At 42.9% G+C, this 144,179-nt stretch overlaps 2 protein-coding genes, 1 long non-coding RNA gene and 1 other non-coding gene across 5 annotated transcripts; 2 read left to right on the plus strand and 2 right to left on the minus strand.

The window, feature by feature from the left end:
• Positions 1-34,335: 34,335 nt before the first annotated feature.
• On the plus strand, positions 34,336-59,563 carry LOC141111112 (nicotinamide N-methyltransferase-like). The gene is made up of 3 exons (XM_073603129.1): positions 34,336-34,563; positions 39,777-39,984; positions 56,439-59,563. The coding sequence occupies exons 1-3, from the start codon at positions 34,401-34,403 to the stop codon at positions 56,875-56,877; spliced, it is 810 nt and encodes a 269-aa protein (XP_073459230.1). The 5' UTR covers positions 34,336-34,400; the 3' UTR covers positions 56,878-59,563.
• A 2,694-nt stretch (positions 59,564-62,257) lies between these two features.
• Positions 62,258-86,333, minus strand: LOC141111114 (uncharacterized). Of its 2 annotated transcripts, none has more exons than XR_012236384.1 (3): positions 86,196-86,333; positions 68,216-68,406; positions 62,258-62,974 (listed from the first exon to the last, which is right to left on the minus strand). It is a non-coding gene; the product is annotated as an uncharacterized lncRNA (long non-coding RNA). The 2 variants fall into 2 exon arrangements; XR_012236383.1 differs by lacking the exon at positions 62,258-62,974 and adding an exon at positions 65,732-65,917.
• LOC141111113 (lymphocyte antigen 6E-like) lies at positions 77,089-92,045 on the plus strand. The gene is made up of 3 exons (XM_073603130.1): positions 77,089-77,146; positions 83,180-83,299; positions 90,008-92,045. Exons 1-3 carry the CDS (start codon positions 77,089-77,091, stop codon positions 90,214-90,216), a joined length of 387 nt encoding a protein of 128 aa, XP_073459231.1. The 3' UTR covers positions 90,217-92,045.
• An 11,235-nt stretch (positions 92,046-103,280) lies between these two features.
• TRNAR-CCU (transfer RNA arginine (anticodon CCU)) lies at positions 103,281-103,353 on the minus strand. Its single transcript has one exon. It is a non-coding gene; the product is annotated as a tRNA-Arg (tRNA).
• Positions 103,354-144,179: the final 40,826 nt, after the last annotated feature.

The raw sequence follows: 144,179 nt of genomic DNA on the forward strand, positions 1-144,179 counted from the left end.
ACCTGGCAAGCCCTCATATGCTTGCCTTGGTATCTTTCTCCCTGCGCCCTGACCTTGCTGCCTGTATCCTGATCGTGAACCTGTTTTTGTCCTGCTCTGCTCTGCTCTGATCCCTATCCCTATCCCAAGCCCATCCTGTTCTTGTCCCTCCTGATTCCCTTGGATCCCTGTCCTGCAGCCTAACCATCCATCCTCTCCCTGTCCTGCTGGTTTCCCGTCCTTGCCCATCTGCTGACCTCCCTGTGTATGACCTTGGCCTGGCTTTGTTTACGATTCCGGTATCTCCTTTTACTTGTATATATTGTTGTTTGTAGTGGGTTTGTTGTGTTGGTTTTGCACTGTTTATATTCCTTTTACTTGTCACTTGTTTAATAAACACCATTATTTCACTTACATGCGTTTCTGGTTTCCTCTGTGCAGTCCACACGGTCTGGTCTACTAAATCCTCTGACAGTAACTTATATCACTGCCGGGCGATCAGGAGGTTAAACCTTTTATAAGGTAATAAACGGCGGGTGCCCTAAAACTATAATAAACTATAATAAACAAACCAACTAACCAGCGTCACCCGTAACAATTATATGGTGATCACTGGTGAAAGGGTTAACTAGGGGGCAATCAAGGGGTTAAAAACCTTTAGTAGGTAGTATATGAGGGTCCCTGTCGCTATAAAACACTGACGGCGAACCTATATACTTACCTCCCTAACTAGCGTCACCTGTGTCACTAATACAGCGATCAGAAAAACGATCGCTTAGTGACACTGGCGACGGGGGGTGATCACGGGGTTAAAACTTTATTAGGGGGGTACCCTAGACCTAAAGAGGGGTACCCCAGACCTAAAGTGGGCTAACCTAACTGCCCTAACACTTATAACTGTCACAAACTGACACCAATGCAATAATCAGAAAAAAAAAAACTGCTATTGGTGTCAGTGTGACAGGGGGTACAGGGGGGTGACAGGGGGGTGACAAGTGTGCCTGCGTGTTCTACTGTTAGTGTAGTGTTGGTGCAAACTTACTTGGATGTCTTCTCTCCTCGGCGCCGGAACGAAAAGACCGGCTCGAGGAGAGTGACATCACTTCCTCCGCTTCTGTTTGCATTCACAGAAGCCGAGGAAGCCCGTCATTGGCCAGGAGCGATCGCGAGGGGGGAGCCACGAATGAGTGGCCTCCCCCTCACCTTTGATCGACCCTGACCTGAATCCAACCGCCGCAGGCACCGGGGGGGGGTCCGATCGGACCCCCCACCCGCGGGCAGGCAAGGACGTACCTGTAAGCCCTTTTGCCTGCCCGTGCCATTCTGCCGACGTACATCGTCGTGCGGCGGTCGGCAACTGGTTAAGAGGGATGATGAGAAACATTTTTGAGTTCTCACCCATGCAGGGTGAGGAGTTCTGGGGTATTCTGAGTAATCGGTACTGCTCACTCCTGTGTCCATTCCCATTCATTCACAATGAACAGAGCTATTCCTGTCTATTAATTCTGTGCAGCCAAGGCTAAAGAGATGAAGATTGAGGGCTGTGTCCGCCAATCTTCTTTCTCTGTCTCAAAGGTAAAACATCAGATGTCTGTTTAGACCTCTGATATTTCAGCAAAGACCCCCAACAGGGCTCCTAAAAAATAATAAAAAATAACATTGTAAAAAAAAAAATTGGTAAAATAAAAAAATAAAATGACAAAAATAAAAAGCTGACAGAGCTAGGAGGGTCGCAAAGGGCCAGGCCCTAGCGTTTTGCCACTGTGGGAGGGCCCCAAGATGACAGGAAGGGGGCCTGCTGCAGAACATGAAAGAGGGTTCCAATGCGGGATCGGAGTAAAGGGCCCCAGGATGAGTGGGAAGGGCCGGGGGGTCCCTCATGGTTACTTGTACCAGGGCCCTGAAGGTTCTACACACCAAACATGCATACAGTAGTTCATGTACAAATATGTGTGAGTAAATTTGTGTGTAATTTTCTACATGTGTGTACAGGTGACGTTATATATTTTTATTTATTGTGAGCTCACATTTTTAATATATTTTTTACTATTATTCACTATCTTTACCATGTCTACTAATTATATATATTAGTACAGGATGCAAGGAATGCGTCCTGGAAGGCAGGTCAAATCCCTGTTATTTGGGTTTTGGTCCCTTTTTAGAGGGATGATGAGAGACATTTTTGAGTACTCAAGGGTTCTCACCCATGCAGGGTGAGGGGTTCTGGGGTAGTCTGGTTGCCGAGGAAAGGACTTATTTACAGTTCTCACAGAATTCGTAAATCCTCATTTGCAACTTTGGTTCCAAAAGGGTTAATCCACCTGTTGGTGAGGCTTGAAAAGGAGCAGGAAGGAGTCAGCACCTGTCTGTGATGTTGAATAGAATAGTTCACAGCTGTGAAAAAGTGTGAGCTGGCTGATGACTGAGACTTTGCTGAGCTCCTGCGACTTGTCCTGTACCCTGAAGCAGAAGAGCACCTTATTCCAGGTGTGGTATTGTGTACTGGTGTGAGCTGTAGTATTGTTTTCAATATACCAGAACTTTGGACTGTTTGTATTTGCTTGCTATGTCACTTCTGGGGTCATGTCCAGGTTCAGTGTCCCCTGCAAGAGGAATCCATGGAATGTGGAACTACGCAGAGGATGTCCTTCTTTGCCCTGAGGATCTGTGCAATCCACCTGGAACGGATCCAATGTGACCTTTGGGTTTACCGGCTTCATGCCTGAGCCTTGCTAAACTCAGGTAGTATGGTAACCCTAACCCTCATCCATACCAGGATGGCTGGGAGAAAGAGCTTCATAACTAAAACCTTGCAGGTAGTATGTATACGGGGGGGGGGGGGACACTAGAGAGTACACAGTTAACCAATAGTTTAGGGTGATACCCACCTTGATTCATGAAATTACAGTGAGGCGAGACTGTCCTCTCTTTTGGAATTATGACACTATGTTAGCAGGTAGGGATTTGGTCACACCATATTGCTATATGGTGCTAAGCCCACTTACTGCAACAAAGTACCCCATGATTACTATCTGTGGATAGTGTAGGACCCACTAATCATGGGGTACTTTGTCGCAGTAAGTGGGCTTAGCACCATATAGCAATATGGTGTGACCAAATCCCCATATTTTTTAATGTTTTTTTGAAAATGTTTAGGTGTTTTAAACTAGCCTTGGTGGAGGTAAATGTCTTTTTTGCATGTGTGCGCTGTAATATTTTCTTCTTCTGAAAATAACTCTATACACAGCCATTAATGTCTAAACTGCTGGCAACACAAGTGAGTACATCCCTAAGTTAAAATGTCCAAATTGGGTCTAATTAGACATTTTCCCTCCCCGTTGTCATGTGACTCATTAGTGTTACAAGGCCTCAGGTGTTAATGGGGAGCAGGTGTGTTAAATTTGGTGTTATCGCTCTCACTATCTCATACTTATCACTGGAAGTTCAACATGGCACCTCATGGCAAAAAACTCTCTGAGGATCTAAAAAAAAGAATTCTTGCTCTACATAAAGATAGCCTAGGCTATAAAAAGTTTGCAAAGACCCTGAAACCGAGCTGCAGCACGGTGGCCAAGACCATACAGCGGTTTAACAGGACAGGTTCCGCTCAGAACAGGCCTCGCCATGATCGACCAAAGAAGTTGAGTGCACGTGCTCAGCGTCATATCCAGAAGTTGCCTTTGGGAAACAGACGTCTCTCCAGAGATGCTCAATTGGGTTTAAGTCAGGGCTCTGGCAGGGCCATTCAAGAACAGTCATGGAGTTGTTGTGAAGCCACCTCTTCGTTATTTTAGCTGTGTGCTTAGGGTCATTGTCTTGTTGGAAGGTAAACCTTCGGCCCAGTCTGAGGTCCTGAGCACTCTGGAGAAGGTTTTCGTCCAAGATATCCCTGTACTTGGACGCATTTATCTTTCCCTCGATTGCAACCACTCGTCCTGTCCCTGCAGCTGAAAAACACCCCCACAGCATGATGCTGTCATCACCATGCTTCACTGTTGGGACTGTATTGGACAGGAGATGAGCAGTGCCTGGTTTTCTCCACACATACCGATTAGAATTAAGGCCAAAAAGTTCTATCTTGGTCTCATCAGACCAAAGAATCTTATTTCTCACCATCTTGGAGTCCTTCGGGTGTTTTTTTAGCAAACTCCATGCAGGCTTTCATGTGTCTTGCACTGAGGAGAGGCTTCCGTCGGGCCACTCTGCCATAGAGCCCCGACTGGTGGAGGGCTGCAGTGATGGTAGACTTTCTACAACTTTCTCCCATCTCCCACCTGCATCTCTGGAGCTCAGCCACAGTGATCTTTGGGTTCTTCTTTACCTCTCTCACCAAGGCTCTTCTACCCCGATAGCTCAGTTTGGCCGGACGGCCAGCTCTAGGAAAGGTTCTGGTCATCCCAAACGTCTTCCATTTAAGGATTATGGAGGCCACTGTGCTCTTAGGAACCTTAATTGCAGCAGAAATTTTTTTGTAACCTTGGCCAGATCTGTGCCTTGCCACAATTCTGTCTCTGAGCTCTTCAGGCAGTTCCTTTGAGCTCATGATTCTCATTTGCTCTGACATGCACTGTGAGCTGTAAGGTCTTATATAGACAGGTGTGTGGCTTTCCTAATCAAGTCCAATCAGTATAATTAAACACAGCTGGACTCAAATGAAGGTGTAGAACCATCTCAAGGATGATCAAAAGAAATGGACAGCACCTGAGTTAAATATATGAGTGTCACAGCAAAGGGTCTGAATACTTAGGACCATGTGATATTTCAGTTTTTCTTTTTTAATAAATCTGCAAAAATGTCAACAATTCTGTGTTTTTCTGTCAATATGGGGTGCTGTGTGTAAATTAATGAGGAAAAAAATGAACTTAAATGATTTTAGCAAATGGCTGCGATATTATTATATTATTATTATTATACAGTATTTATATAGCGCCAACAGTTTACGTAACGCTTTACAACTTGAGAGTAAACAGTACAAATACAATACAATTTGATACAGTAGGAATCAGAGGGCCCTGCTCCTTAGAGCTTACAATCTAAGAGGGAAGGTCAAGAGATACAAAAGGTAATAACTATGGGTGATGTGCTGATTGAGAAGATAAATGAACAGTTGTTAGGTGGGGGCCAGATAGGCTTCTCTGAAGAGATGAGTTTTCAGGGATCGTCTGAAAGTGGATAAAGTAGGAGAAAATCGGACGGATTGGGGTAGAGCATTCCAGAGGATGGGGGAGGCTCTGGAGAAGTCCTGAAGGCGAGCATGGGATGAGGTGACAAGGGAGTTTGAGAGCAGGAGGTCTTGGGAGGAGCGAAGAGAACGATTAGGTTGGTATTTTGTGACTAGGTTAGAGATGTAGCTGGGGGCCAGGTTGTGGATGGCTTTGTAAGTTATAGTTAGTATCTTGAATTTAATTCAGTGACTGAGTGGCAGCCAATGGAGAGATTGGCAGAGGGGTGTGGCAGACGCTGAGCGGTTTGTGTGGTGGATGAGCCTGGCAGCAGCGTTCATGATGGACTGAAGTGGGGATAGCCTATTTAGAGGTAAACCAATGAGGAGGGAGTTGCAGTAATCGAGGCGGGAGATGACCAGGGAGTGGATTAGAAGCTTTGTGGTGTCATTGGTTAGGAAGGGGCGTATCTTGGAGATGTTGCGAAGACTGAGGCGGCAAGCTTTGGATAGTGATAGAATGTGGGGTCGAAAGGTTAGTTCAGAGTCCAGGATTACACCTAGGACCTTGGCGTGGGGAGATGGGTTGATAGTTGAGCCGTTGATCTTGACAGGGAAATCAGGGGAAGTGGCACCTGAGGGAGGAAATATCATGAGCTCAGTTTTGGATAGGTTGAGTTTGAGAAAGTGATGTGACATCCAGGCTGATATGTCTGCTAGTAAGTTGGTAATGCATGAGGAGACAGATGGAGAGGGCTGGGGGGTGGAGAGATAGATTTGGGTGTCATCAGCGTAGAGATGATATTTAAAGCCGTGGGAGGCAATCAACTGACCCAAGGAGGTGGTGTAGATTGAGAAAAGGAGAGGTCCAAGAACAGAACCTTGGGGGACCCCAATGGAAAAAGGAAGAGGAGAGGAGGAAGTAGAGTTGTAAGTGACACTGAAGGAGCGGTGGGATAGGTAGGATGAGAACCAGCGAAGAGTACAGTCACGGAGACCGAAGGAGTGGAGTTTTTTGAGGAGGAGGGGGTGGTCCACTGTGTCAAAGGCAGCAGAGAGATCCAGGAGAAGTAGTACAGAATAGTGTCCATTGGCTTTAGCCATTAATATATCATTTGAGAGTTTAAGGAGAGCAGTTTCCGTGGAGTGTTGAGGGCGAAAACCGGACTGAAGGGGATCAAGAAGTTTATTCATGGTCAGATGGTCGCTTAGTCGGTTGTAGACCAGTCTTTCAAGAAGTTTGGAGGAGAAGGAGAGTAAGGAGATGGGACATAAGTTGTAGAGATTGGTGGGATCCAGTGAGGGCTTTTTTAGTATGGGGGTGACTAGCGCATGTTTTAGAGAGTTTGGGAAGATGCCACAAGAGAGGGAGAGGTTGAAAATGTGAGTTAGAGAGCATAGAATCGAGTCAGAGGGTGAGCGTAGCATTTGCGAGGGAACAGGATCCAGGGGGCAAGTGGTTAGATGAGTGCTAGATAAAAGTTTAGCAACCTCAGTAATAGTAGCAGGGTTGAATGAGGGAAGTAATGATTGTGTCTGTGGCATGGGGTGTTGCATGGGGGAGGTTTTTGCGCATTGGCGATCTCCTCATGAATTGTATCAATCTTAGTTTTGAAGTGATTGGCAATCTCCTGGGCAGTGAGTGAGTTGGTGGGTGGAGGCAGTGGAGGACAGAGTAGAGTATTGAAGGTAGAGAAGAGTTGACGTGGACTGGATGAGAAGGTGTTAATGAGTGTGATAAAGTAGGTCTGTTTGGCAGTGTGAAGGCAGGAGTAGTATTTTAGGAGGGCAGATTTATATTGTGTGAAGTCTTCCCGGGTCTTAGTCTTATGCCACAGGCGCTCAAGAGCGCGGCTACGTTTTCTGAGACTTCTGGTGTCATCCGTTTGCCAGGGTTGTAGCAGTCGGGGCCTAATTCTGCGTGTAGTGAGGGGGGCAAGCTTGTCTAGGGAGGAAGACAGTGAGCTGTTGTAGATGAAAGTAGCTAGGTTGGGGCAGGACAGAGGTGAGATTTTGTCATAGAGATGATCAGTAGCAGAGTAGAGAAGAGAAGGGTTGAGGTGGCGAAGGTTTCTACGTGTAACTGTTAGGCGGTTGGAGGGAAAGGAGGTGGAAGACAGGGAGAGATCAAAACTAACAAGGTGGTGATCAGAGAGTGGGAGTGGATTGTTGGAAAGGTTGCACGGAGTGCACAGATAGGAGAAGGCAAGGTCAAGGGTGTTGCCGTTGGAGTGGGTAGGAGCCTGTATCCATTGCTTCAGGTCAAGTGATGAGGTTAGACTGAGAAGTTTAGAAGTAATAGTAGTGTTAGTGTTGACAGGGATGTTGAAGTCCCCAAGAATAATTGTGGGGATTTCAGAAGAGAGAAAGTAGGGTAGCCAGGCAGAGAAGTCATCAAGAAAGGCTGATACTGGTCCAGGGGGCCGGTAGATGACAGCAATTCTTAGAGAAATGGGAGAAAAAAGACGAATGCAATGTGCCTCAAAAGAGGACAGTGTCAGAGAGGGAGGTGGGTGAAGAACCTGATAGGTGCTGCATGGGGCTAGAAGGATTCCCACTCCACCTCCCTTCCGTCCGCTTGGTCTGGGGGAGTGAGTCCAGAGAAGGCCCCCATGGGAGAGGGAAGCAGGAGAAATACTATCCGATTCATGAAGCCAGGTTTCAGTAATGGCAAGTAGGTTAAAGGAATTTGTGATAAAGAGGTCGTGAAGGGCGGTGAGTTTGTTGCAGACAGAACGTGCATTCCACAGGGCACAGGAAAAGGGGAGGCTGGTTTTGGAAAGAGGAATAGAGACCAAGTTCTGTGGGTTACGGCTCCTGCCAGAGGGTGTAGGGGGATGGGAGCAATGGGCAAAGACAGATGATGGTGGCCCAGGGTTTGGGGATATGTCACCAGAGATTAGGAGAAGCAGGAGGGTGAGGGAGGTAATGTGGGACTGTGATTTATGTGAAGGGGCATGTCTCAGAGTACTGGAGGTTTTATCAGTGTATGGATGTAAAATGAGCAAGAGTTGGTAGGAGCAGTAGTAGGGAGAGGACAGAAGGCAGGGTGATATGTATAAGCAGGCGGGTGGAGAGGGGGGTGAAGGTAAGAGAGTTTGAGGAGAGAGGTGAGGAGTGTCAGAAGCAGTGGTAGAGAATGCATGTTACAGAGCGGAAGGAGAGCCTATTAGAGAGACAGGGTCACCTGCAGTCTGTTAGTTGCTTTCCAGTGCAGATTGCTGTATTTGTTTGCTTCGTGCAATCGCTGAAGTGCAGAGAATGAAGTGCATATCACTTGTAGAAAGAATCACTTAGAGAAAGAAGCCTTAACGATAGAAGCCCCTGCAATGTGCACCCCGAGCAATGTGCTCACCCCTTAAGGATGCTCAAATATATACTGTTATAAGGGTGGGGTTGAAGTTCGTTAATTAATCATGAGTGACTATAAGAATGCCTAGCAATCAAAGTGGACTTTTTGCTTCAAAAGTCAGAATAGCAAGAGGCCAAGATAAGATCAACACATAAAACTTAGGTAAGACAGTCCAGAGCAACAAATAATGTCATGGTTGTGAGCACAGGGCAACAGATAGAGAAGGCCACATACCAGAGACACACACATACAGACAGCAGGCAGATCCCAATTTCAGTTAACGGTGGAAGATGTGGGTGAGCTGACACATACCAGAGACACACACATACAGACAGCAGGCAGATCCCAATTTCAGTTAACGGTGGAAGATGTGGGTGAGCTGACACATACCTGTAAGAGACAGAGAAGGAATGATCAGGTGAGGCAGAGCTTGAAGCAGAGAATGAAGATATAACAAAGAGTGAAAAATTTAAGGGGGCCTGAATACTTTCCGACCCCATTGTGTGTGTGTTTGTGTGTGTGTGTGTATATATATATATATATATATATATATATATATATATATACATATATATATATATATATATATATATATATATATATATATATATATATATATATAATATTTTTTTTTTTTTTTTTTCTTGAGATGTTGATGTGTGTGTGTGTGTGTGTGTGTGTCAGATGATGTCTAAGGCTCCCACCCTCGGTTAATAGTTTATAGATAGTTGTTTCATTTTAGCATACATGGCCGCACTGGGAGTGGCCCTAGCCCGAGTGCCCAAATTCAGCGACTCCAATATTCTATTGACAGAATGGGAGGAGAGATTGGAGAGTGAATATGGAGCTAGCTATTAACTCTTTGACGAATGTTCTCCGGCAAGCGGTGATGGTACTTCCATCAAGCTTGTCAACTTAGAGCAAATCGTGGCATGGTTAAAGATGCAGATTTTTCATCCAAAGGCAATAGTAGAGCAAGAGCCTCAAGCACTTCACTGTAGCCCTCCAAAAACTTTGGAAGTGGTTGGAGAAGAAGTGAGTGCTGGTCCCATCCAGTGGGCCCTGCAGGAACGGGCGAAAGCTCTCACGTTTAATGATATTGTGGTGGAGGCGGTGGCCTGGGAACAGAACATGGAAGCCACAATTGCCTTGGCAAGGTAAAGTGAACCTCTGTACATGAGGGAAGAAACGTTGACTTCTTCCGCACTGTTGGCCCTGCAGACAGCCATGCGGGAGCTAACACAAAGATGTGACATCTATGTGGCATGAAATGTTTACAGTTAAGCAGGAGTTGGTCCTGCTTTCAAAGAGCGGAAACCCACTGTGGAGAGATCCAGATGAGGATTGAATGTGTTGGTAGTGTGGGCACTACGTACACATCGCTAGAGCATGCAGCTGCTCAGAGAATAGAAACATTCGTCATCAACCATTAAACTAGGGGTTCCTGGGGAAGAATGGCCCACCTATGTCCCACAAAGCGGCAATCCATCGTTGGCTCTTGCCCAGTAATCACTGCCCAGGTGAATGGCCAGCTAGCCCCTTGCTTAATTGATACGAGATCCGAAGTTACTATTATTATGGTATACGACTTTTACGGCCAACAGTTTGGGCCTCGGGAATAGCTGGACCCTTTGTGGTTGTCTCTGAGAGCTTTTAACAATTTGTTGATCACGGTAGAAGGGGTCAACAGGGTGAAGGTACAAATATTCGACCATATGGTGGAACGAGTAAGGGTTGTGGTGACCCAGAGCCCGGTGGTCACCTCGTTATCAGTAGTCCTGGGGATGAACGTCTTAAAAAATTTGGATTCACCATGTTTGTTGACAGAGGTCAAACAGTTGAACCAAGCCAAACAGGGCTATGGTCTGCAGGCTGTGTGGCTGAATATGATTCAGGCCTTGGAGGCCTACCAGAGAGCAAACCAACATCAGCCCAAGCGGATAGGGGTTATACGTACTCCGTCAAAGACGACCCTCTCCAGAAAGTCATGTGGTCCTTGCTGGTGGAGATTCACAAGAAGTTACAGGGGACCACAGTCATGGAGCTGATGGCCTGCACCTTGTCCAAAGGCCATTGGGTTAAGGTGCTAGTTCAGTGGATCAGCTTGGGACCCACACCCTTACAACTACAGAACCACCTGATCCTTGCAGACCTCTACATGGTACCTAAAAACTGCATCTTGGGGTCCCAGTCAACAGTCAAAGCCCAGCCGACATGACCTCCCTAGACGTTGAACAATATCAACTGTTGCTGGACTAGTTAGCCATCCCTTTCCAGAAGTACCCACTGTCCCAACAGCGCCTCTTCCACCAGCTGCTGGAAAAACGATTGTTGGTCTTCACAGCTGGTTCTGAGGATACAGTTGTACCGAGGATATAGACCGTCCAATTCACACGGAGAGCACACCCTTGATTCCAGAGAGATATTGTCACATCCCACCTGTCCTCTGTCAGGAGGTCAAAGGTTTGATATGCAATATGTTGTAAAGTCGAATAATCAAGAAGAGCCTTATGCCCTGTACACACGATCGGACATTGATCGGACATTCCGCCAAACAAAATCCATGGATTTTTTCCGACGGATGTTTGCTCAAACTTGTTTTGCATACACACGGTCGCACAAAGTTGTCGGAATTTCCGATCGCCAAGAACGCGGTCATGTACACAACGTATGACGAGACTAGAAAAGGGCAGTTCCGAACCAAGCGCGGTACCCTTTGGGCTCCTTTTGCTAATCTCGTGTTAGTAAAAGTTTGGTGAGAGACGATTCGCGCTTTTTCAGACTCGTGGTTTTCAGATCGTTTTCTGCTGTTCAGTTTGTGCTTGTGGGTTTGTATCTGGTCTTCAGTGCGTGCAGCGAATACAATTGACTTGTCGTTGTGTTCGTTCGTTACTGATTTTCAGGTCGCTCTTCACAGGCCTTGCTGTTCTTCAGTGCGTTCTGTTACTTCGTTCTGAGCAGCCGACCATTTTCTAGCCATGTTGCATATACGTATTCCTCGTAGAGTTTGTGCTGTGCGGGGGCTTGGTGTTGGGGTCCTTACCTTGACACAAGTCCAGTCCATGAACAGGGTGGGGAGGAGTTCATGGACCAAGAATTGGTTGCTCCAGCGTGACCAGTTCTGTCACATGCCTTTGCTCCGTGAGATCCGTGAGAATAATCCTGATGATTTCAGGAACTTTCTCCGGATGACGGACCCCGTATTTCACCGTTTGTTGGCTTTGCTGACTCTAAATCAGCAGGCAGGATACCTGCATGAGGCAAGCCATCACTCCGGAGCAGAGGCTAGTCGCCACCCTGTGGTACTTGGCGACGGGGAGAAGCCTGCAGGACCTCAAGTTCTAGACAGGCATCTCCCCCCAGGCTCTGGGGATCATTATTCCAGAGACCTGTTCTGCCATCATCCAGGTCCTGCAGAAGGAGTATATTAAGGTAAGATTTTTATCCTTTAACATCACATTTTATTGTATTTAATGTCTGATAATATATTGTATTTCTTTCCTTATTCCCTAATTACCATGATTGTAATATGCTGTGAATGTCCCCTTTGTCCTCATGCATGCTGTTTTTTTTTTGTAAATGTTTGTCCTTCATACATATTTGCCTTCACTTACCTCCCTAGCATGCTCTCCTGGCCCTATATTCACCTCGTGTAGTCACTTAACAATGTATTTTGTCAGCTCCATAGTAGTGCTTTACCCCAAACACCCCCTAAAATGTGTAAAAATGTGATTTGTGCTTTAAATTCAGGCAGAGTGGCAGAGGCTTTTTTTGCTGTCCCAAAATCATTTGGAACCCTCCCACCCCCCAACTGCTAACTCAGCTGATAACAATCCTCTATCTGCTGACTTTGCCAAACCCTTACACACTATACCCTCCTCTTTAATGGTCAGATTTATGGATGAATTCCCCAAAGCATGTAGTGCAAGGGCCTGCCTGAATACTTTCAAATGGTACTGTTTCAAGTTTTTGTATCCTATTATTATCTTGATAGGTAATAGCAGAATGTAAAAATGTGCTAAAATGTGTACAGTGTGTATTTATCTCTTTATATTATGACACTTCTTACCTGTCCAGTGGGCTGCCAATAGTGTAAAGTTAGGAGGGGCTGGTCAAAATAATACACATTATTTAGGCATTCATCTCTCAATGAAGTGGAGATGGTTACCTGTCCAAAACATCTCCCCCCACCAAAAATGTTTTACAAATGGCCCATGAGAGGGGGGGGATCTGATAGGTGGACCTTATACCTTTGTCTTTAAATACTCCCTAAAATAAATGTTATACTGATGTTGGCCAAGAATGTTTGTGTCTAATCTGCTTTCCCTGTTTATGTGCAAAATGATTAATTTAATTTTCTTCTTTGACTCCACCATTTCCTTCCAACCCACAGGAATGGCAGACTGTGGCCTCCCACTTTGCCCAGCGGTGGGACTTTCCTAACTGTGGAGGGGCAATTGATAGGAAACACGTCCACATCGTCCCACCACCCAACTCGGGGTCATACTATTATAATTATAAAGGGGTTCAATAGTATTGTGATGTTGGCAGTGGTGTCGGCTACTTATGAGTTCCTGTATGTGGAGGTGGGAAGAATGGCCGGATGTCTGATGGTGGAGTCATCGCCCAGACGGAGTTCTACAGGAATCTCCAGAATGGCAGCTTGGACTTGCCACCTCCAGAAGACAATGTGGAAGCACTCCCATTCGTCTTCGTTGCTGATGAAAGCGTTTGCGCTGGGGGACCATCTTATGCGGCCATTCCCGATGAGGACCCTCACCCCGGACCAGAGGGTTTTTAATTACCGGCTTTTGGAATCATGGCCAGCCGGTTCCGCCTATTTCTTACACCCATACACATGGCGGAGTATAAACTGAATCATATCATCCTGGCATGCTGTGTTCTCCACAACTTTTTAAGGTGAAATTCTGCCAACTATGCTGCCTCAGTTGGGCCTGAGGCCGGAATTTAAGTAAATGAACCAACCCTGACGGCGCTTGAAAGTGGCCGTCCTGGCTTCCCCCCCCTGAGTGCCCGCGAGGTCCGTCTTAGTCCTTGATTACTTTGCGGGTAGGGGGGCCATCAATATGCCAGACAATGTCTGATACATTTTGAAAATAAAAAAATATGTTTAACTACTAAAATCTTTGGTGACATTTACTGCTTGTGTTTCTTTTAGCTGACCCTGACAGAAATGTGGGGAGTCCTGAAAATGTTGTGATTGTGTAACCTTAAAAAGCACTGTTGGGTGTTATTTACTAAAGGAAAATACACTTTGCACTACAAATGCACTTGAGCCTGCACTGAAACTGCACTTGTAGTGCAAAGTGGATTTGCCCTTAGGAAATAGCCACCATTGTCACTGAAAACACCAATTTTACCTTAACAAAATTTTAGGAGCATTGAAACAATAATCCACACATTCTTGAGTATCAATATTTTTTAATACCAGCACAATCACATGTGCATTTCTAAAAGGTTTTTAAAACAAACCAACATGTTTGTTGTATAACAATTTTTTTGGTAACATTAACAAATATTGAAATGTCCATTTAAGGTAAAACAGGCATGTTTCAAACAAACAATAAATATACAAATCTGGAACTTACAAAGTTCAACCTTTGTAGAAATTGAAGGCAATATCAGACATGAGTATTTAGAAACTCTGTTTGATATTGCGTTCAGATGGGGTGAAGTCACTCCTGGAAAAGCCAAATTTTGAAGATGCACACAAATTGCCGAATGTCAACATGTGCTAGCTGCCATCATGGGGGATCAAGGGACGTGTTTTGTGGGTGCAACCCCTTCCTCTCAGCTACTTTATTATTGAGGAAGGGGTTGCACCCCCAAAACGCCTACATTGATCTCCCATGATGGCAGATAGCACATGTTGACACACTGTGTGCATCTTCAAAATTTGTCTTTTCTATAAAATGGCAAAAAATGTTAAAAGTTTTTACTTTACAAATACCACAAAAAAGGAAGGGATTTGGGGGTGTTTTAAACTCTCCCTAAAACATCAATGATGTTCTTCATTTTGTTTTTAACATCATTGATGTTTTTCTGGATGTTTTCCAAGTCCCTATTACACCCCATGATCTCCCCGATCAGGATCTGTGCACTTTCACTGGTGAAATGACCTGGATCCACAACATCACGATCACCTAAAAATATAGAAACAAAAACACACCATGTATTATAAATATGCCGGCATCCATCTCTTACCTGAGCCTGTGGTCACAGACACTCACCTGTTGTGACAATTTCCACCACGTCTCCCTCCTCCTCCTCCTGTTGGCTTTGGGGGATTTCACCTTCTTCATGAAGTGGGGGGTCTGTTGTCTCTTCTGCTGAGTTGTGTCCTCCGAGTCTTTTCTCCCCTATGTAAAAAAAAAAATAGGTATACTTAGCACACAGATATTTGATGACAGAAATAGGAATATGAAACATTGCTTAAAAGTGGGGTATAGTTGTCTATTTTGGCTGAGTTTGAAGATGAAGAAATATTTTTTTCCTTTGTCAAGCTTGAATACTTACCTGTTTTGTACAAGCTTCACAGATGGAGACACCCCTATAGTATACACTGGAGCACCTGTGTGGGCCCCCTAATAAAAAGGGTGTTCTTGTGTCCCACACTAGTGCTCCAGCGTCCAGATGTGTAAACAGCTGCTGAGTGTCCTCTCCTTACACAGAATCTAGTTTGCATTTCATTCTAGTTACAAACCCATCTAGACTCCAAAATTATTTTAAGAGAAGTAGGCTATTCAAATGCATATGGCCAAAACAATGGTGTTTTCTATGCCGAACGAACAATGTTTCATACGAACGAACAATGTGCCCATGAACATGAAAGTTGCCATTTTAAACTGTAGAACAGTAAAGAAAAGCACATGGAGCAGCACGAATGTAATAAAAATAAAGAATAGGAACACAGGACAACTACTTACTTTTTTTGCAGCACTCTCCTGATCCTTCTGTACTGCTCGTGCTCCCTGATTTTGAGGTCCGACCACCGCTTCCTGAGCTGATCCTTGGATCGTCGTACCCTGAAATTCTTCTGCAGACTTTTGACTACTTTTGCCATGATCTTGGCCTTTCTGACATTGGGGTTGGGGTAAGGTCCATACTTCCCGTCATGGTCGTCCCTCTTCAGGATGTCCACCATCTCCAACATCTCCCCAAAGGACATATTTGAGGCCTTAAATTGTCTCTTCCGGGATCGGGACGTTTCTGGCTCCGGGCTTTCCTCCTCCTCGTTGCTGTAATTAGCACGCACCTGCTCTGTCTCCGCCATGTGCTCTTCCCCCACTGCGCCAAATGAGAAGGGGCGGGGAATAGACTAGAAAGAACGTCAGGGGCGGGCGGAGTTTCACGCACGCGCAGTGTATATAAAGCGTAACATGCGTGCGTAGTACATACGATCTGTGAGCGGAGGAAGGAGTAACGGAGGCGCTGATCGTGATAACGAAGGTAAGATATAAACTTGGGCCTATACTGCTTCTAGATTGAGGCCTATATTGTAACAAGATTAGGAGACTTTAGCCTGACATTAGGGTTTGTCTTGTGTCTTGCAGATAAAATGGATGGCTTCAATGACCAGAACTTACTCCCCCTGTTCACAGACAAATACAGGGAGCTGTCCTGTCTGTGGCAGGTGAAACACCCCCAATACAACAATAAACAAAAGAGGCAGGCAGCGCTGAAGAAACTGCTGGAGTTGGTGAAGCCGGTGGTCCCCACGGCAACCATCCCCTATTTAGAAGCCAAAATTGGTGGCCTGAGGAGCACTTATCTTAGGGAGCGCAAGAAGGTCACGGATTCCCAGAGATACGGAGCTGCAGCAGATGACATTTATGTCCCCAGGCTGTGGTACTATGAGACTGCGATTTCTGTCAGACCAGACTGAAGTCAGGGAATCCCTCCCAACCCTTCCTTCCACTCTTCCTTTTACCCTATCTTCCACCCCAGCTGAGGCTTCCGATGTCCAACCTGGGACTTCCAGCCAGGAAGAAGTGGAGGAGCCCAGCTGGAGCCAGGTATAGCATTGTTCTACAGATTTCTGGTCAAGAAATAAATTATGTTTACTAGATGTTATTATTGATCACTAATTGCTGATTTCATAAAGTGTTTTACATATCAATAGACAGTAGTGGGCAAAAATAACTGGGACAAGAATGAAAAATGCTGGGCTCAGAATGATCATCTGTTATATTGTTAACATTCAATTTGCAACAGTCATGAGGTGAAAATTGTGTGTGATTGATGAATAAAAACCTAAAACGATTTCCCTTTTTCATACACAGGAAGACCCCAGCCAGGACGAGGCTCTGGAATGTGGCACACAGGAGGAGCCTGTGGAATGTGGCAGCCAGGAGGAGGCGGGGGTTAGTGGCAGCCAGGAGGAGGCGGGGCTAAGTGGCAGCCAGGAGAAGGCCGGGCCCAGTAGGAGCCTGACAGAATCGCAGGTTCCTCCCCTCCGCCTTCCAACCAAAAGACCCAGGAAGGGGAGTAACGTGCAAGATTCAGCACTCAGGCTGATTCAGGAGGCTTCTGCATCCCTCAGAGCCACCCCCACTCCTGAAGAGGCCTTTGCCTGCATGGCTGCAACAAAACTGCTGGGCATGCAGGAGGGTCAACGCCTCCTGTGTGAGAACCTTCTTTACAAAACACTAACTAAGGGGGTGAGGGGCGAAATCACACACAAAACCCACCTGTGTGAGTTGGACCATCCTCCTCCTCCTCCTGCCACAACTCCACCACCACAGCCACAGCGTGGAAGGAAGCGTGGATGGAAGACCAGAGAGTGATGACCTGGGTTCAGTCTGGTCTAACAAAAGATGCAGGCTCTTGTATGACCACAGCCTGGGAACATACATGTCATCTGCTGCTGTTCAGGATCTCTTGGTCTTCTGGACCAGACTGCACTCCCTTAGATATGGACTCCTCAGGCCACCAATTTTGCAGTAAAATAATTGATGTGTGTCCTGGGGGCCAAAGGCTTCGCCAATTTCTGCTGTTTCTCCAGCGTTGCCTCCCTCTTTGTTTGGTTCTGATCCCTTATTAAAAGGATTTTGTGTTTCAATTATTATTGCCTATGTGTGTTTTCCTTCAAAAAGGACAGTTTGTTTGTGAGGAGGCAGGTACATTTCAAAAATACAATGTGAAATTAACAAGAGACACCAACACCAAGCAACCTCCTTGAGATTAAATAATACAAGATAATAATGGTGTTGTGGTAACTTGACATACAAAACACCCCCAAAAATATTCAGGATGTAAAATAAAAAAATTAAAAAAAAATTAAAAACACGATCAGGCTTGAAAACAATACAAACCAAAAAAAAAAAAAACATATATCTTTTTTGTCAGATGTGACGAATTAAAATATATTGATGAAATCACGATAAATAATAAAGAAAGAAGTTTGTGAGAACTCTGTGTGAATATCAGCAGCAAAACTACTTAATTCTTGTCACATTATAAAGAAGAAGAGAGTGCGCTGCATTAAACAATTTTAAACATTGCAGCCTGAAGAAAGTGCTATATCCATTCCGAATGCTAATTTTACCAGACCGAGCTGTTCCGTCTCGGAATTTCTTCTGAGCATGCGTGGCACTTTGTGCGTCGGAATTGTCCACACACGGTCGGAATTGACGCGATCGGATTTTGTTGTCTGAAAATTTTATAGCCTGCTCTCAAACTTTGTGTGTCGGAAAATCCGATGGAAAATGTCCGATGGAGCCCACACATGGTCGGAATTTCCGACAACACGCTCCGATCGCACATTTTCCGTCGGAAAATCCGACCGTGTGTACAGGGCATTAGTCCGTGGGCTACCCCTGATGTGCTGGTTTAAAAAAAGGCTGGCAACCTGTGCTTCTGTGTGGACTACCGTAAGCTCAACACAGAGTCACTCATGTCAGGTACATTATTTTACCACCTTGGACTTGGCTAGTGGGTGCTGGCAGGTCCCAGTGAGGGAGCAGGACTGGGAGAAAACCGCTTTCATCCCCCAGCTGGGACTGAACAAGTTCAATCTGTTAGTTTTTCTGAATAAAAATTATATTTTATAATTTCTCTAATGATAAACCATGTAAGGTTTCCAAATAGGCCCAAAATACAGGGTCATCTTAAGGTCCCAGTGTCAGAGTAAAGCCTAGCACACACAATCAGAAAATTGAACAAAAAATACCACTTTTGAAACGATCGTACAATAATCTGATTGTTAGAACACAGCTTTCGAGAGCCAATCATGACAGTTAATCCAAAATTATCCGAAGGGACAAACAAGAAAATTTTTCTTGTGCGATACGCAGGAATTTCGTTTAACCGCTTGCCGACCAGCCGCCACAATTATAATGTGGTAGGTTGGCTCGGCTGCATGAATCGCCATAGCTGTATGTCTGCTTGATATCTGCCAGCAGGGGAGCCAATCAGCGGACTCGATGTCCGTCGTCTGCCCGCAATTGTTCCCCGCAGTGACGAACAGGGATCTGCCATAGTAAACAAGGCAGATCTCTGTTCTGTCAGGGGATCACACAGAGATCCTGTCTTTCTGCTATCCAGGAAGATGGATCTGTGTGTTGTCCCAGGCACCCCCCATCCCCCCCACACAGTTAGGCTACTTTCAGACTGAGGCAGGCGGGCGTCGGCTGTAAAGCGGCGCTATATTTAGCGCCGCTTTACCGTCGTTTTAGCGCCTCTATTCGGCCGCTAGTGGGGTGGTTTTAACCCCCGCTAGCGGGCGAAAAAGTGTTAAAACCACCCGCGTACTCCATGGCCGTCGGTGTCCCGCATTCGTGTCACGGAGAGGCAGAACGGGGAGATGCCTATGTAAACAAGGCATTTAACATGACAGAGATCTACTGCTCCCTGTCATCGGGAGAAGTGATCGCTGTGATGTCAGTGGTAGCCCATCCCCCCACAGTTAAAATCACTCCCTAGGACACACTTAACCCCTTGATCGCCCCTTAGTGTTTAACCCCTTCCCTGCCCGTGTCATTTACACAGTAATCAGCGCATTTTTATAGCACTGATCGCTGTATAAATGACAATGGTCCCAAAATAGTGTCAAAAGTGTCCGATGTGTCCGCCATAATGTCGCAGTTATAATAAAAAATGCAGATCGCCGCCATTACTAATAAAAAAATAATAATAATAAAAAATGCCATAAATCTATCCCCTATTTTGTAGACGCTATAACTTTTGCGCAAACCAATCAATATACGCTTATTGCAATTTTTTTTTACCAAAAATATGTAGAAGAATACATATCGGTCTAAACTGAGAAAGAAATTCGTTTTTTTATATATTTTTGGGGGATATTTATTATAGCAAAAAGTTAAAAATATTGCTTTTTTTTCAAAATTGACGCTCTTTTTTTGTTTATAGCGCAAAAAATAAAAAACGCAGAGGTGATCAAATACCACCAAAAGAAAGCCCTATTTGTGGGAACAAAAGGACGTCAATTTTGTTTGGGTGCAACGTTGCATGACCACGCAATTGTCAGTTAAAGCAACGCAGTGCCGTATAGCAAAAAGTGCTCTGGTCAGGAAGGGGGTAAATTCTTCTGGGGCTGAAGTCGTTAAAGAATAAACATTCTGAGATTGGTTACAAGACAGGTTAAAGGATATGCAGATGTTCATTTTTTTTTTATTTTTTTTTAAACAAACATGTCATCTTACCTCCTCTGTGCAGTTGGTTTTGCATAGAGTGGCCCCGATCCTCCTCTTCTGGTGTCCCTCAGCTATGCCCCTGGCTCTTCCTCTTCTCGAGTGCCCCGTCGGAGAAGCGGTCCCCCTCGGGGCCCCCGTGCGGGCGTGCTTCCGTGTCCTAATGCTGCGTCCATTGACACAGGCAGCAGGACTCGACTCCGGCTCCTGCGTCATTGGATTTGATTGACAGCAGCTGGAGCCAATGGCTGCGCTGCTATCAATCTATCCAATCAGGACCCAAGACACCGGCTGGAGTGGGTGTGCTCATCCCCAGCGCAGGAACGATCGGGCTCAGGTAAGTAAAAGGGGGGCTCTGGGAGGTTGGTGCACTACAAGAGGTTTTTTACCTCAATGCATAGAATGCATTGAGGTGAAAAACCGCGAGGGTTTACAACCCCTTTAATCCAAAAGAGGAGGACATGAAAGACAATTTAACTTTTAATATTGTATCAGACAAAAAAATCCTGATATAGTTGAAAACAACTTTGGAAAGAATTATCAAAGGGTGCCTCAATGTTTCAATGTACACGTATACAGAATGTATGGATAAATGTATGGTGTTTGTTTGTAATCATTATTGTTTGAAATGTGTGTGCTTCATAATTTAAGGGCCGTAGCACATGGGCTGAATGTCGGGTGGTATCAGCCGGTTCAATAGAAACCGGCTGACGTTGGGCCTGTGTGTATGCTAGCCAGTCCGACAGAAGACGGCCAAATGTCCTGCTTCTGTTGAAGGGGCATGACTGAAAAAGCTCTGCCGATCAACATCCAATCAGCGCTCTCAGCCAATGGGAGAGAGCCAACTCGTGTGTTCTGGCGGGGGGGGCTGTCCCCATCAGGACACAATAGCTCAGCGGGGAGATCGCTGTACTAACATCAGATTGTTAGTACAGCAGCTCCTCCGGAGCTCTTCAGTTTTTTTTGCTCAGCCCGCTAAGTTGATACTGGGTTCACACTGAGGAATGGAGCGGATCACAGCAAGGGGTCTGGTGCGTCTTCATTGACCATTTCAGGTCCAATTTCAGCCCAAATTTTTGGTTGACTTCGGACCTGAAATGGACCAGAAAACTCACAGCATTCCTGTGCAATTCGCACTGGAGCCGCTCCGGAGATATGTGAACCGACTCCATAGAGAGCCAGCCACAATCTCCTGACATACGAATTCGAGGCAGGGAAACCCACATCCAATTCACACTGGTGCGAACCCAGCCTTAAGGAAAAAAACTCACAGTGTGTACTAGGCTTTAGGCATACCCAAGTAACAGTTTAAGTATACAAATTATTTTCTGTGTATAATTAAGATTTTAATTATGAATCACATATATGTACAAAAATACACGTTCCCATTTAGATGTTGCTACACCAAAAGATTAAATATCATAAATTATAAATCACCAAACTCTCAGAGAGGTATAGTTATATGACTTCTAAGTAAAATACAATTAAAACTATAAAGATTAGATACTAGAAAATGAATTCTCCCTGGAAACCTGAGTATAGAGATTTCTGGTCTCAGAATGCCACCTGGTGGCCATGTTAAGCTGGTGTTAAGCTGGTGATTATACAAATGATGAATCAATAATTTGATCCACCAATGATAAGAAAGTAAATAATACCAGCTACACCCTCTGGGCAGGTTTTCATAGGGGGCCCGACCCTTGAAATGCGTTAGCCATTTATGGACGTTTAGTGGTCTTCCCATGCCATCAGCTGAGTATGGTGTTTTGGAGGCGGTCTCATCTGTGTCTCTAGACATGCTTGTGTCAAACATGTGTTTGAAAGTACCCACTTGTTTTACTTTCTTGATAAAGATTTAGTTATGATAATGCACTAGGTTGGTGCGCCCTCTTTCTTGTTGTTTTCTATTGTTTTTAATTAATAAATAGCAAGGTCAGGGAGACAGGAGGGGGAGATTCAAGATCAGAGACACATTCAAGATCAGATCATCTCATCCATCATCAGGACACCATAGGCGTGCGCATGGGGTGTGCCAGATGCATCTGGGAACACCCTAATCACCCCTGTGCGCCAGTGACATCCAGTGTGCAACCCTGAAGTAATTTATCCTATTTTAGCTGGATCTGCTGTATCATCTCCCTTTCCAGCTGGGCTGAAGGGTGCCTGTGAGCTGGGGCGGGTGCACTGGGCCATGCTGATCTGATCGGCAGTGCCCAGTACAGTGTGCTGTACAAACAGGATGGAGGTGGCTGAGTCTGTGCCGCCTCCGATCCTACCCCTGCTATGTCTGTCCTGCGCCATACTCCACCCCCTTACTTTCACACATTGCTGTGAAAGGGCTTGCTATGAATGTGGCAGATTTAATTATAGAGCACACAGCAGCTCTAGATCCTGTCTGCCTGAGCCTAGGGGAGACGAGCCTGGGGCCATGATTGTGAGTAGCAGACATCCTGAACACCCCCCTTCTCTCATTCTCTCTCTCACCCCCCTCTTCTCTTACTCCCCCTCTCTCTCAGTCCCCCTTCTCTCTTCTCTCTCCCCCCTCTCTCTTTCCTCCCCCTCTCTCTACCCCCCCTCTCTCTTTCTCCCCCCTCTCTCTATCTTCCCCCTCTGTCTCTATCTTCCCCCCTTCTCTTACTCCCCCTCTCTTTCACTTTCTCTCTCCCCCCTCTCTCCTCCCTCTCTCACTTCACCCTCTCACTTTCTCTCTCGAGAAAAAAGAAAGAAAGGGTGCACCAGCCATGTGCATTATCCTTTTGGATGTAAATTTATTAAAACAAATAATAAAAAGGAACTACTCACAAACAATTGTGTAAGGTTTCACAGTGTAAATGGTCATCGATTAGCAGCATGCAGTCAAGGGTGAGTGGAACCCCCCAGAGGTCACAGGGGAACTCACAGGGATCACTGCTAACTGACACATTTCGAGGGGAACATCCCCTCCACTGCTGAGCTCTGAGGAAGAGTTCCCCTCGAAATGCATCAGTTAGCAGTGATCCCTGTGAGTTCCCCTGTGACCTCTGGGGGGTTCCACTCACCCTTGACTGCATGCTGCTAATCGATGACCATTTACACTGTGAAACCTTACACAATTGTTTGTGAGTAGTTCCTTTTCATTATTTGTTTTAATAAATTTACATCCAAAGGATAATGCACATGGCTGGTGCGCTCTTTCTTTCTTTTTTCTCGTTGACTATTAGGATTCCCCATCCTTGAGGGCAGCAAGGCCTGTGGCTTTACACTACTTGTCTGGTTATCCACTTGTGCGCGGGAGCGTTTTTCTTTGCTATTAGTTTCACTTTCTCTCTCCCCCGTCTCTCTGTCTCTCTCTTCCCCCTCTCTCCTTTCTCTCACTCCCCCGTCACTTTCTCACTCCCCCCTCTCACCTTCTCACTCCTCCGTCACTTTCTCACTCCCCCCTCTCTCACTCCCCCGTCACTTTCTCACTCCCCTGTCACTTTCTCACTCCCCCCTCTCACCTTCTCACTCCCCCCTCTCTCACTCCCCCGTCACTTTCTCACTCCCCCCTCTCACCTTCTCACTCCCCCCTCTCACCTTCTCACTCCCCCCTCTCTCACTCCCCCGTCACTTTCTCACTCCCCCCTCTCTCACTCCCCTGTCACTTTCTCACTCCCCCCTCTCTCACTCCCCTGTCGCTTTCTCACTCCCCCCTCTCACTTTCTCACTCCCCCCTCTCACCTTCTCACTCCCCCCTCTCTCACTCCCCCGTCACTTTCTCACTCCCCCCTCTCTCACTCCCCCCTCTCTCACTCCCCTGTCGCTTTCTCACTCCCCCCTCTCACTTTCTCACTCCCCCCTCTCACCTTCTCACTCCCCCCTCTCACCTTCTCACTCCCCCCTCTCTCACTCCCCCCTCTCTCACTCCCCCGTCACTTTCTCACTCCCCCCTCTCTCACTCCCCCCTCTCTCACTCCCCTGTCGCTTTCTCACTCCCCCCTCTCACTTTCTCACTCCCCCCTCTCACCTTCTCACTCCCCCCTCTCTCACTCTCCCGTCACTTTCTCACTCCCCCCTCTCTCACTCCCCCCTCTCTCACTCCCCCGTCGCTTTCTCACTCCCCCCTCTCTCACTCCCCCGTCACTTTCTCACTCCCCCCTCTCACTTTCTCTCTCCCCCTCTCTCTCTCCCTCCCCCTCTCACTTTCTCTCTCCCCGTCTCTCTCTCTCCCCCCCTCTCTCCTTTCTCTATCTTCCCCCCTCTCTCTTTCTATCTTCCCTGCTCTCTCCCCCCCCTCTCTTCCTCACGTCCCCCTCCCACTCTCCCTCTCCCCACTTCTGGACAGAGTCCAGCTGGTTAGGGAAATATTTGTTAGCCAAGGGTCAGGTTCCAGTGGGGGATGGAGGAATGGACTTTATCCTGCTCCAGTAGTCTTCCTCTCCAGAGGCCTCATTGTTGGGCTGCCTTCCAGCCACCTCCTCTGTTGGAAGCAGTGTACATTGTTTTGCCTTGCCGGTTTTGCTGTGAGTGTTCTGGTCCTGTGTGGCTATAGGCAGGTAGTGGTTAATTCTGCCCCAGCTAGGAGGGATTGAGTTAACTTGTTCCTGGGTCTTTCTTGGTGGGCTTCTGCTGGGCCCTGCTCTCCTCCTTGTGCTCATAAATTCAGGAAGGAAGCTCTGCCCAGAAGAATTCCAGCCATTAGGAAAGAGGAAAGGCTGACAGCTAAAAATGCAACCACCCGGGGGGGGGGGAGGGGGGGTAGCCTGTATGGGAAACTGCTGAGAAGCTTCTGAGCCCTGTAGTCCCATAACACACGGCCTGCTGCGGGGGGCAGACAGCCAGCAAGAGGTGAGAGAGTGCCTTTTTTCCTTATTCCAGCAAAGCTGCTACAAACCTGTGTCCTGGAGCCTTCCACATTTGGGGGGGATTTCTGGGACTTGCAGTCCCCCCTGAAGATACCAACCATGAACTCTTTCCTAAGCAAGTATGCTGGGGCAACCAGAAGCCTGAAGATAGGGGCTAGAGATGTTAGGAAAAGACTGCACTTACTGCTGAACTGTTATCTTTTGATTCTCACCGTGCTGTGTTATTTCAGTACAGCTTCTGAAACTTTGCATGGTCTAAAGTTAATAAAGGGGTGTGATGCAAGTAACCTGCACACATAGTCTATATTTGGGTCACCAGCACATTGGGGTATGAAGACATCAGTACAAAGAGTTAGGATACGGTGGTTATCAAGGGTAACAATGGTTTGGTAAGCAGCCTGTTGTTAAGCATGTACATGTGACAGGTGAGATAGCCTTTTGTAGAGAGGAAGATGTTGTCGGCACTAGGGCTGCAACGATTATTTTCATAACCCATTAGTTGGCCGATTATTGTTTCGATTAATCGGTTAATAACCTTAAAAAAAGTGTGGTGTATAATTTAGTTAATATGCAAAGTTTTAAAAAGAGGCAATTTATTCTTAAGTATCTCTATGCAGTGGTAAATATAAATAACCAACTATATGGTTAGGGAGTAAAATCTCTAATCCACTCTTAATAATAACAGACAGAAGAGATATATATTGTATATACTATTAGAGGTTGAATCTAGTAAATATCATCAGACTCAGATCAAATTTTTTTATTTAAAAGAAAAAAAGTTATGCCGCGTACACACGAGCGAACTTTTCGACCGGACTGGTCCGACGGACCGAGTTCGGCGGACAATTTGACCGTGTGTGGGCTTCATCGGACCTGCAGCGGACTTTTTCGGTCGAAAATCTGACGGACTTTAGATTTGGAACATGTTTCAAATCTTTCCGACGGACTCGAGCCCAGTCGCAAAGTCCGCTCGTCTGTATGCTAGTCCGACGGACAAAAACCGACGCTAGGGCAGCTATTGGCTACTGGCTATCAACTTCCTTATTTTAGTCCGGTCGTACGTCATTACGTACGAATCCGATGGACTTTGGTGTGATCGTGTGTAGGCAAGTCCGTTCGTTGGGAAAGTCCGGCGAAAGTCAGCCGGATAGACCGTCAGATAGACCGTCGGACCAGTCCGGTCGAAAAGTCCGCCAGTGTGTACGCTGCATTAGACTGTTTTTCAGATTTTCAAATAGAACTGTAATATATTATATGCTGGCCATACAAAAACAATATCTTTCTTCAAAAAAAAATAATTAATTTTAGGAACGTTCGTTCGATTTTCTAATCGTTAGTGGGGTCAAATCGATGTTTGTTTTCAACCACAGTGACGGGAAAATTTTGAAATATTAGAAAACTTCTTGGTCAAAGGAATTTTCAGACAGTGTATGTGGTTTTCATTCAGAAATTACATTCGTTTTAAAACAGAATGTTAAAAGCAAGTGAAAATTTCAAACAACATTCTTTCATTCAGCGAATGTACAAAGATTTTTCGTATGAATATTCTCGTCTGAAAATTGATCTGTGTGGCCAGCAGTAAGGCGCGGTACACACCTATGCAGTTTGCTTTTGATCTGTTTCTACAGTGCTTTTTGATTTTTTGCGCACGTGACTTTGCTGTGATTTGCGTTTTCACATTTTTTTATGCCTTTTTTTTGGCCAATTTGTTGTTGGGAAGATTAAAAAAAAACACAAATTGCTGTAAAAACGCATTTCATGCTATTCTGCAGCTTCTCCATTGACATATATTGAACCAAAAAAAGCACCGTTTTGCTTGAAAAAAGCCCTTGACCCTTTCCAAATACGCAGCAGCTGAAAAAAGCATAGATGTGAACGTTAAATGAACTGTAGTGCGTTTCTACAAAATGCACCAAAAAACACATGAAACACGTGAACCAGGCCTAAGCTGTTTAGTAACATAAGGGGGTTAAAAAAAAATTAGCCCTTTATAGCACAAAAAGAGAAAATAATCGCTACTGTAAGGGGTTAATTTTTTTTTTTTACTGTGCAAGTGATATTTACAGTAGCGATTATTTGCTCTTTTTGTACTCGATTAGTTCGTTGTTTCGGCCCTAGTCGGCACTCCTTCTGCAGCGATTCATCTCCCATAGCAACAGAAGCAGATTTGCAATGCCAGGGCCCTCAGCCTGTGCACAGGTACATAAAAGGAAGAGTTAATTAAGTGCATGCATGGACACCAATTTATTAGTTCAAGTGTACATGATGCTCAACATAAGTAAAGGTACCCCCTGTGCCACGTAATTGACTCTGTTCTGTGTCCCCAGCGTAGCCCACTCCTACATGTCCGTGAATATCGAGTTGCTGTACTGCCCAATACTATCACATTAAAATTCTTTACCACTTTAGCCAATCTCCATGTGAGTTCTCTTCCATTGTGGGCAGTGTGCCTGGACCACTGACCTGCACCTCACTGTTCTTGAAAGAATGGCAGTTCGAGGGGGCAGGAGGCGGAGCCTAGCGGAGCAGACATGCATTGTTAGAGCTCCACACCGCTGAGGAGAGAAGAGAAGGACAAAGCGGAGCCTGCAGGCTCAAAAAGTATCCATTTGAACCTTTTTGCCCCTGGGAACAAACTGTGAAAGTTTGGGCAGGAAATATGGTACTGGGAGGAAACCGTGGCAGAAATAAAAATCACCTCACAAAGAGCTTACAGGCACTCACTGCAGCTGAAGCAGCTCCAGTCACCTCACAAGATACAGCATCAGGGCGCTCTCACAGACAGAAAATGTCACAGCAAGACTCTCCATTTGAGTCAGATACAGAACAAATACTCTCACAAACTTCTCCACAAGCCTCCTCAGAATCCCCAGTAATATTATTACAATTTGAAAAGATGCTTCATAAGGCTTTAAAACAAACCTCAGACCAAATAACAAAAAGCCTAACCAAAGAAATAAGAGAGCTGGGAAACCGCACCGCAGCCTTAGAAATAAAAATGGATGAAATTGAAATTACAACCCAAGAAAATATAACAGAATTCGAACAATTAAAAAAAGAGAATTTAATACTTCAAACTAAGCTTGAAGATTACGAAAATAGAGCCAGACGTTCAAACTTGCGCATAAGTGGAATACCTGAAACTGTGACAGACCTGCAATTTACTATTACTGCTCTATTACAAGAACTAAAGCCAGATATCCCTATTGAACGTTTAGAACTGGACAGAGTACACAGAGCCCTCACAGCCAAAAAGAAAGATGGACCCCCACGTGATATAATCACAAAATTTCATTATTACAGAACGAAAGAACAAATACTAATTGCTGCAAGAGAAAAAAAGGAACTTAATTTTCAAGGACACAATTATCAAATTTTTGCTGACCTATCCCAACTTACTATTACTAAAAGACGATCCATGAAACCCCAACTAATGGAACTGCAACGCCACAACATTATGTATCAATGGGGCTTCCCCCTTTTCAGTCAGATTTAACTACCAAGGTACAATTTACAGAAGCAGATCAGCAGATGAACTACAACAAACCCTTTTAAAATTAAATCTGACAGAACCCACAAGCAGCAACACTCCCACACGCAGAAGAATGGCATCATCTTCACCTTCAGGCAGCACCCAGACAATTTCAGAACAAAATGGGAATCATCATTCTCACAAAAGAGGCCGTTATGCCACATCATCCATGGACCAAGAAGATTCAATGGACTGACATCCTAATTCCTGATATCTCTTCATTTATTATACTAAGAGATGGTTCTCTATAAAAAACCTATATTTATAACTGAATGTAACTGCATTCTGATAGTCACACTCTGTGTGGGATCATGTTACATTCCAGTTATATTTCTTATTACTTCTGATTCATATAGCCTTAGAATATACAAGTGAAATAAGGAAATTCTTGTTCAGTTATATATTATCAGGTAATAACAATAGATTTATTACTTTTTAGGACAAATATGTTCAATAATCCAGAAGTAATGGAAGCTTTTTCTTTCTTTTCTTAAAACAAATATATTATTACCTAACTAGTTCCTAGAGTTATGTTTTTGTTTATTCTAATCTGAAGCAATGCAACCTCAATTTTATGAGTTAACATATCTAAACAGTTACATATGAATAAAATATGTAATTGTTTACTCTAAAAGGGTTAAAATCCCAAAATAATTCAAACTATCTTCATCAATACCAAAGTTATTAACAGTACCTTTCTAACTGAATTATTTAGCCTAGGGCAAGACTAACCATATACAACCACCCTGGAATAAATAATTTCAACAAAAACTATATTCTGCACTCCAATTAATGAAACATCATTTTGATGTCTTTTGACATAGCACTTCTCTCCTGTAAGCGGAAGATCCGTGTACCCCCATTAGCCCTCCTCATTCTCCCAACCATATTATGTGGGAGTGTGACGAAGGCACTTATTCCCCTGAGAGAGATATTTATTCTCTTTCACGGGTAAATTGTGATTAATTGCAAAAAATAATTTATACAATGTATCATCTAATCTCATATGTTTTTTGTTTACTCTTTACTTCAGAATTCACTGGTTTCTTTTCTATCTATTCATCTCTTCAGTCCACACAGGTTGATCTGCGCAGTCAGCTCTGCATAACAAAAAGTAAGTCAAAACTATTTGATCTATTGCCATGGCACCACTGAATATACTTTCCCTGAATGTTCAGGGAATAAATGTCCCTCAAAAAAGGACCAAAGCCTTCCGTACTTTCCATAACAAGAAGGCTCACATAGTATGCCTCCAAGAAACACACTTCACCAAAGATTCTACTCCAAAATATATTTCTCCTTTTTATCAACAAATTTACACGGCTTCTGCCTGTACCAAGCAAAGGGGAACTCTAATTGCATTTCACCGATCCACACCATTCACCTTATCATCAGAAATTAAAGACCCAGAAGGTAGATACCTGATACTCATGGGTTATATAATGGATACAGCAATCACGGTGATTTCCTACTACGCTCCTAACAAACAACCTACACCATTCCTCTCACATATATTACAAGTGATTAATACACACAAAATAGGAACAGTGATAATGTGTGGGGATTCGAACCAGGTCCTCCCTCCTCTAGATAAATCACCTTTTACACCATCCAAAATAACCTCTAGATTACCTTTTTCTCAACTTCTTTCCAAATACAATCTGGTAGATTCATGGAGAGAAAGTAACCCAATGAAAAAGAAATTCACTTATTTCTCGCACCCTCATCAAACCTTCACCAGAATAGATCATATTTTTCTAACAATAGGAATGATACCAGAAATTATTGCATCAGATATAATTCCGATTCCGTGGTCTGACCATAATGCAGTATACACTACTATAGCCTCAGCCATACCAAAAGCGCATGACCCAACGTGGTACTTACCGGACATAATGCTCAAACACCCACTACATCAGATGGCCATTGAACAAGCTTTAAAGGAATACATATCAATTAATAATACAACAGACATCTCCCCAATAACACTGTGGGAAGCTCATAAGCCTGTCTTGCGTGGTACAATACAAAGACAAATGGCACTATTTAAACGGAAACGCAAAAATCTAGCAAAAAAACTAGAACTCAATTTTAATGCAACCTACATATTTCAAGATAATCCATCTCAGAGTACAAAATCTCATCTGGAAAAATCTAGATTGGAATACGATCTATTTCTCACTGAGTCAGTTGATAAATCCCTCAAACGCTCCAAACACAATTTCTACATGAATACAAACAAACCAGGTACATATTTGGCTCGGGCATTAAATTCAACTAACAAATCTTTCAAACCAATACGTTTGAAATTATCAAAAAATGTTTACACTTGTAATCCAGTTAAAATAGTCCATAAATTTCACTCACATCTCGCAACTTTATACAAGACAAACAATGAATTTAATCCTACAGAGGCTGAATCCTTCTTCTCAAAAATAACCTTACCTGAGTTATCTCAGAATCAAAAAAGCAGTTTGGATGAGCCTATAACTATAGATGAAGTTGCTAACGCCATAAAAGACCTAAAACTTAACAAAAGACCAGGCCCAGACGGCTACTCGGCTTTATACTATAAAACATTCTCAGAAATACTCTCTCCCATTCTCACTGAAACTTTTAACAAACTTCTAGATGGACATTCTTTTCGGCAAGAAACACTAATGGCAATTGTTTGTATGATCCCAAAACCCCTTTCTGATGATACTTCCTGTGTGAATTATCGGCCTATCTCTCTGTTAAACCTCGATATTAAATTATTAGCAAAAATAATAGCAAAACGCCTCAATAGCATTATAGGAAAATTAATACATAGAGATCAAGTAGGCTTCATGCCAAATAGACAGGCAGGCGATAATATATGCAGGGCAGTGTTATTGGCACATATTGCTAAAAAACGGAAAATCCCTTTATGTTTTCTATCTCTCGATATTAAGAGGGCATTTGACACAGTATCCTGGCAATATATGCAATATTCATTACAAAAATGGGGTTTTGGACCCCACTTTTTAACATGGATCAAAGCATTATATAATAAACCCAAAGCCTATATAAAGTATGCTGGATACAAATCTGAAGCCTTTAATATCGAAAGAGGTACCCGACAGGGTTGCCCATTATCTCCCTTATTATTTGCCCTTATACTCGAACCCATGGCCCAATACATCAGAACAAACCACACTATAACTGGCATTGAAGTAGGATGTATTACACACAAATTATGTATATTTGCAGACGATATATTACTTTTTCTATCATCACCACAGGTCTCTGGTCCTAACTTAATACCAGCTCTTGATGGATTTGCAGCCTTATCCGGCCTTATGATTAATCCTAAGAAATGCCGAGTGCTTAATATTTCACTCACAAACATGGAATTGATCCCGGCTAGGGCTGCACTCCCATTCACATGGGCAGAAAAATCAATCCCATATCTTGGAATTCATTTAACAGCATCTCATTCTGACTTATTCTCAACCAATTATCCTCCTGTATTAAGACAGATCACAAATCTAATAAAACAATGGTCGCAACTTCCTTTATCCTGGATAGGGAAGATTAATGCAATCAAAATGACTATTCTACCCAAATTGCTTTATCTATTCAGAGTCCTCCCTATTCCAATTCCTTCCTATTTTCTGAGAATAGTACAAAAAAGAGCAACTTCGTTTATATGGGGCTCTTCTAAACCACGTATACCTATACACACACTACATCTTCCCAAAAATAAAGGAGGCCTGGGATACCCTAATTTTACTAACTACTACAGAGCAGCACATTTGGCCAGTCTGTCCAAATACCATGCAAAACAGGAAATCCCATTATGGGTATTTATAGAAGCTTCAGAAAATGACCCTCTATTAATATCAAATTTATTATGGCTTGATCCTAAAGACCGCTTTAAAATTCATAATCCCATAACTAAACACTTCTTATCTCTCTGGGATAAACTAAAAACCAAATATCAGTTACAATCTCCACACAATCCTCTCCTTTCTTTTATCAGAAATCCGGCCTTTTATCCGGCATGGATCTACCCAAATTCTTTTAAAGCTTGGACAACATCAGGCATTCAGACACTAAATGGCTTCATAGCATCTAAATCATTCCTTTCATTCCCATCGCTTAGAGAAAAATATGATCTACCAAACTCTGAGATATTTAGATATCTCCAAATCAAAAATTTCTATACACCATTCCTAAAGGGGGATACACCATTATCCCAATTATCCATTTTTGAATCAATCTGTACAAAAGATCCATTTGCTAAAGGTACAATTTCATCACTTTATAATCAATTATATGGAGTAGCAAATCTTAATAGACCCTCTTACGTTCAGAGGTGGGAGGAGGACATGGGACGAACTTTAGAAGACACGGACTGGTCTAACATATGGCTCACATCTAAGTCATCTTCACCCAACATCTTAGCACTGGAGACAAATTATAAAGTCCTAACTCGCTGGTACCTTGTACCCGCTAGAGTGGCAAAATATTCGCCTAATACCTCAGCTCTTTGTTTTCGAGGATGCCCAGAAATAGGCACATATTTACACATATGGTGGACGTGCCCAGTAATCCAAACCTTCTGGAAGGAAGTCTTCGTGATTGCATCTAAAATATTTAAAAAAATAATACAACCAGATCCATATTTAACTTTACTTAATCTAAAACCGGAATGGTTAACACTCTCTCAATTCAAACTTATGATCCAACTAATAACGGCTACAAAACAAACAGTGGCCAAGGCATGGAAATCTCCTACATTGGTACTAACAGAAACAATTCACAGAATGAATAATACAATGTCCCATGCTAAGATGGAAGCCATCGATCAAAATCAAATTCCAAAATTTGAAAAACTTTGGCATCCTTGGATAAAACAACAGTTCCTGTCAAACTTCAATGACTCTGTCCTGTTGCCATGGTAACAGATTAAATGACTTACAGAGACACCCATTCTAAGGCTTCAAAGAGAACTAAAAAGAATAATAAACTGACGAGCGGGACAACCTTGTGGTCCATATCTCTACCTTTCAACCCTTTTTCTTCTTTCTCTTTCCTTTTCTCCACCTTACGATTAAAGCTCATTATCAGAATTTATTTGACCTATATACACTCTACTTGTAAACAATATGTATAGTAGGTATAAATCATTTAAATACCTACAAAAGTAACTAAGGAAATGATATATATCTTTAATCTAGGTTTACGTGAACCCAATGTTTAATATTTGAAATTTCATGATATTTACCTATATAAACCCTACTGTAAAACAATGAGCTTACTTTATAGATCCTTGTAAACTTACTTTATGTATCTTTATAACATTGTATACTCAATAAACTTCTTTTGACAAGGAAAGAATGGCAGTTCTGCTTGAGGAGTAGGAAGACTACTAAGTCCTGGCCTGCAGAGTTTGACCTCCTATGTTGGGCCATCCATTTGTTGAGATGATGTTTTTCCTTCCAATCTACTTTCCATATGCTGGTTTACTTACCTTGTGTTTGGGTTTTGGGGCTATAATATAAACGCCAAGTATGCTGACATTCAATAGAACTAAAGAAGCTGCTTGGATAACTAGTGAAATATGTTCAACATTACAGAACAAATCCAGATATCTGTAATTAATTTCTACTAGCTAAACTAATAAACCATTCTTGCAAGTTTGTGATTTTTTAATTGTGTAACGAAGCCAAATTTTGTAGGTGTTTCCACCATCTATCACTGTGCTGGCAGACTCACAGCATTTTGAAGATTTAATTGATGTTAATAATTAAACATAAACTTCCCATTTATCTCTTTATGCCAAAGTATTACATTCCCCGTTTCAGTTGCAGTCCAGTAAATTTCCTTTACTCTCATAGACAGAAGATAGATCAGCATGGAGACTCCATACTCATCATCTCAAACCTACATCGATGAGTTTGACCCTGTGGATTACTACAGAACATATTATCACCCTGAAGAAGGAGCTATAACTGGAGAATGGCTTCATTTTGCATTGAGAAAAGCTGCACTTAACTCTTTTACTGCCACCACTGTATGTCGCGCTGTATAGCCGCTGGTTCGCTTTCACGCATCCTGGTGAGTATTAACCCCTCCATTCCCATGCACACCTCTGCCATGTCTCCTGGACTCCGCTCGCCTGGGACTGGCATGGTGTGTGCTACCAGGCACAGTGGAGGGGGATTAGCAAGGTTGTTCACATTTTCACTTTCAGGTCCTGGTGTCACTTGCTGGGGAAAAAGCAGATGGAGTTCGATCTATACTACATTAGATTTATTGGGGAACAAATGAGACATCAGGGGTCTTCTAGACATGCTAAACTTAGATAAAGGAATTGCGGTGGACGTAGTATACTTTTTTGCCAAACCGTTTGGCACAGTTCCCCACAGGCAGCTAATCTGTAAATTAAAGTCTACAGGCTTAGAAATTTCAGTTTGGAAATGGATAGAAAACTAGCTAAAAGACTGTATTCAATCATTATTAGTTATTATAAGGTTATTAGTGTACCCCAAGGTTTAGTGCTGGGACCCTTATTTTTTAACATGTTTATGAATGATATAGGGTTTGAGATTTAAAGTACCATTTCAGTCTTTGCAGATGACACCAAGCTATGCAGTGGAATTACATCCCTACAGGATGTCTCCAACCTCAATGCGCTATTGGGCAACTATGTGGCATATGAGGTTTATGTTGATAAATGTAAAGTTATGCACTTGGGGCTAAAAACATGCATGTATCTTACATACTAGGAGGAAAACAGCTGGGAGAGTCAATGGTGGAGAAGGATCTGGCTGTTCTGGTAGATCATAGACTTAATAAGAGGATGCAATGCCAAGTTGTAGTTTCTAAAGTTACCAATATATCTTATATAAAAGGTGGTATAGACTCCAGAGAGAAAGAGATATCATTTTGCCCCTGTACAAATCATTAGTAAGACTTCACTAGAAAATGCAGTTCAGTTTTGGGCACCAGTTTTCAACAAAATAAAGCACTGAAACATGGATTGTTGGGTGAGTTGGCTTTGAATATTAAAAGTGAAATTATAAGCATTTCCAGTTTGTGGTGACCAGATACAGCTTAGTTACACTTTAAACCACTCAATTCCACTTTTAAATGTAATTTCACCAAATTTTTATGATATGCTCTAAAAAAAAATCCCCGCAATGACTGTGGGGCGGCATGAGTGCTGCCACTATGTTTCACTGTAGGCACTATGCAGTTTTCTTTGTACTCCTCACCTTTGCAATGCCATACAGTTTTGAAGCCATCAGTTCCAAAAACATTTATCTTGGTCTCATCACTCCAGAGTACAGAGTCCCAATAATCTTCTTTCTTTTCAGCATGGGCCCTTCTAAATTCTAGGCAGTTTTTTTTTGTGCATGGGCTTTAGGAGAGGCTTCCTTCATGGAGGACACCCATGCATGCCATTCCTCTGCACTCTACAGTGTACGCCGTATTGTGTCATGGGACACAATCACCCCAGTTTGGCTTTCTACTTTAGCTAACTGCAGTGAACTTGCATGGTGATTTTCTTCAACACTTCCCATCAGAAGATGCTCCTGTCGAGGCGTTAACTTCCGCAAATGGCCTGGACGTTTCTGTGGGATGGTTGCAGTTCCATCTTTGTTAGTTTTGTATTACTTTTGCTACAGTATTCTGACTGATAAGTAAAGCTTTGCTGATCTTCTTGTAGCCTTCACCTTTCTTGTGTAAAGAAATTATTTTCTTTATACAAGACATTTATCTTCCATGTGGTGCCATTGCTGACAGCATAAAATGGGAAGGGGTTTTCTTTGTTAAGTAATGCCCTTTTTTTAATCAACTGTCTGCTGGACACATGTTTAATGAATAATTAGACTCACCTCTAGTTGAATTCTTGTTAATTAGGATTTTGTTGTCTAAAATTTAGCTTTGCTCCTAAAGCCTCGTACACACAGTACGATTGTTGGCCAACCGAGCGTCTGATTTTTGTCTAAAGGGCGTGTGCCAGGATCTTGTCTTGCATACTAACGGTACACAATTGTCGTGCAACAAACACGAATGTAGTGATGTACTCCAAGGAATTTCAGCTCTTGAGCACCACCCTTTGGTCCCCTTCTGCTAATTTCGTGTTTGGTGAGCATTGATTCCGAGCATGCATGTTTGTACTTTTGACTTTTGTGTGACGGACTTGTGTACTGTCCATATGAAAATCTGACAACATAGCGTTGTCCGCTGAAAATTTACTAGCCTGCCATCCAACATTTGTTGGCTGAAAGTTGGACAACAATTGTCAAAAGGAGCGTACTAACGGTAAGATTTTAGGAAAACAGTCTGTCAACAGACAATCCCCTGCCAACAATCGTATCATGTGTACAAGGCTTTAGGGCTCATGCACACCACTGCAGCTCTAAAAAAAGCTGCTTTTGAGCTTTTTTTCCGCCGATAAAAGCTTGAAAAAGCTTGTGTTTTTTTGTGCTTTTTCTTGTGTTTTTATTGAGCTCTTTCCAGCTTTTTTTGAGCATAAGTTTATCCAAACCCTCCAAGTTAGTATTTTCTTAACCACTGTATAAACAAACCAAAAAGCTGGAACAAACATTTTTGTGGGTTTCTGAGCTTTTTTGAGCTGTTTGGGGCACTAGCTCCTCTCAAAAACGTGAGTTTGGTGGTGGTGGGGGGAGGGGGTTCTGCCTGTAGGTGCATATGCCTGAAACGCCTAAAAAAGCCCTAGTGTGCATGGACACATTGGCTAACATGTAGGGAAGTTTCTAAGCAGAAAAAATAAGAGCTCAAAAGCCTGTAGGAACCGCTCCTTTGAGCTCCTTTGAGCTGCAGTGTGCATGAGCCCTAAGGCTTTCATTGGGGTGTATTCATTTTTGCAACATGGTCTTGAATTAATTTGTTAGGAAAAATACTTTTTTGTGAGCACAAATTAACAAATCTTGGTTGTAATTAATGGCCCGCATTTGTGGGAGTATTTTGTAGTATAGTGTCCCATAGAAAATGTTGATTCTGAAAGGAAAGTAAAGGTTTTCTGGCAAATCTGCTGGGGTGTTTTCAGTTATGCTGAGCACTATATAGAGAGATAGTATCTCACAAAAGTGAGTACACCTCTCACATTTTTATGTACTAAATAAAACCTTATAGAAAGAATGTCAAATAAACTGTGCATGCGATAAAAAGACCCAACTAGGTGGTTCGTGCATATACAGTATCTCACAAAAGTGAGTACGCCTCCGGACATTTTTGTAAATATTTTATTATATCTTTTCATGTGACAACACTGAAGAAATGAAACTTTGCTACAATGTAAAGTAGTGAGTGTACAGCTTGTATAACAGTGTAAATTTGCTGTCCCCTCAAAATAACTCAACACACAGCCATTAATGTCTAAACCACTGGCAACAAAAGTGAGTACACACCTAAGTGAAAATGTCCAAATTGGGCCCAATTAGCCATTTTCCCTCCCTGGTTTCATGAGAATCGTTAGTGTTAGAAGGTCTCAGGTGTGAATGGGGAGCAGGTGTGTTAAGTTTGGTGTTATCGTTCTCACTCTCTCATACTGGTCACTGGAAGTTCAACATGGCACCTCATGGCAAAGAACTCTCTGAGGATCTGAAAAAAAAGAATTGTTGCTCTACATAAAGATGGCCTAGGCTATAAGAAGATTGCCAAGACCCTGAAACGGAGCGGCAGCACTGTGGCCAAGACCATACAGTGGGTTAACAGGACAGGTTCCATTTAGAACAGGCCTTGCCAAGGTCGACCAAAGAAGTTGAGTGCACGTGCTCAACATCATATCCAGAGGTTGTCTTTGGGAAATATACATATGAGACGGTCAGCCTGTCAGTGCTCAAACCATACACCACACACTGCATTAAATTGGTCTGCATGGCTGTTGTCCCAAAAGGAATCCTCTTCTAAAGATGATGCAGAAGAAAGCCCGCAAACAGTTTGCTGAAGACAAGCATACTAAGGACATGGATTACTGGAAATATGTCCTGTGGTATGATCAGATCAAGATAAACTTATTTGGTTCAGATGGTGCCAGGCGTGTGTGGCGACAACCAGGTGAGGAGTACAAAGAAAAGTGTGTCTTGCCTACAGTCAAGCATGGTGGTGGGAGTAACATGGTGTGCGGCTGCATGAGTGCTGCCTGCACTGGGGAGCTACAGTTCATTGAGGGAACCATGAATGCCAACATGTACTGTGACATACTGAAGCAGAGCATGATCCCCTCCCTTCGGAGACTGGGTCCCAGGGCAGTATTTCAACATAACAACCCCAAACACACCCCCAAGATGACCACTGCCTTGCTAAGAAGCTGAGGGTAAAGGTGATGGACTGGCCAAGCATGTCTCCAGACCTAAACCCTATTGAGCATCTGTGAGGCATCCTCAAATGGAAGGTGGAGGAGCGCAAGGTTTCTAACATCCACCAGCTCTGTGATGTCATCATGGCGGTGTGGAAGAGGACTCCAGTTGCAACCTGTGAAGCTCTGGTAAACTCCATGCCCAAGAGGGTTAAGGCAGTGCTGGAAAATATTTGTGGCTACACAAAATATTGACACTTTGGTCCCAATTTGGACATTGGGGTGTACTCACTTTTGTTGACAGTGGTTTAGACATTAATGGCTGTGTCTGAGTTATTTTGAGGGGACAGCAAATGTACACGGTTATACAAGCTGTACACTCACTACTTTACATTGTATCAAAGTGTCATTTCTTAAGTGTTGTCACATGAACAGATATAATAAAAGATTGACAAAAATGTGAGGGGTGTGCTCACTTTTGTGAGATACTGTATTTGAAAAGGATAGCTGGAAAGTGATCCAAATTCTCACTTTTTGTCAGCTCCCATTTTAAATGGAGAGGTGGAGATGACTGAGTACAACACCCAACCAATAGATTAAAAGGGAATTCCAGCTTAACCCTAGCTACTCCTAAAACTGTCCCCTCCTAGCACCCGTGCTTACTAATGTGACAGATAGATATGTATACTTATCAACTATCGTGCTGCTCCGGTCCAGTCACGTGGTCCTGCTCTCCTGTTTCAGCCAGCACTGTTGCCAATAAAGCCTATGGGTAATGTCACTGCTTCAGGCTTCACTAGCCATTGTCAGAGCGCTCTCTCCTCTCCCCTGCAGTGGTGCTGGCTGACACAGAGGAGCAGGATCATGTGCCTGGTCCAAAGCAGCCTGAAAATAGGCCAGTTTACAAAGTTTTCTACATTTTAAAAATTGTAATCCCACTGTGTTTTTTTTTTTTTTAAGGTGGTGTTAAAGGAGACATATTAATTGACTTTGGGGCTGGACCCGCAATTTATCAGCTTCTCTCTGCTTGCAAAGTTTTCAATAATATCATCACTTCCGACTTTCTTGAACAAAACCGAATACAGCTACAGAAGTGGCTGAGGAATGATCCAGATGCGTTTGACTGGACTAAAATTGTCAAGTTTGTCTGTGAACTGGAAGGTAATAGGTAAGCTACACATGTCAGCGTGATTAGAATAATGTGCCTATGTAACAGCAGTTCTGTCCTTTTTCTCTGACTGCTTTCTCCCTCTCTTTCAATTTCTGAAGCAGGCATAATGGGGGGGGGGGGGGATAGTTGGGGACTCCAGCAATGCAATATCTGCATCTTATTTCCAAAGTTTTCACAGAAGCAGGAGGCAGCTGATGGCCAGCAATGTAGGTGGGAACCATGTCCCACACCATCCTAGGCGTGGAATGACTGCTGAACCTGAATGAGAACTCTCTAAAGGGTCTTAATTCTACAAGTTTGACACAAGCTAAATACAGAAAACACTTAAAACCCCAGCTAAATGTAACAAAATAAAAATAAATAGCTCATTAAAAAAGATTAAAAAACACCCATGTTTGCTGCAGTATTTACCTTGCATTAAAGCGGAGTTCCACCCAAAAATGGAACTTCCGCTTTTCCGGTTCCTCCCCCCCTCCTGTGTCACCTCAGGCACCTTTCAGGGGGGAGGGGGGGGCAAATACCTGTATAATACAGGTATTTGCTCCCACTTCCAGCGATAGATTGCCGCAGATTTCGTGGCGATCTACGCCATGTCTGGCCCCTCCTCCGTCCCCGTCCCCACTGTCTTCTGGGAGACGCACAGGTCGCAGAAGACAGCAGGGACCAGTGAGATCGCGCAGCGTGACTTGTGCATGCGCAGTAGGGAACCAGGCTGTGAAGCCGCAAGGCTTCACATCCCGATTCCCTTACTGAAGAGGCCAGCGCCTGCACCCAGGAGCCAAGGGACAGCTCGGCTTTGGGTGAGGACATTGCAGGCGCCCTGGACAGGTAAGTGTCTTAATCTTAAAAGTCAGCAGCTGCAGTTATTGTAGCTGCTGATTTTGAAAAAAATTTTTTGGGGGGGGGGACTCCACTTTAAGAAGTTTTCATGCAGTACTTTTTTCTACCACCAGAAGTCCTCATTCTGATGGCCAGTGTGATTTCTCTGAGCCTAGGTCTTTGTGGTCCCACCCTATCCAGTAAATGGACAGTGAAACGAGAAGCAGCACAGTGATAAGTTTCTCTCTCCTTCACTTTGCTTTCTCTTCCTATCAGCATGCTGCTTGTCATTAACTGATTGGCTCCTTGTACTGCTTCTTCTTTTCACACTCCAGTTCATCTGTACAGGTATTGCAAGAGGTTGATAGTCAAATTCTGGCGCTTCCGGTATTTAAAAAAGACATTTAAAGGTGTAATAATGATTACGGTGCTGCACTTATTTGTGTCTTTTAATCTATCTAAAGTACAGTTTTAAATTATTTTTATTTGCTTGACCAAAGGCAAAACGTTAAGTCATAAATATAGATTATAATTGAATTATCATGTTAAATCATATGTAGTGTATTGAACATAGTAAATATTATTTTGATGCTACTATGGGTATTGTTATATATTGATGCATTGATAAGACCTACCTTTCCTATTCTAGCACCGATATTGGTGACAAAATTCCTAATTGGCTTGTATTTTTAAAGTAGATGTGAACCCTAACTGGATGACATTTAGTTACCAAATACTACTTTCATTCTTTGTTGTATCTCAATGCTGCGGATATCCTGCACTAGGAGCATGTACTCAAGCACTGGTTTCAGGAAAATTCTCAAGGTAGGCTTCCTGATAGTGACAATAGGGGAACAATGTGCCTCAGCATGGCCGTTTATAATTTGAACAAGAAGTGGATGTCAAAGCCACTTGGTGACAGTATAAGAGAACCAGGGCTTTTCTTTTTCTCAGAGAATAGCTGCAGGAACTCCTCCCTTCTAAGTCATCCTTCATCTCTACCCCCTACCCACCTCTGAGCACCGTCCCTTGGTTCCACCCCCTACCCACCTCCCAGTACCGACCCTTTTAGAGAATACAGAACCAAGTATCATTTTCTGCTACTAAGTAATTTGCACGGAACTTGATAGACCCCACCCCAGCAACAATGGACCCCCTAGCAACAATGGATCCTCCACATAAAAATAGATCCACCAGCAATGATAGAACCCCTAGCAACAATAGATCTCCAAAGCAACAAAGTACCACCCCAGCAACTATAGACCCCCAGCAGCAACAACAGGTCACCCAGCAGCCAGCATCAATAGACTCGCCAGCAGTAATAGACCTCTCCCCAAACAGTACATCCCTCCCAGCAACAATTGACTCCCACACAAAAAAAGATCCCTACCAGCGACAATGGATCCCCCAGCAGACAGCATCAGTAGAGCCTCCAGCACACCCCGACACTCCTTTCATAAAATACATTCAATTCTGGAGGTGCCAGAACTGCGTTCCCCCGCGTTCCCGCTGCAAAGAGCCCTGAAGTGAACAATTGGAAGTCAGAGCACTGTCACCATATAAAAGAAGTTCAATAAGGACATTCATGGGAGGATCCCTGGGTACTAGTTTAATGAAAGCTGTAACTTTAAAATTATTCAAAATTGCTTTAGAAGTACTTACATGTTAAAGATTCGATGAGATTCTGGTGACTGGGTTTACATCTACTTTAAATATGCAACTTTTAATAAAGGAATACCTGGTGATCTCACCGAAGACTGTTCAGGCACTTTCTGTTATGGGTGACAACAGTCTCCTCTACTGTACTCCTGAATTGTCACCCTGTCACATGGGCCTCTGGTTAGGAGTACAAACAGCTGTACAGATACACACTGCACAGAGACAGTCCACTGCTGTAAACGTCAGGAAGAAATGATGTGCAGCTGCCACTGGAGAAAGTGCATGTAGACAGAAAGTTGATGAACAAGGCTTTAAAGAGATCAGACGATGAGATGCAAAAAAAAAATTGCAACAGACAGACAAAAGTATTTTATGAATAAAAACTACGATATACAGTTTTTTAGCCAAGTAAATGTGTTCTAGTTGAGGGTTTACTACTAATTTAAATGCTAAGTTCACCTTTTCAAGCAGAATTTCACTTTTTATAATCAATAGAAACCTTTTCTAATGTCCTTTCTGGCCCAGGAATCCCAATCATGACTGGATCTTTCCTGTCTAATGTGGGGGTGCAGTAAAAAATGTCAGGGGGTAAAAGATGCAAGGTCAGTAGGGAAGTGTACTGGAGTCAGTAAGGCAGTGTCCAAGGGTCAGCAGGGCAGAGAATAGGGTCAGTAGTTTGTAGGGCAGAGTACAGAGGCCATTTGTATTTACGGGAGGGTACAGTGAGTAATCAAGGCAGTGTACAGGGGTTAGCTGGGCAGCGGACAGGGGTCAGCAGGGCAGAGCATGGGAGGTCAGCAGGGGAGTTTACAGGGGGTCAGTAGGGCACAGGAAATGGGGTCAGCAGGATGGAGAACAGGGGGTATTAGGGTAGAAGACAGTGGTCTACAGGGCAGAGGAAAGGGGGTTAGCAGGGCAGGCGGCAGTGGTCAGAAGGGTAGTGTACAGGCATCAGCAGGACGAAGGACAGGTGTCAGTAGGGCAGTGTACAGGGGTCAGCAGAAAAAAAGCCAGGGTTAATAGAGGCAGGGCACTCAGCAGAGCTCCCCCTCCAATCCCCACACTGCACACAGCCTGGGCACTCAGCCGATCTCTTCCTCCCCACACAGAACATAGCTGAGATCAGATTCCCTTACAGACACTGCGCTGCCATTCCAATGTGTGGGGAGGAGGAGATCGGCTGTGTGCCCAGGTTGTGTGCAGTGTGGGGATTGGAGGGGGAGCTCTGCTGAGTGCCCTGCCTCCATTAACCCTGGCTTTTTTTCTGCTGACCCCTGTACACTGCCCTACTGACCCCTGTCCTTCGTCCTGCTGATTGCCCTTTGTGTAGGGTGGGCATTGGGGCAGTGCTGGGATAAGGTCATCCAGCGTCTGGGGTGAAGATGACAAACTGCCCCCCCCCCCCCCCCCCAAGTGTGAGCAAATTTCTAATAAATTTCTCCCAATCAAAAAAAAAAGACAGCACTAATCAGCACACTCACCCCTAAGCATAAATTATATCTGCAAGCCAAAATTCTCCCCAAACAAAAATCCCACCTCTTTCCAGGTTCAAATCCCCCCTCCCAGCACAGATATTTGCACCCCAATCCTGCCTCCCAGCTCAAATCATTCATCAATTCCCCCCCTCCTAGTACAAATCTCCGTCACCCAAAACAATTGCCTCACCTAGCACACTTCCTCTTTCTTCTCAACTTTCCCATCCTAACACAAATCTTTTCCCCCAAATCCCCCCAATCCCCCTTCCTAGCACAAATCACCCCCAATTTCCTCTGCCCCCAGTCCATCCCATTAGCCAAAATTCCCCCACCACTTCCTGGCACAAAATCCCTGCCATCCCTCTTCCCAGCACAAATCCTCTCCCTTCAATCCCCCCCCCCCCCCCCCGGTAGAACAAGTTCCTCCAAGCACAACCCCTTCCAAATTTCTCTTCCTAGCACAAAATCCTCCCTCCCAAATTCATCCAAACCCCCCCCATCCCTAGCACCTATCCCCCCATTCCCCTTCTTAGCACAAATTCCGTAACCCCCCTCCAACCCCCACTCCAAGCACAAATCCCCCCCCCCCCCCATCCTCATTAACCTTTCCAGCAGAAATAGGCTCCTCCACCACAAGCATCCCAAGCACAACTTATTGTCCTAACCCCCCTTTATTGTGTACAATTCCCAGCATTTGTACAATTTGCCCCCCCCCCCCCATCTTACAGGGGTGAACTGCTACAGAGCCAGGGAGAGGTGCAGGCTGTGTTGTGCTCTCCCCTCCTGTCAGAACAGTGCTTCTCCATGCGGCAAATTACACAGGATCACTCTTACATCAGGCTGCACACACACGGTTTGATTACCTGCCACCTACAGTATCTCACAAAAGTGAGTACACCCCTCACATTTTTGTAAATATTTTATTAGATCTTTTCATGTGACAACACTGAAGAAATGACACTTTGCTACAATGTAAAGTAGTGAGTGTGCAGCTTGTATAACAGTGTAAATTTGCTGTCCCCTCAAAATAACTCAGCACACAGCCATTAATGTCTAAACCACTAGCAAAAAAAGTGAGTACACCCCTAAGTGAAAATGTCCAAACTGTCAATAATTTGTGCGGCCATCACTATTTTCCAGCACTGCCCTAACTGTCTTGGGCATGGAGTTCACCAGAGCTTCACAGGTTGCCACTGGAGACCTCTTCCACTCCTCCATGACGACATCACCGAGCTGGTGGATGTTAGAGACCTTGTGCTTCTCCACCTTTTGTTTGAGGATGCCCCACAGATGCTCAATAGAGTTTAGGTCAGGAGACATGCTTGACCAGTCCATCACCTTTACCCTCAGCTTCTTTAGCAAGGCAGTGGTCTTCTTGGATGTGTGTTTGGGGTCATTATGTTGGAATACTGCCTTGCGGCCCAGTCTCCGAGGAAAGGGGATCATGCTCTGCTTCAGTATGTCACAGTACATGTTGGCATTCATGGTTCCCTCAATGAACTGTAGCTCCCCAGATCCGGCAGCACTCATGCTGCCGGCACTGACCACAGGACATGGTTCCAGTAATCCATGTCCTTAGTCTGCTTGTCTTTCTCAAACTATTTGCAGACTTTCTTGTGCATCATCTTTAGAAGAGGCTTCCTTCAGGGACGACAGCCATACAGACCAATTTGATGCAGTGTGCGGAATATGGTCTGAGCACTGACAGGCTGACCCCCCACCCTCTACAGCAATGCTGGCAAAAGTGAGTACACCCCTCACGTTTTTTGTAAATATTTTATTATATCTTTTCATGTGACAACACTACAATGTAAAGTAGTGAGTGTGCAGCTTGTATAACAGTGTACATTTGCTGTCCCCTCAAAATAACTCAACACACAGCCATTAATGTCAAAACTGCTGGCAACAAAAGTGAGCACAGCTCTAAGTGAAAATGTCCAAATTGGGCCCAATTAGCCATTTTCCCTCCTCGGTGTCATGTGACTCGTTAGTGTTACAAGGTCTCAGGTGTGAATGGGGAGCAGGTGTATTAAATTTGGTGTTATCGCTCTCACTCTCTCATGCTGGTCACTGGAACAACATGGTATCTCATGGCAAAGAACTCTCCGAGGATCTGAAATAAAGAATTGTTGCTCTACATAAAGATGGCCTAGGCTATAAGAAGATTGCCAAGACCCTGAAACTGAGTTGCAGCACAGTGGACAAGACCATACAGCGGTTTAACAGGACAGGTTCCACTCAGAACAGACCTCGCCATGGTCAACCAAAGAAGTTGAGTGCACGTGCTCAGCATCATATCCAGAGTTTGTCTTTAGGAAATAGACGTATGAGTGCTGCCAGCATTGCTGCAGAGGTTGAAGGGGTGGGGGGTCAGCCTGTCAGTGCTCAGACCATACGCCGCACACTGCATCAAATCGGTCTGCATGGCTGTTGTCCTAGAAGGAAGCCTCTTCTAAAGATGATGCACAAGAAAGCCTGCAAACAGTTTGCTGAAGATAAGTAGACTAGAGACGTGGATTACTGGAACCATGTCCTGTGGTCTGATGAGACCAAGATAAACTTATTTTGTTCAGATGGTGTCAATCGTGTGTGGCGGCAATCAGGTGAGGAGTACAAAGACAAGTGTGTCTTGCCTACAGTCAAGCATGGTGGTGGGATACCCGCGATCGCCTCATGGAGAGGACAAATGGGGAGATGCTGATGTAAACAGCATCTCCCCGTTCTGCCTAGTGACAGTGTCACTGGATCTCTGCTCCCTGTCATCGGAGCAGAGATCAGTGACGTCACGCACACAGCCCATCCCCCCTACAGTTAGAATCACTCCCCTAGGACATGCTTAACCCCTCCCCGCCCCCTAGTGGTTAACCCCTTCACTGCCAGTGTCATTTACACAGTAATCAGTGCATTTTTAATCGCACAGATCGCTGTATAAATGACAATGGTCACAAAAATGTTTAAAAAATGTCCGACACGTCCGCCATAACGTTGCAGTCACAATAAAAATCGCTGATTGCTGCCATTGCTAGTAAAAAAAAAATTATTAATAAAAATGCCATAAAACTATCCCCTATTTAGTAATTGCTATAACTTTTGCGCAAACCAATCAATAAATGCTTATTGCAATTTTTTTTACCAAAAATATGTAGAAGAATAAGATTGGCCTAAACTGAGGAAAAAAATGTTTTTTTATATATTTTTGGGGGATATTTATTATAGCAAAATGTAACAAATAATGCATTTTTTTCAAAATTGTCGCTCTTATTTTGTTTATAGCGCAAAAAATAAAAATCGCAGAGGCAATCAAATACCACCAAAAGAAAGCTCTATTTGTGGGAAAAAAAAGGACGTCAATTTTGTTTGGGAGCCACGTCGCATGACCGCGCAATTGTCAGTTAAAGCGATGCAGTGCCGAATCGCAAAAAACGCTCTGGTCAGGAAGGGGGTAAAATCTTCCGGGGCTGAAGCGGTTAAGTACCTCTGAGGAATATGGGGGTGATATATATATATATATATATATATATATATATATATATATATATATATATATATATACAGTGGGGACGGAAAGTATTCAGACCTCCTTAAAATTTTCACTCTTTGTTATATTGCAGCCATTTGCTAAAATCATTTAAGTATTTTAGCTGTGTGCTTAGGGTCATTGTCTTGTTGGAAGGTAAACCTTCGGCCCAGTCTGAGGTCCTGAGAACTCTGGAGAAGGTTTTTGTCCAGGACATCCCTGTACTTGGCCACATTCATCTTTCCCTCGATTGCAACCAGTCGTCCTGTATCTGAAGCTGAAAAACACGCCCATAGCATGATGCTGCCACCACCATGCTTCACTTTTGGGACTGTATCGGACAGGTGATGAGCAGTGCCTGGTTTTCTCCACACATACCACTTAGAATTAAGGCCAAAAAAGTTTATCTTGGTCTCATCAGACCAAAGTATCTTATTTCTCACCATCTTGGAGTCCTTTAGATGTTTTTTAGCAAACTCCATGCGGGCTTTCATGTGTCTTGCACTGAGGAGAGGCTTCCATTGGGCCACTCTGCCATAAAGCCCCGACTGGTGGAGGGCTGCAGTGATGTTTGACTTTCTACAACTTTCTCCCATCTCCCAACTGAGCCTCTGGAGCTCAGCCACAGCGATCTTTGGGTTCTTCTTTACCTCTCTCACCAAGGCTCTTCTCCCCCCGATAGCTCAGTTTGGCCGGACAGCCAGCTCTAAGAAGGGTTCTGGTCACCCCAAACATCTTCCATTTAAGGATTATGGAGGCCACTGTGCTCTTAGGAACCTTAAGTGCAGCAGAATTTTTTTTGTAACCTTGGCCAGATCTGTGCCTTGCCACAATTCTGTCTCTGAGCTCTTCAGGCAGTTCCTTTGACCTCATGATTCTCATTTGCTCTGACATGCACTGTGAGCTGTAAGGTCTTATATAGACAGGTGTGTGGCTTTCCTAATCAAGTTCAATCAGTATAATCAAACACAGCTGGACTCAAATGAAGGTGTAGAACCATCTCAAGGATGATCAGAAGAAATGGACAGCACCTGAGTTAAATATATGAGTGTCACAGCAAAGGGTCTGAATACTTAGGACCATGTGATATTTTAGTTTTTCTTTTTTAATAAATCTGCAAAAATGTCAACAATTCTGTGTTTTTCTGTCAATATGGGGTGCTGTGTGTACATTAATGAGGAAAAAAAAATCAACTTAAATGATTTTAGCAAATGGCTGCAATATAAAAAGGGGTGAAAAATTTAAGGGGGTCTGAATACTTTCCGTCCCCACTGTATATATATTAGCTAGCACATATGTTTTTCTATACATTGTGCAATATAAAAAAATATAGCAACCTTTAGTGTCTATTTTTACCTGCCTGCAAGAGAAATCAACATCATTTGCTATCGATATAGACACACCTCTAGAGTATGTAGTATAAGTAAAATGATATTGTGTGCGCTTCAAAAAATATAATTTATGTATATTTAAATAAGTCTCCTGCAGGCAGATAATGGAGATAGAAAACTTTTAATGTAGTAAACATTGCTTGTCTCTTTTACTGGGTCACTTATCCCCCTAATATTCCAAGATACTAGAACTTGCATTAAATTTAACAAGTCAAATAATTATTTCTAATAATGGAAAAAAAAAAAGTCTCAAAAAAAAAATACATGACTATGTGTACTCCTACAAAACAAAATTCAACAACCAATCATTTCCTACAGAAACAAAATATAGAGAGTCCATACAGTAATAATTTACTGGACTCCTTCCCCGGCTCTATATAAAAAAATGAAAAAAGCTAACCATGTCCCATCTATATAGATAGAGAGGAAAGAAGAAAAAAAAGGAAAAATAAAAATGTATATATTATATCTTCTCTTTTCTTCCTCTCATTCCATTTTATTTATATTGCCTATTCAGCTATTCAGTGGCATCCTATGGATTATCGAAAAAATGTGCAACATGATTTGCCTCCACTCTTAATTTAGCAGGGTATAGCATTGAGTATGGTAGTTGCAGGGTCTGCAACCTTTTTTTACATCTTGAATTTTTTTACGCTGTTTTTGTACATCTGGAGAAAAGTCCAGAAAGAACATAACTTTAGTTCCACTAAAAAAACGACTTACTTACTTACTTCCTTCAGTAATCGATCTCGTTGATTAAGTAATCGTAAAAATGGCCGTGGTGGAGTTCCTGCTGGTAAGGGCCTACTAGGCCCTCAATGTGCTCTTTCAACTGAAAAGGACATAGAAAGATGTTCTTTCCTAATCGTCTCCCATAACCACGTTTCTGCAAATTCTGTAGGGTTTGCTCCCTCAGATTGCTCCGGAAGACCCACCAGCCTAATATTATTTTGTCAAAATCGGTTTCCAGATCTTCCAGCTTACGAGCGTTAATATCTGATTTTTTTCCTTACTTCTTCAATAACTTTGCCCAATGGCTGTGATGTATCCTCTAATTCTTTAACGCATCCTTCCAAAGCTGACGTTCTTTTCCTTATTTTCTGTGCATCTTGGCGAAGAGTGTTGTCACATGAAAAGGTATAATAAAATATTTCCAAAAATGTGAGGGGTGTACTCAGAGGCGTAACTAGAATCTTCAGGGCCCCGATGCAAGAAACCACGAAGGGCCCCCCTGACCCCCGGATAGGGCTCTTTTCTCCGAGCCCTATGGCGGAACACAAGTGGGTGGCTGCATGTAAAGGAATCTATTTCTCCCCCCCCCCCCCTTCTCCTCCTCTCCCTCCCACAGGCATTCAGGGGCTGCAGGAGGAAAATGGAGAGATGGGTTCCTCTATGTCGGTGTTTCTCAATCTTTTTCCAGTCAGGGCACCCTTGAAGTGGCTGCACTGCAACCACCTGCAACTGTGTGCATTGCATGCAGTTGCAGCATAGTGATGATGCATTAAAGGGGTTAAAACAGGCGGTCAGGAGGCAACATATTGCCTCTTTACCGGCTGTCAAATGCCTCTAAAAAGCGATCTGAGCATGGATCACTTTTCAGAGGAACAGCATTTTTTTTTGCTAGTACTATGAACAAGCAAAAAAAAAAAAAAAAATCAGTTCTAATGGGACACATATAGGGGGTCAGGATTAAAAGCGCATACATAAAATGTGCATATATACATGTAAACACACATACATACACACAAAAATACATAAATACACACACACACATTATATATATATATATATATATATATATATATATACACATATGCACACACATAAACCAGTGGCAGATGGTGCTCAAAATTTTTTGGGGGGGGCGCAAGCAAACTGAAAAATTCTTTAAAAAAAAAACGCATCAATTGCAGCCTCACTGTGCTCATCAAACACAGCCACTGTGCACATCAATTGCCACCACTGTGGCAATCATATGGAGCCACTGTGCCCATCAAACGCAGTCACTATGCCTATCAAACGCAGTCACTGTGCACATCAATCGCCACCACTGTGCCCTCAAACGCAGCCACTGTGCCCATCAAACGCAGCCACTGTGCCCATCAATTGCCACTCCTGTGCCCTCAAACACAGTCACTGTGCCCATCAAACGCAGCCACTGTGCCCATCAATTGCCACCACTGTGCCCTCAAACGCAGTCACTGTGCCCATCAAACGTAGCCAATGTGCCCATCAATTGCCACCACTGTGCCTATGAAACGCAGCCACTGTGCCCTGAAACGCAGCCACTGTGCCATCAAATGCTGCCACTGTGACCCCTCTGCCCGCTCGCAGTCTGCCCGACACCCTGTCTCAGTGGGGCAGCGGCAGCGGGTGACGGCGACGAGCGGGGTCCTCCATGCATCTCCTCCCATCCTCTCCTCCTGATAGGCATCCAATAGCGGCGCCTATCATTTCAGCCAATCAGGTGACGGGTAACAGACCCGAGCACCTGATTGGTGGAGAGGCGGTTCAGTGTTAGGAAAGTGAATATTTAGTCGCTTTTCTAAGACACCTGGGTGGACTGTGAGCGGCAAGCATGGTACTCGCAGTTCACCTATTTTGAAGCCTATTAGTGCTTTAAAAATACCCCCGTCAGTGTAATTCAGGCGCCCGGCGTCCAAAAAGGGGCCAGGCGTCTGAATATGGGGGCAGTGGCGGCCATAGATAGATTCACGCTATGCATGAATCTATCTATTTGTGATAGAGGGGTGCCTGGAGAGAGGGGGCGGCGCCCGTGCGCCTCTATGGACGCACCGCCACTGATATAAACACATACACATACATACACACATATACATACATGCACACACACATGCACATATATGCACACACACACACACACACACACACACATACATACATACACACACACATACATACATGCAAATACATATAAACACATATACAGTAGATAAAAAACAGCAGACCTTTACCTTAGCTCTTCATGCCGGGTACTGCACTGTAGGGGGAGACAAAGAGCACAGCACTGTGCTTTCACTTTGCAATCAATGTGACCAGCTCCCTGCACAGTGCCGATTACAGTTCGGCTTAGGATCGGGGAGCTTGTCTCCGCTCCTCCTACTATATACAGGGGGCCCACTAGGGCCCCCTGCAGCAAGGGGCCTGGTCACCATGGCAACCTCAGCGACCCCAATAATTCCGCCACTGGGTGTACTCATTATTGTGAGATACTGTATTTAAGGAGGCCTGCCTCCTCCCAATCCAGGTTGGGGATTGGTCAGAGCTCCTTAGAATACCCCAGGCAACTCCACCTCTCCTCTCCTCCTCTCCTTCTAGAATCCTCTAGAAGAAAGAGGGAGGTCTCCGTGAGGCTGCCTGTGAGTCACCAGCTGCTAAACTCTGAGACACTCTCAGCCCACACAAACTAAAGCAAACAGGGCTGGCTGCCAGCCAGGCCTGCCTAAATTTACCTATACTTACCAAAAATCCTAATCTAGCACATACCTATGTAGAGGGTGCTACATGTGTATTATCGGTCCGGACCACACTTCCCTCATTACTATACCACCTCTTCTTTTTTTTCCACTCCCTTTCTGTACAAACTCCTTTAGATCTCCCATCAGCTATATAGTGCAAGGGCATGTCTGATTTGATAACAATTGAATGGGTTGGTAAGGTGGGTCCTCCTATTCCATAGTTTTGGTAAATCTAAAGAAAATTGTACAGAGATTGTACAGTGTATGGCCACCTCTATGCAAGTACATAGGAGGGAATGGATGGAGACACTATCAAGCCCTGTTCCCATCTCCACATAGCAGGAACTCATATTCCTTCATATGTTTTTGGGGGCGTTTTGAAACATTTCCGCTCTTAATGCATCGGGCCGCCCATTCACTTGAATGGGCTGCCCTATGCATGTCAAATGCCCCAAAGAAGCTCCAGAACTTTTTTTAGAGCAGAGCATGGCACATTTTTTACCTTGTATTTTGTTGCACTTGCAACACGTTTGTCACAAGGCAGAGCCTCACCTACTACCCATGCTTGGGGTGCCATTAACATTTAATTGTGCTGCAAGTGTGATGCTTGTTGGCAGCGCATTTCAGAAACATGCAGCAAAGTGTGTGTGGTTTTTTTGCAGTTTGCTGTGCATTTGGAAACGCACAGATATGAATGGAGATCCATATTCTTGTGTAAACACACCATTTACACCTAGCATAGTGGGAGTGCACTTTGTTGGCACTTTGTTGGCTCATTTTTCCTGCAACACCATAGGGCAGCCCATTCATTTTAATGGGCTGCCCTACACTTGGCAAAGTAGCTCATGGGTCATTTTGGCGTGGTGCATTTTGCTGCATCTGTAGCTCATTTTTTCACGTGGCAAAATGAGTTTGCTTCTTCGTTCTTCGAGGAGCTGCAGAGATCCACAGCTCAGGTGGGAGAATCTGTCCACAGGAGGAGTGGCAAGAAGAAAGCAATTGTTGAAAGAAAGCCATAAGAAGTCCCGTTTGCAGTTTACGAGAAGCCATGTGGGGACATAGCAAACATTTGAAAGAATGTGATCTGGTCAGATGAGACCAAAAGTGAACTTTTTGGCCTAAAAACAAAACGCGATGTGTTGTGGAAAAATAACACTGCACATCACCCTGAATACACCATCCCCACCGTGAAACATGGTGGTGGCAACAACATGTTGTGGGGATGCTTTTCTTCAGCAGAGACAGGGAAGCTGGTCAGAGTTGATGGGAAGATGGATGGAGCCAAATACAGGGCAATCTTAGAAGAAAACCTCTTATGCCGCGTACACATGACCGAACTTTACGGCATACTTGGTCCAGCGAACCTGAGTCCGTCGAACAATTCGATCGTGTGTGGGCTCCAGCGAACCTTTTTTTCCCAAAAGTTTGACGGACCTAGAAATGAAACATGTTTCAAATCTGTCCGATGGACTCGAGTCCGGTCGAAAAGTCCGCTCGTCTGTATGCTAGTCCGATGGACAAAAACCAACGCTAAGGCAGTTATTGGCTACTGGCTATCAACTTCCTTGTTTTAGTCCGGTCGTACGTCATCATGTACGAATCCATCGGACTTTGGTTGATCGTGTGTAGGCAAGTCCATTTATTCGGAAAGTCAGTCGAAAAGTCCGCAGGACAAAGTCTGCCTTAAAGTCCGCTCGTGTGTACGCGGACATTAGAGTCTGCAAAAGGCTTGAGACCTTGCAGCAGCACAACAACCCTAAACATACAGCCAGAGCTACAATGAAATGGTTTAGATCAAAGCATATTCATGTGTTAGAATAGCCCATTCAAAGTCCAGACCTAAATTCAATTGAGAATCTGTGGCAAGATTTGAAAATTGCAGACTCTCTGCTTCCAATCTGACAGAGCTTGGGCTATTTTGCAAAGAAGATTGGGCAAAATTTTCACTCTCTAGATGTACAAAGCTGGTAGAGACATCCCAAAAAGACTTGCAGCTAATTGCAGCGTAAGGAGGTTCTACAAAGTATTGACTCAGGGGGGCTGAATACAAATGCATACCACACTTTTCACTTATTTATTTGTAAACCAATTTTGAAAAACATTTATAGTTTTCCTGCCACTTCACAATTATGTGCCTATTTGTCTTGGTCTATCACATAAAATCCCAATAAAATACATTTACGCTTTGGGTTGTAACATGACAAGATGTAAAAAATGTCAAGGGGTATGAATACTTTTTCAAGGCACTGTATAAAAAGTGGAGACATCTGTCTAATCACTCTGTATCCAATCAGGCAGGCTCTCGCACTACATAGTTTATGGCAGATCTAAAGGAGATTGTACAATCAGATTGTATAGTGCAGGGCTCAAAATTTCAAGTCCTGAGCTACTAGCCAGGCCTCAAGGGTTACTCGCCACCAGTTGCCCCTCCCAACCCTTACCCTGCCCCGCCCCGAATGCCGCCCCTAGACACGCCCTCATAAATTATCTCATTAAATGTCTTATGCAGAATTAAGTTATAAAACTAAATATTAACAACAACTTTATCTGTGTCACTGTCCACCAATGCAGCCTGCCCGTGTCCACCAATGCAACCTGTGTCCGCCAGTGCAGCCTGTGCTACCAATGCAGACTGTGTCACTAATGCAGCCTTTATCCTCAATGCAGTCTACCTGTGCAGGAGAGGAGAGCCGCCGCCTAGTTGAGTAGAGTGCCAGGAACATAACAGCTTCCATTTCATTAGCTGTGTGTTCCCCGCCGCACACCATTATATACAACCCCTCCCCTTGTTTGGGGAACTTTGATAGACAGATCACCCGTCCCAGGATTGGATGGATAATCTGTCTATCAAAGTGCCTGGACAAAGAGGAGGGGCTGTATAAGAGGGCGCGCGGCGGGGAACACACAGCTATTGAAATGAAAGCTGTTATGTTCCAGGCGCTTCGATCATCTGGGCAGCGGCTCTCCTCTCTCTTCCTCTCCTATCACTGGGAGAATGGCTCCCATACAACCCACCTGCCGGCGGTGCTCTCAGGCAGCCAACACTTGCCAGCCCTCAAAATCCACTCTCAAAATGCGAGCAGGCAAGTGGAATTTTTGAGGGCTGGTATAGTGTATGGTGAGCTTTAAAGGGGTTGTAAACCCTTGTTTTTTTTATTATAAAAAAAACATACATGCCTATACGTACTTGCTCTGTGGAATCATTTTGCACAGAGCAGCCCCGATCTTCTTCTTCTGGGGTGCCCCACCAGTGCGCCAGGCCCCTCCTCTTCACCGGGTGCCCCCAGGGAATGCCGCTTTGGGCTCGCTCCAGAGTCCCGCTGCTGCGTCCATTCACACAGACAGCAGGGCTCTACCCCACCCCAACTCCCGTGTCACTGGATTTGATTGACAGCAGCAGGAGTCAGTGGCTCCTGCTGCTATCAATCTGTACAATGAGGAGAGAGACAGCAGCTGGAGCCCTCTGCGCTCATGCACATCGAATCAGGCTCAGGTAAGAAAAGGGGGGGTCTGGGGGGAGCTGCAGCACAGAAGGTTTTTCTATGCATTAAGGTGAAAAACCTTGAGGCTTTACATTCACTTTAAAGACTTCCAGGAACACACTTCTCCTGTTTTCAATACTACAGCTCTGCTCCACATAGGCTGCTTGTGATCACTCAGCTCCTGCACACTCTGCCAAATGAGTGATCTATGCAAGATAAAGGAACCAAAAAAATGATCACTATGTATTTATTGAGAACAGATAATGATATATAGACTGATAGTGATTGTATGGTAGCACAGAAGTGGGCAGGAGCTATCTTCTGGAGTGGGGGGGGGGGGGGGTGCAGGGTGTGTGTTATGAGGTACTGGTTTTTATGTCCTAAAAAACACATTTAGGACGGGCCAGGAACTAATGGAGGAGCTTTTTATGAACACACCGGGGGCTGAGGTAAGGCCTGTCCTAAAAGACAGAGAAAGCTTTTTCTTTTCTGCAACAGAGGCACAATAATGGTATATTGGTACATAGAGGAGCTGGAGTTTGGACCAAAAAAAAAAAACAGGTGAATTTGCCTTTAATGTTGGCAATCATTACACTAAAAGAAAAATAATCTATAGTTTTCTCTTTCAGTGACAGTGAAAGCTGTAAGAAAAAGATAGAAAAATTAAGGAGAACGGTGACAAAGGTTCTGAAATGTGATGCTCTGAAGAAGAACCCATATGACCCGGTGGAGATGCCACAAGCCGATTGCCTGATTAGTTGCCTCTGTTTAGAAGCACCCTGCAAAGATGTGGAATCCTTCACTAATGCTTTGAGAAATTTGAAGGCCCTAATTAAACCTGGGGGTCACATAGTAATACAGAGTGTACTTAACTGTTCCTACTACTATGTTGGACAAAAGAGATTCTCCTGCCTGACCATTAATAAGGAACAACTGGAGGCATCATTTAAAGAGGTTGGCTTTGAAATACCAAAACTAAAGATCATTCCATGTACTGAAAATCCAAAGACAGATATTGGTAATCAGGATAGCTATTACTTTGTCCATGCCCGTAAACCATGTTCATAGGGCAAATGACCAATCAAGCATTTACACCCAGGTCTAAGGCTAAGTTTGCACAGCAACAAAGATTTCTTTACCGCTCTGTCAGCTGTCCAATCCTGACTACAGTAGGAGGCAGTGTGGTGCATGATTCATCGCATCACACAGCTTTCTTTTTTTTTATATTTTTTAATCAGATCTTTATTTAAAATGTACAAAACACATACTTCATTCGCGGTGCTGTTCAGCAGTGTGATGCGCTGCACTGCAGAACAGTTCTATGCGATTCTGTACGGAGCACTGCGATAAAATGCAGCGTGACTGCATTTTAGCGCAGCCCTAGAAAACAATTGTTTTCTATGTGTCCTTGCGGTGACAGACATTTTACAATGCAGTAAAATGATTGACACCACACACAGAATCTGCCTTTAATTAGTTACTCTGCTGTTGCTTTCCAAATGAATGATAGAATCATCCATAGAAAGATCAAGGAATTTATTAACCAGTTCCCAGTAGACCAATAACTGCTGAGTGGGACATTTGTTGTTTCAGGTGGACGTCATATGATGTCCTCCTGGAACTCACCTCAAGCGCACCCCACTGGCCACGCTGCGGCGCAATCTGTCATGTTGGACACAGCCAATGACAGATCACTGTGCTGGGCTGCTGCCGGTACCATGTGCACACTGTGACCAATCACAGCAGATCATATGACAATTGTAAACAATGAATGCCTTCCATTCATGCCATTCATTGTGTACAATTGAGTTGCTAGCTGTGATTGGTCACAGTAATCACATAGTACAGACAGGGCCAAAGTACCATGTGATTAGCGATGGGCAATCACAGCTAATAACAACAATACACACTGAATGGTTCAATTTCATTCAGTAACAATAGTATCTTATAACAGAGGAATTCACTGGTATAAGCAATCAGAATGTCTAAAAAAAAAAAAAAAAATCTTAAAAAAATGTAAACATTTTTTTAAAAAATTACTACTTTTTTTTTTACATACTGTCATCATTAGTCAGTGTCCCTGATCACCACCACAGCAGTTCGATGATGACACTGTACTGCACTGGTGATAGTATGTACATTTTTTTTTTTAAATTGCTTCATTTTCCAAAAAATTGTGGCAAAAAATTACAACTTCAAAAAACTGCCAATGTTTCTTACTAAATACCAAAAAAAAGTAATTTGGGGGGTATTTGTACTGTCCTGGCATTTTCGGGCCTCAAGAAATTATATAGTACATCAGGAGTGATACATTTTCAGATACTGTATATAGCATAGTTTGTGGACTCTATAACTCTCCTACAGACTAAATAATTAACAGTACACTGATTTGGGTTATTTTCACCAATGAAATTTAGCAGTATACATTTTGGCCTAAATGTACTAGAATTATTATCTAATCATTATATAATCATTATCTATTTGCAAACTTTTACAGAAACAAAGAAAAACACTTTTTTTTTTAAATAAAAAACCTAGTGGTGATTAAATACCAACAAAAGAAATCTTGATTTGTGTGAAAAAAATGATAAATATTTCATATGGGTACAGTGTTCCATGGCCGTGCAATTTAGAGTGCTACAGCGTTGAAAGCTGAAAATTGGCCTGAGTAGGAAGGGGTAAAAGTGCCTGATATTGAAAAAGATAGAGATTTTTTTTATTACACAACATGTATAAAACATTGGTAAATTTATTAAATTGAAGGTAATTTCATTACCTGATATGATCTATAATAGTTGTAATGGCACAGGGACCACACACGAGCACAGGGCATATATGTTTCTCCATGTGTCCCTTGCACTTGGTCTTATGACATTGCATGATCAAGCTAAGAAAATTCATAGGGAAGTATCAATGTCCTGTGTACCAACTATTCAGTACAGCACCTCTTTGCTTGCTCTGCATAATAGTAAGTGTATTATAGTGTGGGCTGCAGGGTTGAGACACAGTACTGGGGAGCTGGTCTAAGGTTTGCATTGGGGCCTCAACCTACACTATATTACCAAAAGTATTGGGACACCTGCTTTTACACGCACATGAACTTTAATGTCATCCCAGTCTTAGTCCGTAGCGTTCAATATTGCGTTGGCCCTCCCTTTGCAGCTATAACAGCTTCACCTCTTCTGGGAAGGCTGTCCACAAGGTTTAGTAGTGTGTCTATGGGAATGTTTGACCATTCTTCCAGAAGTGCATTTGTGAGGTCAGGCACTGATGTGGACGAGAAGGACTGGCTCACAGTCTCCACTCTAATTAATCCCAAAGGTGTTCTATCGGGTTGACGTCAGGACTCCGTGCAGGCCAGTCAAGTTCCTTCACCCCAAACTCACTTATCCATGTCTTTATGGACCTTGTTTTTGCACTGGTGGGCAGTCATGTTGGAACAGGAAGGGGCCATCCCCAAACTGTTCCCATAAAGTTGGCAGCATGAAATTATCCAAAATGTCTTGGTATGCTGATGCCTTAAGAGTTCCCTTCACTTGAAGGGACCAAGACTAACCCCTGAAAAACAACCCCACAAAGACTGGGATGTCATTAAAGTTCATGTGCATTTAAAGGCAGGCGTCCCAATACTTTTGATAATATAATGTATATAGCTACACCAAAGAATACATATTACTGATCGTGACAGCTACTACTGTCCATGCTCATAAACCATGCCTTTTAGGCAAATGACCAATAAAGTATGTTTACCTGACCCAAGTCTTGATCAGTAGTTTTTTTGTTGTTGTTGTTGTTGCTTTACAAAATTATGATGTAGAAAAACATTGAAGAAACAATGTAAACCAGATATATATTTATCTAAACCAAAAAGATGCTGCTCCAGGTAAGTCCAGTCTACTTACATATCCACAACACACACCTTCCAATTGGGTGCCAGCTCAGCTCACAGGCTGCACCGTAGAATGTCTGGATGGCTGCACTCCAGTACAAGCCACTTTATTCGGTCATAAAAGATCAAGATTACAGGTTGACACAGAGAAGGACTAGATGGTTGACACGTTTCGCTCTATCAATGGTTACTCATATGAGTAAGCGCTGATAGCACAAAATCCATCAACCATCTACTCTGTCTATGTCAGCCTGCAATCTTGGTCTTTTATAACTTAATAAAGTGCATTGTACTGGATCAGTCCGAACTTTCTTTGCTTTCTACAGATATGTAATTACAATAGGGTTTCTATCTGCCATAAATGCAATCCTCTTATTATTAGTGAAAATAGGATATTTTGGGGGAATGCATCGGATCTAATTTCAACTACAGGCTACTGCATACGAAAAATAGGAATTTTAAGGGCTTGGACTTTATAGGTACGACCACAAGGGATATATGGTATAAATTTTTTTTATAAATTTATTAAACATTGAAAAATACTTGTTAAAAAAGACACATTTTCAACAGAAAATCAGTCCATCAAACAGTTGACAATGTGTCTTTTTTAACAAGTATTTTTCTATGTTTAATAAGTTTATAAAAAATGTTTATACCATATATCCCTTGTGCTCGTGCCTATAAAGTCCAAGCCCTCAAATTCCTATTTTTCGTATGCAAATTCGAAACGCGGCACATAGTACTCTCTTTGTACCCACAGTACCGCTCTGTGCTGATACAAAAACTTTCTAACAGGCTACTGCATACCCTCAGGTCCGATCAGGGCACCTGCCTATTTACTGGTAAGAGTCGGCAAGTGCATGGCCTGTGTAGGGGTGATCGAGGGACAGTAAATCCATAGCTTTTTCTTATGGGGCACATTTACAGTATCTCACAAAAGTGAGTACACGCCTCACATTTTTGTAAACATTTTATTATATCTTTTCATATGACAACACTGAAGAAATGACACTTTGCTACAATGTAAAGTAGTGAGTGTACAGCTTTTATAACAGTGTCATTTTGCTGTCCACTCAAAATAACTCAACACACAGCCATTAATGTCTAAACCGCTAGCAACAAAAGTGAGTACACCCCTAAGTGAAAATATCCAAATTGGGCACAATTAGCCATTTTCCCTCCCCGGTGTCATGTGGCTCATTAGTGTTACAAGGTTTCAGGTGTGAATGGGGAGCAGGTGTGCTAAATTAGGTGTTATCGATCTCACCCTCTGATACTGGTCACTGGAAATTCAATATGGCACCTCACGGCAAAGAACTCTCTGAGGATCTGAAAAAAGAATTGTTGCTCTACATAAAGATGGCCTAGGCTATAAGAAGATTGCCAACACCCTGAAACTAAGCTGCAGCATGGTGGCCAAGACCATACAGCGGTTTAACAGTACAGGTTCCACTCAGAACAGGCCTCGCCATGGTCGACCAAAGTTGAGTTTACGTGCTCATCGTCATATCCAGAGGTTGTTCTGCAAAGCCTGCAAATAGTTTGCTGAAGACAATCAGACTAAGGACATGGATTACTGGAACCATGTCCTGTGGTCTGATGAGACCAAGATAAACGTATTTGGTTCAGATGGTGTCAAGCGTGTGTGGCGGCAACCAGGTGAGGCATACAAAGTGTGTCTTGCCTACAATGAAGCATGGTGGTGGGAGTGTCAAGGTCTGGGGCTGCATGAGTGCTGCGGGCATTGGGGAGCTACAGTTCATTGAGGGAACCTAGAATGCCAACATGTACTGTGACATACCGATGCAGAGCATGATCCCTTCCCTTCAGGGACTGGGCCGCAGGGCAGTATTCCAACATGATAACAACCCCAAGTACACCTCCAAGACAACCACTGCCTTGTTAAAGAAGCTGAGGGTAAAGGTGATGGACTGGCCAAGCATGTCTCCAAACCTAAACCCTATTGAGCATCTGTGGGGCATCCTCAAATGGAAGGTGGAGGAGCGGAAGAGGACTCCAGTGGCAACCTGTGAAGCTCTGGTGAACTCCATACCCAGGAGGGTTAAGGCAGTGCTGGAAAATAATGGTGGCCACACAAAATATTGACACTTTGGGGCCAATTTGGACATTTTCACTTAGGGGTGTACTCACTTTTGTTGCCAGCGGTTTAGACATTAATGGCTGTGTGTTGAGTTATTTTGAGGGGACAGCAAATTTACACTGTTATACAAGCTGTACATTCACTACTTTACATTGTAGCAAAGTGTAATTTCTTTAGTGTTGTCACATGAAAAGATATAATAAAATATTTCCAAAAAAAGAGGGGTGTACTCACTTGTGTGTGTGTGTGTGTGTGTGTGTCTATATATATATATATATATATATATATATATATATATATATATATTTACACACACACATTACAGGCAGTCCCTGGGTTACAAACAAGATTGTTTCTGTAGGTTTATTCTTATATTGAATTTGTATGTCGGAACAGGTACAATTTTTAAATGTAACTCCAGCCAAAAAAATTTTTTTTCTTTAATGTTTTTTGGATAGCATAGGGAAGGGTTAACACTCCTATAATGTTTGTTTTGCTGTCTGTGCCCCTTCAGAAGATTTCACCTCACTTTCTGTCCCTGTGACAATTGAATTTTGAGAATTTTGGGTTGTTGTGGAAGCAAGGATTGGTGATAAAGCTTCAGTGGAGTCACCTTTTTCCCATAATAACTCTTATGCCGCGTACACACGCTCGGAATTTCCGACAACTAATGTTCGATGGGAGCTTGTTGTCGGAAATTCCAACTGTGTGTAGGCTCCATCGGACATTTGTTGTCGGAATTTCCGACAACAAAAATTTGAGAGCTGGATCTCAAATTTTCCAACAACAAAATCCGTTGTTGGAAATTTCAAGCGTATGTAGACAATTCCGATGCACTAAATTCCACGCATGCTCGGAATCAAGCAGAAGAGCCGCACTGGCTATTAAACTTCATTTTTCTCGGTTCGTCGTACATGTTGTATGTCACCGCGTTCTTGAAGTTCGGAATTTCCGACAACATTTGTGCGAACGTGTGTATGCAAGACAAGTTCGAGCCAACATCCGTCGGAAAAAAAAACATGGATTTTGTTGTCGGAATGTCCGAGTGTGTGTACGCGGCATTACAGGAGTGAATTTCCCTTCCATGGGGTAGATTTCCTCTCACTTTCTGTTGTCTTCCTTAGTTTGTAAGTAGGAGTCGTTTGTAAGTCGGGTGTTTGCAACTCAGGGACTGCCTGTATATTAAATAATAATAATTAATCATTATGATTACAATTATTATGGTACTTTACATGCTTTAGTGCTGTTAGTTAACAACATACCACAGTTGCTACATTTGAGGGCTTTTTTTTTTTTTTATCACATGCTCTGAACTGTAACCAAGATCCAGCTAATACTATAAAACCAAACATATTTACTTTTTCAGCATTATAAAACAAGCTACAACACATATGTCATTTACTACAGTGCTAACAAACGAACTGATGATTGACAACTCAGTTTTTACTTTAGATTTAGCCATAGACTGAAAAGAAGTGAAGATAATACCATAACAGAGTAAATATTTTAAAAAGACACTTAGGTACTTATTATACCCCAAAGCAATAGAGCCCCAGAAGTGTAAGAAGTCAGTGGGTGACTAAGCACACAGACAAAACTGAAATGTATGAACCTTTGAAAAAAGGCCATTATGTACTACTTAGCAAGGTAAAACAATCCTACAGTCCCACCTGTGTTCTAACATGACTTAGATACAATTATCATTTATCTCCATGGTTTATTGCTTTGTTATATCTAAGAAGTAAATGAGGATACTTGACAGCAAAATTATTGGGTAATAATATGTATACACACCCTCAATTACAGCATGAACCCATCTACCTTTAAGCAACACCTATGCTTGTCAGTAGAGCAAAGACAGGAGATATATTTCTGTGCCTGGATTTTAATCTTTTCACTTCAGGACAACTCTTTCCATGCTAGGGAGAAAAAAATATGTACAGTATCTCACAAAAAGTGAGTACACCCCTCACATTTTTGTAAATATTTTATTATATCTTTCATGTGACAACACTGAAGAAATGACACTTTGCTACAATGTAAAGTAGTGAGTGTACAGCTTGTATAACAGTGTAAATTTGCTGTCCACTCAAAATAACTCAACTCAACATACAGCCATTAATGTCTAAACCACTGGAAACAAACGCGAGTACACTCCTAAGGGAAAATGTCCAAATTGGGCCCAAAGTGTCAATACAGTATTTTTTGTGGCCACCATTATTTTCCAGCACTGCCTTAACCCTCTTGGGCATGGAGTTCACCAGAGCTTCACAGGTTGCCACTGGAGTCCTCTTCCACTCCTCCATGACGACATCACGGAGCTGGTGGATGTTAGAGACCTTGCACTCCTCCACCTTCTGTTTGAAGATGCTACACAGATGCTCAATAGGGTTTAGGTCTGGAGACATGCTTGGCCAGTCCATCACCTTTACCCTCAGCTTCTTTAGCAAAGCAGTGGTCGTCTTGGATGTGTGTTTGGGGTTGTTATCATGTTGGAATACTGCCCTGCAGCCCAGACTCTGAAGGGAGGGGATCATGCTCTGCTTCAGTATGTCACAGTACATGTTGGCATTCATGGTTCCCTCAATGAACTGTAGCTCCCCAGTGCCAGCAGCACTCATGCAGCCCCAGACCATGACACTCCCACCACCATGCTTGACTGTAGGCAAGACATACTTGTCTTTGTACTCCTCACCTGGTTGCCACCACACACGCTTGACACCATCTGAACCAAATAAGTTTATCTTGGTCTCATCAGACCACAGGACCTGGATCCATGTCTCTAGTCTGCTTGTCTTCATCAAACTGTTTGCAAGCTTTCTTGTGCTTCATCTTTAGACGAGGCTTCCCTCTTGGGACTACAGCCATGCAGATCAATTTGATGCAGTGTGTGGTGTATGGTCTGAGCACTGACAGGGTGACCCCCCACCCCTTCAACCTCTGCTGCAATGCTGGCAGCACTCATATGTCTATTTCCCAAAGACAACCTCTGGATATGACGCTGAGCACGTGCACTCAACCTCTTTGGTCGACCATGGCAAGGCCAGTTTTCAGGGGAAACTGTCCTGTTAAACCACTGTATGGTCTTGGCCACTGTGCCGCAGATCAGTTTCAGGGTCTTGGCAATCTTCTTATAGCCTAGGCCATCTTTATGTAGAGCCGAAATTCTTTTTTTCAGATCCTCAGAGAGTTCTTTGCCATGAGGTGTCATGTTGAATTTCCAGTGACCAGTATGGGAGAGTTAGAGTGATAACACCAAATTTAACACACCTGCTTCCCATTCACACATCAGACCTTGTGACAATAACGAGTCATATGACACTGGAGAGGGAAAATGGCTAATTGGGCCCAAATTGGACACTCTCACTTAGGGGTGTACTCACTTTTGTTTCCAGCGGTTTAGACATTAATGGCTGTGTGTTGAGTTATTTTGAGGGGACTGGAAATTTACACTGTTATACAAGCTTTACACTCACTACTTTACATTGTAGCAAAGTGTAATTTCTTCAGTGTTGTCACATGAAAAGATATAATAAAATATTGACAAAAATGTCCAGGGGTGTACTCACTTTTGTGAGATACTGTATATGCGTGAACCCCTAGTTGGGTATTTTTATCGCATACAGTTTATATGACATTCTTTCTATAAAGTTTTATTTTGTACATAGAAATGTGAGAGGTGTACTCACTTTTGTGAGCTACTGTGTATATATATATATATATGCTCATAAGTTTACATACCCTGGCAGAATTTATGATTTCTTGGCTATTTTTCAGAGCATATGAATGATAACACAAAAACATTTCTTTCACTCATGGTTAGTGATTGGCTGAAGCCATGTATTATCAATCAAGTGTGTTTACTCTTTTTAAATCATAATGGCAGCAGAAACTACCCAAATTACCCTGATCAAAAGTTTACATACCCTGGTGATTTTGGCCTGATAACATGCACACAAGTTGACACAAAGGGAATTGAATGGCTATTAAAGGTAACCATCCTCACCTGTGATCTGTTTGCTTGTAATTAGTGCCTGTGTATAAAAGGTCAATGAGTTTCTGGACTCCCGACAGACCCTTGCATCTTTCATCCAGTGCTGCAATGACGTTTCTGGATTCTGAGTCATGGGGAAAGCAAAAGAATTGTCAAAGGATCTGCGGGAAAAGGTAGTTGAACTGTATAAAACAGGAATTGAGAATGCCAAACTCAAATCAAGAATTGGAAAATGAGGGGTTCTGTTAAAACCAAACCACGGTCAGGTAGACCAACTAAGATTTCAGTCACAACTGCCAGGAAAATTGTTCAGGATGCAAAGAAAAACCCCACAAATAACTTCAGGTGAAATACAGGACTCTCTGAAAACATGTGGTGTGGTTTCTTCAAGATGCACAATAAGGAGGCACTTGAAGAAAGATGGGCTGCATGGTCGAGTCGCCAGAAGAAAGCCATTACTACGCAAATGCCACAACATCCCACTTACAATATGCCAAACAGCACATAGACAAGCCTCAAACCTTCTGCCACAAAGTAATTTGGAGTGATGAGACCAAAATTGAGCTTTTTAGGCCACAACCATAAACGCTACATTTGGAGAGGAATCAACAAGGCCTATAATGAAAGGTACACCATTCCTACTGTGAAACACGGAGGTGGATCGCTCATGTTTTCAGGATGCGCGAGCTACAAAGGAACAGGAAATTTAGTCAAAATTGATGGCAAGATGAATGCAGTATGTTATCAAAAATTACTGGAGGAACATTTGTATTCATCAGCCAGGAAGCTGCACTTGGAACATACTTGGACATTCCAACATGACAATGATCCAAAACACAAGGCCAAATCGACCTGACATGGGCTACAGCAGAATAAAGTGAAGGTTCTGGAGTGGCCATCTCAGTCTCCTGACCTCAATATCATTGAGCCACTCTGGGGAGATCTCAAACGTGCAGTTCATGCAAGACAGCCCAAGAATTTACAGGAACTGGAGGCCTTTTGCCAAGAGGAATGGGCAGCTTTACCATCTGAGGAGATAAAGAGCCTCATTCACAAATACAGGTACCACAAAAGACTTCAAGCTGTCATTGGTGTTAAAGGGGGCAATACACGGTATTAAGAACTGGGATATGTAAACTTTTGATCAGGGTCGTTTGGGTAGATTGTGTTGTGATTATGATTTAAAAAGAGTAAACACAGTTGATTGATAATAAATGGCTTCAGGCAAACACTAATCATGAGTGAAAGAAAAGTTGTTGTGTCATCACTCATATTCTCTGAAAAATGGCCAAGAAATCATAAATTCTGCCAGGGTATGTAAACGTATGAGCACAACTGTATATATATATATATATATATATATATATATACACACACACAGTGCTCAGCATAATTGAAAACACCCCAACAGATTTGTCAGAAAACCTTTACTTTACTTTCAGAATCAACATTTTCTATGGGACACTATACTACAAAATACTCCCACAAATGCTGGCCATTGATTGCAACCAAGATTTGTTTATTTGCACACACAAAAAAGTATTTTTCCTAATAAATTAAAGACCATGTTGCAAAGATGAATACACCTCAATGAAAGTCTTAGGGCTCATGCACACTGCAACTCAAAGGAGCTCAAAGAAGCTGCTCCTACAGGCTTTTAAGCTCTTATTTTTTCTGCCTAGTAACTTCCCTCCATGTTAGCCAATGTGTCCATGCACACTAGGGCTTTTTAAAAAATGTGAGGGGTGTACTCACTTTTGTGAGATACTGTATATGTTCATTATTCACCCCTAGCCTTAGAGCCCTTTCACACTGGAGCGTTGTGCAGGCGCTATAGCGTTAAAAATAGCACCTGCAAACCGCCCTAAAACAGCTGCTCCATTCACTCCAGTGTGAAAGCCTGAGGGCTTTCACACTGGAGCAGTGCTCTGGCAGGGGGTCAGAAAAAGCCCTGCCAGCAGCTTCTTTGGAGCGGTGAAGGAGCGGTGAACTCACCGCTCCTCCACCACTGCTCCCCATTGAAATCAAAGGGGCAGCGCTGCAATACCACCGGCAAAACACCGCTCCGGCGGCGTTTTTGTGGTTGGATTTAACCCCTTTTCGGCCGTTAGCGGGGGGTTAAAATCGCCCCGCTAACGTCCGAATAGCGCTGCTAAAACGACGGAAAGCGGCGCTAAAAATAGCACTGCTTTACCGCTAACGCCAGTGGTGGCACAGTGTGAAAGGTGTTTTATAGCAATATTTATTTTTAGATAAAATTAAAGCTATAGTAAACCCAAAAGCAAAAAAATGTAATATATAGCTACAGGCCAGGAGCTGCAGGCACAGCAGAAGCAGAAGGCCTACATGACTGGGTTTGACTGTCTAGGCTGTGATAACATACGGGTTAATATAATGGTGTTTTAAGGAAAATAGGCCTTACCTCATTGGTGGAGGGTCTCATGGTGGGAGGTTTTGCCTCTAGCATCAGTTGGAACAGAGGACAGCGCCGGACAAGCTTCTCCCGCCCCTTCACTTGTTATACGGGTGGCTCTTTTCTTAACAGGTTGATTAGAGTGGGACTGGTGATGTCATAGCAGCAGGCAGAGGTCGCAGGTTTCAGATTTTGTTAGACTAAACAAATTGAAACCAAAGTCCAGTTAACACAACAACTGTTTTTTTTTTTCCTTTTGGGATAAAGGTTTTACATAATTAAATAAAAGCTGATCATTGAAAGCACCCCTGCCAGTGGTAAATAGTTAGTTTCGACACTCTGAGTGAAACATCTGCAGGATAACTTATTCTGTTGAAAAATGAAATATGTACACAGGTAAGCTGGTAGTGGAAAATCCAAGGGCACCACATCCAATATTATACAAATATACAAGATACAAAGAAAGTTGGATTTCAAAGGTGTCAACACATTATACCACAACGATGTATAAAAACCATCTTTTTATTATTTAAACAACATTCATTAAAACAATGTAACCGCTTGCTGCTCTGCTTTTGTAGATATACTGTGGCGTGGACAGTGGGCAGGCTCAGTCACACACATTATATATATATATATATATATATATATATATATATATATATATATATATATATATATATATATATATATATATATATATATATAATATATATACACATGACTGAGCCTCTTCCAGGTTAGGGGCGTGCAGCACACCCGCTCGGACACACAGCACGCTCCTCCTATGGATTACTGTTACCGGTAACCAGTTACCAAAGACATGTAGCAGAATACATTTTGGCCTAAATTTTTGAAGAAGTTTTATTTTTTTTTAATATGTTTTATAACAGAAAGTAGAAAATATAATTTTCCAAAGTTTGTGGTCTTTTTTCACGTATATAATAAAGAATAAAAAACCCAGTGATCAAATACCACCAAAAGAAAGCTCCTTTTGTGTGTAAAAAATCCTATAAATTTCATTTGCGTACAGTGTTGCATGAAAGCGCAATCGCCAGCTAAATTAGTGCAGTGCTTGATAGCAAAAAAAGGCTCTAGTTATGAAGGGGGGAAAATCTCAAGTGGTTAAAAAAATAGAAGGGTAATCCATTTTCAAGTAAATATTTGATACAGTGGTTGGTTCCAAATAAATCTTACCTGCTGTGGTATCTGAGGCCTGTCAGCTGCTGCGGTGTGAATGGAACTGCAGACACAGAACTTTGTATTTAAAAACATTATTGGCGGTTGTGGTGTGGGAACCTGGAGCAGCCTGCAAGAAAGGTGGGACACGTGCCTTGGGGGAACATGCCATTGGGACATGAGCCACATACCCTGTTTCCCCAAAAATAAGACCTAGCGTGATTGTCAGTGATGGCTGCAATATAAGCCCTACCCCCCAAATAAGCCCTAGTTGAAGTCCTTGTAGGTCTTATTTTCAGGGTAGGGCTTATTTTCGGGGAAACAGGGTAGGGCTTATATTGCAGCCATCACTGACAATCACGCTAGGTCTTATTTTCGGGGAAACAGGGTAGCAGTGCAGTAGTTAGCATTGCTGTTTTTGGTACATGAACATACAAACTACAAAAGACTGGGGACTTTCAATGTTTAAATCTGCAGCTTTCATTAAAAGAATACCTGGTAGACATGTGCAGAAGGAAAAATGTATTTTGTTTCATTTCGATCCCTTATTTACATAAATTTGTTTAGTTAAATTAGATGAATTTGTTTTCAAAATCAGTTTTGTTTATTCTAATCGATTCCAATTTTTCGAATTCCATTCGAATGGCATTTGAAATCAAATTTATTCTATTTGAAATTCAAATTTTGGAAGATGGTTATATTCTTTCCATTCCATGCTATTGTTTTTTCTATTCAAAGCGTTTGTTTTCTTTTCTATTCTTTTCTTTTCTATTATATTCAATTCTTTTCTATTCTAATTGAATTTGAATTTATCCTTTTTGAAATTCAAATTTCAGAAAACGGTTATAATTGTTATATTCTTTTTATTGTTTATTCTATTCTATTATTTTCTATTCTAGTCTATTCTTTTCTATTCTATTCAAATTCAAGTGTGTTCTATTTAAAATTAGAATTTTGGAAGATGGTTATATACTTTCCATTCTATTCTATTGTTTTTTCTATTCCTATTCTATTCTTTTCTATTCTAGTCAATTCTATTATTTTCTATTCTAAGTTATTTTTTTCTATTCTATTCAAATTCAAATTAATTTTATTCAAATTTAGTGAAATTGTTATATTCTTTTATTTTCTATTCTATTCAAATTTATTCTATTTGAAATTCCAATGTCAGAAGATACAGTAGATATATTCTTTTTATTTTATTCAATTTTATACTATTTTTTATTCTATTCTATTTCTATATTTTCTATTCTATTTTATTCTGTTCTTTTATTTACTATTCTATTTTGTTCTGTTTTACTCTATTCTATTTTTTTCTATTCTTTTATTTTGTATTCTGTTGTGTTTTACTCTATTATATTATGTTCTTTTATTTTCTATTCTATTCTTTTCTATTCTATTCTATTCTTTTCTATTCTATTCCTTTATTTTCTATTCTATTTTATTCTTTTCAGAAATTCAAATTCTATTCAAAAACTATTTGAATTCGAATTTCGTCCGAAATTTTGATTCATTATTTCAGATTTGTTTAAATTCATTACTATTGTAATGTATCCGAATTTCCGAATAACGAAAAATTTATCTGAATTTCAATTCAGAATGAAACAAAATGCACATGTTTAATACCCAGTGACCTGGTCATGAAAGTCCTTGTTCATAAACTCCCTGTTATGTCTAACAAAGCCTTGATGCTGTTTTTCAATTTTCCACTGCATTGTCACCTTGTCACGTGCTCTCCCAATACAGATTGCAAAAGACTATACTGATGGACAAGTCAGCAGCAATTGTTTGATAGTCTTGACAGTCTTTTAGAAAACTAAATGTAATGCAGTTAGGACTTACATGTACTGTAAGGCCTCATACACACGGCACTGGAGCCTGTACACTGTGAATCAGCCCTTTGTTTATGCGGTTAGAGCCACCGCATGCTGTGTGCAGGAAGCTTATGTAAGTCTATGGGGAAGCAGTGGCTAGTCCTAATTTGGCTTGCATGCGGGTGTGGGTGAGCGTTCCTGAACGCACATTGTCTGCGTTCATGGTCGCTTACCCCCAACCGCATGCAAGTCAAATTAGCATGAGCCACTGTGTTACCATAGACTTACATAGGCAGCCTGCATGCAGCACCTGGGGGCTCCAGACGCACAAACAAACTGCTGATTCATAGAGGCCTTAGGCTTTCTTGGGTTTTTTTAGTTCTGAAGTAGGGATGAGCCGAACACCCCCCAGTTCGGTTCGCATCCAGAACATGCGAACAGGCAAAAAGTTTGTTCGAACACGCGAACACCGTTAAAGTCTATGGGACACGAACATGAATAATCAAAAGTGCTCAATTTAAAGGCTTATATGCAAGTTATTGTCATAAAAAGTGTTTGGGGACCTGGGTCCTGCCCCAGGGGACATGGATCAATGCAAAAAGAAGTTTTAAAAACGGATGTTTTTTCGGGAGCAGTGATTTTAATAATGCTTAAAGTGTATAGTATGCCTGTAAAGGGGCGCATGTTTCCCATGTTTAGAACAGTCTGACAGAAAAATGACATTTCTAAAAGAAAAAAAGTCATGTAAAACTACTATCGCTTGCGCCAGCTATAATGAATTGTCGGTCCGGCAATACACATAAAAGTTCATTGATAATAAAAGTGTCATTGACAATGGCGTGGGGTCCCCCCAAGAAGGAATATTACACTTTTATTGTTTCACTTTAAGCATGATTAAAATCACTGCTCCCGAAAAAACGTCAGTTTTTAAAACTTTTTTTTGCATTGATCCATGTCCCCTGGGGCAGGACCCAGGTCCCCAAACACTTTTTATGACAATAACTTGCATATAAGCCTTTAAAATTAGCACTTTTGATTTCTCCCATAGACTTTTAAAGGCTGTTTCGTGGCTTTTGAATTTGCCGCGAACAACCCCAATTGTTCACTGTTCGGCGAACGGGCGAACTGCTAATGTTCGAGTCGAACTCATGTTCCACCCGAACATAAAGCCCATCTGTATTCTGAAGAACTGCAAGAGTTGTAAGACATGATAATTCTTTTAACAGCGTAGGCTAGTAAAAAGTGACAAACAATATAATAGCAACAAACAAAACACACCTGGTTGAATTAAATTTACTGCAAGCACTTATAAGAACATGGACATAGATACCTTTAACTTGGCTGTGAATTAGCCCCAAGACCGTTTAGTGGTAAATTGACTTAACCACTTCAATACCAGGCACTTTCCCCCTTCCTGCCCAGGACAATTTTTAGCTTTCAGCGCTGTCCCATTTTGAATGACAATTGCATGGTCATGCAACACTGTACTCAAACTCAATTTTTATCATTTTCTTTCCACAAATATAGCTTTCTTTTGGGGGTATTTGATCACCTCTGCAGTTTTTAATTTTTGCGCTATATACTAAAAAAGACCGACAATTTTGAAAAACAAACTGATGGGCACTGATAGGCAGCACTGATAGGCAGCACTGACGGCACTAATAGGCAGAACTGATGGGCACTGATAGGCGGCACTGATGGGCACTGATAGGCGGCACTGGATAGGCAGCACTGACGAGGAGCTACTGACAGGCATAACTAAGTGGCACTAAATGGCACTTTGATGGGGCACTGACAGGCATTACTGATGGGGCACTTATTGGCACTTTTTGGGCACTGATTGGCACTGTTGTGGGCACTGATCGGCACTAAAATCCGAATAGTAGTCCGTGAACCTGAGTATTATTTGCATCATCCCCAACAGGGGGGGCTATTGCGTAATATGAAATAAAGTAAGTGTGAAGAATTAATATGCACAGGGCATTTTGTGCTGAATTTTGAACATATTAACTGCTGCCTGTTCCCTTACTTGGACTCATGCGAGCCCTTCCACTTTATATTTATTGACCAAGTCGCTCCGGACCAAAAATGGGTTAAAGGTTAATCCATCTTGTAGAAAAAATGGAGAAGGAAAGATGTTGTGTGGGAGAAGAAAAAAAACAGAGGGGGAGGGAGGAAGAATTAGGTAAGATAAGAGAAAAACCCATAGAGAAGGAGATGGGAAAAGACAGGAAGAAAGTGGTAGTGTCTATTTGCCAGGCTATGGCCCTGCTATACAGGGTGCTAGTGTCTCTCCCTCCAGATCAGATGGATTCTGATAGGTATCCATGGAGTCCATGTTTTCTCAAAGTGGGCAAGCTTGTCCTGGTAGATAGCCACCATACGTTCATTGATCATGATCCATGTCAATTTTGCCTTCAAAAAATCAAAAGGGGTTATAGGCGACCTCCAGGATCTCCCTATGGATATCCTAGCTGCCATAAAGATGATTGCAATTAGTTGTCCCAGTGTCCCCTCCACCGTCTTCCTCAGAAGAGCCTGCTGTGGAGACTTTGTTAGGTTCACTTGGGTGATCCAGAACCGCCTGACTTTGCTACATGTCCACCATGTATGAAGGATGGTGCCCTCCTGGCCACAACTGTGAAAACACCTGGAGTAGCTCCCTTTTTTCTTGTACAGACGTTATTTGAAGTGTAGAAAAGTACACTTCATTGATGTTGCTGTACAGTAGCGTGATGTGCTGCACTACTCTACAGTGCCATGCAATTCTGTGTAGGGTGGATAAATAAAATGCAGCATATCAGTATTTTATTGCAGCAGGCTGCAGCACAGTTCTGGTCTTCGTTGCAGTGTGAATAGGACGTACACAAAACATTTTTTTTTCTATGTATCCTTGCGGTGACTGGTGTTTTACAAAGCAGTAAAACACCTGTCATCACATGTGTGAATAAGCCCTTGGAAAAATAGTGGTTTGAAAATGAATGAACACACAGGAGCAGACATGGTCCACTAAACAGTATAATCACTATGTCAAAGTAACTTAGAATAGAGTTCTGTACCACTAGACTGGGATTAACTCATGAACCAGCAAAGTGAGCAAAAAAAGTGCACGTAAGCATTAACTGCAATGTGAATAGTAATACTATAACTAGTCTAGAGTGGATTCTAGGAGAATGGCTAGGATATGGTGCAATGTTCTCTGACAGGTACCTCTTAGCATAAGCAATAGGTGAAGGTCCATGTAGCAGCTCCGTGTGGTATTAACTCTTCAGCCGGCTAGCGTTGGGGCCCAGCTGAATTGTTGGTGCACATGAGAATAGTCCTAGTCAAGCTGGCAGGCAGCAGTAAGGCTACAAGTTGGCTGTATGGTCAGTTCCTAAAGGGCTCAGTCTCTTTAGCAGTGGATTTTAAGTCCCCACAGCAGCAGCTTACCAGTACCAGCTATATAGCAGCTCACCATCCAGTCAACACAGCTATTAGTCCACTCTCTGCTCTGCACTCTGGCTGTCAGCACCCCCAAACTCAGAGCACTAGATCCCACTCAGGCCGCTTATATGCCACAGTGATGGTTCATACTGAACAGCGATGTGCACTCTCCAGGCTCCCTCACAGCAAGAGGAAACTGTCCAAAAGAGCCTGAAAAAATGCATCTTTTTCCCCTCCTTTGGCAATCTCCCTCTGGGAAATGCAGTTCAAAAGCTCTTGATTAGAGCGGAATCTTTCTCCTCTGAACTACATATCCCACCGTGCAGTGTTGCCTGACTCAGTCTATTGTACTCTTCCTGCTCAGCAGCTCCCTCCTCTTGCTAATACAGCTGTTATAAGTTCAGCACCGCAGGGCAGCAACTACAGACAGCAGCTGCAGCCAGTGTTTCTCTTACTTTCCATTCTTAGCCAACCACCCGGCTAAAGTATTTTTTTTAAAAATCAGCAAAAGGTCCGTTACTTACAGTCAATGAGAACTGTCCCTTGTGCTGTTAGCTAAGGTTTTAGTTGAAGTTTTCAGTCCTCTGATCACCCCAATAACCCTGTAGTGATGGTGTTCTGGGGACCTGTGATATACACTCATCAAGAGTGCCAACTATGCCAACCCTTTCTGTGCCCCTCCTCCATTCATAGATTCTGTACCATAGCTTCCATAAATGAAATGCAATCTATGAATGGATGACCAATGAAAGGTGCAGACAGGACTTTCAGCTGTTTGCCTTAAAGCATAGTTCCAGGCATTTACATCAGGTCCAGCAGCACAATGGCTCCTGGGATATGATTGTCATCAATCCCAGGAGACAACAAGCCGCCGCCGCTTGTGGCATCGCTATGTTGTTTTTGCACATGCGCGCAAATGGGAGGTGCATGCTGAGTAGCCAGCAGCACCATATCCCGGAAGAACATACTAGTGGGCTTCAGCTGCCTACACTCAAGATGGGAGCGTGCTCGGTGGGGACTACTAAGTGAGCATTTAAACATAACTAACATTTAAAAAACCTACACTAGATAATAATGCCGCTTGATAAAGGGTTAGGTGCAAACAACATGGGGGGTTTAAAAGAAAAAACAAAAAAAAAGCTGGAACTCTACTTTGAATTCAGTTGTAGCCTCCCTGGTGGTATGATTATGTCAGATTTTTGCGTCTCAAAGCGGTAAAATTATTTTGCATAGAAATTTGGCGTTTTATATTGTAGGCCTGTAATTCTTAGCAATAACACACTTAAATCTGTCCAAACAAGAGTCTAGTAGATATCCCGGGTATGATGAAGTTTGAAACACAAAATCATAAATTATAATATAATAAATAAATATAAATAATTATAAAAAAATAATAATATAATAATAATAAAATTAATTTCCCTATGATTCACTATCGCTCAATTCTGCAAGTGTTCCAATTTACTATCACTGTTTTCTAGCTGGTCTAAAACCACTTTTGACGTAAAGGGACACTTTTTGGTTGCTATGGACAATCTCCAGTTTCCAGGCAGAAAAAACAGTATATATAATATAAAACTGCATGCATGGCATTGGACAAAGCACTAGGGACGAAAGGGATGTGAAATAATTTCATACAGTAATGTAATCTGTAAGATTACAGTGTACTGTATGTATTAAAATTTTTTTACTTTGCCCCCGGGCTCCGCCCCCGTGCATCGCGGCGCTTGCAGGGAACGGAGCCCGGAACACAGGACATTGGAGCAGAGGACAGAGCCAGCGGACACAGCGGGGGGACATTGCAGGATCCTGGGGACAAGGTAAGTAACCTGCACCAGGATCCTGCAATGCCATCTCAAGTGTAGTCGGGGTTACCGCTAATGGTACTGAAATTTAACCCCGAGCCACACTCAGTAAAACCGCCAGGGAGGTTAAGCTAAAAGCAACAATAAACTGGTTTACAAAACTACACTAATTTCCATGTTGTGAATTTTAAAAGACTCTCTGTTGATGTTTTGGACTGATTTGAAGAGCCAACAGGAGTCCAAATACGACCCGCATTTTCCGTGGATCTGAACTTTAACTTGATTCACACCACTTATATTTGAATATGATTTAAAGACTTTCAGGGTGTCACAGAAGAAGATTAAGAATACTTATACATAATCCCTGTTTTGGGTATAATTTCATAGTATAACATTGTTACTGACTAATTGTGATGAATCACTTAGGTGAGATGAATGGTAGGGCACACTGTTCATAAACAAAATCTGCAAGCTGCAGATTATTTCATCTATAGTATAGTATGTCATTAATCATACATAAAACCTCTTAAAATATGTTATAGTAGAACATTCTCAGACCCCACCTTGTGTATAGGAGGATCCCTTTCCCATACTTATAAAAAGACAAGTCTATCCAAACATCAGCTTTCCACCATAATATTCCAGTTCTTTCAACACAATGAATTTCTTCGCAGTAGGATTATTTTCACTGAGTGCCATGTTGACTATTTCAGGAGGTAAGTTATACACTCTTCAAAGATACCTAAAACGATAATTTATTCACAGTTTCCGGATATTTTATGCAGTTAAAGACCAATGCCACCCAAACCTGGAATTACAGAGGCACTGATGGTTTAAACCCTCTGGCGGGCTTCTTCTTTCTTGGAGACTCCATAAATGAGATTACCCTTCAATAATTTGGAAAAATAATTAATATCGGCACAGTGGTGTAGTGGATAACACTTTTGCCTAGCAGTAAGAAGGGTCGCTGGTTCGAATCCCAACCACGACACTACCTGCCTGGAGTTTGCATGTTCTCCCTGTGCCTGCGTGGGTTTTCTCCGGGTACTCCGGTTTCCTCCCACACTCCAAAGACATGCTGGTAGGTTAATCGGATCCTGTCTAAATTGTCCCTAGTATGTATGAATGTGAGTTAGGGACCTTAGATTGTAAGCTCCTTGAGAGTAGGGACTGATGTCAATGTATATGTAAAGCACTGCGTAAATTGACGGCGCTATATAATTATCTGAAATAAATAAATAAAATAAAAAATATCTCGTACACCCTATTTGGGTGGTTATATTACAGCAGCTCTAGGGGTGAGAGACTGATGTTTTCTGTGGCACAGAGATAATTTGCTAATTTTGCTCCATTAATTTGTGCCTCCGTTCTGTCCCACAATGATACAATAAAGAACTTACTTTTACTTTACACAGATGAACGCTGCAATTATTTGCTCAATATAAATTGTAGAGGGTGACACCAGAGTTTTGTTCTGCAAAGCCATAAAAATTTGAGCCCTCCTAGGAATTATGATAGAGATATTTTAACAATGAAGATCCTAAATTACCGTATGTAAGAAGTCAGAATGTAATGTTGGTTTTAGGTGAATTTTAATGCTTTCTGTGATTTATTGCTTAACTAACTAACCACATTATATGGGCTTGCTTAAAGTGTATGTCCATTAACCCCAAACCTCAATCTTCCTCTCTATTGCATGTCCCAGTATATTATTACTGTTTTAACCTTGTTCCAATAGCAAAAAGCATCTATGACATAATTTCCAAGTTTATAACATGTTTGCAGGGGTAGCTGCTGGAAGATTAATTTCTAATGACATAGACTTGCATCTCCCAGGACCACACCTCACAAGTACCCATTCCCCACATATGATGTGTGGGCAGGTGCTTTAAAATCCAGGCAGCAGCATAGTTTTGCTGGGAAATTAAATCAACATATGCATGTGGATTGGGACAGGAGGGAGCTAGGGGATAGATGGGGTTCTGTAGTTCAGCAGGCAGAACTGAGAATGCTGATTAGGTTTTCAGTGCAACATAGACTTTGGGGTTGGTTTACTAAAGATAAATAGGATGTTAACCTTTCAAGAGCTTAGTAATTATGGTGAAATTTCGGTTTGCAAAAAATACCCAACCATATACAAGGAAAAAAAAAAAAAAAAAAACAGCATTTTTGCTTGCACATGATTGGATAAAATCAGCAGATCTTCATCCTCATTCACTAAAAAGTGAGGCAAATTTTCTTGGCTGGTGCAACTTCTCTTGCAAAGTGAAAAGCCAAATTTGCCTTTAGTAAATCACCCCCTTTGTGTTCTCAGCCCAAACAGGGAGCTAGGTACACACTGGATTTCTGGCAGGTTAATACGTATTTTTATTCTATTTTAAATGTTTTTAAGAGGGATAAAATATGAGGATAGCTATGTTTTGCAGAGAATCACACATTCTGTGGTTTGGATCTGTCCAATGTACTAATAGTATGTTAAAGGACAAGTTCACCTTTGGGAACATGTTACATGTTCCATCCGTTTTTAGGAGAAAAACAAGTTCCATCCGATTTAGAAGGAGATCTTCTCCCCATATCCGCTGTCACAATTTGAAAAAAACGCGGCCGTGTGGGGCTCAGAACTCTAGAGTTATATGAATGAAGTACCAACAACCTTTGCAGCTGACAGCTTTTTACCTGTAATAAAATGTACATTTATTAATTTTATTTTTTCTTCTTTGAAATTCTAATTCTAACCTCTTTTTCCAGTTGACTAGTAAAAGAGAGGGGGGGGGACAGTCCTCCTCTCTTCGATACAATAGTTTGTTACTACAAGATCATATGAATCAACTAAAAGTACATGTACTAATATATTTTATTATATATTATATTTTTATTATATATTATATTTATATATGCAAAGTTCTTTCTTACATTAATGCCCCAATCAAGAAATATTACAGTGGGAAGATAACATTCATACTTTATATATGTTTAAAGTTGTTCTAATGGCTGTAGGTTTTTTTTTTACCTTCATGCATTTCATGCATTCTATGCATGAAGGTAAAAAACCCTCAGTAAGGTCTCTGCCTCCTCATTGACTGAGAGATAGCAGTGGGAGCCATAAACTCCTGCTGTTGTCAATCACAGCCAGTGAGGAGGAAAAAGGGGATGGGCCCGAGCCCCCCCTCTATGTGTCTTATAAACACACAGAACAGGGCTCAGGAGCAAGCACGCTTGCTATGGGGGGCACTCAGAGAACAGGAGGAGCCTGGAGCACCAGCAGGGGACCGGAGAAGAGGGGGATCGGGGCTGCTCTGTACAAAACCACAGCATAGAGCAGGTAAGTAAAACGTGTTTTTTTTTGTTTTATTTAACCTTTAAGATCACTTTAAATTTCAATAATCTATTCTACAACATTATGACCCCCTCAGGCTAAAGCCCAGTGTACACGGGAAATGTGTACAGCTCTCTGTTCAACAGGAGCCAGTCGTGGGACTGGCTTTTTTTAAAAGGGCATGCTGGAAAATCAGCATTCAATCAGCCAACGGCTACAATGTCTCAGCGGGAAAGATTGTTGCCTCTACATTGCTTGTTTTGATGAAGTAATCTGTCAGTTTTTGTTTTTTTTTTTTAGTTCAACCTGCCGGCTGAAAAAGAAAACTTTAAGTGTGTACCCCACTTTACCCATGTAATTAAGAATGGGAGTTTTTGTTCTAGCCCGTGTCTACAACATAATACGGAAGATGAATATTATCTGAACAGCCTTGATTGTAACATTTAAACCTAAAGGATTACAGTTTTTTTAAACATAACCAAAATGATAGACTCTAGGGGTTCGGACCTTTTAGGTTGCAGCTTTTCTTTATCTATATATTTTCATTTATTTATCTTTGTGTTTGATTTTTTCATTTCAATAGTCACACTTCCCTTCACAAGGAGAGTAGGATAAGCGCAGGATTTTAACCCTTTTTTGACATCTTTGATAGACTCTATAGCCTGCTTGTGTATATCTCTAAACTCAACAAACAAAAATAGAGACAATCAGTCAATTAGGATCCTTCTGATTCATACATAGTGAATACATGAATAATAACCTATAGACATAATTAGTAAGGCTTCTAACACAGTAGCCCTTAATGTGCATTGCATGGTGCTGTTAAACTGCCACCCAAACACACGTCTGGGTATGTCACTATGATAATTAAAGGAGAAGTATGGGAATTAAAAAAAAACAAACATACTCACCTTCCCAGATAGCAAGGATAACTTGCCACTAATTTGTGGCAGTGTTGAAGTGTAAGTCTTTTAACTTGCTGCACTTTTTCCATGGCAAGTACAAATTCTAGTTGACACTTTTCCAATTTGTAGAAAATTTGTGTGGCTAATCTATAGCAAAAGCAAAGCTGCAGTGGTGAATCTACAGCAAGAGCTCTGCAAGTTACAGTATCCCCTGTGGTGGGATGACTAATGCACAAATAACTGAACCAGAACTTGCAGCAGACTTGCAGAATGTTTACAAAGAAAGTTGATCTGGAGTCATGCAATGCGGACTTGCTGCAATTTTGCAACAGACTTGTGAATCCTGGTAAGTCTACCAATAGTTTAGCAAGTAATTTTTCAAACTTGTAGCTTGCTATCTGGGTTGGAGGGATGCTGCAGCTGTCCCACGTTGACACTAAACCCAGAAACTGAGTGATCACATAACCGCTGATTGCTGAGTTCTCGGTCTGCTCTGAGCACAGAGCAGTCACCACTCTCTGTTCTGCCATTCCAGTGCTCACTGGAGCTCCAGGTTGGTTAAGGAACAGGTCCATCTGTCTTTGCTGTGAGCCATAGCAAGCTGTCAATCAGGCAGGTTGGTGGATCCCAACAATATGCTCAGGATCCTTCCAGAGTCTGGAACCTCTCTGTGATGTCAGCTGTCAGCTGACTCTGGATTACAGGAATCCAAAATTAAGTGCACTTCTCTGACCCAGAAGAGACATATGACCAAAAAATCTTTAGCCATACATCTTGAAGGGTGAGAAAGAGTTAACATGACTAAAACTTTAAAATAGCTGACAGAGGAATATCTTTATTTTAGGGTCTTGTTTGTCACGATGACCACAGGAGATAGATAAGGTCTGGTAAAAACTGGTTCTGAAATTATGTCTTCAGACAAAGTCAAAACGTCAGCAATAAATAGTTGAAATTATGTCTGAGATGCTATATGTTTATATAGGAATTATGCCTCACGTGATGAACTCTGTCCTCCCTCCCTCCCTCCTTTTCTTTGTGCAATATTCTTTGTCTTTTCGCTCACCTGTCATTACATTTGAGCATTCATTGAAACAACCCGACTGTGTGTGTGTGTTGATTTGAGTGTCTCCCGGGGGCCGCAAGAAGTTTCACTGATCGTGCAAACATCTAAGCAGATTTAACCCTTACAGCGGTGGCTCTGACAATACCTCATCCTTGTATAGTGCAAAATTGCAAACTGCCGTGCTTTTGGCTAGCACATTAAGGCAATAGTCTTTGGGAGACTGATAGTGCAAAATTGTAGAGAAGTTAATTGTAAACCGCTGTGCTTTTGGGATGCACATGTGCTTTTGGCAAGCACATTAAAGTAATAGTCTTTGGGAGACTGATTTGAATATAGTAAAATAGAGGCTCTTAAGGAAAAAGCAGGACGATCAGTGGAATTCTACCAAAACCTTTTTGCTTTCCCTTTCTATCGCTGAATATTGTATAAGAATATTGTATTGTACTGTATAAGAATATTGTTTAGAGCTAATATTATTGTTGTACATTGCAAGAGGGTCTTGTAAGGTAAGACAATGACCCTTTGGTAAGTTTGTATAAGTTGTTTGTAACCAAATTAAGAATGGGTAAGGGAGAAAGTAAAGAATACCCCCCCACCTAATCCCGGAGAGACATGTAAAGACTATGTGGCCAGAGTATGCGGAACAGATTATTTTTTGATAAATCCTTTCATAGACAATCGGTCCAGATGGACTGAAAGTATGTACAGTAGCTCACCCTTCCCGAACACAGGCGCAAATGACCACTTCCATATGGATATGGTCAGGGGACTCTCTTTGGGGGATAAGAAAGCTTTCCTATGGTACACAGGAGACCCCGAGTGGGACATGAAGTACATGAAGGAAGCAGGGGAAAACTGGCTCATTGTAGCTGTTCACTGGTATTACACGGAACCTGAGGATAGGAAGGGGAATGGTAGGAAGAGAATTAAATGGATCAGGAAAAGTGAAAATAAAAAACCCTTTTTCTTGCCTTTTACTGCAGAACAACTGCACCTGTTAGAGGCTAAGGTAAAACGACCCTCCATACAATCTAAGATTAACGTTTCTGACCTCTCACCTACCAACCCATTCCTCCCAACAACAGTTAGTGTGTTTCCACTTCCTCTACCACCCGTTTACACACCCCTTTATCCTAGCATACCTGTTTGCAAGGTTTCAGGGGATGACAAGGAAATAATCCAAATAGCCACTCTTGCTATAGGTAACCCCACACACCCACCCACAGCACCACCACCCTTACCTCAACAACAGGTACTTTTACAAGCACAGGAAAGTGGTGGCTCAGGCTCAGGAGACTCTGATGTAGAAAGTGAGGCAGGCTCAGAAATAATTGTTAAAAAGAAAATGTCTAAACCCTTATACACATCTCTTTTAAAATAAAGTCATCTTATATTAATTGTAAAGCTATTTATGAAGAATAATATGTTGACATTAATCTTACACTTCTATATTTTTCTATTTTAGTGGCATCTTTACATTGCTATTCATGCACGGACATGAAAAACAACACTCTGTGCAACCAACAGCCAGCAGTGATCTGTAACTCCTCTAGCCTGTGTTTTACACAAATAGACAAAGCAGTACGTAAGTATATGACTTCTTTGGGTTTGTCACCTACATTACAGTGAGGTCAATATAATTGTTCATTTTCTAATGCTTGTTGCAATATGGAATGCTTAGTGCCTAATATACTGAAGCATAAAAAATAAGTGATGTAAATCTGTGTTCACTTCTGACATCCAATCATTTGCTAGAGTTTTTTTTAACAGTTCTCTAAATGTGATTGGCTGTTTATTTTCTCTTTATTTCACATTTAAATTTGACTTTTAGTGTTAAACTTAAAGAATAATTTCACCTTTTTAAAAAAAAATAATGAATGCACATCTTTTGCAGGTAAAAAAATGTGCATTTATTTATTTTTATTTTTATATTGGGAGCCTGGAAAGCATTGCACCAGCGATCAGTAGATTGTGGGTGCTATGCGGGGCTCTTGCAGACTCTGTATGTTAGCTGTCTGCCCATACACTGTACGGACAAGCAGTTCCACACTAACATGAAGCATCAATGAACTACCACAGCGCTCAACAGCACTGTGGTAGTTCATTGAGAACTACAAGCCAACAGCTGCAAAGGCTGCCAGACCTTGTCGTTTTCTATTCACTTAACTCTGTGAATGAATTACTTGGCTGGGTGGGCAGAGCCCCGCATGGCCACATTCTTTCCAGAGAGTGACAAAGAGCGAGGGGAGAGGATCCCCTACCACCTGTCACAACGGGGAGTCGGGGGGTTGTGGGGGCTGGTGAATTTGTAACCTGTTACATGTTACAGGGTTACACCCTGTAACATGTAACAGGATAAGGAAACCTGTCATGATAAACATTTAGGCTTAAGTCAGGAGCGTATGTAGAAATCACAGCGCCCCATTGTGAAATTGGCACCCGACCAAAAAACTGTGAAATCTGAATTACCTATATATACACAAAGATTGCCTGAAGCTATCTACATACATCCACAAATACCATTTACAGACAGGCCCCTTTGAAGCCAACAACATACTTCCTTGCAACTTTCCATAGGCAACTTGCAGCCATCTACTGATCCCCTTTACAACCATACAATAACCTTCTTGCACCCTTCAGAGGCTCCCTTTGTAATCATCCATATTCAAAATTGCACAAATCTATAAACCCCCTTTGTGGTCATCAGTGGCGTCACTAGGGTTGGTGTCACCTGGTGCGGTAAAACATGGTGTCACCCCCCTCATGTCTAGGCTGCCCAGCACCCTGCATGTAGCGCACGGTCATGGGACGCACCCCAAACCGGCCCCTGTAAATTATAGTGTAGGGTGATATAGTGGCAGGTTAGGGTAGTATAGGGTGGTATAGTGGCAGGTTGGAGTGGTATAGGGCAGGTTGTGGTGGTATATTGGAAGGTATGGGTGATATATTGGCAGATTGGGGTGGTACAGGGCAGGTTGGAGTGGTAAAAGGCAAGTTGGGGTGGTACAGGGCAGGTTGGGATGGCACAGGCCAGGTTGGAGTGGCATATGGCAGGTTGGGGTGGCTCAGGGCAGGTTGGAGTGGCACAGGACAAGTTGGGGTGGTACAGGGCAGGTTAGGGTGGCACGGGGCAGGTTGGAGTGGTATAGGACAGGTTGGGGTGGTATAGGGCAGGTTGGGGTGGTACAAGGCAGGTTGGGGTGGTATAGGGCAGGTTGGGGTGGCACAGGGCAGGTTGAAGTGGTATAGGGCAGGTTGGGGTGGCACAGGGCAGGTTGGGGTGGTACAGGGCAGGTTGAAGTGGTATAGGGCAGATGGGGTGGCACAGGGCAGGTTGAAGTGGTATAGGGCAGGTTGGGGTGGCACAGGGCAGGTTGAAATGGCACAGGACAAGTTGGGGTGGTACAGGGCAGGTTAGGGTGGCACAGGGCAGGTTGGAGTGGTATAGAGCAGGTTGTGGTGGTATATTGGAAGGTTAGAGTGGTATATTGGCAGATTGGGGTGGTACAGGGCAGGTTGCGGTGGTACAGGGCAGGTTGGAGTGGTAAAAGGCAAGTTGGGGTGGTACAGGGCAGGTTGGAGTGGTAAAAGGCAAGTTGGGGTGGTACAGGGCAGGTTGGGATGGCACAGGGCAGGTTGGAGCGTTACAGGGCAGGTTGGAGTGGCATAGGGCAGGTTGGGGTTCCTCAGGGCAGGTTGGAGTGGCACAGGACAAGTTGGGGTGGTACAGGGCAGGTTAGGGTGGCACAGGGCAGGTTAGGGTGGTATAGGGCAGGTTGGAGTGGTACAAGGCAGGTTGGGGTGGTATAGGTCAGGTCGGGGTGGCACAGAGCAGGTTGGGGTGGTACAAGGCAGGTTGGGGTGGTATAGGGGAGGATGGAGTGGCACAGGACAGGTTGGGGTGGTACAGGGCAGGTTGGAGTGGTATAGGGCAGGTTGAAGTGGTATAGGGCAGGTTGAAGTGGCACAGGGCAGGTTGAAGTGGCACAGGGCAGGTTGAAGTGGTATAGGTCAGGTCGGGGTGGCACAGGGCAGGTTGGGGTGGTACAGGGCAGGTTGAAGTGGTATAGGGCAGGTTGGGGTGGCACAGGGCAGGTTGGGGTGGTACAGAGCAGGTTGAAGTGGTATAGGGCAGATGGGGTGGCACAGGGCAGGTTGAAGTGGTATAGGGCAGGTTGAAATGGCACAGGACAAGTTGGGGTGGTACAGGGCAGGTTGGGGTGGCACATGGCAGGTTGGAGTGCTATAGGGCAGGTTGGGGTGGCACAGGGCAGGTTGGAGTAGCACAGGGCAGGTTGGAGTAGCACAGGGCAGGTTGGGGTGGCACAGGGCAGGTGTGGGTAACGCAGGGCAGGTTGGGGTGGTATAGAGCAGGTTTGGATGACTGGCACAGGGCAGGTTGGGGTAGTATAGAGCAGGTTGGGGTGTCACAGGGCAGGTTAGGACTCTATGCAGTGAGAGTGTGCTGTGCAGTAACTTACAGCATGCCTCATTCCTGCAGATGAACTTGGGCGGGTCTGCTGTGTCCTGGCCTCTATCTCATTCAGCTTCGGGATCAGCCAGTGTGAAGAGGTCTGTGGAAGGAGTGGAAGAGGCAGCGCGGCCACACCCACAGCTCCGCCCACTATCTCCTTCAGCTGCGGGATCAGCCAGTGTGAAGGGGTCTGTGGGAGGAGTGGAGGGAGTGAAGGAGGCGGCGTGGCCACACCCCCAGCTCCGCCCACTATCTCCTTCAGCTGCGGGATCAGCCAGTGTGAAGGAGTCTGTGGGAGGAGTGGAGGAGGCGGCGCGGCCACACCCCCAGCTCCGCCCACCAACTTCGGCTGCCTTGGAGATATTGGAGATCTCCGAGTGACAGCTTAACCTGAAGGGGGAGTGTGTTATAGGCAGCTTCCCCCGCACTGCTGGATGCCCTGCTCGCACCGCTCCGAGGCAATCTATAGTAGTGTTTAGCGGCGGCCCCGGTGTCACCCCTCTGGTGGGTGTCACCCGGTGCGGGCCGCACCCCCCGCACCCCCATAGCAACGCCTCTGGTGGTCATCCATAGTCCCATTAGCATCCATCCACAGTGGATGGGTCCCCCACTTCAAGTGGGGCTGTGAATGGCTTCACCTGAAACTAAGCAAAAAATATTGGCTTTAGACACACTTCAAGAAAACAGTAATCTTTAGTTCATATAGACATACCACTATTCTAAATACTTGTAGTTAAATAATTGTAATAGACAATCTACCACAAAATTTCAAATAAATTTATAGTAAAAAGACAACTTGGCCATCTGATTTTCACTATTTACGGCTTATATTCTGATCTTTCAAATAGGTCTACAAAATTAGTTCAAACCCAGGAACCAGAACTAGGGGTTACACTATCAGAAGAAGATTGGAATACAGTTCTCACAGTGATTCACTGGGATTCCTTAACCACTTAAGGACCGGCCTCGTTTTGGATTTTAGGTGTTTACATGTTTAAAACAGGTTTTTTTTGCTAGAAAATTACTTAGAACCCCCAAACATTATATATTGTTTTTTTTTCTAACACCCTAGAGAATAAAATGGTGGTCAATGCAATACTTTTTTTTGCACCGTATTTGCGCAGCGGTCTTATAAGCGCACTTTTTTTGGAAAAAATTCACTTTTTTGAATAAAAAAATTAGACAACAGTAAAGTTAGCCCATCTTTTTTTATATTGTGAAATATAATGTTACGCCGAGTAAATTGATAGCCAACATGTCACGCTTCAAAATTGCGCCCGCTCGTGGAATGGCGTCTAACTTTTACCCTTAAAAATCTCCATAGGCGACGTTTAAAAAATTCTACAAGTTGCATGTTTTGCATTACAGAGGAGGTCAAGAGCTAGAATTATTGCTCTTGCACTACCAATCGCGGCAACACCTCACATGTGTGGATTGGCCACTGTTTTCATATGCGGGCTCTACTTACGTATGCATTCACTTCTGCGCGCGAGCTCGTCGGGACAGGGCGCTTTAAAACATTGTTTTTTAACTATTTATTTTACTTTATTTTATTTATTTTTTCACTGTTTAAAAAAAAAAAAAAAAAAAATTGGATCACTTTTATTCCTATTACAAGGAATGTAAACATCGCTTGTAATAGAAAAAAGCATGACAGGTCCTCTTAAATATGAGATCTGTGGTCAAAAAGTCCTCAGATCTCATATTTGGACTTTACTGCAAAAAAAAAAAAAAATAAAGTAGTTTGAAAAAATGACAACAAAAAAAATGTGCCTTTAAGATAAATGGGCGGAGCTGACGTCATGACGTCGCTTCCGCCCTCCTATGGTATGGAGACGGGTGGGGGCCATCTTAGCCTCACTCGTCTCCATACCTAGGAAGTGAGAGGACCTGATCACCTCCGCCGCTCCCAACGGCTCTGGTAAGCGGCGGAGGGCGCGGGAGAGCGGCGGGAGGGGGGGTGGCACCCCGCCGCAGAGACCACCATTATCGTACACAGAACCGCCGGCCCTAAAGATGGATACCTCGGTTGTGGCAGCAGCTGCTGCCATTACCGAGATATCCATCTTCAAAGTAATGATGTATATATACAGTGGCCGGTCACCAATAATCAAGAATACAATTATAAGGCAGTTTTTTAAAATGGTATAGGACCCCATTTCTCGTCCATAGAATATACCCCAACACATCTGACCATTGCTGGCGATGTGGGACTGCGCAAGGGACTAAGATGCCCATTTGGTGTCTGTGTCTTAACATTCCACAATACTGGACTCATGTTCATAATATGATCAACAGGATTACAAGATACCCTTTACATTTTTTGCCTACACAAGCTCTTGCTCTAAATTCCTTGTCATGCATATAGTATATGTTAGGTGCCTGTGCATCCCTACACACTGGTGATAAAAGCAAGCTTGGTTCACTATATTGAATAGAATAACAGACATGGAGTAGTTGATACGAAGATAGAATTACCAAATATAACAAACTTTGGACATGCTGGTGTCACTTTCAAACCACCTCTGAATACAAAACTATCATGACATAGGCTTCATGAGACATCATGGATATATGTGACTCCTGAGGTCAGCCACTGTACATAACGTTAGGGAGATGTTTTCATAGAATTACTGACCTTCCCCCCCCTTCTGTACATACATATTAGTGGTTTGTCTTCCACCCAGCTTTCCTGACTGCCTCCCTTTCCATTTTTTTTCTTTCCTTATATACATCCCCTTCCTTTATTCCTTTACCCCTCCCCATCTAGAATCCCCACCCCTCCTTTTTTTTTCTTCTTTTCTAAGTCTCACTTCTTGTCTTATTGCGATCTGGCTCTTTCAGCCTTCTTCTACATTTTGTGTTTATCCCCTTTGCAGCGGTTTACGCTGCAAATTCTTTCCAACCTCTGAGACTGTAGACCTCCCATTGTCCACCACTCCCTCTTTGTGTGAGCGAGGGTTCAATTTTGCTGCCTTTGGCTAAAATTGCCTGACCTGTTTCATTGGGAGGGTAATTGTATTCCTGCCTTGTTGTTTTGTCTCAGTTTATACGTTATTATTATTATTATTTAAGGTACTTATATAGCACCATCAATTTACACAGCGCTTTACATATACATTGTACAGTCACATCTGTCCCTACCCTCAAGGAGCTTAGGATCTAAGGTCCCTAACGCACATTCATACATACTAGGGACAATTTAGACAGAAGTCAATTAACCTACCAGCGTGAATTTGGAGTGTGGGAGGAAACCCACGCAGGCAAAGGGAGAACGTGCAAACTCCAGGCAGGTTGTGCCGTGGTTGGGATTCGAACCAGTGACCCTTTTTACTGCTAGGCGAGAGTGCTATCCACTACACCACTGTGCCACCCATATATGTTGCTGGTAATGTACATTGAGAGCCAGTTAACTGCTCTGTGTATTCCTGTGCGATTCACATGCAATCTGGGTGTGGTGCCATTTCACCCAATTCATTTGAATGAGCAGAAATCGCGCCGGACTGTAGCAAAAGTATTGCAAGAACTACTTTACAAAATGCAGAGCAACCGGATCACATGGTACTTCTGTACAATTCAATCCAGTGCAGACAAACGCACTGTGTTTGCAATCTGCATTTGGGGTGTCGTTAGCATTGCACTGTCATCTGCTGCAGATCGCAAGTGAAGTGCATTTTGAACGCGAAGCACGGAATGTGGGTTTTCCAGCACCACGTTCTGGTGAGAACAGACTTTTAAACTCTAATAAAAAATGATGTAACAAAAAAGGCAACTTGATCATCCAATGTTTCTTACCTGCCTATTTGTGTTTGTATTCAGTTCACAATGTGAAGATTACCAAAAAATGTGTTCATGAGAGGGAATGCAATCCAACAAACTACAATGTATTGGTGGCCTCTAAGCATACATCCTGCTGCTCTGGAGACTTCTGCAATGAATACGGGAACGGCAAGACCAATGTAACATGCAACATCTTCCTCATAATGGCTGCAGTACTGGTGCTTGGAATCTTCAAGAAGATGGAATAATCTAAGCCAGTCTTATGAAAACAAGTCTAAACAAGTCTTATGAAATTTGAGGGGTTTTTTTTAGATATTGTATGCATCCAGGACTCTAAAATATCTGCAAAATGTTCTTTGATATGTTTAAAAAAAAAAAAAAGCTACCTTGGGCCATGCATGAAAATGTCTGCAAGAGCAACAGTCTAGCTTGTATATAGCAGCCGGTCAGATTCCCTAACCTCTTCTGGCACTTTTATCTATGAGGCCTATTAAAATACTGTAAATCTTATTTTTCTGGAATTCCTCATCAAAACTAGCAATGTACTTCCTGGTATGTGTGTGTGCCTGCAGCCTTTCAGCTAAATATAGTGATTTCAGGCACTGTTGCTCTTGATTTTTTTTCCTTAGCGTATTTGGCATGAGATTTGGGGATTTCACTGCTGTGCTGTTCTCTTTGCTGGAGACTAAGATACCAGAAAGCAAAGCCCTGCCTCTACCAAGATGGCCACCTCTGCATAGAGACACAGTGCAGAACAAGACAAAGTAAGGCAGCAATGAAAAGATCAGCTGCAGGGAGACCCTAGGCAATACTGGTGTCCAATCATTTGCCTTCTTCATGACTGTTTTGGGCACAGCTTCCAGAGTTCAATTCCTCTTCAAATCACAGTTTAAAGTAGATCTAGTCATTAAAATATCCCATGTTGCCAGTGTGCCAGGACAAGGTCATCCAGTGCCCAGGGCAAAGATGCCAAAATACCAAAATATCCCCCCCCACCTCTCTTAAGGTTAGGGTCAGGGCACCTCTATCCCTGCAATAAACCATTGTGCCCAGGGCGACCACCCCTCCTGCCCACCCCTTGTCCCAGCCCTGGTTGTCACTCTCGTTCTTGTTTGCTAATTTTTTTATTATATGAAATTACAAGTGGCCCAGCTGACACGTATTGCTCAGACATGGTCCACTGTTGTCACTATCAGGGATTCGATCTTGACATATCATACACAGCCAACACTGGAGCAAGTAGGTGTAGAGGGGAAGAGGCTTAAATAGGCACGAAACACACTGAAATTTGGAATTTGGGCACGTTTGCTATTTAGAGCTTTCATGCATTAATACTGCCGGACATTTTTATTGGTGTGGACTTTTCTTTTCGTTTTTTTCCAATTTCATTTGCACTTTGCGTGTAGCATATTGCACATTTATACCACTCGTGCATTTTTTACGTGTTATCATTTACAAATAAGTATATCATATGTGTGTTTTCACACAACCAATTTTTTTAGTGGTGTTGCACTTTTACTCTTCTGTTTTTTGCATTTGCATTACACTGCTGCCATCTCGATATCCAGCGTTTGGCGATTCATCTCAGACTCCGGTAAGTATGAGGTCTCTGCATCAGGCCTCTCTTGCTAACCATTCCATCTGCCCCCATTTACCAACCACATACATTTATTGATCTTATTACTTACATTGCAGATACAACATTCATGCATCCGCCCCTGAAGAGCGAGCAGGGTCTCGCGAAATGCATAGGGCTTTATTGATGCTTATTTTATGCCGGTACATGCTGGGTATTATTGATGTCTGCATTATGTTTACATACTTCCCTGTCCACATGTATGTACATTTTATCATCTTATTTTGTATGTGTACTTACTGACCCAGCAATTTTCAAGTTTTATTGTTGCTCATTGATGTATAACATTTGTAATAAATCTTTGTATATTTACGTTCATCTGTGTTGTGTACATTGGCTATTATGCCTGGTAACTCACAATCATTGTTGTTACCGCTTAGTTACATAACATTTTGAAATGAATAAATTGATTTTGTCTCAGTGTTCATTGTGGACATTGGCTAAACCTCTCTCACCTCATCTAAAGTCCCAGAGCTATTTTTCTTGTTTTTTTGTGCACTATTAGGGATGGAGGTGTCAGAGGGGTCACACCAGACCTTAATCTTTCTTTTTCTGTTTTTTAATATGTGCTTGGATAAGCACAACTATGGCCAAATCTCAGAAGAATTAAGACAAATCAAAGTTCAAATTATATGCGAATGGTCCAATCGATATGTGTGTAGTAAGCGTGTTTGTGTTTCTTTTTTTTAATAAATCTCCCTTGCAGGTTGCAGGGCTCTCATCTTTATGCCTTCTCTGTTCCCTTCCCTTGGAACAAGTACCTGCATGTCAGGGTTCCTGTCACTTCATGGCCTACAAGCTTGTCTGATCTCAGAGCGATGAAAGGAGTACAAATCAGGCATCTGCATACATGTCTGTTACTCATGAGCTCATACAAGTTTGTGAACATTTTCTTGTTTAATAATGTATTTATTATATAAGAAATATTATATTAATAATACATTATTAACACAGATTGAAGGATTTTGCTAAAGGGTTTAAAATATTCTGTTGCCAAATTATAAATCAATATTAAAGTGCTTAGATTACGTAAGAGTTAGAGACTAGGACTAGGTTGGTTTTTTATTTTTGGTTGTTTTTTTTTTTACTTTCTGTGTACGTTTGGGGAAATTTTCCCCACTCTGGAGTTTTTTTTAAACTTCCCCCACTCTACTTTTTTGTTTTTGCTTTTCTGTTGTTTATGTTTTGTTTGTTTTTTGTTTGTTTTTTGCCACAGTGTTAGAGTATGGAAGAGCCCTGGGGCCATCATAAAAAAAAAAATGAATTCTGACTTTGAAACTCAGAATTCTGAGATTGAAATTCAGAATTGTAAGTTTAAAAAAAAAATACAGAATCCTGAGATTAAAAGTCAGAATTCTGAGATTCAGAATCAGAATTCTGAGATTAAAAGTCAGAATTCTGAGATTTAAAGTCAGAATTCTGAGATTAAAAGTCAGAATTCTGAGTTTCAAAGTCAGAATTCTGAGATTCAAAGTCAGGGTCAGAGATTTTAATATTCGTAATAAATGTTTGGTATCACGTAGATAAGCTTTAGTGTTAGGTACTAGGGGTTGCAAGAATTTGTCCACATATTCCCCTAGTCTTGCATTGATCGATTGAATCCCATTAATGATGGGTCTTCCTGGTGGTGCCTCAGCATTCTTATGGATCTTCGGGATGGTGTAAATGATTGGAACTCTACATGTATCCGGTACTAAATATCTAGATTCTTTTTTGGATAAAATATTTTTGTTGATTCCTTTTTGAATCAAAGAGGACAGATCTCGTTTGTATTCTCTAGTAGGATTGCTACTGAGTTTCAGATATGTGTTATTATCGTTAAGTTGTCCCATCAGTTCCTGGTGGTAGTATTCCTTGGTTAGTACTACAATGGCGCCCCCTTTGTCGGCCGGTCTAATTATAATATCTTTATTTGCTTCCAATTGTTTTATACCTTGTTGTATATGCTGGGATTCTGAGATTCTACAGAACTTGAGTTGTTCCAGGTCTTTGATCACCATTTTTTTAAACACCTCAATATGTTCATTATTTGTAGAGGGTGGATTGAATAGTGACTTATTTCTTAAATTACTATGCTGTACTCCTCTGCCAAGTTCCACTCCTTTGTTCAATGTAGATGGTGGTCTGGATAATAAGTATTTCTTGATATTCAATTTCCTAGTGTATTCTTGACCCTGGACCCTAATGGAAGATATCTGCTGACGTTGCTTCACTGTACACAGTAATTGAACATAGCGATGCAACAGAAGCATCTAAATGGGCTATGGATTCATTCAGCCATCTCATTTCTAAACAGAAAAGATTTCTTCTTAGAAGCCTGGCCTTTGGTATTCAACATAACTACTTCTGGTATAATGATAATTATTTTCGACAACTAACGGGTATTGGGATGGGAGCTAAATATGCCCCAAGTGTAGCCAATATATTCATGGCAAAATGGGAGGAGGATGCCATCTTTTTAAATACTCCAAAGGAACTGGTTCTATATAAAAGATTCATAGACGATTGTATCTTTATTTGGAAGGGTGATGAACTGAGTTTAAGATCCTTTTTCCAACATTTGAATATGAACCAAAAAAATATTAAACTTGAACATCAAATTAGTGAGACTAAAATCCAGTTCCTTGATCTTGAAATAGAACTAACAGCCAATATCATCAGCACAAAAACTTTCTTCAAACCGGTGGAAAGGAACAGCTATATACCAGTAACGAGTTGCCACTATGAGCCATGGTTAATCAACATTCTGAAGGGCCAGTTTATTCGCTTACGGAGAAATTGTTCAGAAAATAATGACTATCTTAAACAAGCTCAGTGGATAGGTAAGAGGTTTGAAGAAAAAGGGTACAATAAATGTTTTATAGAAGAAAAAATAACAGAAGTCAATCAAACCTCAAGAGAAGCGCTGATCCAAGATAAAATCAAGGTAAATGACAAACAGATGACATACCTCTGATAATGGACTTCAGTGTACAACACAGGAGGATGGAGAGGATTATAAAAAGACATTGGTCTATTTTAAAAACTGATACTACTTTGGCAAATATACTCCCAGAAAAACCGAGATTAATATATAGACGAGCTCCAACTCTAAGGGACATCATAGCTAAAAATGTACCCAACCCACCCAAGAGAATAACTGATTTAACCTTTTTTCAGGGTAAAGGATTCTATCCCTGTAAAAGGTGTTATGCCTGCATAAATACTAATCAAAATGGATACAAATGTCAGAAATTTTCTTCAACAAATACTGGACAAGAATTTGAAATAAAGGATTTTATATCTTGCAGGACTGAGGGGGTGGTATATGCTTTACAGTGCTCCTGCTCCCTCCAATACATTGGCAGAACGAAACGACCAATGTGGAAGAGAATAAGAGAGCATATCCAGAACATTAGAAAAAGTTATCCAAAACACAGTGTTTCAAAACATTTTGATAGGTGTCATAACAGAGACCCTAGGGGTCTCCAATTCTGGGCTATTCAAAAGCATAAGGCTCATTGGCGGGGTTACCATAAAGTGAGGGAACTCAGCAAGAATGAATCCAAATGGATATTCCAGATGGGTACATTAGAACCCCATGGTTTGAACATTCAATTCGACCTGAATTGTTTTATTTCTGATTTTTAGAGGTTTTTCAGATTTATATATATATTTTTATGGTATATATTTTATTTTAATTTTTTATATTTTTTTATATTTTTTATTTTTTGGTCCTAGATTCTCATTATTTGTCCAATACCAGTTTTTTCTGAGTGGCAATATTTGGTTCAGTTCTAGCATATAAATAATGGTCATCATCCATTTTTGCAATATTCTATCAGGGAATTTTTAGATTTTAATTTTACATTTTAATATTATTTCCCTATTTCTTATATCATATCTTATTTTAATTTTATATATGTGTATTTTATATACATATATATCATGTCATCTTGTTTACTCCGTTTTCCATACATTTATGAGCAGAGCATGTGGATACCCCATTTTTGTGATATTATGGGGCACTGGTCAATTATCAAAACCATTAGAGCCAATGCTTTGCTATATATTCCCTCTGTGAGATGTTATACCAATTGTGACCACTGGAGGGAGTTGAAGAAGTAAACGTGATTAGAGATATCAATATATATATTTTTTACTCTTTACACACTGCGTTTTTTACACATGGAATCGTGGTTTTGATAAACCAACGATATTCATATGAATTACATGTCTAATAAAAGTAGGTTTTAACAGGATTGGAGTCTATGCAGGAAGCAGGATGATGATTAACTCACGCTGTAGCCATGGCAACCACTCTGCTGTTGTGCTATAAAGCTGAGTCCGTCAGAGCTTGTATTATCCTTGAAAAAGTCACGTGACTGTGATGCAACGCGTGGGAGGAGCCAAGGAAGCTCTGTGCAGATCAGCAGTATCACACAGTGTACTGCAGTGAATCTGCTCTTGTCTAAGGCGGCTGATTGCTATAGTAAAACCTGCATATGCCTTATCATTATAAGGCACACGTGAGTGGATTGAAGTTTGCCTGTGTACCTTGGTATCCTAACTATTGCACAATGATTGTTTTTTTCTCTTATCTGCCTGTCAAATGAGATCTGTTTATGATTGTGAACAGAAGCAAAAGAAACATTGTTACTATAAATGTCAATGAGCACCTTAATTAAGCAAGTGTTTTTAAACAGCTTTGCTAGTGGGACCGGATCAAAGCTCTATACCAATCGGATTCTACACTTGTATAATTGAACCTTCTGAATACATCCATATATATTTATTTTTATGTTGATTTTTTATGTGGATTTTTTTACACATTTGGTGGCACTAATTTTTTTATAATTTTACACTATTTTGATTGCTGGATTTTTTAGGAATTTTTACTCACCGCTGGATTTATTTGAGTATTTATATTTATTTATATTTATTCATATATATTCATTTTTATGCACATTGTGAAGCGCTTCAAATATCATTATTTATTTAAGCTCAGAGGTAAGACGTTTCTTGTAGTTGGTGACCAGGTTTGCACACATCTCAGGAAGGTGAATCATTTAGATGTTCATTGGCAAGCTCCAGATGGGCCTGTACATGTGCCTTCTTGAGGAGGGGGACCTTGCGGGCGCTGCAGGATTTCAATCCATGGTGGAGCATTGTGTTACCAATGGTTTGTTTGGTGACTGTGGTCCCAACTGCCTTGAGATCATTCACAAGCTCCTCCAGTGTAGTTCTGGGCTGATCCCTCACTTTTTTCATGATCATCCTTATCACATGAAGCAAAATCTTGCATGGAGCTCCAGACCGAATGCGAGTGATGGTTATTTTGTATTTCTTCCATTTGCGAATAATCGCTCCAGCAGTTGTCTCCTTCTCACCAAGCTTCTTGCTGATGGTCTTGCAGCCCATTCCAGCCTTGTGAAGGTCTACAATCTTGTCCCTGATGCCCTTTGACAGCTCTTTGGTCTTGCCCACGATGGTGAGGTTTGAATGGAAGAAAGAGATTCTGTGGACAGGTGTCTTTTATACACATAGCGAGTTGTCATTAGGAGCTCCTACTTAAACTGACAGGACTTATCTGTGTACCACATGAGCACCTACTGTAGCCAGTCTGTGGGAGCCAGAATTATTGTTGGTTGGTAGGGAATCAAATACTTATTTTACTCACTGAAATCCAACTTAATTTATAACATTTGTATGTGTTTTTTCAGGATTTTTGGTTGATATTCTGTCTCTATCACTTAAAATACACCTATGATAAAAATTATAGACCCTTCATTTCTTTGTAAGTGGGCATACTTACAAAATCTGCAGGGTTTTAAATAATAATTTTTCCAAACTGTATAACTGGTAAGTTGGAAAGAAGTGATTCTGTTTAAACTGAATTTCGTTCAAAATTACCAGTTTGGCCTTTGAAATTTTGAAATTTTTGAAAGTTTTTGGCCACCAATGAAAGGGTAGTTTTCTACTAACCAGCAATTTAATGTAACCACTTCTACTTTATAAGGATAACCACCATCCCTTTCAAATAGAGTGAAGAGCAGGAGATGCCATATTTTTATTTTTCTTAATCTCAGACCTGTCAGCAATGAATCACTAAAATTATGTTGATTGTTATGTGAACTGAATGTATATACAGTATGTATACAGTATATCTCAGAAAAGTGAGTACACCCCTCACATTTTTGTAAATATTTTATTCTATCTTTTCATGTGACAACACTGAAGAAATGACACTTTGCTACAATGTAAAGTAGTGAGTGTACAGCTTGTATAACAGTGTAAATTTGCTGTCCCCTCAAAATAACTCAACACACAGCCATTTATGTCTAAACTGCTGGCAACAAAAGTGAGTACACCCCTAAGTGAAAATGTCCAAATTGGGCCCAATTAGCCACTTTCCCTCCCCGGTGTCTCAGGTGTGAGAGGGGAGTAGGTGTGTTAAATTTGGTGTTATCGCTCTCACTCTCTCATACTGGTCACTGGAAGTTCAACATGGCACCTCATGGCAAAGAACTCTGAGGAGCTGGAAAAGAATTGTTGCTCTACATAAAGATGGCCTAGGCTATAAGAAGATTGCCAAGACCCTGAAGCTGCAGCACGGTAGCCAAGACCATACAGCGGTTTAGCAGGACAGGTTCCACTCAGAACAGGCCTCGCCATGGTCGACCAAAAAAGCTGAGTGCTTAGCATCATACCCAGAGGTTGTCTTTGGGAAATAGACGTATGAGTGCTGCCAGCATTGCTGCAGAGGTTGAAGGGGTGGGGGGTCAGCCTGTCAGTGCTCACACCATACGCTGCACACTGCATAAAATTGGTCTGCATGGCTGTCGTCCCAGAAGAAAGCCTCTTCTTAAGATGATGCACAAGAAAGCCCACAGTTTGCTGAGGACAAGCAGACTAAGGACGTAGATTACTGGAACCAGATAAACGTATTTGGTTCAGATGGTGTCAAGCGTGTGTGGCAGCAACCAGGTGAGGAGTACAAAGACAAGTGTGTCTTGCCTACAGTCAAGCATGGTGCTGGGAGTGACATGGTCTGGGGCTGCATGAGTGCTGCCGGCACTGGGGAGCTATAGTTCATTGAGGGAACCATGAATGCCAACATGTGATGTGACATACTGAAGCAGAGCATGATCCCCTCCCTTCGGAGACTGGGCCACAGGGCAGTATTCCAACAGAACGACCCCAAACATACCTCCAAGATGACCACTGCCTTGCTAAAGAAGCTGAGGGTAAGGCCCCTTTCACACTGGGGCAGTTTGCAGGCGCTATTGGGCTTTCACACTGAAGCGGTGCGCTGGCAAGAGAAGAAAAAATCTCCTGCAAGCCGCATCTTTGGAGCGGTGAAGGAGCGGTGTATTCACCGCTCCTTCACCGCTCCTTCCCATTGAAATCAATGGGACAGCGCGGCTATACCGCGGCTATACCGCGGCTATAGCCGCGCTACACGAGGGGTTTTAACCCTTTTTTGCCCGCCAGCGGGGGGTTAAAACCGCACCGCCAGTGGCCGAATACCGCGGTAAAACAGCGCTAAAAATAGCGCTGTTTTACCGCCGACGCCCCCTACTGCCCCAGTGTGAAAGGGGCCTTAATGGCAATAAAGTTCCAGCTGGGCGGAGAGATATCAAAATACTACTTCACTCCTCCAGTAAATAAGTTTGAGAAGACGACGGGCTTGGACTGAAGGTAAATCAGCAGCAGTGGCTGTCATCATCATCATCATCATCCATCATCATCCATCATCATCCATCATCATCATAATCCATCATCATCATCAGTGCAGTGTCTGTGTGAACACACAGAAAGTAACAGCACAGCAGCAAACTATTTCTACTGAGTGAGGGAACTGAAGTGTGAACCATCAAGAGGATTATTTTTCTCTCAAAAGGTACAGTCACAGTCAAGACGGCGCACACAAGCCCCCTTCACCCATGCCATGCCCTGGCTTGATGCCCATGACTGAATTACTGAATTATATACAGCTAAATGTGATCATCTTCATTGATCACATTTGGCTGCTATTTATTTCAATCATTATTGTCATGATAGTCACACAGTACAGGTGCTTTAAGCCACATCACATGTACTGTGTGTAATTATCATGGTAATGATGATGGGACAGTGAAATGCATCCTTGGCACTCATTTAGGGCTCATTCACACAAGGCACAGACATCCATCTCCCATGCACAGACTTTTACTGGCACAGTTTTGTGTGCATCCTGATGCCAGTGTCCCGTTAATTTTTTTTGGGACACATGGGTGCATGGACAAAGACACTGTGTCCCAATATGTCTTGAGGGTGCATGTCCTAATAAAAATGGAACATCAGCATTGTGCCGGTAAAAGTCTCTGCATGGGTTCCTGTGCCCTATGTGAATGTGCCATCACACTTGTGTTTGGGAGGGTGGTAAAAACGTCATGTGTCTTTTCACTGTCCCCAACCTCTTCCCCTTATTTTGCAAATCAGCCGAGGGTGGATAATATATGCTGTGGCCATGAAGCATTTTGCACAGAAAAAATGATCCCTGCTGCATTCAGCCACAGGCCTCCCCCGTTCTCCTAGGCTCTCCCATTCCATCTGGTTGGAAAAACAAAAACAAACAAATTTTTCAACAGTGCACATGTCTACTCCCCATTGGGACGGGAGAGCCCGGAGAAGCACTGGAGGCTGGCGGGAGGCAGGGGGACCCCCTTATGCCGCTTTTAAAAGCAATTCAGCGGCTAATTAGCAACTAGTATTGCTTTAACATAAAAGAGCTCTGCTGGCTGAAGAAAAAAAATAAAAATACCGGGTTTATGCCTGCAGCTGAGCATCGCCCGATATAAGCTTCCGAACTAGTAATGTACATGTATGTTAGCTGGTCCGGAAGAAAAATCCAGTGTCATGATGTATATGGTTTATGAATGAATTATGGGAAATAACACTTCTCCGTTTTATCACTTCAATGTTTATCACCAACGTTATTAACTTCCTATACTATAGACATGACTATAAGGCTGCATTCACACCTGGGCATTTTCAAACGCGGGTAGAATCGTTCTGAAAAGTTGGAATTCATTAGAAAACAATTAAACAAAGCAAATTTTGACAGATTTCATATATACATATAAATTCGGATGCATTTTTGATTATTCGGAGATTCGGATGTATCCGAATCTCTGAATAATCAAAAATTCATCTGAACTTGTATTCGGACCGAAACACATTGCACATGTCTAGTGTGTGTATATATACTGTGTATGTATGTATGTGTATATATATGTGTATATATATATATATATATATATATATATATATATATATATATATATATATATATATACACAGTGTACCCTGTTTCCCTGAAAATAAGACCTAGCGTGATTGTCGGTGATGGCTGCAATATAAGCCCTACCCCCCCAAATAAGCCCTAGTTAAAGTCCTTGTAGGTCTTATTTTCAGAGTAAAGCATTTTTTCGGGGAAACAGAGTAGGGCTTATTTGGGGGGTAGGGCTTATATTGCAGCCATCACTGACAATCATGCTATGTCTTATTTTTGGGGAAACAGGGTATATATATATATATATATATATATATATATATATATATGGCTTTTTTTTCTCGGAAAATAGGTGCTGGGACCACAACTCCTCAAACCCCTCTCCACACACACCCTCCAAACCGCATCGAATAGTGGGTGTGGTCAAATTTCACTAACAGTAGGAGGAATTAAACACCAGGAGTGCATTATGTGCAGAGTTCAGAGGGGTTACACACAGTGTAGAGTTCAGGGGTGCACTGCATACGGAGTGCAGAGTTCAGGGGTGCACTGCATACGGAGTGCAGAGTTCAGGGGCTTCACTGTATACAGAGTGCAGAGTTCAGGGATGTGCTGCACACAGAGTGAAGAGTTCAGCCATCTTCCACAGCTGCTGCATCCCCTTCTGCATCCCCCATCCATATCTCACTTTCATTCCCACTCCTTATAAAAGCTCCACCATTTTCCACATGTTTTACTTTTATTGCTGTATTAACCCGAAGTGCCCAGCCAACTCTAGTATCTCCTGACACACTGTGGGTGTCTCTGCCTCTCTCACTTGCAGGGAGATCATCCAGTGGGGGGGGGGGGGTTGGCATCTACACTGCACCCCAGACACCTGCATCTTCCTTGTCCCCATCCTGCATTAAGTGGGATCCACTCCGGAGATCAGATCTGTGGGAGCCGTTGGGAGACAAGCTGTCACTTGTAAACACAGAAGCCAAGTGATAGTGGTGAGCAGGGAGCAGAGGGTCTGAGCCGGAGTTGGTGGAGCTGAGTTCCACTAAGTTCCAGCTGAAAAAAGGCCCTGCTCCTTACCTCTGCACTCTATACATTATATACTCCTTATCTCTGCACGCTATACAATATACACTCTATACATTATACTGTATACTCCTGACCAAGGTGTTAATTGTCTTAATGGTTTCTAATTATTTAATGAAGCTCTCAGGCGGTGTGTCAGTTCTCTGTCTGTATTTTATGTTCAGAAAAGAATTAAGCACCCCAGATGGAATTCAAATCCACATCCCTGACTAAGGATGCCATTATCTTACCCGTTAGGCCACGGGGCTTTGCTCATATTTTTTGTTTGTCTTGGGGGAGGGGTTATTATTTTGTGAAATGTACAATTAGTGTACAATCAATTTTTATTGGAGATAAATCCATAGAATGAAATTATTCTAGGGCTTTGATGGACATATTATCTCCAAAAGAGGAAAAATTCCTTCCTGACCCCATAAGGCGATCGGATAATCCCTGAATCATCAGTCTAGGGTGTCCAGTTCATCTCCCTGTACATTGTTCAGAATGTAGAGATGGGACCCCAACATCAAGGGCCCACAATCCAGAAGGCCATTTAGAAAGAGGTCTGATCTCAAACTCCACCCCTCCAGGGAGAAAGCTATCCCAATTACTGCCAGAGTCACTGCTGCACATATAATTGGCAGAAAATGTGGAGGAGGAGCGGGCTATGGGGGAGGAGTCTAAATGGCATGCCTTAAACCACTTACAGTGGAACTATACTCGCCTCCCCTCACACCCCCCACCACCCTCGAAATCTTCACTTCACCGTCTTCTAGGTTCCAGCTCTTCAGCCATCTTGACTGACTAGCCATGAGGCCAGACTGAGCACAGCCTCAGTACTTTCCTGAGACAAACGGTGATAAGAGGAATGCAGGAGACATGCCCCCTCTCCTTCTGCATTCCTCTTGACGCCGCTTGTCTACAGAGATTTCCTGTCTCCTTCCTAGCTATGTAGTCAGGCTTGGTGCCCCCACACTTTCCCCAACAACATACCTAGGAAGGGGATGTCCACTTTTCTCAGCTCTAGGCACTTTCCTGAGACAAATAGTGACAAGAGGAATGCAGAGGACATGCAAAAGGTTGAGAAACAATGCTCTAAGATATGGAAATTACAGGTAAGTCAAACTTCCTCTGATTGCAACCACTGACACTAATGTTGGTGGTTATTATTGCTGAAATTGATCTCTCATGCTGGGGCAATTACCGTCCCCACTAATACCAATGTTGGGGGTTATTATTACTGCAATTGATCACTTCTGCTGGGGCAATTACCGTCCTCACTAATACCAATGTTGGGGGGTTATTATTCCTTCAGTTGATCACTCCCTACATCCTGGTATAAGAGACAAGCAAGATATCGCCCCAGGTGGGACTCGAACCCACAATCCCTGACCGAGGAGGCCAGTGCCTTAACCATTAGGCCACCGGAGCTTTGCTATCTAGCTATATCCATCTATCACCCCCCCCCCCCCCCATATCTATCCATCTAACATCTATCTATATTTAAATTTTTATATATCTAATATTTTTCCATCTATCACTCATCCCCCCCCTATATCTATCTATCTATTCATCTCTGACTCCTCAGAGATGAGCCCTCTTCAGAACCCTAAACCTTATGATGATTCAGAGGAAGGCAAAACCCCCCCTTGGTCATATTATCTCCAAAGCGGTAAAAATTCCTTCCTGACCCCATAAGGCGATCGGATAATCCCTGAATCATCAGTCTAGAGTGTCCAGTTCATCTCCCTTTACATTGCTCAGAATGTAGAGACAGGACCACAACATCAAGGGCCCACAATCCAGAAGGCCATTTAGAAAGAGGTCTGATCTCAAACTCCACCCCTCCAGGAAGCAACCTATCCCAATCACTCCCAAAGTCACTGCTGCACATACAATGGGCAGGAAATGTGGAGTAGAGGCGGGCTATGGGGGAGGAGTCTAAATGGCATGCCTTGAACCACTTAAAGTGGAACTTTACTCGCCTCCCCTCTTACCCATGCCACCTTCTTCACTTCACTGTCTTCTAGGTTCCAGATCTTCAGCCATCTTGATTGACTAGTTATGAGGTCAGACTGAGCACAGCCTCAGAACTTTCTTGAGACATTCCTCTTGCCGCGACTTGTCTCCGGAGAGTTCCTGTCTCCTTCCTAGCTATGTAGTCAGGCTTGGTGCCCCCACACTTCCCCCAAACAACATGCCTAGGATGGAGATGTCCACTTTTCTTAGCTCTAGGCATTTTCCCGAGATAAATGGTGACGAGGAATGCAGAGGGAATGCCCCCCCATTCCTTCTGCATTCCTCTTGCCGCTGCTTGTCTCAGGAGAGTACCTGTCTAGCTATGTTGTCGGACGGCTGCAGGTGTAGAGGGTGCACTCAGTCTGACCTCATGGTTTTAGATTTTGAGGGCGGCGGGGGTGTGAGGGGAGTATAGTTCCACTTTAAGTGGTTCAAGCCATGCCATTTAGACTCCTCCCTATATTGTGTGGACCTTAAAATTCTGACTTCTTCAATTTTCGGTGTCTTCGGTGGAGCTTTCCGCATCTTCGGTGGAGCTTTCCGCGTCTTCGGTGGAGCTTTCCGCGTCTTCAGTGGAGCTTTCTGCGTCTTCAGTGGAGCTTTCCGAGTCTTCGGTGGAGCTTTCCGAGTCTTCTTCTTCTTCTTCTTCTTCTTCTTCTTCTTCTTCTTCGGCAATAAATTCCTCTATCTTCATGTTTAAATCTTTCCTTGTTTTAAAAATCTGGAAGGAAAAAATGACATTCGTCAGTCTTCCAGATTTATACAGTAAATGGTGACAAAGCTTGGTAAGCCCAACCCCCGAGGTGCAGCAAATACCCCAAGAGGGATCCTTCAATCCTAGCTCCCTCTAGTGATCAGAAGAAGCACTGCACTGCATTAACACATCCTTGACGTATATATAGATACAGTGACTCTGTGCTGTCGCCCCAGGACAGGAAGTATGTTTCTGGTGGGATTAAGCTGTGTGCCTGACACATACATAATAATTCTCACCAATAATAAACAGAATTCCTTCAGACAAGTCCCCAAACCATGTGATTGTGCGGTGATCACAAAATCACAAATGTGAGAGTTCTGTACAAAAAACACGTCTTGGATGCTGCTGAATAATCTCCCCTCCCCCAATATACACGGACCCCTCCATTATTCATATACTTACCGGCTGTGGTGTAAATGCTGCGGGTGACTTTCCTTTCTCCACCTCGGCCCAGTCAGTCGTTTTGAAAAATGGGTGCCCTCTGATGTCCCTTACAAGGCGCGCCCGTTCATCCTGGTCTTTGCATAAGAGCTGTAAAAAAAAAAAGAAATATGATAAGAAACATGGAGAACAATAACAATATGTAACCAATAGAACTCCCCATCGTAATCTTTGATTCTGACAGTGACATATTTCAGCTTTCTTGATTTTGCTTGTAAACCTGCCACTATGTTATGATTGGATCGGGTTGTAGCATGGTACCTGGTATAGTACATGCTCAGGAGGACTATAAGTGAAGGCAGATCCTTCCACTAAGCAGTCAGTGTGATAAAAGTATTGCTATGACCCACATGAATGTGTGGTGGAAAGAATGTAGAGTTGTGTGTTCTGAACTCCTAACAAGGTCTGTATAACCTGGAAAGAGTTTTGTCTGTAAAGAGAAGGTAAAGCTGTGTATACTCACCATATCTATGAGATCCTTGAGGTGAACATCCTTGTCCTTTGGACGAATCCGGTGCAAAGGAAGGCCTGGCGTGGTCCCCTGGGTTTTCTTCATCTCTCTGAGCTCATGCACGCTAACGGACATCTGATTCACTATCACTCCCAAGGAGTAATAGTCCACTGTGGTGTTGTATGGGTGCCCTTTTAGGATCTATAGAAACATAAGGAGAGAAAAAAGGATGAGAACATTCCTATTCCAGGCAAAGGATAGACGGGACTCCATGCTAACATATATGATGTATGAAGCCCCTCAGGAGTCCTAAAATTTTGCTCAAAATACATCAAACTAAGGCGGAGCTTGTGAATGTTGGCGGTGGGGCTTACCAATTATATATAGTCAAAACTTTTGTTTTATATGTTTTGGATAGAGTACGGAAGGGCCGAGACCCCTGCCACTTTATTTTTGCTGTCTGTGTGCCATTGGGAGAATTTCCCTTCACTTCCTGTCCCCGGGATTCAAGAGGAAGTCAAAGGAATTCTCCCAAAGTGAGAGAAACTCTACTCTAATGCCGCATACACACGGTCGGATTTTCTGATGGGAAATGTTGGATGTGAGCTTGTTGTCGGAAAGATCCGACTGTGTGTATGCTCCATCGGACATTTGCTGTCGGACTTTCCGCCAACAAATGTTTGATAGCAGGTTCTCAAATTTTCCGCCAACAAAACGTTGTTGTCGGAAAGTCAGATTGTGTGTACACAAGTCCATCGCACAAAAGTTCACACATGCTCGGAATCAAGCAGAAGGAGCCGCACTAGCTATTGAACTTCCTTTTTCTCGGCTCGTCATACGTCTTGTACGTCACCGCGTTCCCACATTTGTAATTGTTGGCCAACAATTGTGTGACCGTGTGTATGCAAGACAAGTTTGAGCCAACAAGCTTCGAACAAAAATCCACGGTTTTGTTGGCGGAAATTTTCATCATGTGTACGCGGCATTAGGATCTTGTCCCCAAACAGGTGTCACCACTGGAAGACTTTCCTCTATTCCTGTTCTGGGGACAGCTTGTAAACATTTTGCATCCTGCTGTATTTTCTTTCTTGCTAACAATGGTCACCAGTACACATAAAGAGTGTGACTTCCCTTATGAGGACACCAATAAAAACCTGAGAGAGGGTCTAACCCTAGCCTTTTAGTCTGCATTCATACATTGGCCTTTTTTTGCTGCACATTGTGTGAAGATTGTCACCCCCCCCAAAAAAGTTCAGGAGCTTCTTTTAGGCAGCAATTGCAGCGCAGTTGATCACGTGACAATCGCGGAAGAACCGCACCGCGTTTTTAGGTGGGATTCAATAAATGGCATCCTAAATGTACATTGTGCGATTTGTCATTCACACCTGGGTATTTGGATGTCAAGATTCAAAATGTCCATGTGTGAATGTGGCCTTAATGAAAGGGGAGCCCCTTTATCTCTTCTCTATATTCCGTAGTAAATATTACAATTCAGTCTAATATCCGGAATCTTACCTCTGGGGCCATGTAACCGTGTGTCCCCACACATCCTTCGATCTTAACGTTCTTAGTGACTCCGGCCACTGAGAGACCAAAATCACTGATCCTGATGTGACCGTTGCGGTGCAGTAGAATGTTCATGGGTTTGATATCTCTGTGAAGAAAAGAAGTGAACCGTTAGCTCTGCATATCCCACATTGTAATAAAGAAAGGAAAGATACAAATATACATATATACAAAGAAGAATGAAGATTGATGGGTGGACATTGGCTTCTCTTATATCCGCCTACAAGGAAGATCTCTGTCCCGGAGTTCCCAGCTCCGCCCACCTGCTATATTCATCATGAGGAGGTCTCACTCCTCTTGCTGGATTTGATATAAATCCTCCATTAAGCAGAATATGGCATGAGCAGGGAGAATTGTACAGCAGATGGAAGGAGACAGCACAACTGGGAAGTCTTCCTGATTTAATAAAACATACCAGAAGCCAAGGGGTGACTGTTAGTAAAGGAGGGGGGAGGGGGGAATATGGGAAAATGGGACTTTATATGAAACACAACACTTGGGGAGATCGAATCACTCAATGATCGTAAATAAAATATTTATTAATGACACAATTGAGTGCAATAGATAACATGATTGGTAGAAAAATAGATGATACAAAATAAGGATAAAAATAATCAAGTTTATCTTTATTTTGTATCATCTATTTTTCTACCAATCATGTTATCTATTGCACTCAATTGTGTCATTAATAAATATTTTATTTACTATCATTGAGTGATTCGATCTCCCCAAGTGCTGTGTTTCATATAAAGTCCCATTTTCCTATATTCCCCCCTCCCCCCTCCTGTACTAACCAATAGGGATGGAGACCTGTGTACTGGATAGTCATGGTCTCATATAAAGTCCCATTTCATCTTTCTATTTTAAGGGGTGATTGTTAGTCAGCTAATTTAATACTTACCTATGGACGATCCCACGAGCATGGAGGAATTGCAGGCCACAAATAATCTCGGCAGTGAGACATCTGAAGGAGAAGGAAAAATGTGAATTAGTATTCAAAAAATATCACAGAGCAATAAAAGGTAAAGATGAAGAGACTTCCCCCTATAGTACATAGGGGTGTGGATGGACGGGGCTCAGTGGGAGTGGCCTGGTTGTGTCACTGCCTGTTCTCAGTGGTCAGCCACCCCCCCCTCCCCGACTCCATCACAACGCCGTCATTGGACTTACCTTATGATGTTGTCCTCAAATGGAGCTAAAGTTAATATCAGTTCAAATAAAGACCCGCCACTCAGGTATTCCATGACAAAGAACAGATAATCCTGTGTGAAAAGAAGAGATAAAGGTTACATTAGAGACAAGTAAGATTTCACTTTGTGGAGGAATATAGGAAGGCAGGGGGTAAAGTACAGGAATAGGATAAAAAAAGCCTGGGAGATAAAAAGACTTACCTCTGTTTGGAATGTTGTAAATAGACGAGTGATATATGGCTGGTTCCTGCACTGTTCCAGTATGTTACACTCTTCATTGTCATCGGCGGATTCACATCCTTCCAGTTTAATCATCTTTATCGCCACCTTCAGTCGAATGGAGGGATGGGAGGCCAACATCACCTTCCCAAAGCCCCCTTCTCCAAGTTTTTTATGGATGGTAAAATCTTTCCATGTCCTCTTCTTCACGCTTTCCTCATCCTCGGTGTCATTGGTGGTTGGGTCATTGTTTGCTTCTGGGGAGAGCAAAAAATATATATATATTATTTCTTTTCCTGCTATTTGAGGTTTACAAGTCTATAGAGGACAGATGGCTGCAGATAAACGGGTACAATTTATGTAGGAGGATTTGTTTAATCTCTGTGTATCACCTGAGGCCAGTCACTTCACTGGGTATATGGAGGGTGTCCAATCACTTTAAATGCGTTTCCTTTTACATAAGTGAATGTGATTGGTGTTGTTGGAAATGATCTGGTGTCACTCGTCTCTCTTTATGGGAATTCTATACATGGACAATGTGGGGGTTCTGCGCACCCCCCCCCCGGGAGTCCATTCTCAGTGCTCAGCTTTCTGTGCCAGGACTAGTGTAAGTGCTTCTAATTCACCCCGAATAACCAGATTTCTACTTTGTGGTCACCAAGAGATGGAAATCCTAATGTGACCTCTGACTGCGCTGAGATCTTGGTGATAAAGACCACCGATCTGCTACATTCCATACACAGGCTGTGCTTCCTGCTTAGTATGCCTGTGATTTTCTCTTCCTCCCTCTCATTGCAATCCCATCATTCTGCTTATCCTAATTATTAATCATTCCAATATTCTATATTGGTTTTATCTCAGCCGTTGTACAACAAGGGGGGCTACCTGAACTCTAGTGATCTATAGACAGAAATATAAATATAAATATAAATATAAATATATATATATATATATATATATATATATATATATATATATATATATATATATATATATATATATATATATATATATATATACTGCACTTATTAAACTGGTATAATTAAACAATAGAGAGTGGTGTGTCTGCAGGAGCAGGGGGGCGAGTCCTGTTATGGACACTATAATAGAAGGAAACCTTTTTTTTTTTTTTGCTCCTGCAGCCCCCCCATACAGAGCCCAGAACATGACTGTCCACATGACTACCAGTGACCATGATGGGAATGGCAGTGATGGGGGCAGCCGCTCTGTCAGCCTGCCATGTGCAATCATTTAGTTTACAGTTGGGCTGTCTGTCAGGTCTGTGCATCTCCTTCACATCCGATACCTGTCAGCTCACACCTGTCACCTTCAAATCTGATTGGCTGCCCAACGGTCAACTGAAGAGTCGCCCAACTGACAAATGCTGCTGTTAATTGCATTGTCTCAGTATTTCCTGCTACAGGAAGGGTCCCGATGGAAAGATTTCCCTTCATTATCTGTTCTGTATACACAGCAAGACTTGGGAAGAAATATCTCAGTCCCCTCCTAGACCGTTGTCACCGAAAGCCGTGTCCCCATCAGAAGATTTCCCCCTCTATTCCTGTCCTGGTGGATCTTCCATCACTTTCCCTCCTGGTGTCATTGGTGATCATGAATCTCCCTAATGGAGACCTGACAGGGCTTCTAACACTTCCCTACTCTATGCAGTGACCCTTCTAGGTGTATATAGCAGTGACCCCCAGTGTATATAGTATATATGTAGGAGACATACATTATATTACTCTACAGTGCTTGCATTATTTTGTCTATTATAATACTTACCAATGACCTCATCTTTTGTGAATTTTGGTTGAGGAATGGGCTGAAGTTCGTCTTCAGCTTCCTCGCCCCCCCGCCCATTTGCCCTCCCCTCACCCCTTGGAGGGGTGGTATCCTCAGGTGGGCGGTCCTCTGTTATGGGGTTCACACTGAGAAGTACGTTTTCCTCTTTGTTGGTGATCAGAGGAATCGTCGCATTGTATCTTCCCTTCTTCTTCTTCAATAGCTGTCTAATTGCCCAACACCCACCCTTCTGGGGGGTAGGTATTATAGGCTGGGTGGTAGGTGGGTGATCCTCTGTTATGGGGTTCACACTGAGAAGTACAACGTTTTCCTCTTTGGTGGTGATCAGAGGATTCGTCACATTGTATCTTCCCTTCTTCTTCTTCAATAGCTGTCTAATTGCCCAACACCCACCCTTCTGGGGGGTAGGTATTATAGGCTGGGTGGTAGGTGGGTGATCCTCTGTTAAAGGTCCCACTTTCAGTAATAAAACAGATTCCTCTGTGATGGTTTTCAGGGAATCCTGCAACTGATACTTTTTATTTCTCCCAAAAAGCCGCATCATTTTCAAATAATGAGCAACAACGCAGAGAAATTCAGAATCGCCTCCTTCTCCTTCAGACACTAGACTCTGACTGAGCTCCAACTGCCACGAGCTGGTTTATCTTAAGGTTCTGCTGTGTTGCCATGACAATAACTGCCAATATGCAAATGAGGTCACATGGCTCTGCCCACTGCTGTGTTGCCATGACAATAACTGCCAATATGCAAATGAGGTCACATGGCTCTGCCCAGTGCTGTGTTGCCATGACAATAACTGCCAATATGTAAATGAGGTCACTCCCAACTGGTAAACAACACATTTTTTCTTTGGTAAACAAATTTTTTTTTTTCTAATAAAAATACATTTGGGACATCTGTGGGGTATTTAAATCTGCTTTCTTTCATGTTTAACCAGAGTCATTTTGGATTTTAGGTGTTTACATGTTTAAAACAGTTTTTTTTGCTAGAAAATTACTTCCAAACATTATATATGTTTTTTTTTCTAACACCCTAGAGAATAAAATGGCGGTTGTTGCAATACTTTTTTTTGCACCGTATTTGCGCAGCGGTCTTATAAGCGCACTTTTTTTGGAAAAAATGCACTTTTTTTAATAAAAAAAATAAGACAACAGTAAAGTTAGCCCATTTTTTTTTTTTTATATTGTGAGATATAATGTTATGCCAAGTAAATTGATACCGAAAATGTCACGCTAATTGCGCCCGCTCGTGGAATGGCGTCAAATTATTACCCTCAAAAATCTCCATAGGCATCGTTTAAAAAATTCTACAGGTTGCATGTTTAGCGTTACAGAGGAGGTCTAGGGCTAGAATTATTGCTCTCGCTCTTCCGGTCGCGGCGATACCTCACATGTTTGGTTTGACCACCGTTTTCATATGCGGGCGCTACTCGTGTATGCGTTCGCTTCTGCGCACAAGCTCGTCGGGACGGGTTTTTTTAAAAAAATTACCTCCTCTGTAACTCAAAACATGCAACCTGTAGAATTTTTTAAACGTCGCCTATGGAGATTTTTGAGGGAAAAAGTTTGACGCCATTCCACGAGCGGGCACAATTTTGAAGCGTGACGTGTTGGGTATAAATTTATTTGGCAATATTAAAAAAAATTGCGCTAACTTTACTGTTGTCTTATTTTTTTATTCAAAAAAGTGAATTTTTTCCAAAAAAAGTGCGCTTGTAAGACCGCTGCGCAAATACGGTGCAAAAAAAAATATTGCAACAACCGCCATTTTACACTGTTCAAAAAAGAAAAAAAATGTTGACTCACTTTTATTCCTATTACAAGGAATGTAAACATCCCTTGTAATAGAAAAAAGCATGACAGGACCTCTTAAATATGAGATCTGGGGTCAAAAAGACCTCCGATCTCATATTTACACTAAAATGCAATTAAAAAAAAAAAAGTTATTTAAAAAAATGACATTTAAAAAAATATGCCTTTAAGCATAGCTCCCAACTGTCCCTGATTTCGAGGGACTGTCCCTGATTTGGAGCAATGTCCCTCTGTCCCTCATTCCTCCTCATTTGTCCCTCATTTTGGTCTGATCTATATAGTTGTATTCTAAATTGCTGTATTTGTCAATTTTTAAAGCCAATATAAAGGAATATTAGTGGTAGGTAAAAAGCACTTGTGGATTTGATTAACCTTTTTTTTTTTTGTTATGTCCCCTTTAAGAGGTGTGGCAGGGGCATGTCCTATTCCCCTGTTCTGCCTAGCAACATGACAGGGATCTACTGCTCCCTGTCATCAGGAGCAGTGATCTCTGTCATGTTGTAGTGAGCCCATCCCCCCACAGTTAGAATCACTCCCTAGGACAAACCTAACCCCTTGATCGCCCCCTAGTGTTTAACCCATAGCTCCCAACTGTCCCTGATTTGGAGGGACTGTCCCTGATTTAGAGCAATGTCCCTCTGTCCCTCTTCCCCCTCATTTGTCCCTCATTTTGGTCTGCTCTTTTAAGTTGTATATAAAATGCACTTTTTATCTTTCAAAACGTGTTTCCCAGTGTTAAACTTTTTAACCAAGTTCTAAATTGCTGTATTTGTCAATTTTTAAAGCCAATATGAAGGAATATTAGTGGTAAAAAAAAGCACTTGTGGATTTGATTAACCTTTTTTTTGTTATGTCCCCTTTAAGAGGTGTGGCAGGGGGTGTGTCCTATGCCTACATACGTTTGCTAGTAGGTGTCCCTCATTCCCATCTCAAAATGTTGGGAGGTATACTTTAAGAGGCGTGGGCGGAAGTGATGTTTTGACATCGCTTCCGCCCAGCAGTGTCATGGAGACGAGTGGGCGCCATCTTAGCCTCACTCGTCTCCAGGCACAGGACAGAGACAGATGCGATTGCCCCCGCCGCTACCGACGGCTCCGGTAAGCGGCTGAGGGCACTGGATCGCGGTGGGAGGTGGGGGCCCTCTCCCGCCACCGATAAAAGTGATCCCGCGGCGAATCCGCCGCAGGGACCACTTTTATCAGAAAGCCGGCCGCCGCCGGCGGTCCGGAAGTGGTTTATACCTCCAGAGCATCATAAAATCATTTTATTCCTGTTTGTAGACTCCATTCTCAAAGCTGTTACACCAGCATGAGCTGTTCTGTTTTTAGCTCAGTGACCTTTCAAAGCTGCTGGCCGTTTACTGAAAAATAACTGACACTTTTCTTTTTTTTTTTTTTTTTAAACCACTTGGCGCCCAGGCCAATTCTGACATTTCTCTCCTACATGTAAAAATCATCATTTTTTTGCTAGAAAATTACACAGAACCCCCAAACATTATATATGTTTTTTTTAGCAAACACCCTAGAGAATAAAATGGCGATCGTTGCAACTTTTTATCTCGCACGGTATTTGTGTAGCAATTTTTCAAAAGCATTACCTAAAATGTCACGCTTCAGTCAGGCGTCCCAATACTTTTGGTAATATAGTGTAAGACAACAAAAGGCCTCTGTAGAAGTGATTAGTAATTGTTTATTTTTCTTTTCCTCTTCAGTCGTACCACAGCGGCCATTTTTACTTCTGGAACATGTGACAGGAAGTTCTCAGGATACATCCATGATCCCGGGGTGACAACACTGGAAATACCAGTAATTGTAAGTGAATGGAAACAATGTATCATATCAGTATGTGGCGCTGTATGGGGGGGAAAAGTCCACTGTAATGCTGGGTTTACACTGATGCGATGCGGGAAATGCACAGGAATTATTGCGTTTTCCGCACCGCATAGCAATCGCACTGTGTTCATACCATCTGCTGCGGGTGGCAATTAAAACTTAACGACGCCCCCAAAAGCAGGTCGCAGAAAGCAGTGCGTTTTGTTAAAATCGGATCACATGGGTACAAACTTCCATGGGACCAAATTCCAGTGCGGATGCAGTGCGATTTGAGCCATGTGAAATGATGGGCTCAAATTGCACTGCACATAATAACATGTGATATGCACAGGAATGCGGTGCGATTCCTGTGCGAATGACATACGATGTGACGTGTCCCATCAGTGTGAACCCGACCTATAGCCGACCTAAACTCATCCATTTAACTTTCCCAAAGCAGCTACATTTACATCTGGTTCCGACCGGGACCGCACAGGAACTCATGCCGCATTCCCGTTCTGATTCCCGCGCACTCCCATGTGGTGAGATTTTTGAGGTGCAAATCTTATTGGGATGTGGAAAAAGTAGCACAGGGACTAACTATTAAAAAGAAAGCTGGTCATCAAATCGCATCGGTATCATGGTGACTGCAATGTCACAGAACTGGCCTTTCCTGCAGCACATTGTGGTGTGTCGGCCTTTAGCCGGGTTCACATTGAGAGCTGAACTTCAGCTGAACTCGCACCATTTCAACCCGGCAATGCAGTCCGACTTTAGGGGCGATTTGACAGACATCTGTGCGGGTTCATACACAAATGTCTATTCAAATCACCCCCCGAAGTCACCAGAAGTAGTACAGGATCTACTTTTGGGAATCGGTGAGGCGCCGCACCAATTCGGATGGTGCCATTGCTGGCAGTAACCACCGATTTGGCATGTGATGTGACATATCAATTTGGATGCCAAATCGGCCCGATGTGAACGTGGGATTAAGACATCTGGTGATTGATAACTGGCACATGATTGATAAATGTCTGGTGTCATCTCCATGGCATCTGAAGGTTGGTTAGAAGCTAAGATGGCCACTTCTTTGGCAGTAGGTGATAGGAGGGTTTAGTACAGGCTTGTTCAAAGTCCAGCCCGCGTTCCGGTTTAATGCGGCCCCACTGGTAATTTGAATATATATATCTTTTGTGACCCCCAAAGAATCGACTCATTGGGGGGCCACAAGAGATATATACTGTATTTATCGTTCTGGCAGCCTGGGAGGGGACAGGGAGGGGGGCGGGACGAGCGCCGTCAGATTACATACAGGAGAATCTCCTGTTTGCTCGGCAGCCTCTGTAATAGGAAGTCCCGTCTCCTGGGCTGGCATTGGACGACTGTTCTGTCTATCATAGAAGGCGGGACTTTGTATTAAAGAGGCCGCCGAGTGAACAGGAGATTCTCCTGTATGTAATATGTTGGCGCTCGTCGCGCCCCCCTCCCTGTCCTCTCCAAGGCTGCAGATGGGCATCTATCAGGCTGCACTGATGGCAATGGTAGGATCCCAGCAGAAGATAGTGAGAGACTGATGGATCCAGCCTTTTATGTCGTGTCAGTGTGAGAGCCCCCCGAGGGCTTTCACACCGAGGCGATGTGCTGGCAGGACGTTAAAAAAACTCCTGCAAGCAGCATCTTTGATACACCGCTCCTTCACTGCTCATGCCCATTGAAATGAATGGGCAGTGCGGCCAAACCGTCGGCAAAGTGCCGCTGCGGCCGCGCTTTGCGGGTGGTTTTAACCCTTTTCTGTCCACTAGCGGGGGTTAAAAGCGCCCCGCTAGCGGCCGAATACCTCCGCAAAAATGACGGTGCAAATCGCCAGCCGGCATAGCGAGCACCCGTCCCCAATAGGATGGCAATGACGTCAGAGCGTCAACCTCGATCTGACGTCATTGCCATCCTATTGTGGACGGGTGCTTGCTATGCCGGCCGGCGATTTGCTGTTTTATACCTTGCTTATGTAAGTTTTCTACCTCCTTTTAATAAATCATTCCGCCAGATTTACACTATGGCCAGTTTTCTTTCATGCACATGCTTTTGAGTCGAGTGTTTGGGGTCCCTGCTGTATCTACCCAGCCACGCTGCATATAGTCAAGCATTTACCAGCTGGACTTCCCATGTCGGGATGGATTTCAGGCTACTTATTGCTTGTGTTGCGGTAAGCGCAAAATCTATGTGGTGGCGGATCACTTCACCACCGAGTTCCTGTTGTGTTCATTCAAGGGCTTTCCTTTGGGACTATTTTTGGTCAAAATCATATATACAAGGATTTCCATTTTAAATCATAAGGATATCATTGTTTAAAGCGGAGTTCCACACAAAAATGGAACTTCCGCTTTTTGGAACCCCCCCCCCTCCGGTGTCACATTTGGCACCTTTCAGGGGGGAGGGGGGTGCAGATACCTGTCTTAGACAGGTATTTGCACCCACTTCCGGCATAGACTCCCATGGGAGTCTATGCCTCTTCCCGTCCCGACCGCACTGTCTGCTGGGAACACACAGCTCACAGGAGAGAGCAGGGACCACTAGGGACGCGCAGCGCGACTCGCGCATGCGCAGTAGGGAACAGGGAAGTGAAGCCGCAACGCTTCACTTCCTGATTCCCTCACCTAGGATGGTGGCGGCAGCTGCCGAGAACCGAGCGGGTTCTCGGCGTCCCCTGCCGACATCGCTGGACCCTGGGACAGGTAAGTGGCCATGTATTAAAAGTCAGCAGCTGCAGTATTTGTAGCTGCTGGCTTTTAATATTTTTTTTTTTTGGCGGTGTGGGTGAACCCCTGCTTTAATTCACATTTTATTGTATGGACATCACTATTTTCTGACATCAGTTTTGATTATCGCAATGGTTCACAATCTGTATGAATTCCCTAAGAGGAGTTCTTGGGATATGGTTGCATGATTGTATCACATTTTAATTATATTCTAGCGCGGTTTTTTCTTAACATCTGCATGTGTCCACTTTGCAGATACTGAGCAGACATGGATGTGTCTTAGGCCCCCCTCTGCTCCGATTACACCCGCTTGTTCATAGGAATGAATGGACTTCCCTATCAGGTCCGCCTAAAAAACCGACAGACGGACCTGATTGTAACTCCTATGTGAAAGGGGCCTTAGAAATTACTGAAGCCACAAAAAGCTGAAGTCAGCAGTGGCTCCCTATGCTTCCTCATTAATTGTTTCCTTTAAACCAAACCTCTATTTTACCCATCAATCCATGAAGAAAATTAGCTGGCAACCTAGTAAATTCCAAGTTTCAAATACTTAGGTTACATTTAAAAGCAGCACAATACAGCCAACTTGTTTCGGCCATGCGGCCTTCTTCAAAGATGCTTTGAAGAAGGCCGTATAGCCGAAACATGTTAGCTGTATTGTGCCACTTTTAAATGTAACCTAATAAAGTATTTGGAACTTGGAATGTACCATGTTGCCAGGTAATTTTCTTCATGGATTGATGCCTTCTGAGTACACACTCCAGCCATGAGCACCAGCCCTCAGCAATTTATGAGAAAAAAAACAATTGAGCGTTGGCAAAGTTTTTTTTAGTCTATTTTACCCATGCAGGTCAGGGCAGCAGGTTCACTTTGATGCCCTCACTCCCTGTAGCACAAACTCACCCTTCCTTTGCTCTCCTGCTGCTCTGTTCAGCGGTGCTTCCAGGTATGATAAAGGCACGTGACAGCGCAGGGCCAATCACTGAGCACTAGTGATGTCACATGGGGAGGACTCACAGCTCAGTGTGAGCTATGATATCAGCAACTCACGGTCATTTTTACACCTTGTGAGAGATCAAAGAAAAGTTGACCATGTGATGCTGCACTGGTTGCTTTCTCCTACATGGGCAAAGCACATGTTCACATTAAACTCCTATGCACCAGTGCAGTAACCAATGATGTCCAAACAAAGGCCATGCAAGCCAGTTTTGCACACAGTTTGCGCATGATTAGCACATATCTGTATTATATTGAATGCAACAGCAAATTTCTTTTCACAGAAGAAAAAGAGCTTCAAGCCAACCAAATCCAGCAACCGAGGAAGCCTTCAGAGATAACAATCTCTATATGAATGTTACGGTCAGTATGTGTGTTTTAAATAATTATGACTTTTTGCAGTTTTTTTTCCATTTTTTAATTAAAGGCTGGGTTCACACTATGGGGTTGATTTACTAAAGGCTAATTGGCTGTGCACTTTTGAAAGTGCAGCTGCACTCTGCATGTGCAGTTGCTCCAGGGCTTGGTGAATGAGGTAAAGCTTCACTTTACAAAGAACAACCAATCACCTGCAAGGAATCTAAAAACAGCATTTTTGCTTGCACATGATTGGATGATGAAAGCCAGCATAGCTCTCCCTCATTTACTAAGCTCTGGAGAAACTGAACTTTCAAACAGGCACAGTAAATGTGACTTTAGTAAAGCAATCCCTATGCGTGGCGCAGGGCATGGCAGGGGGTCCGGTGCGTCCCTGTTCACAGGTTCAGGTCCGAATTTTTGCCTGAATTCGGACCTGAAATGGAGCCAATTACGACCACAGGACCCTTCAGCTATGTGCTCTGCGGCCGCTCCAAAGATGTGTGAACTGGCTCCATTGAGAGCTGGCCACACTCTCCTATCATGTGATTTGAATGCGGGGAAACCCACATCTTATTCACATAAGTATGAACCCAGCCTAAAAGTCCTTATACAATTAAAATTATGGTTGTCTAGAAAGTATAGCTAATGTTCAAACTTTTTTTTTTTTTTTTTTTAAGAGTAGGTAATGCATAAATGCCTCTTTTTTTTTATCTACACTATATTGCCTAAAGCAGTGATGGCGAACCTTGGCACTCCAGGTGTTTTGGAACTACATTTCCCATGATGCTCATGCACTCTGCAGTATTGTTGAGCATCATGGTGTAGTATGGGTCTATATTCATATAATAACTTTAGTTATTGAATTACAAGAAACTTAGTAATAGTTTTATAAGTAATAACTTCTATCTATATACAACATGTTTAATGCATGAGACATCTGCTTCATTATGCTATGGGAAGTTGGGAACCTTTGACGTTTTCTTTATTACACATGGGAAATGTAGTTCCAAAACATCTGGAGTGTCAAGGTTCACCATCACTGGTCTAAAGTATTGGGACACCCCTCCAAATCATTTGATTCAGGTGTTCCAATCACCTCCATGGCCATAGGTGTATAAAATCAAGCACCTAGGTATACAGACTGCTTACACAAACATTTGTGAAGGACAGGGTCACTTTCAGGAGCTCAGTGAATTCAAGCGTGGTACCGTGATGGGTTGCCACTTATGCAATATGTCCATCCGTGAAATCTCCTTGCAACTAAATATTCCACGCTCAACTGTTAGTGGTATTATAACAAAGTGGAAGCAACTGGGAACAAGAGCAACTCAGCCATGAAGTGGTAGGCCACGTAAAATAACAGAGCGGGGTCAGTGCATGCTGAAGTGCACAGAAGTCGCCAACTGTCTGTAGAGTCAATACACTTCATGTGGCCTTCAGATCAGCACAGCAACAATCTGTATTAAGGTAAAACCTTTCAATAGCAGCTCTCCCAGACTCCCCCCTCAATAAACTAACATGAGTCTCCTGTAGGAGCATGCCCACCTGATTGCCCTCATAGAAAGTGACTTTCTATGGTGGCACTTAGAGAAGAGGTGCTGAGAGCTCAGGGGGATTGAGGGGGGAGGTTTGAGGTTGGAATCCCTGACCCCTGAAGAGGAGGTAGGGGGCTGCTCTGTGCAATACCATTTAGACTCCGTTCACACCTAGGTGTTTTTGGGCGTTTTTCTGCTGTAAGCCTCAGCTCTAAAAACGCCCAACAAGACAAATCCCATTCATTTCAATAGCCCCTGTTCACATCTGAGCGTTCTGTCGCCTGAAGCAAAACGGCCATCACTCAAAGTACAGGAGCTTCTTTTTAGGCAGATTACAGGCGTTTTTCTGCTTTTTACGTTGGTGACCTTTTGACCTGTACAAGATCGCGGCAAAAATTGCGGCAAAATCGCACGATTTTCTGCCTGAAAACGATACGCTCAGGTATGAATGCAGCCTTAAGAGAGGCCTCAATTATGCATTGGCACCTACTGTATGCACCATTGCTAAGCCATATGATCAATATTGGATAATGGTATAAAGGTGGCATAAAGCCCTTGTGTTTTTTTTTTGTTTTTTTTTTTTAATAACGAGATACAGTCTTTACATAGGCTGACCAAGCATCAAGGGTACATCAAGGGTTCATAGAACTCCATCAGGTTACACTTCTGGTAGCTCCTTTCATAGATTCTGGGACATCTCCAACTAGCAGTAGGACGACAGCTAAGTGTAGTATTTTATTGAAAAAACTCAATAAAAAAGACAAGTGGAGAAGTGTGGTTCAAATTTTTTTTAATACTACACTTCCTTGGAGCCCTTTGGTGTTTGCTTTTCGTACTGAATCACTTCCTGTACTGTTGCATGTATTTTGAATCTTGAGGTCAGAGCCAAAAATGACTAATTGATAGTTGGCTGTACCTTTGCAGTCTAATAATAACTGTACCCCAAAATTTGTAGGTGCCCCATAATCCAAAACCTGTCGTTGAAAGTCCTTATGCAGCATTGCAGACAGACAACAGATGTCTGGACTATGAACAACTCCAGGTAACAAACTTCCTAACAGCTCCAATTCTTGTACTTATATTGTTCAAAGAGACCCTGTCACTAACCCATGCCTATTTAAAGGAACATGTCTAGTTAAATAACTCAAATGAGGTTTATTTGTTTGCCCTTGGTGTGCTGAAGCAGATCATTTATTTTTGAATCCCCTATGAAGCTACAGAGTCTTTCAGCTCCAGATCCATGGAACTGCTCCCTGTTCCCCGGTCCTGATGTTGGTCAAGGTCCTTGCAGGGTCTGGAGAGGCCCCACACAATTTCCACATAGTGTTAATGCAGATATTAGTCATAAACTAGTTTTCCGATCGCCCTATAGCAGTTTTACTGCTGCAGGGTGGCCGCTCTGCGCAGGATCACGCACAGTGGCGGAACTATAGGGGTCGCTGCAGTCGCACTTGTGACTGGGCCCTGCCATTCTGCCGCTGTGGGGGGGGCCCAAGACCCGGCATCTCCCCCTGCACCTCTGGCTTGCCGTTTAGAATGCAGTGGGGGGAGGTGAGAGGCAGCGATCGGCAGATCTATTGTGCCTTTGGGCGGTGGGGTCTCCCTGGAGCTTGTAGTTCTCTTCCCGAGCGTCAGTGTATACAGTGGAGAGAAGAGGGGAGGGGCCTCTGACCCGGGCAGGTATCAGTTTCCCTTTCAGTGAGTCGCTCTGCTTGTACATTGCTGCTGATACATGCCCGGGTCAGAGGCCCCTCCCCTCTCCACTGTATACACTCGGGAGAAGAACTACAAGCCTCATGGAGATTCCCTGCCTGTGGACACCATAGAGCTGCCGATCGCCGCCTCCCACCTCCACCAGCCAGGTACATGGGGAACCTCTTGAAGGAGGGGGGGTCAGCTGTCAGGGGACCCTGATGTAAGGGGGGCTCTCTGGAGACCCTGATGTATGGGGGGCTCTCTGGGGACCCTAATGTATGGGGGGGCTCTCTGGGGACCCTGATGTATGGGGGGGCTCTCTGGGGACCCTGATGTATGGGGGGGCTCTCTGGGGACCCTGATGTATGGGGGGGGCTCTCTGGGGACCCTGATGTAAGGAGGGGCTCTCTGGGGACCCTGATGTAAGGAGGGGCTCTCTGAGGACCCTGATGTAAGGGGGGCTCTCTGGGGACCCTGATGTAAGGAGGGGGAGGGGCAGGACGGAGCTTTCTACACACAGACAGGCAGAGGATTGAACACCGCACCGCACGCCACAGGATTCATCTGTATTGCATGTTTTGGATAGGATGGTGCACTGACGCACCCAAGCATTGTGAGTACCCTCCTGGAGGGATTGTTTTTAGGGCTTTTCAAATAAATTCCTGGCGGTATTATGTTATGAGTCTCCTTTCTTTCATATATGTCACCATTTGAGCGAGATACAGATCATCACCAGCATACCCTGTGTGAGCCCTGGAGTGGCTCTAATGCGTGTTTTGACACTGTTTAGCTACTGTGTCACACGCTCTAAGGTGAGCGCATTATCCATTGGGGGTCACTGGAGAGCACTGCAGCATGCCTTAATGTGCACATCTCATAAGAAGAGCATGAGGAATATTTAGCACTTTTCCAAAAAACCAGCATGAGGATTGCCTGCTATTTGTTTGGACACTATTGTGCACTTTGATTTATATACTCTTATGAATGGCTTGAACTGAGATATATTCATTTGTATAAATTGGTTTCGGACACTTTATTTATATATATTTTTTTTTTAATCATTTAAAGGATTTTTTTTTTTTTTTTCTCACATTTTTTTGCATGGTGCATGTTACCATTTTTCATAAATTCAATTGTGGATTATAGTCACTTTCTTCTTCTTTTAATATTGTATAGATTTATTATATTCTTTGTTCACGTATTTATAGCCTTTTGCGCATACACATATATTTATTTATTACTGATGTAAGGAGGGGCTCTCTGGGGACCCTGATGTAAGGGGGGCTCTCTGGGGACCCTGATGTAAGGGGGGCTCTCTGGGGACCCTGATGTAAGGAGGGGCTCTCTGGGGACCCTGATGTATGGGGGGGCTCTCTGGGGACCCTGATGTATGGGGGGGGCTCTCTGGGGACCCTGATGTAAGGAGGGGCTCTCTGGGGACCCTGATGTATGGGGGGGCTCTCTGGGGACCCTGATGTATGGGGGGGGCTCTCTGGGGACCCTGATGTATGGGGGGGGGGCTCTCTGGGGACCCTGATGTAAGGAGGGTCTCTCTGGGGACCCTGATGTATGGGGGGGCTCTCTGGGGACCCTGATGTAAGGAGGGGCTCTCTGGGGACCTTGATGTAAGGAAAGGGGGCTCTGGGGACACAGATGTGGGGAACCTCTTGAAGGGGGGGTCAGCTGTCTGGGGACCCTGATGTGGGGGGGCTTTCTGGGGACATTAATGTAAGGAAGGGGCCCTCTGGGGTCCCTGATGTAAAGAGGGGCTCTCTGGGGACCCTGATGTAAGGAGGGGCTCTCTGGGGACCCTGATGTATGGGGGTCTCTCTGGGGACCCTGATGTATGGGGGGGCTCTCTGGGGACCCTGATGATGGGAGGGCTCTCTGGGGACCCTGATGTAAGGAGGGGCTCTCTGGGGAACCTGATGTATGGGGGGGCTCTCTGGGGACCCTAATGTAGGGGGGATTCTCTGGGGACCCTGATGTGAGGGGGGGGGCTTTCTGGGGACATTAATGTAAGGAAGGGGCTCTCTGAGGACACTAATGTAAGGGGGGCTCTCTGGGGACACTGATTCAAGGGAGGCTCTCTGGGGACCCTGATGTAAGAGGAGGCTCTCTGGGGACCCTGATGTAATGAGGGGGGCTCTGGGGACCCTAATATAAGTAGGGAGGCTCTCTTGAGACCCTGATGTAAGGGGAGGCTCTCTAGGGACCCTAATGTAGGGGGGGGAGCTCTCTGGGGACCCTGATGTAAGGAGGGCTCCCTGGGGACCCTGATGTAAGGGGGGTTCTCTGGGGACCCTGATGTAAGGGGAGGCTCTCTGGGGACCCTGATGTAAGGGGAGGCTCTCTGGGGACCCTGATGTAAGGGGAGGATCTCTGGGGACCATAATATAGGGGGAGGCTCTCTAAGGACCCTGATGTAAGGGGAGGCTCTCTGGGGACCCTGATGTAAGGAGGGGATCCCTGGGGACCCTGATGTAAGGAGGGATGGCTCCCTGGGGACCCTAATATAGGGGGAGGCTTTCTAAGGACCCTGATGTAAGGGGGGCTCTCTGGGGACCCTGATGTAGGTGGTGGATCCCTGGGGATCCTGATGTAAGTGGGGGATCCGGATTCAGATATGTAACGATATATAGATAGATAGATAGATAGATAGATAGATAGATACACACACACACATATATAATATATACATATGTATGCCCGCCAAAGTGTATGACTTTCCTTACTTAGCTGCTATTGGCTCTAGCCCGAGATCTTTTGTAGACCTAGCAACTCCCCTGGTGGGGGCCCTTCATGGTTTCTTGCACCGGGGCCCTGAAGATTCTAGTTACGCCTCTGAGTATGTCTCCTTTTTTGTATTTTGGGATCACAGAATGTCCTGCGCTAACAGGGGGAGAGGGAGAGCGAAGACAGGGGAAACGGGAAGTTTTTAAAAACATTTCAATGTTGTATTCCAGGTTTTTTAGAACATAGAGAGGTTTAAATGACACAGCACACAAGTACTGTGTTTTCTATCATGCTTTAAAGGATCAGGATATAACAAAATATATATATATATCACAAAAGTGAGTACACCCTCACATTTTTGTAAATATTTTATTATATCTTTTCATGTGACAACACTGAAGAAATGACACTTTGCTACATTGTAAAGTAGTGAGTGTACAGCTTGTATAACAGTGTAAATTTGCTGTCCCCTCAAAATAAGTCAACACACAGCCATTAATGTCTAAACCACTGGCAACAAAAGTAAGTACACCCCTAAATGAAAGTGTCCAAATTGGGCCCAGTGTCTCAATATTTAGTGTGGCCACCATTATTTTCCAGCACTTCCTTAACCTTCTTGGGCATGGAGTCCACCAGAGCTTCACAGGTTGCCACTGGAGTACTTTTCCACTCCTCCATGATGACATCACAGAACTGGTGCATGTTGGAGACCTTGCGCTCCTCCACCTTCTGTTTAAGGATGCCCCACAGATGCTCAATAGGGTTTAGGTCTGGAGACAAGCTTGGCCAATCCATCACCTTTACCCTCAGCTTCTTTAGCAAGGCAGTGGTCAGGTTTGGGGTCTTTATCATGTTGGAATACTGCCCTGCGTCCCAGTCTTCGAAGAGAGGGGATCATGCCCTGCTTCAGTATGTCACAGTACATGTCGGCATTCATGGTTCCCTCAATGAACTGTAGCTCCCCAGTGCCGGCAGCACTCATGCAGCCCCTGACCATGACACTCCCACCACCATGCTTGATTGTTCGACCATGGCGGGGTCTGTTCTGAGTGGAACCTGTCCTGTTGAACCACTGTCAGCTCTTGGCCACCGTGCTGCAGCTCAGTTTCAGGGTCTTGGCAATCTTCATATAGAGCAACAATTTTTTTTTTCAGATCCTCAGAGAGTTCTTTGCCATGAGGTGCCTTGTTGAACTTCCAGTGACCAGTATGAGAGAATGAGAGCGATAACACTGAATATAACACACCTGCTCCCCATTTACACCTGAGACCTTGCAACGCTAACGAGTCACATGACACGGGGGGGCGGGGGAATGGCTAATGGGCCCAATTTGGGCATTTTCACTTAGGGGTGTACTCACTTTTGTTGCCAGCGGTTTAGACATTAATGGCTGTGTGTTGAGTTATTTTGAGGGGACAACAAATTTACACTGTTATACAAGCTGTACACTCACTACTTTACAATGTAGCAAAGTGTCATTTCTTCAGTGTTGTCACATGAAAAGATATAATAAAATATTTACAAAAATGTGAGGTGTGTACTCACTTTTGTAATATATATATATATATATATATATATATATATATATATATATATATATATACATTTACATTTTTTTTTTTTTAGGGTTACAACCTTTTTAAGATCGTCATGATATGACTATATTTGAATAAATGTAGATTATTGTAAATAAGCCCTAGTGTGTTTTTTGTAGACATTTTATACAAGACCCGGTCTTATTTAATTTTTTTATAGAGTGTGTGTATATGTATGTATGTATATATCTATTCTAAAACAAAAACTAAATCTACATCCTAGCAATCCCCACAAGATTTTTACACTGCTAATTGCTAGGAAACTTACAAAAACAAGTCACCTACATTATTTCCATTTGCTATGAGTTTGTACATTTTTAAAATATTTTGGCATTCATTTTTTTTTCTTGGCACTGTTACTCCAAAATTGACCCCAGATCTGTTCTGTAGAAGGTAAAGGTCATTGTTGTGTGGGAAGAACAAATGCTACAAGAATCTTAGGGGTAACATCACTGCAGGATGTCATATAACTTTCTATTACAAATCGGGGGTCTGGATAAAAGTGACCAGTAGAGGGCGACAGAGTCCTCTGCGTTCACCACTTCACCAGAATAAGACACTAATTAGACTTATTGTTGAAGTGTTCAGAATACACAATGGAATTTGGAAACCAGCTGAGTACAATTTTTTTTAAAGATTGTATTTTATGGATATACTTTTCAAACGTGGATTAAAAAAATGGAGCTAATGACCATAGGAGCCAATTGCATTCAAGTTTCATGACCTTTATTTTTTTGTGTTCTCATTAATCAGCCCATCAAGGTGAGAGTGACAGCGAAGTCTTCCAGCAGTGCAGGCAGAATATTCCAGGAGAGGAGAGAGCAGAAGGAGCTGAGTCCTCCAGTAGAGCAGAGTATTTCAGGAGAGGAGCATTAGATAGGAAGGAGGGAGAGATGGACTGGGTGTAAATAATAGAGATATAACAATTACCCTATTCCCAGCACTCTAAAGAGGGAAAATTAGGCAATTGCTTTGTCTAATAAAAGAATGAACCAGTCAGCAATTGCCACTATCCAGATCCCCTGCAATACCAACTCAAGACACTTGTCTACATCACGGCTGGAGCTTTGTCTCTCCGATTTCAGCTATTTGGCACAGTTGTCCAGCTTTTGGAGTACTGTGGTCAGACCCCAACAGACTGGACGTTATGGGGATAGCCTGGAAGGAATCTTTGGCACTGGGTTCCAGGTGGGGCGTTTTCCAGACTCTATTATGGTTGAAACTGTACAAGTCCAGAGCCTCTGGCATTGCTAAAGTGCTTGCACTAAAGGGCACCTTTATTTCCTGTTGTTTTTTTTCTGAGAAAGGGGGTTAACACTGTGGGAGTGAATGGTGACACATCTGCCAGGTGGAGTGTTGTACATGTGCTCTTTCCCCACATACAGCATTTTCCTGCTTGCAAAGAGCCACGTGGAGCTTGATTTATACCTGCTGCCAACCAACAGTGATTTTGGTCACCTCTTGCCACCCTACCAGCTGTCTGAGTTTTATGAATACCTGAGGCCTTGCTCTTAGTTTGAGCCTGTACACTGCCTTACTATCACCTGGTTGCAACATGTCTACTTCTAGACAAGGGAGAGGATAGACAAGCTCACTTATTAACAGCTCTGGGATTACTTGTAGTATATTGATTGACTTTGCTGATGTCTGCAGCCTAAAATCTGCTTATCCTCTGCTCCAAAGCTTGGCCGTACAAGAGCGAATTTGCTTAGTTAGTGGCACTATCGTCATCCTCCCACCTACCCTGGACCAGTTCTTGGTATTGTTATCAAGAATGCCACTGATGGCAAGAGCACCGATCTTCCGCAGTAGACGAAGCCTCGGGAACAGAATATTCCTCTCTAATCACTAAGAAACTTCACTTTTGTTACTCAACACATTGAGTTTGGCTCCCAGTCCACCCACAACATCTAGCACTCAGTCTTCCAACTCCTCAGACCAAGCCTTCCTTGATACGAAAGGTTTAGGATCTGTCTGTTTTGTTAATCTTTGATGACACTTGGGCAAATTTCATCTCAGCCACTTGGGTGTAGGAGTTACCCAGGACTGGAGTTTTGCTCCCTGGCCCTTCTTCATGTTTTTGCCTCCACCCTTGATGTGTCATTGCACAGATTAGCAGATCTACATCAAACCCGGTTTAATTTTCTGTATCAAGGGTTCGTTGTTCCAGTGTCTGTGGCAGAAGGATTTCTAGTGTTTTACTCCAACCTTTCCACTGTTCCCCAACCCAAAAAGGGCATTGCTGTGATCCTAATTACTCCAGACTGGCACAGACGCATGTGCTACACCACTTCCTGGCAGGTGCCCGTGGTTTTGAGGGACAGTTTAATCTCTTAAAGTGGAACTACACTTCATCTGAGCACCACAAACCAAAAATGCTGTTTAATTAATTTTTAGTATTCAAAGCAAACTCGCCCAACTTTCCATGTTTCCATGCTTTATTTTGTTGAGAACACCCTCTATCATTTCTGGCCATGTCCATCTTGAGTAAGGGCAGATGATTCATGTAGCATTTACTTCCTGGACTCCACTTGCTCTCAGGCATGCAAGCAGGAGAGGGTAAGCTAAGCTGAGAAAGTCCCTCCTGAAGACTCCTGGGATGTATCGTATCATTTGCCTAGGCATGGAAACCAGAAAGTAACTTAAAAAAAGTAAATAAAAGTTTAAAACAAGTAAATATGATATAGCATATACAGCACAAGGATTAAAAATAGTCAGTGTTGATTGAGAGTGTGAAATTCTGCTTTAAGTTTCTGCTCCTTCTATTCAGTTTTGGAGGCTGTTGGCCTTCTTTGACCTTTTTATTGAAGTGATTGTAAAGTCTCTTTTTTTTCTAAATAACAAACGTGTTATACTTACCTTCTCTGTGTTTTGCACAGCACAGCCCCGATCCTCCTCCTCCAGGTCTCTCTTTGCTGCTCTTGACCCCTCCCTCCTGTTGAGTGCCCCCACAGCAAGCAGCTTGCTATGGGGGCACCCAAGCCGAGCTGCAGCTCCGTCTATCCATTCAGACACAGAGCTGCCGTTCGGCCCTGCCCCCTCTCTCTCCTGATTGGCTAACTGACAGCGGCGGGAGCCAATCAAAGGGGACAGAGATGGGGCTCAGGTAAATATTAGGGGGGCTGCTGCACACAGAAGGCTTTTTATCTTAATGCATTAAGATAAAAAAAACTGCCTTTACAACTCCTTTAAAATCTTTGTCTTTCCATGTAGCTCACCCTGTCTATTCTTCTGTGTGATCTGAATCTGGTTCTTTGCATTATAGAAACCGCACTTTGAACCCATTCCTTTCTCTACTCTCACCGACAAGGTGGTGTGTTTTGTAGTTATCACCTCTGCAAGGTGAGTGTCTAAACTGGTAGCCTTATCCACTAGGAACCCCTTTTGGTTGTGTATAGGGCAGATTCATAACTAGAACCCTCAGGGCACCAGTGCAAAAAACAATGAAGGCCCTGACCTAAGCCTGGGGCCCTTCCCTCCGAGCCTGGGGCCCTTACTCCTGGTGTGGGGACCTTTCACGTGTTCTGCAGTGGGCCCCCTTCCTGCCCTTACATTAAAATCCCCCCTTACATCAGAGTTACCGGAGCCCCCTTTACATCAGAGTTCCCCTTAACAGTACATCAGAGTCCACAGGGTTTACCCTACAGTGCAAGGGTGAACGCTGCAGTCCCTGATGTAAGGTGGAAAGTATGAGGCAAACTGATATGAGGGAAACCTTTATATCAGTGTTGCCCTTACCTTAGGATCTCTACTTGCCCCTTACATAAGTGACCTCCCATAGAGTGACTGACTGCCCCACAGACTCTGTGCGGCCTGGAGTTGCCACACACGGACCTCCTGTAATTGCCTGCAGGTTTTGGTCATCCTCTCCCTCGCATTCCCTCCTTGCAGTTGGTTTCAAACTTGCTGGAAAGGCGGCAAGAGCTATGATGTCACCGCCCACCTGACCAATGCATTCCCGGACTGGCCGATTAGTAATCTGCGCGGCTGGGCTCGGGCCGGATGGGGGCAGAGGAAACTTGGGACAAGTGTAGTTTTAACAGGCACTTTTTTTTTTTTTTACACTGGCAACACTGCTTGGGCTCGTCCCCCCCCGCCCACAGTGGCGTAACACCAGGCCTCAGTCGTAAGTGTGACCTTTAGGACCCTGGTAGTTCTGCCACTGGCATGGGGACAAGGTAGTTTTGAAGCCCATGAACTTGCGTCTTGCTTAAGGTAGTTTCTACCGTTCACTGCAAACCAGGACAGGGCCTTGTTTTTCCCATCCCTCTGGTTTCACTTCACCAAAAGGAACATTTTCCTTCATTGTCTGGATGCAAATTGGGGTGTGCAAGTCTACCTGTCAACCGCTGCTTCTTTCAGAAAGACTGATTATCTTTTTGGCATTCCGAATGAACACCAGAAGGGTGCTCTGGCTTCTCATCCCACCATCTCAAGGTGACTCAGACATAACATTGTTATGGTTTCAAGGATTGGGCTCTCCTAGATCTGTGAGGGCTGCTAGGGTTTTGGCAATCTGGCAACTGTTTCCCAGATCATCTGATGCCAGCTTCGAGGTAAAGTTCCCTCAGGTGGCTAATAAACTGCAGCCAGTTTGGTCTGTTAGCTTTTGTTTGCTGTTGCCCACCCTTCATTTGGACTGCTTGTGGACATACTGAAGGTTTAATTATTCCTGTGTCCCCCAATGGACCAGAAAGAACACAGGATTTATAAACTCACCGTAAAGTCAATTTAAGGAGGTCTCAGCTATTTGTGTTCATGATCATGTTCCCAGTACTGCTTTGCCATACAACTGGGGCATGTTGGTAGTAGGAGAAATTATCCTGAGTTGACATACAGTTTGGCACAGTCCAATCCTCCTGTAGACAGCAGAATAACAGGTTAAAGACTTCCTGTGTCCTTCAATGGACTTCAAGAAAAGCATAGTGCAGAACACCCTATTTTAAATTCACATAGTGACAAATCTCTACCATTGGATACAGCCCAACAATTACTAATGAAAGAAAGAGTAATGAAATGTTCATTCCATCTAAAACTAGCACTGCAGATTTTAATAGATGCAGAAATTCTCTACACAAGTCAATTCGCAATTTAATATATTGGCATCAACCTTTCTAGAAGTAAAATACCCAAAAGGTCACATTCCTTCAATACAGCATTTTGGAGGCGTGCTGTGTGTGTATACATATTTCTGGATTGTGTGATTGGCTGTTTTCATAACCTGCATTGAACCACAAGTCAAATTTCAACCTTCCCCTTGCAAAAGGTGCCTAAAAAAAAAAAATGTCCGACATTTGGGCCGTGTGCATGTCAGGCTGTCTGACAGAAGCAAGTCGTTCGGCCGTGTGTATGTCCAACGAGCTGGAAAACCAGCAGTCGACCGACTCCCAACCAGCGCTCTCAGCCAATGGCAGAGAGCGCTGATCGGAGTGTTCTGGCAGGGGGGCCGCCCCCCTGCCAGAACACAACAGCTCAGTGGGGGGGATTGCTGAACTAACTTTGCATGGTTAGTACAGCAGCTCTGACCGGAGCTGTCAGTTTTTTTCATGCTTGTATCACTCCCACATTGAAATCCAAGATTTAGCTTGTTAAAAGCACGTTTGCAGCATGTTAAAAATCCAAATCCCCAGCAAGTGGCTGAGGACTCAAATTTTACTACACCTCAAGGCGGGTGCCTAAGCCACCCTTATGGTTGCATTGGGCCTGGGTGCGCTACCCCATGCATTCCAACATGTGTTGCATTATTTTGAAAGAGTTGCAATGCACCTAAACCTTGGACATGTACTGAAATTAGTTCTTCACAACTCATAGAAGGTTCCTGTGAGCTTGCAAAGTTGCAACATTAAAAGTAAATGGCGGCACCACCACTTGTGTGTTGCAGTAATGCACCGTAAATCATGCATTGCTGCAATGTTGTTGCTTTCCTGGCCTATAGTATAGTTTGACACTATTGTACTCCTGTGGTCCTCTCTGTGCAAGATTCAATTTAGTTCACAGTGCAGAACCTCCTACTGTCAATTTCCTGAAAAGGGATTGTGCAAAGCTATTATAAAGAAAAATTCAATGGGAGTATATTAGTAATCATTCCCTGTATTAATGCACGTTCAGAGCACATATAAACCTCTGCTTTCCTTACTCTGCAGAGCTCCCCTTTAAACAGATTAGACTGACAAATATACCATAAACCCAATATAACCACATTGCTGACAATTAAAAATAAATAAATAAAAAGTAATGAATAAAAAATGTGCAAAAAAAAAATTTTGAAAAATTACTCGCATTCACTTTGATTGGATACGATGTGTGGGGGCCGTACAGAACCAAATACTCAAATACACGGGCCTTACAGAACTATTCAGCAGTGTGGCCTACGGATCTGTGTGCACAGCTGTGTTAGGCCAAAGGTGGCAACAAAACAGCGGCATTTTTTTGTTGCGCGCAATTGCAAATAACTGCACCCACTATGCTGCCATCTTCTTTTTTTAGGCATCACGCTTTACGGTATCTGTGAATGTTCTTTTACTGAATGTATTATGATGGCCCCTCAATTCCCATCCTGTGCCTTTAAAATATTAAACCTGTTCTCTTTTTTAATTTCTTTTTTCCCTTTAAATCCCCCCCCCCCCGACACTTCCTCTACCCCCGGATTTTCTTTGTTGGCCTTTGTGTGGCCCCTGTGGAGCCCAGAATCCCGGACGATGGTTTCCAACACGTCATTTGTCCCTGAAGAAGAAAAGAATCGTCTTTTTTTTTTTTTTTTTTTAGCGCTGCTCCCCGCTGATCGCTCTCTATTGGCTCACTTGGGGAAATACGGGGACCAATCGGGGGCCGCTTTCCCCTTCATGTCCTAGCAACAAGCTGGAGAGAGAGTGTCTCGGCTCCTGCAAGCTGACACCTGTACAATGACATCATGAAGGACGGCGATGCTGCAAAGCGTTTGGATTTTTTTTTTCCCTTCTTCTTCTCCGTCTGCAGCGGAGTTCATCTAAGGTGCCACAGTCTGCTCTTAAAGGGGAAGCGCTGATGGACTTGCATCTACGAGGGAATCAAACTGTTCATGTCTCTAGAAACCCAAAACCGCATCTCTAACCACCCACACGCCTTAAAATATACCGGTCATGACCGGATTACGCAGTCTGCCATGGCTGATATCGCCGTGTGAGATCACTCCTTTCCTGGCTTTCTTGGTGGATAAGCATAATAATGATAATTTAGGCAAAATCGATTTAACTGCAAAATTTTGCTCAGTGAACGGCATTGGAAAAAAATGTGCTTAAAAATGTATTCTCATTTCGCCCCCACACACACTTTATTTGGAATGCGTGCCCCCCCCCCCTTTTTTTTTTTTTTTTTTAAATGGAAGGGGTGTATGTGTGGTAGGTTAATTTAGGGGCATTCATAATAAATCAATTAATCTGATATTCAAACATTCACTGCAGGTAAATCTTCCAGATGCATGTGTTTTATTCCAAAATATGCCCCTTATGGCTCATTCACACAGGCGGCCAGAGGGAGGAGAAAGCAGGGGGTTGAGCTGCCGGTTTTACTGCCCACAGTAAGGAAGGGCATGCAGCTGCTCAGGGCTGTACATACTCAACACTTTGCTTCTTGGCTGCGGCAAAAATTAAACCACGTCGCAACTGGCGAGAGACACTGGCCCAGAACCAAATCCATTTAATGCTGAACTCTGAGCACAAAATCATTCATTTAAACATATTCCTCAACAGTCACTAGGGATATAAATCCACTTTGTAAGCACTAAATACCTTTGAAAACCCAGTTATTACAGTGAGGGAAAAAAGTACATTTGCCTACTGACAAAGAAATGATCCGTCTAATTTTAATGGTAGGTTTATTTTAACAGTGAGAGACAAAATAACAAAAATATTCAGAAAAACTCATTTCAAAAAAGTTATAAATTGATTTGTATTTTAATGAGTGAAGTAAGTATTTGATCCCCTATCAATCAGAAAGAGTTCTGGCTCCCATGTGTTTTCTATGTAGGTAACGAGCTGAGATTAGGAGCACTCTCTTAAAGGGAGTGCTCCTAATCTCAGCTTGTTACCTGTATAAAAGAAAGACACCTTTCCACAGAATCAATCAATCAGATTCTAATCTCTCCACCATGGCCAAGACCAAAGAGCTGTCCAAAGATTTCAGGAACAAGATTGTAGACCTACACCAGGCTGGAATGGGCTACAAGACCACCGCCAAGCAGCTTGGTGAGAGGATAAGAACAGTTGGTGCAATTATTTGCAAATGGAAGAAACACAAAATAACTGTCAATCTCCCTCAGTCTGGGGCTCCATGCAAAATCTCACCTCTCACCTCATCTCACCGGTTTCAATGATCATGAGAACTATGAGGAATCAGCCCAGAACTACATGGGAGAATCTGGTCAATAATCTCAAGGCAGCCTAGGACCATAGTCACCAAGAAAACAATTGGTAACACACTACACCATGTAGGACTGAAATCCTAAAGCGCCCCCAAGGTCACCTTGCTCAAGAAAGCACATGTACAGGCCCATCTGAAGTTTCCTAATGAACATCTGAATGATTCAGAGGACAAATGGGTGAAAGTGTTGTGGCCAGATTCGACCAAAATTGAGCTCTTTGGCACTAACTCAACTCACCGTGTTTGGAGGAGGAGCAATGCTGCCTATGACCCCAAGAACACTATCCCCACCGTCAAACACAGAGGGAGAAACATTATGCTTTGGGGGGTGTTTTTCTGCTAAGGGAACAGGACAACTTCACCACATCACATCAAAGTGACAATGGACGGGGCCATGTACCGTCTTATCTTGGGTGAGAACCTCCTTCCCTCAGCCAGGGCATTGAAAATGGGTCGTGGATGGGTATTCTAGGATTACAATGACCCAAAACACACAGCCAAGGCAACAAAGGAGTGGCTCAAGAAGAAGCACATTAAGGTCCTGGAGTGGCCTAGCCAGTCTCCAGACCTTAATCCCATAGAAAATATATGGAGGGAGCTGAAGGTTCGAGTTGTCAAATGTCAGCTTCAAAACCTTAATGAATTGGAGAGGATCTGCAAAGAGGAGTGGGTCAAAATCCCTCCTGAGATGTGTGCAAACCTGGTGGCCAACTACAAGAAACGTCTAACCTCTGTGATTGCCAACAAGAGTTTTTCCACCAAGTACTAAGTCATGTTTTGCGAAGGGGGTACCAAAAGTGTAGCGCTTAAATATGAAACAAAATACAACAATGAAATATGAAACAGATGGGAAATATACCCCAATAATCACTAATAAAAAAGCAAAAATGCAAATAAACCCACTGACTGGTGATGAGTGTCCAAAAAAGTCCAAGAAAGTAAAAAATGAATAATGAAACAATATTAGAGACATATATGTTCTAAATAGCTAAAACATGAGTCCAAAAACTTTGTGTAGAAATCATGACAACATGGTGTGAACTTGAAGTGAAGAGTTCCACCAACAAACTAGGGAGTGTTACCATAGCATTTGGACACACAAGAACATATGTTCTGTGGGTCAAATGGGCTTGTGTTGTATATGCACCAAATGGAACTGGACACTGGGATCCTTTGGAGGCTCCAACAGGAACTCACAGCTGTCCTCAGGATAGGTGGTAGTGATGTTGGTATCCAGGTGATCGTGGATATGACAAATGAATTCTAACCTCACTGGCTCCTGCAGAGAGGACCCTCTGCCTTTGTCACTGAGCTGTGGAAGCAACTGCAATCAACAGGTGGCCTGGAGCAGACCAAAAAAGAACATCTACATCTTTTGCGGAGGGGTCAAATACGTATTTCACTCATTAAAATGCAAATCAATTTATAAAACTTTTTTGAAATGTGTTTTTCTGTAAATTTTTGTTTGTAATTCTGTCTCTCACTGTTAACATAAACCTACCAATAGACTGATCATTTCTTTGTCAGTGGTACAAAATCAGCAGGGGTTCAAATACTCTTTTTCCCCCACTGTACCTTGTAAATATAGTGATGACATCTGCCAGAAATACACAAACCAGTGCTACTACCTCCTAAAATGGTATCGCAGGTATATGAGCAGTGCTCAGGCAGAGGCAGCTGATACCTCATCCACAAAAGTCAATCCAGCAGAAAAAGGTGAATGCTCTGCAATCGTAGGCTTTATTCAGTGGCTAACAAATAACAGCCATAAGATGTCAATGCCTTTCAGCCAAAGGTTGCCTTATTCATGAATAAGGCTCTGGCTGAAACGCGTTGACATCCTACAGTTATTTGTTACCCGCTGAATAAAGCCTATGACTGTAGAGGATCCACCGTGGTGCTGGCTTTTTCTGTTGGATTGACAGCGGCGACATCATCCCTGTGCTGTACACAGCCTGTGCAGTGATCAGAGCTGTAGGATGTACCCAGTAGGCCCCACCCACTACAGTCTGTCTACAGAAAACTACAGGAGGGGGCGGAGACAAGACCAGTGACCCTGCACAGGGAGAGAGAGCAGCAATGACCGGTCTTTATTACAGGAAAGAAATGTTTCACACTGGATGCACAGATCTGGACGAAATACATAAAACACACCCAGAATGACCAAATCTAAGCAGATTAAACTTCAGATTTAGTCACAGAACAATATTGAGTCTGTTCATGATACTTTTTTCATTTTCACGAACATCCAAATTTTCTGATTTTGGGTGGTGCCCCCTTCAAGGTCCAAGCATTACCAATATGCAACGTATTAGCAGAATGTTAGGCAAGACCATCTCTGAGGAAAACAAAAAAGCACAGACAAACATATACAACAATTGTAATTAACCACTTGCCAACCGTGCTATAGCTGAATGATGGCTACAGCGCAGACGGCTAGTTCTGGGAGGACACTGCTGATCACAGATTGAGGTAAACAGTCAGCGGCTCTTTACCACGTGCTTAGCTGTGTCCAATCACAGCTGATCATGGAAGTAAATAGAAGCCGGTTATCAGCACTCCTTTCCTCATGCTGACAGCATGAGGAGAGTAGAAGAGCCTATAACTGGCTTCTCTAAAAAGTGAAACACTGATAATCAGGGCACGGGTTATCCATGTCCTCTTTATCAGTGCAGTTAAAACAGTGTCCACCAGTGTCACCTATTAGTGCAGCCTCATCAGTTCCCATCAGTGAAGGAGAAAAATTACCGTTTCCAAAATTCTTATAACAAAATTATGAAAAGTTTTTATTTTTTTTCAAACTTTTCGGTCTGTTTTCGTTTATTCAGTAAAAAAATAAAAAACCCAGTGGTGATTAAATACCACAAAAAGAAAGCTCTATTTGTGTGAAAAAAAAATGATAAAATTTTGTTTGGCTTAGAGTGTTGCGTGACTGCGCAATTGTCATTCAAAGTGCGACAGCGTTGAAAGCTTAAAAATGGCCTGGGCAGGAAGGGGGTAAAAGTGCCCAGTAGACAAGCAGTTAAACTTGGGTAGTTTGTGAGATAAGGCAGTGAGAGAGATATAGATTGGGAGGGGAGTTAAGCCAGCCATAGATGGATCGAATCTTGGCCGGTTCAGGAGGGACTGGCCGTAATTGGAACCATCTGTGGGCAGGTTGTTTGTACTGAAGTAGATCCATCGATTAACCTTAGTACAACCACACTTTCAGATTTTTTGCATGCACTCAATGTCGTCGGTCCACATTTAATCCATTATCTTTTGTGTCAAATAAAATTATCATTCTTAGTTCAAAGTTTTCCTTTCATGAGTAGTTTTGAAGTTCCCTTTAAGAACCAAAACATTTATGTCTTCTAGGGTGGGTCTGATTGTGAGAAATGATGTCCCACAGGTGTTCAGAAATCATCTTCCTTGTGTTCCTGTGTAAATTCATTCTTCATTGCAATTTCTGTCCTGTTTCACCAACGTAAGATCCTTTGCATTTTTTTTTGCAGTGGGTGCGGTACACCACATTGCTGGAGGTCACAGAAGAACAAAGCCATATTTATTTATTACAGGTACTTATATAGCTCTGTCAATTTATGCAGTGCTTACATATATATTGTACATTCATATTAGTCCTTGTCCTCAAGGATCTTACAGTCTAAGGTCCCTAAAACTCACATTCATACCTACACACACTAGGGGCCAATTTAGACAGGAGCCGGTTAACCTACAAGCATGTCTTTTGGAGCATGGGAGGAAATCCACACAGGCACAAGGAGAACATGCAAACTATAGGCAGGTAGTGTTGTAGTTGGGATTTGAACCAAGGACCCAAGTGCTGCCAGGTGAAAGTACTAACCACTGTGCTGCATGAGACTGATTGGAGTCCCCAAAGTGGAGCTTCAGCCAAAACTTGTTTTAGGTAAAGCAGGAAAGGATAGTATGGAAGAGCCCTGGGGCCATCATAAAAAAAAAAAGAGATTGAAATTCAGAATTGTAAGTTTAAAGAAAAAAAAAAAATACAGAATTCTGAGATTAAAAGTCAGAATTCTGAGATTTAAAGTCAGAATTCTGAGTTTCAAAGTCAGAATTCTGAGTTTATAAATATAGTAGTCTATAGGAAGATTTTAGGAGCAATGAGCAATAATGTAGTAACACCCACAGACCATCATTCTGCAGACATACATGTCTTCTGCTCTGTATATGGATATGTAAATCTATCTTAGTTATAGTACACAGTATAGGGAAGCAGGCAGTGCTGGATTCTCTGGTTCCTTTGCTGTCTTATCCTTCTCTGTCATCTGCTCCAACATAAAGAGCCATGCTGAAAACATGTGTATTGTGTGTGAGTGGGGGGGACACAGCTTCAATAGATAACAGAACACAATGGCCAGCACAGCACAGCTCTGCACCCCAACTTGTAGGAAACATTGTACTTTTGCCCCTACATGAGGGAATTGTGATTGACTAGGTGGCAGCAGGACAATGTGTATCTATGATCATAACAGATTGATCATAACGCCGCTATTGCGGTGCATTGCGGACGGTTTTAACCCTTTCTTGGCCGCTAGTGGGGGGGTAAAAGCGCCCCGCTAGTGGCCGAAATGTCATTAGATAGGAAAAATGACCCTGCATTGGTGATGTCATTGGATGAGAAAAATGACCCTGCATCGGTGGTGTCTTTAGATGGGAAAAATGACCCTGCATCGGTGGTGTCATTAGATAGGAAAAATGACCCTGCATCGGTGGTGTCTTTAGATGGGAAAAATGACCCTGCATCGGTGATGTCATTGGATGGGAAAAATGACCCTGCATCGGTGATGTCATTAGATGGGAAAAATGACCCTGCATCGGTGGTGTCATTGGATGGAAAAAATTTCTGTGTCAATGGTGTAGCTAAGAGGAAAATGGCGCTGCATCTGTGTCTGTGGGGATAAAGTGCAGCCAATTAGTGAAGGGGAGATATGGGCGTGTACATTGTAGTACACACAGATTATAGTGCAGAGCTCAGGGCTGAGTTGTGAGATATGATGGTTATCATGCAGCTTCCAGGGACAGTCTCCTGAAATTGAGAACTGGCCCCATGTCACCAAAATCATCCCAATATATACACCGATTTGTAAAAAAAAAAATCCCTACTCTCTAATTTATAGTAGTCAGCATATACAACAATTTTATCAATATGTCTTTGATAATATGCCTTGAAATCAATTTGGATATATAAATAAAATACATATATATAATATATTTTAAAATATGTTTTATATAAAATCAATATATTGAAAATATATAACTAAAGATTGTGCCCTGATCTGGATTAGAACCCACAACTTTCAACACTATGAACCTGTTATTCTAGCCACTAGGCTATCACTTAAGGACACATTATCAATGCTTTTTATGTTGAATATGAGATAAATTGTGTGTGAAATACCTTATCAGCCCATACAATTAATTGCTATGATTAATCTGTTATGACCATAGACACACATTTTCCTGCTGCCTTCTAGCCATTCACAATTCCCTCATGTAGGAGCAATAGTGCAATGTGTCCTACAAGTTGGGGTGCAGAGCTGTGCTGGCCCTTGTGTTCTGTTATCTATGGAAGCTGTGTCCCCCCACTCACACACAATACACACGTTTTCAGCATGGCTCTTTATGTTGGAGCAGATGATAGAGAAGAAGGATAAGACAGCAAACCAAGGAACTAATTAATACAGTAGAGGAACCAGAGAACCCAGCACTGCCTGCTTCCCTGTGCTGTAACTAAGATAGATTTACATATCCATATACAGAGCAGAAGACATGTATGTCTGCAGAATGATGATCTGTGGGTGTTACTACCTTAGTGCTCATTGGTCCTAAAATCTTCTTACTACTATATTTATAAACTCAGAATTCTGACTTTGAATCTCAGAATTCTGACTTTGAAACTCAGAATTCTGACTTTGAAACTCAGAATTCTGACTTTTAATCTCAGAATCCTGACTTTGAAACTCAGAATTCTGACTTTGAATCTCAGAATTCTGACTTTGAAACTCAGAATTCTGACACTGAAACTCAGAATTCTGACTTTTAATCTCAGAATTCTGACTTTTAATCTCAGAATTCTGACTTTGAAACTCAGAATTCTGACTTTGAAACTCAGAATTCTGACTTTGAATCTCAGAATTCTGTAGATTTTTTTTTTAAACTCACGATTCTGACTTTGAATCTCAGAATTCTGATTTACAAACTCAGAATTCTGACTTTGAATCTCAGAATTCTGACTTTGAATCTCAGAATTCTGACTTTCAAACTCAGAATTCTGTAAAAAAAAACCTCATAATTCTGTATTTTTTTTTATGATGGCCCCAGGGCTCTTCCATAGTATCCTAACTATTGCACAATGATTGTTTTTTTCTCTTATCTGCCTGTCAAATGAGATCTGTTTATGATTGTGAACAGAAGCAAAAGAAACATTGTTACTATAAATGTCAATGAGCACCTTAATTAAGCAAGTGTTTTTAAACAGCTTTGCTAGTGGGACCGGATCAAAGCTCTATACCAATCGGATTCTACACTTGTATAATTGAACCTTCTGAATACATCCATATATATTTATTTTTATGTTGATTTTTTATGTGGATTTTTTTACACATTTGGTGGCACTAATTTTTTTATAATTTTACACTATTTTGATTGCTGGATTTTTTAGGAATTTTTACTCACCGCTGGATTTATTTGAGTATTTATATTTATTTATATTTATTCATATATATTCATTTTTATGCACATTGTGAAGTGCTTCAAATATCATTATTTATTTAAGCTCAGAGATAAGACGTTTCTTGTAGTTGGTGACCAGGTTTGCACACATCTCAGGAAGGTGAATCATTTAGATGTTCATTGGCAAGCTCCAGATGGGCCTGTACATGTGCCTTCTTGAGGAGGGAGACCTTGCGGGCGCTGCAGGATTTCAATCCATGGCGGAGTATTGTGTTACCAGTGGTTTGTTTGGTGACTGTGGTCCCAACTGCCTTGAGATCATTCACAAGCTCCTCCTGTGTAGTTCTGGGCTGATCCCTCACTTTTTTCATGATCATCCTTATCACATGAAGCAAAATCTTGCATGGAGCTCCAGACCGAATGCGAGTGATGGTTATTTTGTATTTCTTCCATTTGCGAATAATCGCTCCAGCAGTTGTCTCCTTCTCACCAAGCTTCTTGCTGATGGTCTTGCAGCCCATTCCAGCCTTGTGAAGGTCTACAATCTTGTCCCTGATGCCCTTTGACAGCTCTTTGGTCTTGCCCACGATGGTGAGGTTTGAATGGAAGAAAGAGATTCTGTGGACAGGTGTCTTTTATACACATAGCGAGTTGTCATTAGGAGCTCCTACTTAAACTGACAGGACTTATCTGTGTACCACACGAGCACCTACTGTAGCCAGCCTGTGGGAGCCAGAATTATTGTTGGTTGGTAGGGAATCAAATACTTATTTTACTCACTGAAATCCAACTCAATTTATAACATTTGTATCATGTGTTTTTTCAGGATTTTTGGTTGATATTCTGTCTCTATCACTTAAAATACACGTATGATAAAAATTATAGAGCCTTCATTTCTTTGTAAGTGGGCATACTTACAAAATCTGCAGGGTTTTAAATAATAATTTTTCCAAACTGTATACTGGTAAGTTGGAAAGAAGTGATTCTGTTTAAACTGAATTTCGTTCAAAATTACCAGTTTGGCCTTTGAAATTTTGGTAGAAAAAGTGAAAAAAATAATTGCGCTTCAAAGTGTCTAAAATTATAATAAAAAAGCAGCGATGTCTAAATGTGACACAAACACATAACATGAACAAAAGAAAAAATTGGATGACTCGCGCTATATAGATTGATGTATGTGTGGCCAAATTCGCCACACAAAAAGCACTAAATACAACCAGTATCAGTGAATATATAAACCATCTGTGTGGTGATATATCACAATCAGTGCAAACAAATAACAAAAATTATTAGTAAAAACATAAATCATCAGTGCAATAATATATCGCAATCAGTGCAAACAATTGACAAAAATAGAGTCCAAACGAAATATGCTGAAAAAAACGTGGAAGAATCAAAAGTAGTCCATAAAAGGAACCCAAGACAAGGTGAGTCGGCAATCACAGGTCTTTCAACCGCATGGAACCTCAAATGTGTAGAACCACCACCAAAAGTAAGAGCCTGGCCGCTTACCAGAACCCCATGACCCCCATGCTATAGACTCATGTAAAATGGACAATCCTCCTAACATGAGTAGAATGAAGTAACATAAGGTCTAGTAGTGAGTAGGAGAAGATATAATAGCACTCCGTGTCATCAGATCTCCCAACAATAGGGGGGGAGGAAAACACAGCGGTTGAACACAGCCGCATGCAATCACTTAGGGAATGGTGTGGCTGAGCGACCTGTCCGATGCCTGTGTAGGCATAGCCTGTGTTTTCCTCCCCCCCTATTGTTGGGAGATCTGATGACACGGAGTGCTATTATATCTTCTCCTACTCACTACTAGACCTTATGTTACTTCCTTCTACTCATGTTAGGAGGATTGTCCATTTTACATGAGTCTATAGCACCTGACGCCCTTTTCCAGTTTCCACTCCCATTTCTGCTCCATCTCCGTTCCTGGGAAGTCCGGACTACTAGGATCTCAAAAGCCCTTTCAGACCCTCTGTAACGGGGGGTCATGGGGTTCTGGTAAGCGGCCAGGCTCTTACTTTTGGTGGTGGTTCTACACATTTGAGGTTCCATGCGGTTGAAAGACCTGTGATTGCCGACTCACCTTGTCTTGGGTTCCTTTTATGGACTACTTTTGACTCTTCCACATGGTTTTTTCAGTATATTTCGTTTGGACTCTATTTTTGTCAATTGTTTGCACTGATTGCGATATATTATTGCACTGATGATTTATGTTTTTACTAATAATTTGTGTTATTTGTTTGCACTGATTGTGATATATCACCACACAGATGGTTTATATATTCACTGATACTGGTTGTATTTGGTGCTTTTTTGGTGGCGAATTTGGCCACACATACATCAATCTATATAGCGCGAGTCATCCAATTTTTTCTTTTGAAATTTTGGTGAATTCACCTCCCACCTATTTTGGCCACCAATGAAAGGGTAGTTTTCTACTAACCAGCAATATAATGTAATCACTTCTACTTTATAAGGATAACCACCATCCCTTTCAAATAGAGTGAAGAGCAGGAGATGCCATATTTTTATTTTTCTTAATCTCAGACCTGTCAGCAATGAATCACTAAAATTATGTTGATTGTTATGTGAACTGAATGTATATACAGTATGTATACAGTATATCTCAGAAAAGTGAGTACACCCCTCACATTTTTGTAAATATTTTATTCTATCTTTTCATGTGACAACACTGAAGAAATGACACTTTGCTACAATGTAAAGTAGTGAGTGTACAGCTTGTATAACAGTGTAAATTTGCTCTCCCCTCAAAATAACTCAACACACAGCCATTTATGTCTAAACTGCTGGCAACAAAAGTGAGTACACCCCTAAGTGAAAATGTCCAAATTGGGCCCAATTAGCCACTTTCCCTCCCCGGTGTCTCAGGTGTGAGAGGGGAGTAGGTGTGTTAAATTTGGTGTTATCGCTCTCACTCTCTCATACTGGTCACTGGAAGTTCAACATGGCACCTCATGGCAAAGAACTCTGAGGAGCTGGAAAAGAATTGTTGCCCTACATAAAGATGGCCTAGGCTATAAGAAGATTGCTAAGACCCTGAAGCTGCAGCACGGTAGCCAAGACCATACAGCGTTTAGCAGGACAGGTTCCACTCAGAACAGGCCTCGCCATGGTCGACCAAAAAAGCTGAGTGCTTAGCATCATACCCAGAGGTTGTCTTTGGGAAATAGACGTATAAGTGCTGCCAGCATTGCTGCAGAGGTTGAAGGGGTGGTGGGTCAGCCTGTCAGTGCTCACACCATACGCTGCACACTGCATAAAATTGGTCTGCATGGCTGTCGTCCCAGAAGGAAGCCTCTTCTTAAGATGATGCACAAGAAAGCCCACAGTTTGCTGAGGACAAGCAGACTAAGGACGTAGATTACTGGAACCAGATAAACTTCTTTGGTT

This window comes from Aquarana catesbeiana, linkage group LG10 (assembly GCF_042186555.1).
Source record: "Aquarana catesbeiana isolate 2022-GZ linkage group LG10, ASM4218655v1, whole genome shotgun sequence".
NCBI lineage: Eukaryota > Metazoa > Chordata > Amphibia > Anura > Ranidae > Aquarana > Aquarana catesbeiana.

Coding starts and splice junctions, on each gene's coding strand:
- LOC141111112 (XM_073603129.1), top strand. CDS start 34,401: ATGGAGACTCCATACTCATCATCTCAAACCTACATCGATGAGTTTGAC. Junction 34,564..39,776: donor TTTTACTGCCACCACTGTAT/GTCGCGCTGTAT, acceptor TTTTTTTTTAAG/GTGGTGTTAAAGGAGACATA. Junction 39,985..56,438: donor TGTGAACTGGAAGGTAATAG/GTAAGCTACACA, acceptor TTTCTCTTTCAG/TGACAGTGAAAGCTGTAAGA.
- LOC141111113 (XM_073603130.1), top strand. CDS start 77,089: ATGAATTTCTTCGCAGTAGGATTATTTTCACTGAGTGCCATGTTGACT. Junction 77,147..83,179: donor CATGTTGACTATTTCAGGAG/GTAAGTTATACA, acceptor TTTCTATTTTAG/TGGCATCTTTACATTGCTAT. Junction 83,300..90,007: donor ACAAATAGACAAAGCAGTAC/GTAAGTATATGA, acceptor GTTTGTATTCAG/TTCACAATGTGAAGATTACC.